Source organism: Haliotis cracherodii, unplaced genomic scaffold, assembly GCF_022045235.1.
Source record: "Haliotis cracherodii isolate W230 unplaced genomic scaffold, xgHalCrac1.p SCAF_11, whole genome shotgun sequence".
Taxonomy (NCBI): domain Eukaryota; kingdom Metazoa; phylum Mollusca; class Gastropoda; order Lepetellida; family Haliotidae; genus Haliotis; species Haliotis cracherodii.
This window is the reverse complement of record NW_027266266.1, coordinates 1,007,169-1,111,308: the sequence shown is the minus strand read 5'-3', so window position 1 is coordinate 1,111,308 and position 104,140 is coordinate 1,007,169. Positions and strand designations below refer to the sequence as shown.

Sequence of the window (104,140 nt, the reverse complement as noted above, 5' to 3'; positions counted from 1 at the left end):
GCTTTGTCTCGTCCAGAGATGTATGTAAAATTGAAAAATGTGTTTGTACAAATTTCACTGCCTACAAGCCCAAAATAAGTGTTTGTCTTAAATAAACTAGCGAAACATACTGTTTCCGGTTCAAAGTTTACTCTGCCCCACGAATACTTGGAAGCCTAATGCAGGTCTGCCATTTCAGCGGAAATAGCATGAAATATCGTGACAATGGGGTTTTGTCAATAGTTAATATTTTAGTACATAATACATTTTCTGGCGCATTTCACTCCCTGACATTGTATATCATAGTTCATAAATACAATAGATATGCATAAATTATGTACGACTAACCTGGGTTTCAGATCGCTTTATTTTCTATACGTCATTTACTGATTGATGTGAAAAATGTCATGAAGATATATTTTTTGGTAATAGTATGTCCTTACATAGAATTTCCTTATGTAAATCTCAAACAAACATCACACACTTGAATTTCTGTACTATGTTTTAGCCTTATTCATGGAGCAAGTAAACAAGAGTCATCGGTAATAGAGTTTTGCTACTTATATCCCACTTCTGTTCCATTGCCATTGGATACCCTCGGTTCAGAGAAGAAACATATAATGTTGTTCAGTATTTTCCAAAATCCAAAATCATCAAAAGGCACCAGTTCACAATTACACTGATCTGTATAGCAAGTTTCATCAAGAATTCTTCAACGGTTTGGGAATTCTGTTCCGGAAAAGATCATCAGTATAAGTCGTTATGAAAGAAAATATATAAATAAAACCCCGAATCATCAAAAGGCACTAGTTCACCACTAGCAAGATGTGTAAAGCTAGTTCTGCTCAGGAAAAGGAAGACGGATGGACGGGCGGACATGCTGATCGTCACTGCATTGTTTCACCAGCGGCGGTGTTTAAGTCAAATCTTTGAAAGGCATTTAGAAGTGATACACGTGCCGCATGGCATTAATTCACCTGGTGAAGGAGTAAGTAAATACTCAGAAACGTTGTGTTCGTCATGATAAAGAAGCTAACATTCATCAATTCTGTTCCTGTGGGTGTTTTCAGTGTTTCCAATGAACTGCGTTCAACATGTATCCGCCAGCACCTGACCTTCCCTGACTAGGGTGTGGTCCGCTGTGCTTGGTGCCTACGTGTCCAAAGGCATAACTAATTATGATCATTTATCATATATACGAGGAACAATATTTAAGGAAAGCCCTGTCATTTCAGCTAAGAATAAGATTACATGAGACAGTTACTGAGCGCGGATAGCAAACTCGCTCAAACTTTGAAAATGTAAAGCATGTCGTCCACACCAAGCGTTGGTCAGAACTGTGGCTCTAGGAGGACAACGCACGTCCATGTAGAGGTCGTGTTGCAGTCGACTGTCTGAGGCAACAAGGCGTCAGAACATCGTCCTGGACAGCCACATCTCCAGACATCTCACTGATTGAACACCTGTGGGATGTTCTTGGCCGACGGGTTCGCAACCGACCTCAGTTTTTCCCAGAATTTGCAACAGCCTGGGCAGGCCTTACAAGACAATCCGACGTTTGATATTCAGTATGCCCAGAAGATGTCGCGCCTCCATAGATGCACAATGGGCTTGTACCAGGTATTGACTTTACTATGAAGATTGAATTCCACAGCGTCATTTCTTTAAGTGTCATTTCTGAATAAATTATGGATTCCTTTAAATATTGTCCCTTGTATATATGTTGTTTTTTTAAAACCATTTTGTTTGATGCTTAAAAGTGAATGTGTTTCATATCGCTAAAGACAAAAACAAAACGTTTATGCTCAATGCATTTTTTGAATTCATCTCGTTTTGGCTTAATCTTTCTATGTGGATGACACCAACGTGGTCCCATCGTAACATAGTTGCTAATCTAGACTGATGCCTCGCTATAAGTATAAACATAAGATGAAAGTAAACATACATGACTAGTTTCATCAGAAAGTTTGTTAGTGTTTCTTCATCCTATTTTGTACCTTAACGTAATTTACATTGTATGTTGGGCCCCTACAATCAGTGATAGTATATGTATGACCTCTATGTTATACACTTGCTAATACTGATCGAAATAAATCATCTTTAAATGTGTAGCTAACTCTCAGTGTTCAACGTGTTAAAAAAAGGTTATTGAAAGTCAACCTTTCCTACATCGTTCTGTCACACCTTGGCTGTTGTCCGCATCCCTCGCATGACGATCCTTTAGTTCCTGTATCTGAAACAACGCAAGTTCAGGTTATAGTTCAAAGTGGCTCAATATCAGAATATCATCGCATTGTTCATTCTTTATAGCCAATCATAATCTGCCTTTCAAAACAAAATTGGCAAACGCGGTGTGTTCTCGGTATGATCATGTAACGTACTTTTGTAATCTGCTGTTATGATCAACCTTGGCTATATATTCATATATAGACATATTCCTTGAAAGGGATCGTACAAATACAACAGTATAGTTGAGACGTCAGCCAAACGTGACAAACTTCACATGTCTACCACACTTAGAATATCGGAAGCTTTACTGTTTGATTTTGTTTGTTTGTTTCTGTGTGTTTGTTGTTTAACGCCGCACTCAACAATATTCCAGGTATACGGCGGCGGTCTGTAAATAATCGAATCTGGACCAGACAATCCAGTGATTGACATCATGAGTAACGAACCAAGCGATTGCGATACGATGGCATGCATCAACCAAGTCAGCGAGCCTGACCACCCGATCCCGTTAGTCGCCTCTTACGACAAACATAGTCGCCTTTTACAGCATGGGATGATGAAGACCTATTCTACCCCAGATCTTCACGGGGCGGAAGCTTTACTGAGGCCTTGAATGATCAAATAACTTTTGAGCAAGAAACGCATGAGAGTCAGCATATCTGACATATCCCGTATCTGAAGGAGTATTTACCTGATAATGTCGATGAAAAGGGAGTATTTACCTAATAGCTTCAGTACAAAAAAGAATATTTACCCGACTGCTTCCGTTTATTTATTAAGTCAGTAGTATATACCTTAAAGCCTGAGTGTATTTAGGCGTCCTTACCGTTCTTTCTGCTGACTCCCTTGCCGCTTTTTCTTCTGTAAATAGAATAAATGTTTTACCACATGCGATATAATATTGAACTGGACATGTTGTTAATGCACAGCGTATAACAGCCTTCTTCTTCTGTGAAAGCACATCATACGTATGAATTGTTCGTTACTTATTCAGCAATATTCCAGCTGTATGATTGGGACCTCTGAATAATCCTAACTGTGCCAGACAAACCATAAGCTGCCGAAACAACAAGTGATGGCAGAGTTGCAAGTGGTTGACATTTGAGATGATATCAAGATGGCACTACATGATAAAGATGCATTTTGATGTCATGAATTATTTCACTTCATATTTGTAGCTCACCTCTCAGCCGGTCTTGCACTTCCCTCAACCTTTCGTCATGTTGTTTCTGCATCTATAATAAAGGGTATGAAATATGCAGTTATGCTTTATTGGGATTAATGTGTAAAGATGAGCATTAACATAATGAAGTGTGCAAAACAGATGATTAAATGCCGTACTTCACTGGACATATATGCTGATCACAAATCTTGGAGGTATGGAAATAGGACAAGCATTGTCGCAATGTCTCATTTATCCTAACTGCCCCGATTGCTATAAAGAAAATAATCATATAACACCCAGCAACAAAGAGATAAAACATATTTTAATTTGTAAACGGTTTTATCATTCTTTACTTTCACCTACATGGCTGACTGAATAATTACAAAAAGCTTCATTTGCCGTCACACTACCTGGTTAACACGCGAGACGTACACTGACATGAACATAGCAGAAAACATGACATCACTTACTTCTTTCTTCCATTCTTGCAGGTCTTTCATTTCATCTGAAGATAATCAAAAGTCGTTAGATTATTTATCATTTCCTGATTTAAGTATAACACTTCATAATTACACTCATTTTTATTATTTCAGGACACGATATAACGTTTCACGGGTAAACATGGTTTCATCGAGTTATCCACGAACACGGGTCCTTACAAACCAACATCATTCAGGGCGAGCTATTGTCGGAACCAAACATCATGTCCGCCTTGTGTGGCCTGAACTCTCAGTTCTCTTTAATGTCTGCCCCCTAGAGTAACTTGATGTGTAAATCTGATGTAAGTCACGTGTGTGTGTTTATTACATCATACATACCTTGCAGGTGGAGGCTCTGTTTGACTTGTGTGTGTTTATTGCATCATACATACCTTGCAGATGGAGGCTCTGTTTGACTTGTGTGTGTTTATTACGTCATACATACCTTGCAGATGGAGGCTCTGTTTGACTTATGTGTGATTATTGCATCATACATACCTTGCAGGTGGAGGCTTTGTTTGACTTGTGTGTGTTTATTGCATCATACATACCTTGCAGGTGGAGGCTCTGTTTGACTTGTGTGTGTTTATTACACCATACATACCTTGCAGATGGGGGCTCTGTTTGAATTGTGTGTGTTTATTGCATCATACATACCTTGCAGATGGGGGCTCTGTTTGACTTGTGTGTGTTTATTGCATCATACATATCTTGCAGATGGAGGCTCTGTTTGACTTGTGTGTGTTTATTACGTCATGCATGCCTTGCAGAAGGAGGCTCTGTTTGACTTGTGTGTGTTTATTACGTCATACATACCTTGCAGATGGAGGCTCTGTTTGACCTGTTCGGCTCTAATGGTCTCCACCTGTAACAAGAAACTATATCCATATGTAACTGCAATGACCGTTCTCGGCGTGTCGTACACAGGTGTATAAACGTTATATACACGTTATCAGTGATCACTGAATTGGCATTATATATGTTTATTTATGTTATCGTTAATATTATCAAGTGTCCGTTCAGAAGGTGACCAACACCGTGTCTGAACGAAAAACATTGTTTCACATATTATTTAGAATATGTACATACTTTTGCATGAATAGTTTATTTTGAACTCAGCAATTGGCTTAGTTGCTGTGTTATCAGTACGTTAACATATAGGTAATTGATCTTACAAGCTGATATGAAGAAATAGACTACACTATATAATTCATCAAAATGCCAGCTCGACTTTGATGGGGCTTTTTACACTATGATAAGGTGTTAAAACTTATTAACAGGATGTAAACTTTTTACACTATGATAAAGTGTTAAAACTTATTAACACGATGTAAACTTTTTACACTATGATAAGGTGTTAAAACTAATTAACACGATGTAAACTTTTTACACTATGATAAGGTGTTAAAACTTATAAACACGATGTAAACTTTTTACACTATGATAAGGTGTTAAAACTTATTAACACGATGTAAACCGTAAGTGTGTGAATGAGGAACAATAGTTGGAATGTTGATGAACTGTTAAAGAAAAGATCCGACTCCAAAGCATCATGAAGCTCCAGAGGGTTACGGAACCGTTACTTATTGCACGCATTCATCGTCCGGGTGACGCCCCAGAGATATGGAGTGGGCATGTAGCCTTGGTGTCGGGCGGATTAGTCAGCAAACGTTAGGGTACGGTCATTACTGTGTCTGCCTCCAAAACAGACAGATGAACTAACGTATATTTAATTAAGACACACACCTCTGCCCCCACTACAAGGTGATGAATTCTCTTTCCGTTACACTGGACCCGGGTGTATGTGTAAGGGGTGGAAATAAGCTTCCATTTGCAAAACTAATTATTGTTATATGTTCTAAAGCAATGCGCGTTGTATGGTGTTTGGTCTTTGTTCAAATTAACGACACTATGAAATTATATATGATACTTACTTGAGTCTTCAATTCTTGTATGGCCCTCTTTTCATCTGAGGACAATCCAACGTCGGTTGGTTAAATTTTGTATATTTTTTCATGATTTCGGTGATTTAACTCTTCATAAGTAGGCATGGAGTTTGATCGGGTTATAAACGCCCGCTTTGAACAGCATGTCCTTTACAACATGGCATGCCAGGTAAATGAAGGAGAAAAGCCTAAAGTGTTGCAGTTCTGCTAGGTTTATCACTTTGGTGAAACACACGAGCATGGTGGCTCACAAAACAATAATCATATTTAGGACGAATCTAACATCCAACTCCGTGCGTGTCTTAAACCCGCAGTTCTACTTTATGTAAGCACCTAATTGCAAGTCAGAGAAAAACGCGGCTTTATTGTATCATACGTTCCTTGTTCAGCTTACACTATCTGAACGAAGAAATATTTAAAAGTGTACATATATTTGCATGAATAGTATATATTTGTTTGATAGGCATTAAGGTGACGGCAAATGGACACAATTTATGGATAACAACATCTTCAATGCTGTGACATAGTATCATTGAACTGATCAATGACCCAATAGACGTGTGTTGATTTTGTGAAACTATTGGTCGTAACCATGGTGTCACAGCAGTTCCATTATCAAATATGTCAACGTTACCCGGTTAAACATCAGCTCACCTTAATTTCATTCAGAAAAAAACTAACCTGATTCTTTTTGCTTGAAGTCTTTATCCAACTTCCCAATCTGCAGATAAGAAAACAATCCAGTGTACTATCATGTCAAGAGAGAAGACGTTACATCACATGGATATAACAGTATGACGACAGTGTGACGGTGGTATGACAAGAGCGTGTGAAAGGCATATGACGAGCGTGAGAGGTGTATGGCAAGAATGTGATTGTCTTTTCACTTGAGTGTCATGGGTGTATGCAAAGAATATGACGGGTGTATGCCACGAATGTGACAGGTGTATGACAAGAGTGTGACGGGTGTATGACAAGAATATGATGAGTGTATGACATGAATATGACGGGTATATGACAAGAATATGAGCGGTGTGTGACAAGCATGTGACGGGTGAATGACAAGAATATGACGGGTATGTGACAAGCATGTGACGGGTGAATGACAAGAATATGACGGGTGTGTGACAAGGATGTGATGGGGGATATAAGATGAGTGTTACGTGTGATTGACGCGGAAAGGCAGACATGTACGACTTATGGGTTTTTGAGGGGAATGTGGTTGGTGTAGTGTGTAACGAAATCGTGACAAGTTTTTGTCAATGATGTTTCCGACACCTTTCCCAACACACACACACACACACACACACACACACACACACACACACATTTGATTAAGTAATGTGGTATGTATACCTATGGATAGACAATGTCCATGATTGCATTGACAAATAAGCTTTACCCCGTGAGCTCTTGTAATTACAACCTGTAATTTGACTTGTTTCATAATCCTTTTCGTCGACATTGCTGTAATATAATGAATACCTACCAGCCTGGACAGATGTGCCACTTTCTCACGTTCACCTGTAAATTAAAGGAAATACTACATCTGTATGAAATAGAAAATGTATGTATGAAACGTATCATTGAATAGGGTCTTACATATGTATCTAAAGGTAAATATTTATGCACAACCAAGAAATGAATATGTGCTCACGTGCTACGTCTGTGCCATACTTTTCAAGATCTTTTATCAAGGACTGCATCTGAAATTTGACAAAGACATTGCATGTAAATAAAGCCGTTTACTGCATCGTGAATACTGAAAATGGATTCTAAACCATATCATCTCAAGACAGTAAAGACCAAGGCGCATGAAGGAATTCCCCCGGCAAAGAGTAAGTGAGTTGTATTTTACGCCGCTTGTAGCAATATTCCAGCAATATCACGACGGGGGACACCAGAAATAGGCTTCACACATTGTACCCATGTCGGGAAACGAACCCAGGTCTTCGGCGTGACGAGCAAACGCTTTGACCACTAGGCTACCCCATCGCCCCTCCCTAGCAAAGAACAGTTGTAACTAGATATATAATCAAATAAGATGTGACTCTATATCAATCAGATGTGCCATTTACTTTAGGTGACGTGAAATGGGGTTTAACGTCACGTCCAAGAATATAGTGTGTGGCTGCTTGCTTTAGTCCGGACTGATGCCGATTTATAGTCCTAGCTCACTGAGATACCATCCCGCAGTTAAACATGAATACCCCACTCAGACACAGTATAATGACTTCGAGCTGACCAGTCCTTGTTTCAGCCCCCATGATGTCGAGCGCCAACAACAAGTACCATCTTTTAAAGTCATTTGGTATGACGCGGCCGGGGATCGAACCCCGAACCTTCTGCGGATGCTCTACCACTAGACCACGGAGGAGGTCATCATTTGCTTTAGATGTAGATTATTGTCCACGAAGTCCACGAAGTTGCAAAGCAAAACACAAGTTACCTTTTCCTTTAGGACGGGGATGTCGTCCATCTTATCTGGAAATAAAGATTCTTATTGAGGCTGGCTTCTCTGTTTGAACTATTGTGTCAGAAACAGGCATCACATCTATCGCAGGTCAGAGTTATCTGCCCTTGTAGCGGTAGTGTGTGTGAAATCAGTCCGCCGAATTGAACAATAATAGGTAGTGAGTGAGTGAGTGAATTGGGTTTAACGCCGATTTTAAGAGTGCTACATTTATATCGCGGCGTATCAGCTTAATGTTGGAGGAAAGCCCGAAGCGATGCAGGTCTCCGACGTTTACCACTTCGGGGAAACCAACGGGAATGGTGCTGACAAACCTGGAAACATAATCGGGGCGAACCGGGATTCGAACCCACAGTCATAGGTTTCTTGCTTGCCCAAGGAACGCCACCCGTAGGTAAATACACCGTGTAAAGTACCTACAGACAATACGTACATAAGTACCTGGCAGACACGGACTCCTCTGCAATGTCACGTGAGTGCCCTTAGACGCTTGGAGGGCGTTGATTGGACCCTTTCTACAACCACCAGCTACTAGGCAAGTCGGCCATGTTGGGACTTACAACTCACACACGAGGTGGACCCGCGGGGTGGCCGTGTGCTATGGACTTTGGGCAACATCGTGTGTGATATGTACCCTCACAGTGATGCCTGGTCCTATCAAACAGCCTCATCGAGATTTGGCGTAATTTAAAGACGACATTTTACTGAAGCTGCGGCCTGCCTCGTATTGCCCTGACTCTGGATATGAGTGAGTATTGTTTTACACCGCTTTTAGCAATATTCCAGCAATATCACGGCGGGGGACCCTAGAAAAGGGCTTTACACATTGTATCCCTGTGCGGAATTGGACCCATTTCTTTGGCGCGACGAGCCAACACTTTCACCACTCGGCTACCCCTCCCCTCCCCCTTCCCCCCATACAGCCAGATTGGTATACTTAATATCAGCAAAAGTAAAGTTCAGGATACCAGATATTAAGCGATAATTGTTTGTTTGTTTGTTGTTTAACGCCGCACTCAGCAATATTCCAGCTGCATGACGGTGGTCTGTAAATAATCAAGTCTGGACCAGACAATCCAGTGATTGACATCATGAGCATCGATCCACGCAACTGGAATACGATGACATACATCAACCAAGTGAGGGAGCCTGACCACCCGATCCCGTTAGTCGCCTCTTATGACAAGCATAGTCGCCTGTTACGGCAAGTATGGGTTGCTGAAGACCTATTCTACCCCGACAAACGACAACTGGTGCCATCTGTTTAACCCCAGCTGAACTTCTACCATGGTAATAGAAGTACAAAGGACGTTATTTAACGTCAGCCATAAACAAAAGGATTGAGTGGAAAGAAGATTACGGGACAACTTTACCTTGGGAAGTTTGTTCATGCTTGTCCAGCTGTTCTTTGACTTCGTCTCTCTGAAGATATGTCAGCAATGGTGTATTCAGTTTCCCACATGAAGTAATTAATGCTAATTATTGTGTGTACCAGCTTCATACCTCTTGGACTATAAATATTACAATTATGAACCATGTTAAAAAACGTATACTAACAGGCTTTTTGTTTAGGTTTGTAGATATTATCGTGTACTTACACTAGACAGATTTCAGTGCTTACCTTGGCCATTAGGTCTGGTAATACCTCGTTCTCCAGCCCTGCATGAGGAAGAAGTACAACAAACTTTAGCCATAAATACGCATATCTGAGTGAGTGAGTGAGTGAGTGAATAAATAAGTATGGTTTTACGCCGCTTTTAGCAATATTCCAGTAATATCACGTGGGACAACTGGAATGGGTTTCACACATGGGACCCATGTTGGGAACCGAACCGAGTTTTAGCTTTAACCACTCGACTATCCCACTGCACCTTCAGTGAGTGTTTCAACAGGTCTTGAGGTAGATGTTGAAAAGTAGACGTTTTGAATGAACCTATTTCGCGTTTGTTTGTCTACTTCATTCCCTTGCATGTGAACAAAACAATTAAACAACAGGTATTGTAGTACTAACTTGCTATTTCAGACTTGTGCATCTTAATTTCGTCCTCGAGCTGACAAATCTGGAAACGAAACAGTTTGCATCGTGAGCAACATGCGTTAATGAATCCATCATGTGATTAATAAAGTACATATACCGTAGTCTGCCTCTGCAGAGCCGGGTGTACATGTCACACTGTGTATACACAGAGCCGGGTGTACATGTCACACTGTGTATACACAGAGCCGGGTGTACATGTCACACTGTGTATACACAGAGCCGGGTGTACATGTCACACTGTGTGTACACAGAGCCGGGTGTACATGTCACACTGTGTATACACAGAGCCGGGTGTACATGTCACACTGTGTATACACAGAGCCGGGTGTACATGTCACACTGTGTATACACAGAGCCGGGTGTACATGTCACACTGTATACACAGAGCCGGGTGTACATGTCACACTGTGTGTACACAGAGCCGGGTGTACATGTCACACTGTATACACAGAGCCGGGTGTACATGTCACACTGTATACACAGAGCCGGGTGTACATGTCACACTGTGTATACACAGAGCCGGGTGTACATGTCACACTGTATACACAGAGCCGGGTGTACATGTCACACTGTGTATACACAGAGCCGGGTGTACATGTCACACTGTATACACAGAGCCGGGTGTACATGTCACACTGTGTATACACAGAGCCGGGTGTACATGTCACACTGTGTGTACACAGAGCCGGGTGTACATGTCATACTGTGTATACACAGAGCCGGGTGTACATGTCACACTGTGTATACACAGAGCCGGGTGTACATGTCACACTGTATACACAGAGCCGGGTGTACATGTCACACTGTGTGTACACAGAGCCGGGTGTACATGTCACACTGTGTGTACACAGAGCCGGGTGTACATGTCACACTGTATACACAGAGCCGGGTGTACATGTCACACTGTGTATACACAGAGCCGGGTGAACATGTCACACTGTGTATACACAGAGCCGGGTGTACATGTCACACTGTGTGTACACGGAGCCGGGTGTACATGTCACACTGTGTATACACAGAGCCGGGTGTACATGTCACACTGTGTATACACAGAGCCGGGTGTACATGTCACACTGTGTATACACAGAGCCGGGTGTACATGTCACACTGTGTGTACACAGAGCCGGGTGTACATGTCACACTGTGTATACACAGAGCCGGGTGTACATGTCACACTGTGTGTACACAGAGCCGGGTGTACATGTCACACTGTGTATACACAGAGCCGGGTGTACATGTCACGCTGTGTGTACACAGAGCCGGGTGTACATGTCACACTGTGTATACACAGAGCCGGGTGTACATGTCACACTGTGTGTACACAGAGCCGGGTGTACATGTCACACTGTGTATACACAGAGCCGGGTGTACATGTCACACTGTGTGTACACAGAGCCGGGTGTACATGTCACACTGTGTGTACACAGAGCCGGGTGTACATGTCACACTGTGTATACAAAGAGCCGGGTGTACATGTCACACTGTGTATACACAGAGCCGGGTGTACATGTCACACTGTGTATACACAGAGCCGGGTGTACATGTCACACTGTGTATACACAGAGCCGGGTGTACATGTCACGCTGTGTGTACACAGAGCCGGGTGTACATGTCACACTGTGTATACACAGAGCCGGGTGTACATGTCACACTGTGTATACACAGAGCCGGGTGTACATGTCACACTGTGTATACACAGAGCCGGGTGTACATGTCACACTGTGTATACACAGAGCCGGGTGTACATGTCACACTGTGTATACACAGAGCCGGGTGTACATGTCACACTGTGTATACACAGAGCCGGGTGTACATGTCACGCTGTGTGTACACAGAGCCGGGTGTACATGTCACACTGTGTATACACAGAGCCGGGTGTACATGTCACACTGTGTATACACAGAGCCGGGTGTACATGTCACACTGTGTATACACAGAGCCGGGTGTACATGTCACACTGTGTATACAGAGAGCCGGGTGTACATGTCACACTGTGGTGGAACACGGGGCCGGGTTATCAGTGGAACAAGGTAGCAGTACACTGTGTATACACAGAGCCAGGTTATTAGTGGAGAAAACAAGGTTTATCAGGATATATACCCGTAGATATGAACCACTTTGTGTGTTCTCTCACCCGTAGACATGAACCACTTTGTGTGTTCCGTCACCCGTAGATATGAATCACTTTGTGTGTTCTCTCACCCGTAGATATGAACCACTTTGTGTGTTCTCTTACCGTAGGTATGAACCACTTCGTGTGTTCCGTCACCCGTAGATATGAATCACTTTGGTGAAATTATGAATTTGACTTGTCCCGACACTCATATGATGATAGATAGAATTCGTATTGCTATATTTGTTGCAAGAATATACAAGAATGCGAAACAATTCAAATACCTGTGACACGTGAAACCAACATTTCTTTCAAATACTTTCAGTCTGATAACGTATCACTCACTGAGCCATGAGCCGCTGATACATCGCTTCCTTGGCATGCTCTGGATGTCTCTGTTTCAACAGAGCGCACTCAACCCTATGCATAGTTGTCGATGGATACATTATATCCATACATTGCTACTTACGTGCAGTGAGTGCCTAGTGCGAGTGCCTCTAGTTACAAGGAGGGGTGCTACATTACCTGCTCCTCGGCGTTCGGCACGTCGTCCCTTGTGGCTGTAATGAAATTCACAAACTGTGTACACAAGGAAATATTTCTACTATAAACTGACATATGTTGGTAATAGTTTGGAGGAGTGAGTGAGTTTGATTTAACACCACGTTTAACATTATTCCAGTTATATCAAGGCGTGTCAGCTTAATGTGTGAGGAAAGCCCGATGTGATGCAGGTCTCAGGCGTTTACCACTTCAGTGAAACCCACGAGCACGGGTATGGTGCTGACAAACCTAGAAACATAATCGGGGCGAACCGGGATTCGAACCCACAATCATAGGTTTCTGGCAACTATGTACAGCGAATCGCGGCGCCTCAGACGACTTGGTCACCCATGCCCCCTGTAGACTGAGATTTTACAGCAATTGTGGTTTCTATCAATGGAAGTTATATTCCCGACGAAGCAAAACACTGCATACCACATACCAGAGTCTTGTTGCTGTTCGAGGTCATTCTCCAGTTTCTGTATCTGTAAAGGTCGGGACACATTTGTAATACAGGGTATCCTAATAACGTTCTAATGCAGAGTAATGTATTCAGTAAATAATATTTTGTTAAATGTTAAGTGTTGGATGGCTGAATGTACTTTGTCACAAGACAGTGCTCCAGCAGTAAACATCTGTGATATAGAACGATTATGTCGACATTCTTTGACCTGATAATGATGGTTGTAAATTCATATAAACATGAAGCTTCTACTCACATTTGATTCCATATCTGCAAAAAAAACCACACATATATTTTTATTGGAATATCATACAAATATATAATGTTGAAACTTTAACGTTCATAAATACGTTGGGAGAATAACTGAAGTTTACCAGTCACACATATGTATATGATGACAGCGCTCACGTAACTTACCATCAAACAATCGGGAAAGAATGTTCACATGAAATATCACAATGCCAAGTTTCAATAGTTCAACGTCCTCCGGCTTTGTTTAAAAAAGAGTCGTCAAACAATTCAAATCACCAAAGTCTTGACATGAGCATACAGATGAAATCCAAGTTTCAAAAAATTGTTATCTTCCATATGAGGCCCAGTTAGCTTTGTCATTATCGGCAAGTCTTCAGCAGCTGGTAGCACGCATAGTGATATCTATTTCAGCTAACCTAATTAACCTACACCATACACCATTCTACATAGGATGTGTCCTCAAACCAACTCACGCACTCTCAAACAAAAAGAAACAAAATGTTTGCACTTAAAGAATACAAACCACACAGCTGCCGTTGATGAATCCTCAGCTTATTTTCTAACCTCCTGAGCTGTAAAGAGAAATGACGTGACTGCAATCCAAGTGCCATGTTCAGAAAGTTGGCTTCAAAGGGGCAGTGTGAATTGTCGGATTAGGTCTTCTGACATGACATGACATGTGTCACACGATTGTGACACACTGAATATCTGAATACATATTGATCTGAGAGTGTACTCTGTTTCCGCCAATGATACACAGAATACATAGTTAAATATCTACCAACATATTGATAGGACCAATCCTCATGTTTTGATATGTATTCCGTCATCTGAATGTGTACTAGACACTTAGACAGTCATCGAATGTGTGATCGATAATGATAAATCTAATTTTTTTAAATATTAAACGAGGCGAACTTTTATACCCTTTAAAACAAATCAGCAAATCTATCTATCATCCCGAAGTGCAATGCAAATGTGGTAATGTAGACACATTGTCCTGATAATAGTAGAGACATACAGTAAACTACGGTTTTAACGAACTCAAAGTTCTTAGTTCGTGATAACCGTAGTTCGTTATAAGCATATATACAGCAAATGGCCGCGACCATAAAACAAGTTCGTAATATCAATCAGTTCGATATAAGCGTGTTCGTCATAAACGTATTTGACTGTACTTACGTTATGTTTGAGGGGTTCTTCTGTGTCTGAAAGTAACAGGATGTGATGATGTAAGGAATGACTACTGCACAGAATTTGATTGTCCTGAGAAGATTAAACATACCATGAAGAAACAAAATATGAAGTACAACAATAGTCACCGGCATGAAACAGGGGACAGTAGGTAATGTTTACTCTGCTGTGTTGGCAAGATTACATGTTTCAGTAGGTAATGTTTACTCTGCTGTGTTGGCAAGATTATATGTTTCAGTAGGTAATGTTTACTCTGCTGTGTTGGTCACACATGTTTCAGTAGGTAATGTTTACTCTGCTGTGTTGGCAAGATTACATGTTTCAGTAGGTAATACTTACTCTGCTGTGTTGGCAAGATTACATGTTTCAGTAGGTAATGTTTACTCTGCTGTGTTGGCAAGATTATATGTTTCAGTAGGTAATGTTTACTCTGTTGTGTTGGTCACACATGTTTCAGTAGGTAATGTTTACTCTGCTGTGTTGGCAAGATTACATGTTTCAGTAGGTAATGTTTACTCTGCTGTGTTGGCAAGATTACATGTTTCAGTAGGTAATGTTTACTCTGCTGTGTTGTCAAGATTATATGTTTCAGTAGGTAATGTTTACTCTGCTGTGTTGGTCACACATGTTTCAGTGGGTAATGTTTACTCTGCTGTGTTGGCAAGATTAAATGTTTCAGTAGGTAATGTTTACTCTTCTGTGTTGGCAAGATTACATGTTTCAGTAGGTAATGTTTACTCTGCTGTGTTGGTCACACATGTTTCCGTAGGTAATGTTTACTCTGCTGTGTTGGCAAGATTACATGTTTCAGTAGGTAATGTTTACTCTGCTGTGTTGGCAAGATTACATGTTTCAGTAGGTAATGTTTACTCTTCTGTGTTGGCAAGATTACATGTTTCAGTAGGTAATGTTTACTCTGCTGTGTTGGCAAGATTATATGTTTCAGTAGGTAATATTTACTCTGCTGTGTTGGAAAGATTACATGTTTCAGTAGGTAATGTTTACTCTGCTGTGTTGGCAAGATTATATGTTTCAGTGGGTAATGTTTACTCTGCTGTGTTGGCAAGATTATATGTTTCAGTAGGTAATGTTTACTCTGCTGTGTTGGTCACACATGTTTCAGTAGGTAATGTTTACTCTGCTGTGTTGGCAAGATTACATGTTTCAGTAGGTAATGTTTACTCTTCTGTGTTGGCAAGATTACATGTTTCAGTAGGTAATGTTTACTCTGCTGTGTTGGCAAGATTACATGTTTCAGTAGGTAATGTTTACTCTGCTGTGTTGGCAAGATTACATGTTTCAGTAGGTAATGTTTACCCTGCTGTGCTGGGCAGACTACGTGAAGGTGTGGTATTATTGCTTCATGGGTTCATAGTAGACGGATGGGATGAAATAGCCTTGATCTGTTGTATATGGTATGACACAAATGATGCAACGGCTGGATGACGTGATGGGTGTGCAACTTCACTCTCAAACCTTGCCATTTGCAACCATTTAGCTGCCAAACACTCAGCGATAGTTGTGAACATTTTCAACTGATTGTTGTGATGTCGCAACATACGATTATGAGGTTTCGTATCGTTGTTAAGGTGTTTGGCCTGCTTGTTCTGACACTGAGAATACCGTGATGCCGGCAGAGTGAACAAGGAAGCATTGTCTCAGTTATTTACCTTTGTAAACGACATTTGTGATCTTGCTACCAACCGGACCATGTACAACTCCTGCAGCAATGGCGGTGTCGGTTCTGGCGTGTGTCCCTGTTGTTGCCGCCACAGTCATGTTGTCAGGGCGAGGAACTGTGACATCATCAGATTGATGAAATGTTCCTGGGATGTCATCTTGGTCCTTGCCCTCTGTGTCTAGTCCTGTCTTCCTAAGATTCTTTCTAGCGTCCGTGAGCCATGGTGGACGACTCATGTTGATCGCCAGTCAACTAATTCCCATCTGAACTCCCAATGTCTGAAAGAACAGTTGCAATCAAATATAAAGCGTGTTTCTTCGCATAGACATGTTAGACAGATGCCTTTGGCAGTAAACACTGGTTCTAACATTATCCTATGTTCTATGTAGAACACTCAAATCGTCCATGATATGCCTTTGAACGTGCCCGTGAAGATCTGGGGAAGAATACCCATGCTTGCTGTAAAAGGTGACTATGCTTGTTGTAAGAGGCGGCTTAAGAGGCGAGCGGGTGGTAAGGCTCGCTGACTTTGTTAATGCATATCATCGATCCCAATTGCGTGGATCGATGCTCATAATATTAATCACTGGATTGTTTGGTCCATACACGATTATTTACAGACCGCCGTCATACAGCTGGTACATTGCTGAGTGCGGCGTTAAACAACAAACCAGCCAAGCCTTTGAACATCGGTAGGATATAGACACCTGGTGCTAACATTCCTTATTATTGTAGATATTGCAGTTGTCAATGTTAATCTGCTGCTTATCACACCATGTCATGCATATATACTCTCATCACTTATCTGTTGTCACTCCAGCTAAATAACGGTGCAAGAATCTACATAGACAGGTATAGTAAGATTGGTTGGTTGGTTGGTTTGTTGTTTAACGCCGCACTCAGCAATATTCCACCTATATGACGGCGGTCTGTAAATAATCGAGTCTTGACCAGACAATCCAGTGATTGACATCATGAGCATCGGTCCACGCAATTGGGATAGATGACATGCATCAACCAAGTCAGCTAGCCTTACCACCCGATCCCGTTAGTCGCCTTTTACAAGCACAGTCGCCTTTTACGGCAAGCATGGGTTGCTGAACACCTAATCTACCCCGGAATGTAGTGTAAGAATCTACATAGACACGTCGCAATATGCAGTTAACCAGAAGTTGTTAACCATGAAAGATGAACGTGTGTGAGGTTATAGATATCACGAAACTAATAAATGGCATATTTCACAGGCACCATTTCTTTCGTTAGTGGATTGTGTAATTCAGTGATAAGATAAAACAATAAAACGCAGGGAGAATAAACCACGAGGAAAACCCTGCACGCAGACTAAACCACGAAGAGAGCTGTCCCGAGTGGTTCATTCTCCCTGCAGTGTTTTATAGTACGATAAACAACGACCACGAGTCATTTAGTTCTTATATGAGATATCAACATCATGTGTAGCTTCTTGAACGTCGTGTGTTTCCTGAATATTCTCACAAACATCAAAACAATGAACATTGCGTAAGGATAAGACTTATGGGTGGAAAACTTCTTTATTACAATTACAATTACAATTATGAGCGATGTTTCGGTGTAGGTTCTAACCTACACCGAAACATTCTAACCTGCACCGAAACATTCTAACCTACACCGAAACATTCTAACCTACACCGAAACATTCTAACCTGCACCGAAACATTCTAACCTGCACCGAAACATTCTAACCTGCACCGAAACATTCTAACCTACACCGAAACATTCTCACCTACACTGAAACATTCTAACCTACACTGAAACATTCTAACCTACACTGAAACATTCTAACCTACACCGAAACATTCTAACCTACACCGAAACATTCTAACCTACACCGAAACATTCTAACCTACACCGAAACATTCTAACCTGCACCGAAACATTCTAACCTACACCGAAACATTCTAACCTTCACCGAAACATTCTAACCTACACCGAAACATTCTCACCTACACTGAAACATTCTAACCTACACTGAAACATTCTAACCTTCACCGAAACATTCTAACCTGCACCGAAACATTCTAACCTACACCGAAACATCGCTCCTAATTGTAATTGTAATAAAGAAGTTTTTCATCCATAAATCTTATCCTTACCTAGCATTCCAACTTCTAAATGCCTCTCAAAGACATGGCATGGTCTCCGTAGATATGGCATTGCGATGACGCAGGTGGAACAGTCGAATGCAGCGATCCTGTGCAGGGGTGGTAACTTTTGGTCGACCGGTTCTCGGACGGTCTTCAGTGGAATTGAACTGTGTGTCTCGGTCACAAAGGCGACAAATGGTGCTATGGTGGACGTTGAAGAGGAGTGCAACAGAAGACTGCCATTCCCATTTTTGGATACGTCATATGGCGATGTTCCGATCGGCAGCGCTGAGTCTCGGCATTTATGAACTTGAAAAATGTTTACAATTGAATAACAAATTATTGGCTTATGCTTGCCTTTTTATAACCACTACCACGAGTTACGAATGCCATAACTTGCCCGTGCATTTTGCTTTACTGTTTTCCTCAATGACAAGAATTTGAACAAGTGTGAAAACAATGCCGTTTAAGACATTGCAAATCGACAATGTCTGCGTTTTGACGCACCGTTTGTCGAATATCAGGCTACCAACTTTTTCCAATAACATATATCTAATTTATATACCGGATTTTTTTAGAAGTCAGGTTTAATGAACTACATACTCCCTGTGCGTTTCGTTTTTTGAAGAGTGTAAACGTAATTTATGAAGGATCTCAGAAAATAGTGACATGTATAACTTTTTTAACAGTCAACACCTGTGTGCGTTCATCCGCGTATCTACACCTAAGGAGAACAACTCCCTACCCTCAAAAATAGCATTGTGCATTACGACGTTAACAACGCGCAGGTGCACGTGTGTTGCAGACACACGTGACGTTGCTAATGAATAATTTGCTTACTCGTATATGCAAGGGGTCGGCGTACGGTACTCAGTAGGAAATGACAACTTGGAGACGATGGCTTGCGGTACATACAATTTTACTTTATACAGGTAGATATATACATTCAAAAAACACCACATGCCAGGTCAGCACATGGTGATAGTGGTTGTTGTCTAGCTGCCCCGGAGCACCCAGCCTAACCCAAAATAGGCTAAGGGTCTCTCTCTCTTCCCTGATTTTCATCTCTGGACCAAGGCTTATACAACCAAGGTCACCTGACATTTAGTAAGTCATAAATATAAACAACAGTAATCCATCAGTGACATACTTGCACATCTCGTTCAGGATGGCAGACAGTCGTTGTACAATACAATGGGGATTAACAAATAGAATTAGCATCTTATGAATAACGGCAATTAAGTGTTTCATGGCATATAGATGTCATGGCTCCGGGGTAATTAGCTTGTGGAATTAACTGTTAATTCAGGGAATGGTTGTCGTAAATCAGTTGCTATGACGTCATCAAGTTGCAAGCGCATGTTCGAATTTCCAGAACTGACGTCACGATGAAACAATGTTTTTCTCGTGAAATGAACCAAGATTCAGTCATTGTTCTTTGCGATTTATCGCGTAGCTATTATCTATAACCACAGTCGACTTACCGTGGTCACACAGTGTCATGTTAAGTGCAGGTGGAACAACTAGTAGGACACTGGGTCAGCATGACCTTATTTAACTCATACAATGGATGGTATTGATATTTCAATTTAGGTCAAACCATAGTCCACATATACGACCCTGCCAGAGTAACTAACGCTTTGAATTTGGCTGAAGCTGATCGTTGCGTCGTTGTTTTTATTTACTTTTCAACGCATTCTGAATAAAGTCGATCACTGTACATACAGAGAGGCGCTCATGCATGTCGTATTAATAGTTACCTCAAATGTATCCCATATCAACATGATTTTAGAATAACATTAGGTGCAGTTATACTGACCGGCGACTCTAACGTTGTATTGCTATTGAGCGTACCGAGGTCTGTTTAAGACGCAGTTATACTGACAGGCGACTCTAACGTTGTATTGCAATTGAACGTACCGAGGTCTGTTTAAGATGCAGTTATACTGACCGGCGACTCTAACGTTGTATTGCTATTGAACGTACCGAGGTCTGTTTTAGATGCAGTTATACTGACCGGCGACTCTAACGTTGTATTGCTATTGAACGTACCGAGGTCTGTTTAAGATGCAGTTATACTGACCGGCGACTCTAACGTTGTATTGCTATTGAACGTACCGAGGTCTGTTTAAGATGCAGTTATACTGACAGGCGACTCTAACGTTGTATTGCTATTGAACGTACCGAGGTCTGTTTAAGATGCAGTTATACTGACCGGCGACTCTAACGTTGTATTGCTATTGAACGTACCGAGGTCTGTTTAAGATGCAGTTATACTGACAGGCGACTCTAACGTTGTATTGCTATTGACCGTACCGAGGTCTGTTTAAGATGCAGTTATACTGACCGGCGACTCTAACGTTGTATTGCTATTGAACGTACCGAGGTCTGTTTAAGATGCAGTTATACTGACAGGCGACTCTAACGTTGTATTGCTATTGACCGTACCGAGGTCTGTTTAAGATGCAGTTATACTGACCGGCGACTCTAACGTTGTATTGCTATTGAACGTACCGAGGTCTGTTTAAGATGCAGTTATACTGACAGGCGACTCTAACGTTGTATTGCTATTGACCGTACCGAGGTCTGTTTAAGATGCAGTTATACTGACCGGCGACTCTAACGTTGTATTGCTATTGAACGTACCGAGGTCTGTTTAAGATGCAGTTATACTGACAGGCGACTCTAACGTTGTATTGCTATTGAACGTACCGAGGTCTGTTTAAGATGCAGTTATACTGACCGGCGACTCTAACGTTGTATTGCTATTGACCGTACCGAGGTCTGTTTAAGATGCAGTTATACTGACAGGCGACTCTAACGTTGTATTGCTATTGAACGTACCGAGGTCTGTTTAAGATGCAGTTATACTGACCGGCGACTCTAACGTTGTATTGCTATTGACCGTACCGAGGTCTGTTTAAGATGCAGTTATACTGACAGGCGACTCTAACGTTGTATTGCTATTGAACGTACCGAGGTCTGTTTAAGATGCAGTTATACTGACCGGCGACTCTAACGTTGTATTGCTATTGACCGTACCGAGGTCTGTTTAAGATGCAGTTATACTGACACGCGACTCTAACATTGTATTGCTATTGAACGTACCGAGGTCTGTTTTAGATGCAGTTATACTGACAGGCGACTCTAACGTTGTATTGCTATTGAACGTACCGAGGTCTGTTTAAGATGCAGTTATACTGACCGGCGACTCTAACGTTGTATTGCTATTGACCGTACCGAGGTCTGTTTAAGATGCAGTTATACTGACACGCGACTCTAACATTGTATTGCTATTGAACGTACCGAGGTCTGTTTTAGATGCAGTTATACTGACAGGCGACTCTAACGTTGTATTGCTATTGAACGTATGTGACTTCCGTGTTCGATGCAATCATAAAAAAACCGACGTGTGTTCCTTTTGCATCATTAATGAAAAGAACGTAGTCCCTGGAGGAAAATACACTTACCTGTTGACTTCGTTACATCATCACTATGCAAAGCTCAAGAACACCGTCATTGTGTAATCTGGCCATCCCCTAACGCAGCACATTATAGCAAGGCACGCCTCCTCCACCCAGTAGATAACACTATCACTGTTTCTCTGTCCACGCCTTCAACGATCTGCGCGGCACATTTTAGCAAGGCACACCTTCATCCATAGAAAACATTATCAGTGTCACGTGTCCACCCCTCTCATGCTCTGGACAGTACATTTCAGGAAGGCACACCTCCTTCACCCAGTAGAATACACTGGCGTTAGCATTAGGTTACCCAGCAATATAAACAGATCAATGTCCCCCACTACATACACAGCCTGACACCTTTTCTCGCTATTGGTGGGACGCCGCCTCAAGATATATGGGCTACTCGTAGCATGCACGCTATAACGCTGTGCAGTGGTGCGTCCCTTGTCAGCATCCAGCGGTCGCAGTTTGAAATAGATTCGCCCTTATTGTGATTCTTTTTATGTAGAACACGAGATGCGTCACGCCTGAGTAGGACTGTCGCTGATCTGTACGTCGGAGCAGGGGACACAGGTCTGTGTGTAGCTACCTCGGGACACAGGTCTGTGTGTAGCTACCTCGGGACACAGGTCTGTGTGTAGCCACCTCGGGACACAGGTCTGTGTGTAGCCACCTCGGGACACAGGTCTGTGTGTAGCTACCTCGGGACACAAGTCTGTGTGTAGCTACCTCGGGACACAGGTCTGTGTGTAGCTACCTCGGGACACAGGTCTGTATGTAGCTACCTCGCGACACAGGTCTGTGTGTAGCTAGCTCGGGACACAGGTCTGTGTGTAGCCACCTCGGGACACAAGTCTGTGTGTAGCTACCTCGGGACACAAGTCTGTGTGTAGCCACCTCGGGACACAGGTCTGTGTGTAGCTACCTCGGGACACAGATCTGTGTGTAGCTACCTCGGGCCACAGGTCTGTATGTAGCTACCTCGGGACACAGGTCTGTGTGTAGCCACCTCGGGACACAGGTCTGTGTGTAGCCACCTCGGGACACAGGTCTGTGTGTAGCTACCTCGGGACACAAGTCTGTGTGTAGCTACCTCGGGACACAGATCTGTGTGTAGCTACCTCGGGACACAAGTCTGTGTGTAGCTACCTCGGGACACAAGTCTGTGTGTAGCCACCTCGGGACACAGGTCTGTGTGTAGCTACCTCGGGCCACAGGTCTGTGTGTAGCTACCTCGGGCCACAGGTCTGTGTGTAGCTACCTCGGGACACAGGTCTGTGTGTAGCTACCTCGGGACACAGGTCTGTGTGTAGCTACCTCGGGACACAGGTCTGTGTGTAGCTACCTCGGGACACATGTCTGTGTGTAGCTACCTCGGGACACAAGTCTGTGTGTAGCTAGCTCGGGACACAGGTCTGTGTGTAGCTACCTCGGGACACATGTCTGTGTGTAGCTACATCGGGACACAGGTCTGTGTGTAGCTACCTCGGGACACAGGTCTGTGTGTAGCTAGCTCGGGACACAGGTCTGTGTGTAGCTAGCTCGGGACACAGGTCTGTGTGGAGCTACCTCGGGACACAGGTCTGTGTGGAGCTACCTCGGGACACAGGTCAACTATACACCGGAGGCGGTCGGAAACCTTCGAGACTGGCACACGTCTGCATTCGTCTTTACCCGGAAAGAGACGAGTTGGTCACGAATGACGCCAATATGGAAACCTTCAAGAGGATCACGAGTCGATATTCGGCTTGTCCCGGAATGGGACGAGTTGGTCACGAATGTACTCAGACAGCAGACAGCTCTCCGAGCAGGCCATCTATCCACTAGTCCCCGAAAGCAGTCAAGCACATCACCGGGTAGTGTTCATGTACACTACTCAAAGGAAGTTAAAGAACAGTTCGTCATATAACTTAAAGGACATGACAGATTAACAACAGTTACATGAAAGAGTCGGGTGTTCTTAAAGCTTCTTTTGAGTTGTACATCATGTATATGATGTATGGAATAGCGTGACAATTTTCAAAGAGGAAAACAATCCAAAGTCAAGCTACTTCAAGAATGAAAACAAAATATTGACAAAAAGTAAAATATAGCCAAAAAATAACAACTATAACTTTGGACATTTACGATATGTTTATTTGTTTTCTGATAACAAAGGTTGGCTGCAAGGCACCAATAACAGTACTGTGTTGACATTTCACAAGCACCTTTCGACCTCTGTAATAAAGATTGCTATCTACTTTCTATAAATCTAGGATTTATCGGAGTACCTTTGGCAAGCTAATTTAGAATAAAGTAAGAATTGGGATTTTAAAAATTTTCTTGTATTCTTAAAATCAAAATTATGATAACATTGCATTCATTGCAATAACTGGTAAGCACTAGTCTCTTCCTCATGGTCCTGGTATCAGAGAAATACATGTCCCCTCTGCAAAGTCAGAACATTAGTAAGAACAATAACAAAGTGACTTGGGACTTCTTCATTCAAATTGTGTTATGTTCACTGACATGACATAGGGCAGAATTTCAGCCTCCGAGTAGATGTTGGTTGATCAATGCCAGAAAAAGTTATATTCTGTTTGTATATAACCGTAAAGGAATTGCCAGACAGCATCCGCTGAACGTCGACTGACGTAGTGAGTGGTCAGATCAACACCCTGCTCTACAATTGTTACAAAATATTGACGACTATAAATAACACATGCAGCACACACATGAAACTAAATACTACTCTGGTCTGTCAGTGGTTAACAGGTATACGACAGGGAGATTGCAAGAGTGAGAGGCCAATTTAACCAACAATTTAGAATACATTGTTATGATGTATGTTAATCTTCTTTGGAATCGTGTGCGTTTTGTTGTAAAAGGGAGACAACTCTTGTATGAGAATGCTTATCCCAACACTGCTGCATATTTCATCACACTTTTTGTTACATGAAACGAACATACCCTTCAATACAGAAAACTACCAACTGTAATATGCTTATTTTGAATATCATTTTGTTTGAGTTTTGGTAACAACTTTAATTTCTTTTGGGAGTGGGGAGGTAATGAGCACCAAACACACCTCCATTTGTCTGATGTTTGTTGTGCCTCCTGTTGTTAACGTTCAGTAATTACGTGAAATCATGGGAACAAGCTTAACAAAAAAGTAACAAACAAAACTATGCAATTACAATGTAAAGAGACAAAGAGTACAAACACATTGCCATGATGATGATGATGATGATGATGATACATGTGATCCAGGGTACCCTGTGTACAGCGAAAATTATCCATGAAGTTATATTTGAGACTCAGTTTTACTGTAAAACACTAAAGCAGTCTTTAAAAACTAACAATTAGGAGAGGTGATGAACATTGTTAAAAACTTAACTAAGAAGCAAAGTGTAAAAACATATTGCTACGATGATGATGATGATGACTATGATGATGATGATGATTATGATGACGACGAAGGGGTTGATAACAAAATAGAGTCCAGCTGGGTAGCATATACACACATTGTTCCCAATGATGTTTTGTTTGAGATTCTGTTTCCGACAACTAACAACAAATGCCAATTACAAAACTCTGCAGTAACCATATAGTTACCATGGCAAAGAAACAAAACAACATTGCCATGAGGAAATGAGTACGATCTGACATGGTTCTCTATACCATGTGCACAGAGAATGATTTCAACCAATTTTTCATTAATGGTTGTGAACAAAACAAGTATTTGTAAAACTCTGCAAAACTTCATACATCAAAACACAGTTAAAACAACATGACAGCTACACAAAGTGACTACAGCCGGGTCGGTGACATGGCACAACTACATCGTGAGGATGATCTCCACTGTTGATACGGTAACAGTGCGACCTGGAACAACTATAAAACAACACCTTGGGATTGTTGAACTGGCTTATTCAAATGTACTATCCATATACTATCCATTATAAACAAAGTCACATCCTATCTGTATCTGGTTGGTTGTTTTCCGCTGCACTCAGTGATATTCCAGCTATATGACAGCACTCTGTAAATAATCGAGTCTGGACCAGACAGTCCAGTTATTGATGTACTGAGCATCAATCTGCTGTATCTGTATCTGAACCTGAGTGTAGTGATGTTGGTGTGGCAGTCTTGGTCTTAAATCGTAGTACGTAGTAAAACGTAGCAGACCATGGACGTTTCAGACAGGTCTCACCAGATGACATATTTCTACTCCGACACTCAAAGTAAATGTGGGGTAAATGGCAGTCCTTGAAATCAATACTAGAATTAATGGAAGACTGGACTTTCACTTTGTGTGAGTTCATTAGAGTATGAACCTTACAGTGAGGGTCAAACTGGGAACTCACACAAAGTGAATATCAATTCGTACAATGTTTTTATATCCCTATTTTCTACCTCGAATGATGAAGTTCTAAACAAATTTTCTTTAGTACATGTGACTTCAAGTTTACACTGACAGCCATATAACAGCCATCTGTATCGCAGAATGAAGTAGTTCCTCAAAAGGAGAAGTGACATGAGCATGATGAGCGTATGTATGCTCACACTGTTCTACCACATCTCTTGTGGTTTGTTTACAACAAATGTCTTCAAGTAATATCATTAGATGCAAAAGGTCTGTTAAGAACTACCTCAGTAAGTCAGTCACAATGACAGTACAAGTCATTTACATTGACGTCAAAATGGCCGACAAAATGAACGTGACCGGAGGGATTTCTCCAATTGTTGATGAGCCTGGGGCAGTTACAAGTGTTAGTCATCACTGATCAATTGGCCAATCACTGAAAGGTGATTGTCAAGATACGTTAACTAAATATTAACGTAATTCACAGATTGCTGTAGACTGTATTCGTCTGCCTGGACACGCATCGAGTCGATACCACATTAGTGTGGATGTGCATTTCTTCATTTCCCTCGCTAGGATGGGTCGTAGGAAAGATATTTGTGAACTATCATGCATTCAAACACTCAAAAAACACTGCTAAAACTCTGGGTCCAAGACTATTTGGTCTAAATGATCAGAAACATCCCTTCTGTATGTATTTGTGCTTGGGAATTCTCAGGGCTACCCCAGGAGTGTGGAAACACTCTGTCAGTGTTTATGTCATTTCAAGAATATAGTTTCGTGAAAAACAATGAAGTCATATTGTGTCATTTATACGCTTATGAATGCCAGTTTTGCGATCATGTGACCGACCCTTCTTCCAATGGAAAAGCTGTATATTGTGTAAATTTCACATTAAAAAGTTATATAGAATATTAAAATTAATTAATACTAATAAGTATAGGCCAAATCAAGTAAAAGACAAGATCTAGAGGCAGTTCCTTGTTTGTTTCCCCTGTCATGATGAAGTAGACAGCAACTGCAGCAGTTCATTAACCCTGGTGAATGGGGAGCCATCATGTCTTGAGGCCACATCCTGTCCTATACAACAAAAAACGGTGGGGATGTTTTACATGAGCTGAGGACCAAGTCTTGTGATACCACACCAAACCAGAAATGGTTTTACACTGCAGAGAATCAGGAATCTAGAAACCACAATCCAGTGTCACCAGAGCCCCTTTGCATAAAGCCATCTTAGAACTACAACTATCATTAGTGGATGACGAAGTGTAGGAGCTACAACAGGATCAGGGCAAGGATGTACGTCAGGTATGCTGGTATGTTAGTCCCGCCTGCGAAGGTTGTAGCCAGCTGAGGTAGATGAGGTGAAGATCCTCTTGTCCCCGGTCAGCACGAGGCCAGTGACCGCTGGGATGACCGGGATGAAGCCTGATGCAAACACGGCCATGTCTGAGCCAGTCAGGGACAGCTTCTTGTTGTACAGTCCGCAGGCCAGGCAGCAGGCACTCAGCAGCAGGACCTGCAGAACAACATCAACCTTATACATAGGAACACACTAGGGCTGAATCAAACCGTATCCATTCATTAATTGAATCTGTTACTCGTGGCGACTAGAATCGAATATTTGTGAATATGCCATGTGCATTTACATACCCTGTACCTAATAACATCCATAAGAACATATATGCATAGACTTCTTTCAAAAACAACACTTTTATAATACTTAATTTGACAGTATTGTGGACACTGGTCATTGTCGCATTTTAGCCGATACTAGTGCCTGGATAAGTGCAGTATATAAATGTATATTAATAATGGATAAACCATGTCAAAGAATTTATGTTGTTATTGTTTCACTGAATATAATAAATGATACATCAACTGCTGACTTGTTATTGTATTCGTGAATTAATTTTTGTATTTGTTACCCTATATACGTGATACGAATCATATTTGCGTCTAAGTGTATTCGTTGCAGCCCTAGCACACACAAAACATATACACACTTCAGCCCAAAAATATGACACAGGTTTGTTTGTTTGTTGTTTAACGCCACACTCAGCAATATTAAAGTGAGTGAGTAAAGACACCATAACAGGCGATGTGACCCCTTTACCCTTATCGGACATATCATCATGAAATCATGTATATCATGTGTTACCTTTTTTCATGAAGGACACGATACACATACGACCGCTTAGCGTGAATAGAGATCTATGAAGTGTACTACTTCAAACTGATCAGGGTGTAACCATGGTAACCAGGGATGAGAATGAATATTTCTTTTCAATTATCTTTTCAATGGAGCGAGGTCCATAATTTGGGGATGTTTATAGGGGGTTCATTAGAATTTAACAAATGTGTGTTCACTAAAATTCGTGGATCCGCGGAAGATTATCATCCCTTGGTAACAGGGACATACTTACGGTGAGGCGACAGCACAGATAGCCCTTCCTCTCAGCGATGTTGCGGACACCGAGGGCGTAGACTCCCAACACAGCAGTGGATAGATTCGCTGCACCCTCAAGGGTCAGTATGTGCTCGTGGAGGAGGTCGAAGCGTCCGGACTGGACAATGAGATCATACGTTAATGAGGTCATGTTAACCTACATCTCTTTACTCTATATAACAATATGAAGGCTCCTGCTCAAATTATATGTAGTTGTTTGTTTCTGTCAAAGGTAAATATTTTTGGAGACTACATGTGTCTACAACTCAAACTTTACCCTCAAACTTGATCCTCTTTCACCTTTCAAAACAAATATTTATTTGTTTACAAGTATGATCCATGACACTCTTTGTGCCACTGCAACCGAGTGAAAGGGATTTTGTGAATAACAAAAGTACTTATTGTTATTATAATTGTACTCACCAATAAACTGCCAGCGAAGCGTGCAAACAGAAGGTCAAAGGAGCCATACAGGGCTGCAATGACGATGTCGATCTTGATGTACAGGTTGATGGCGGAGATGCGGCCACGTCGTGGGGGAGTGATGCCGCTCCGATACAGAGCAAACGCCGCCAGACAGAACCAAAGCACAGATGATGACAGTCGGACGGAAACATGCTGCAACAAAAGATGGCTTAGCCAGTGTGGTTATGTTGTCAGTGTGGTTGTGCTGCCAGTGTGGTTGTGTAGACAGTGTGGTTATGTTGTCAGTGTGGTTGTGCTGCCAGTGTGGTTGTGTAAACTGTGTGGTTATGTTGTCAGTGTGGTTGTGCTGTCAGTGTGGTTGTGTAAACTGTGTGGTTATGTTGTCAGTGTGGTTGTGCTGTCAGTGTGGTTGTGTAGACAGTATAGTTGTGTAGACAGTGCGGTTGTGTAGTCTGTGTGGTTGTGTAGACAGTATAGTTGTGTAGACAGTGTGGTTGTGTAGACAGTATAGTTGTGTAGACAGTGCGGTTGTGTAGTCAGTGTGGTTGTGTAGTCAGTATGGTTGTGTAGACAGTGTGGTTGTGTAGTCAGTGTGGTTGTGTAGACAGTATAGTTGTGTAGACAGTGTGGTTGTGTAGACAGTGCGGTTGTGTAGTCAGTGTGGTTGTGTAGACAGTGCGGTTGTGTAGTCAGTGCGGTTGTGTAGACAGTGTGGTTGTGCTGTCAGTGTGGTTGTGTAGTCAGTGTGGTTGTGTTGTCAGTGTGGTTGTGTAGACAGTGTGGTTGTGTAGTCAGTATGGTTGTGTAGACAGTGTGGTTGTGTAGTCAGTGTGGTTGTGTAGACAGTATAGTTGTGTAGACAGTGTGGTTGTGTAGACAGTGCGGTTGTGTAGTCAGTGTGGTTGTGTAGACAGTGCGGTTGTGTAGTCAGTGCGGTTGTGTAGACAGTGTGGTTGTGCTGTCAGTGTGGTTGTGTAGTCAGTGTGGTTGTGTTGTCAGTGTGGTTGTGTAGACAGTGTGGTTGTGTAGACAGTATAGTTGTGTAGTAAGTGTGGTTGTGCTGTCAGTGTGGTTGTGTAGTCAGTGTGGTTGTGTTGTCAGTGTGGTTGTGTAGACAGTGTGGTTGTGTAGACAGTATAGTTGTGTAGTAAGTGTGGTTGTGTAGACAGTGCGGTTGTGTAGACAGTGTGGTTGTGCTGTCAGTGTGGTTGTGTAGTCAGTGTGGTTGTGTTGTCAGTGTGGTTGTGTAGACAGTGTGGTTGTGTAGTCAGTATGGTTGTGTAGACAGTGTGGTTGTGTAGTCAGTGTGGTTGTGTAGACAGTATAGTTGTGTAGACAGTGTGGTTGTGTAGACAGTGCGGTTGTGTAGTCAGTGTGGTTGTGTAAACAGTGCGGTTGTGTAGTCAGTGCGGTTGTGTAGACAGTGTGGTTGTGCTGTCAGTGTGGTTGTGTAGTCAGTGTGGTTGTGTTGTCAGTGTGGTGTAGTCAGTGTGGTTGTGTTGTCAGTGTGGTTGTGTAGACAGTGTGGTTGTGTAGTCAGTGTGGTTGTGTAGACAGTGTGGTTGTGTAGTCAGGGTGGTTGTGTAGACAGTGTGGTTGTGTAGACAGTGTGGTTGTGTAGTCAGTGTGGTTGTGTAGTCACTGGGTATTCACTGGGTAAAGTATGAGTTAAAAACGTGTTGAGAAAAACGAGTAAGCAGTAAATGGATTGTATATTTTTCTGAGATTCTGATAAAATCACTCTACCCAACAGCCACCCATATCCAACACTTCCCTAGTGCATATGTACTTACTGTGTCCTTGAAGATCTTGGGGTGTCTCCACTGGTTGAGGGCCATGATGAACGTACACAGACCGATTGTCTGAAAACGAGAAGTGTCCAGAATCAACAACATGATCACAATCACAACAACACAAACAGTGTTCAATAGTATATATACGCTCCTGGGATCCTTGATACACACTGAACACTAGAGGACGCACTGACTGTGTTTCAAATTACAGGGGGCTCCCAAGGAACTACAGTTTTGGAATCTAGGGACCCCGTAAACACTGAATATGAAGGTGAAAACAATGACCCTTTGACCATCTGGTGACTTTCATGCTTAACTTTACAATCACTGTCAATTCTTGGATCTAGGTTTAAAAACATGACAGATATTTGTTTTCTTTGTTTAACGCTGCACTCAGCAATAGTCCCGCTATATGACCAATTTGGACCAGAAAAACCAGTGATTGACATCATGAGCATTGATCCACGCATTTAGGATATGATGACATGCATCAATCAAGTCATGGAGTCTGACCACCCGATTACGTTAGTCGCATCTTACGACAAGCATACACGTTTTTTTACGGCAAGCACAGCTTGCTGAAGACCTATTCTACCCTGGATCTTCACGGGTCCACATAGATGTTGTGGTATGATCATAAAGTATATGATTATGTGATAAGTAAAACCATCAAACAAACAACCGTAAATAACATGAAAATTGAGCTACTCACGAGAGTACGGGTGGCAAGAAGGCCTTGTGCTGCATCGTCGTCTTTGGCAGAGCGGGCAAAGAATAAGTAGAACAAAGCTGGCATGACACCGGCGCACATGAAAGTTTGAAACAGGAGGACGTGAAGGCCATTATAGGCCACAGTTGACTGAAACAGACACATTCATGGTGACAGTGCATATATTAACAGATATATCAATGATGACATTTACACATGCAGGTGAATTTGCATGGTGAAAGGCCATAGTAGTGAGTGAGTTTGGCTTTAGCAATAGCACGGCTTGGGGCACCCGAAATAGGCTTCACACATTGTACCCACGTGACGTCATGAATCGACAAGGGTCCTCGACATGACGAGGGAAAGCTTTAACCAAAAGGCTACCCCACTATCATTGTAAGCATCATCCAATCAAATGCGAGGATCCAATGGCATTCCCCTCGCTGTCAACAAGGTCCTCCAACGTTGGACCGAAGTCCAGTTTTTTGTCGCTGGCACTAATTGGTATCTGGTGATTTCGCAGAATATTAGAACAGCGCTGGATAGATGACTGAGGGTGAGACTGTTGTTTCCCTTCAACAGACACATTTGTGGTGACAATTCAGACGTGGATACACATTACAGAAGAAATAATCTCTGCAAAAGTCCTATCATTCAGACACTGAGAAATATGAGTTGTTTTGCATGCTGTGTTCAACAATACCTGGCTACCCAGTCTCAGTATACTAAACCACAACAGTACTAATCATTCTAAGCAACTGAGATGACTTTTCAATTTATAATGCTGATGAATGTATGGGTGCAATTACACAATCTGTCCCCACCCAATAGCATCATAAACATGATAAAAACTAGGTATATCTCAAGTTGAAGGGGTACTGATCTAACGCAATTCCCCGGACTGGTTGTTGCCTTTGTTATTGTTTTTTTTCCCGTGAGTACCCGGATGATACGCAATGCTACTGAGGGTGACCAGAGACTGGGCTACCGTCTGCAAGGACAGCTAAATAAACTTGGAGGCTGGAGGCAATATTTGTTTTTACGCATTTTTGCATAAACACTGATTGGTTAACTGTGATCTATAAAGATTTCGACAAAGGGCGCATGTTAATTAATTTCTTCAGCCTAAACAAACAGACAAAAAGAACAGCAGAGCTCATCGGATGTCGTCATTTGGAAATACCCAAGATGGTTATAGTTTAATACTAAAAAAAAGTATCCATGCAGTGAAAGCATTTTCGGATTTCGGCTTGCGTCGATAATACGATTACTACTCCCTTGTTGTCATTCACGTTTTCTCGTATAACCCTACACTTGTGTATTTGTCGTCATTCACTTGATGCTCAGTTAATGAATTTATTACAGGTACAATTAGTGGTAGCACCACTTAGATTACCTGACAAAGGTGCCCATTTGGCATTTATTGTGTCTTGGGTAATTATTCAATCTAAATCCAGGTTTGAAGTGAGGTGAAATGTGTGTTATGTAATATGCACGTGGCAGCCCAGCAAGAGATGAATGATCAGTTGATTTCCTTTTTTTTTTGTCATCAAAGGATTAACAGAAAATACGTTGATTGATTAATCACTGTTATCTTGCACAGTGGATATGTCAAGAGTGAGTGTTTACATGTCTAGGTTTACTAAAACAAAGGGAATACACTCATATCATGGCGTGAAGTGCCGATGTAAAAACAACATACTTTGTTTAAAGGGTTAACTGATAGTACGCTGATTGGTTGATCATTGTTATCTATCACTAGGAACCGTGGACGTTATGAAAATAGTTGTCACGTGGGCTTTCTCAGCCGACCATTGAGACTTGACACCTATGTAAAAACACCTGAAACAATCCAAGTATATATCTTTTAAAATATTTGATTGTTACTGAGACACGTGATCTCGAATAAGTTTCTTTGTACAGCTGCAGACGAGTGGGATATTGTTCCTTTGTGTGGAAATTCACGGATACATTCCTCGAACAAGGAAGCTGCCTAATATTTATACACATAAATTTGGTAGGTTGTAATTATGATATTTGCAGTTTGTTTTCCTTCATTTGAACCGATTTGTCTTGGTTGGGAAATTCTTCAATGTGCGATAGACGTTGTTTTTACAGGTCTTTTCCTATGTAAGCGTGTATATATTACCTTCAATTTGTAAAATGTGATTATCTCAGGCAATTTATAAAATGTTTAAATATTTCAATCATTTTGACTAAAAAATCTGTCCAGATTGATTAAGACGATCAAAAGGGCCTACAAATATCACAACAGATTACTATGTAGGATTAGAGGCCAAACAACATAGAAATGTACTTTTCAACGTAACATTTTCAGTCTCTTGGTGATGACATTAAATATCAAAATGTTTGGAATTCGTTATCATAATAATACAGATTGAAATGTTTTTCAGTCACTTTGTAAAATAACTGAATATTTAGACGTTTAATAAATTTGCTACACATTTGACAGTAAAACAATATACACACTATAAAAAAAGCAATGCTCAGGTGAAATATTTACTTTGTTTTGCAAGTCAAAATAGTGTAAACGAAAATCGCAAAATTACCAAGCAAGTGAATTATCAAAACTTCATAACGATTACCGATGCTACCCACAAAGATACCTACATTTCCTTATTATCTCGAAAACTGTATTTCATTTTGTTGATCAATGAGACCATACGCCCTTATTACTACCCATAAAAGTGACTAATGCGCTTACGAATGGCGCAGCAGAGGTCGCGAACTAGTCTAGATTTTTGCGATACATCCGGGTACTCACTGGGAAAAAACAATAACAAAGGCAACAACCAGTCCCAGGGAATTGCGTTAGATCAGTGCCCCTTTAATTACATATACATAATTACATATTATGTACATACATTTACAATCCCTAAGGTTAATTTTGGTAGAGTTAGGTTAGGTTACCCACAACTCTATCTTTAGCCCTTGGATCCTTGAATGAAAATAGTGCCAAACATATTCTCCAATGTATGTAATGATGTCACGAGGACATCAGTGATATTGATTGAGATCTACGTACATGTAATGAAAAAACGGGGAAATGACAGCTGAATTTTGGAATAATATTACTATGGGCTTGAACAGTAGAGGCTAATCTCATCTTTATAATCGTGATAATCAAATTGACATGTATCTTATAGGCCTACGTTTTATTGCACAGCCTGGGATTGGCCAGGAGAGTGTTTTCGTTTCAACTTTCACTCTGATTAAATATGGAATAGGCCTACGATGCACTGGTCTGCGCCTTTTATTCAGAAGAATTCCACAAATAGCTAATAGACTTTACAGGTGATTGATTATCAAACTTTATCGGGTGACGCCTGACTGAACAAAATACTCACCTCAGATTCGTACGTCAATGGTGAAAATCCCCAGATTGCCAGTACTCCACTAGTTACAGTGAGAACTGCGTCGACAAGAATAAATGTTTTCGCCTTCTGGGTTGCCAAAACTATGACAATGACAATCAGGGCGGCTAAACGAACATAGTCGTATATTGACATAGACATCGTGATTGTTAATGAAGCTGATTGTTTTTAAAAAAAAGCGTATGATGATACGACAAACGTAAACAATGGCAAGTCGTTTGAATGCAAGCGGGAAGTTACAGCGCCCTCTCTGTAAACAAGGGGAGCTAACTTGTATCAAGAAAAAAAACAACCACTAGGAATAAATAATTGTTTGGGGGAAACTGTTTTTTCTGTCATTCGGCTGCTCATTTCAAATAGATTTAAACATATTTCTACATCTACACAATCTGTCTTATTTAATTACACGTTTGCAAAAGCTTTGAGCAATATGATGTTTCTTGGTTTGAAGATAAGTTATTTTAACTGGAGTTTAGTGCAGATGCTAGAACCTGCATTAGCAGTTTAAAATATTGCTTGTAAAATATCAGTCACGATATTTTTTACTATTTCTTTGAACATACCACCATCCCATTTCACTTGGTTCCGAGTTGACATGACAGATGCTTTTGATATTGCGTCATATGTTTTATTAGGGTGTTTCATTTGAAGGAGACACATTCGCCGATTAGACTGGATTAACACATTGTTCTAAACGTCTACCTGTTTTGATAATCAGTTATTTAAAAACAGTTAGTGACATGCTAGCTTGGTTTAATATTGTTATCAGGATATTGTCATTATACCTGCCGTCATACAGTTGGAATACTGCCGAGTACGACGCCAAACAACAAACAAACATACCATTTTATGAGGAATCTTGCATGTACGTGCGGCCGTGAAAAAAACAGCTCTTAAAATCCTCATCCACCCCAACCAGACTATACATGTTTGTTGGAGTGTTTGTTTGTTGTGTAACACCGCACTCAGCTGAATGACGACGGCCTGTAAATAATATATTTGGACCATACAATCTAGTGATTGACATCATGAGCATCGATCTACACAGTTAGGATACGATGACATGCAACAACCAAGTCAGAGAACCTGGCCATCCGATCCCGTTAGTCACCTATTACAACAAGAAGGGTTGCTGAAGACCAGATCTTAATCGGATTTTCACAGTTTTTATAAAAGAGGAAACATTTGTTTATAAACTAAAGTCACGTGGTCTTGTCGTAAAAGGCGACTATGCTTGTCGTAAAAGGCGACTAACTGGATCGGGTTGTCAGGCTCGCTGACTTGGTTGGTGCATGACATCGATCCCAATTGCCTGGATCGATGCTCATGATATCAATCGCTGAATTGTCTTGTCCAGACTCGATTATTTACAGACCGCCGTCATATAGCTGGAATATTGCTGAGTGCGGCGTAAAACAACAAACCAACAAACCAACCAACCAACCATCGGTGTACGATGACAGACAAGTCCTCGAGTCTGACCTACCAATGCACATAGTCCTCGGGTCTGACCACCCAATCCCCAGAGTCCTCGAGTCTGACCACCCAATTCACTGAGTCTCCTCTCCCGAGTAAAAAGATTGCTCAGATCCATTCTTACCCGGAACCTCCAGCGATGAGTTTGAATGAACAGAGGAATATACAGCTGGAATATTGCTGAGTGTGTTAAACAACAAACAAACAAACAAAAACATTAAAATTCGGAGCAGACCGAACCAACCATGTGTTCAGCAGGCCGGGCGCCCGCCACCCTGAACACACCCATGTAGGTGGTGGGGTTGTTAAAATAGTTCATAAACAGAGATTTAGGCATAACATGTTGGTCATCCTGAAGCAGCTTGAAACATGGCAGTTAAGCCTACACCAGAACCATTCTGAGCATGTCCGACCTAACAACGTGAAGATATATAAATACGAGATCTCACGTTTTCACTTCGAATGCAAATGTTATAATTTGCGAGGTGATGCGCCTATATAATTTCAGGATACCCCAAACTTCAACGTGGTATTCAGACTTATACATCATCATTCTACTTTTTTTACTTCAAAACCCAGCAACCAAATGCTGTGTTTCAATGTTGAAATATTTGATTCACCTGAGGTTGATACGTTGAAACATTGTCTCAACATTATTTCAACATCGGCCTTTCGATATTTGAAGAAATGCTGAAATTTGACATTGTTTTCAACATTTTTTTTAACATTGTTTCAACATTCATCTAATTTGGCATATCGATATTGATAAAATGTTGTTTAAACACTGAAAAGTAAAGTAAAATTCATCGCTGAAACAGCTCCCTCTGGCGGTCAATCATTGGAAGAAGGTGAGGCTGAACAATTTGATTCATGTAGCGATTTGCTGTTGGTTCCTGACAGTCTGGTCCGAAATCCTCCTCAAACCAGGGATGCGTCCTGCAGCCTCCGTAGATGTGGCATCGCGATGACGTACGTGGTACAGTCGAATGTGCAGGGGTGGTAACTCTTGGTCGACCGGTTCTCGGACGGTCTGCAGTGGAAATGAAATTTCATTCGGTTGAACAGAGTGAGTTAGACTGAAATTGATTTCTCTTGAAGGTAAAGCCAGATATAAAGGGAGGCTATTCACGGTAGAGGGCGCAACCGTGAGGGGTATATATAGGAACTGTAAAACCCGGGAAGTTCAATCTCTCCTGTGGTGTCGCCGTCACAGTGCGGTCTGTTTATTTTTATGTCCCGTGCGTTATGGTTATGAACATTGTCTGTTGTCAGGTGTTGGCAGTCTTGCTGCAAGACAAATGTCGTCACAGTGACGAGTATGGTTCTGAACCACAAAGCATGGATGGTACCTGGTACATGCATGTATCTTACAGTAAGATGTTACAGTGTCGGTGACTGGCGTGGTTCTGAAATCATATGGATCAAGGCTTGTGGCGCTACTGGTGTTCGTAAAAAAAAGAAAAAGAAAAAAAGAGGAAATTTTAATGCAGAGTAAATGCCTCGGCGTGTGCCAAGTGGAAGCCACATTGTGTGTTTGTTGTTTATATCTGTCAGCGCTGAGTCTCGGCATTTTCGAATTTGAAAAATGTTGACAGTTGAATGACAAATTATTGGCTTATGCTTGCCTTTTTATAACCACTACCACGAGTTACGAATGCCATAACTTGCACGTGCATTTTGCTTTCTGTTTTTTCCATGACATTTTTGAACAAGTGTGAAAACAATGCCGTTTAAGACATTGCAAATCAACAATGGATGCTTTTTGACGCACCGTTTTTCGAATATCAGGCTACCAACATTTTCCAATAACATATATCCAATCCATACACCGGATTGTTTGTGTAGCCAGGTTCAATGAACTACATGCTACCCGAATGTATATTCCGTGTGTTCACAGCTAACATTAGATACACGACATTCAAAGACCCGAGGGATGTGCCAAAAGACTAATGTGCCCAACAATGTGTGCCAAAGACTATATGCCTATAGGATGGTGTTAAAAGATTTTGTCTCTTGTTATAACTGTACCATGGATTGCATTTACTTCATGCAGGGACACCTTGGCTTAAAGCTTTACATTGAATTAAGGTGTTAATCAAGGGTTGTAATATCTTTTCAAGCCGTATTAATAATGTAGAAACCTTGTCGTCTGTTCAGACAATCACTTGCCTTGTGTCGTGTCAGGAAATACTCCGGTCTGGCTGGCTTTACCGGGACGGAGAGTGACGAAATCTCGTGATATCGCGAAAATTGAAACTATACCAAGGGCTGGTAACTCTACATGGCGGATGGAGATAAGTTAAACCCTGCGGGTACCTGGGAGACCACGAATGTCATCGGACTCTCTCAAAATGCAGCATTTCACCCTAATTAAACCATGTAAACCACGGGTCTCCAGTGGAGAAATTGGCATGCCCCCAACACGAGATACACCCGAGGCCTCAGTCAACGCCTTCTACTGTCTAAGAAGGTGCAACTCAGACGAGGAGCAAAGTCTGGGGGGTCCATTTGAACCGATGATATACTTCCTAGAACTGCGTGTATCACTAATATCTGATGATGAGCCAACGTCGCTATTTCAACTCTCAAATCGAACCAAAAATCAATGTCATTTCAATGTTTCAATATTGTTTCAACATGGATTCAACGTTGTTGTGCTCGCATAGAATGCACACGGGTGGGTTTCTCTGAAAATTATGGCGGACCAAAATGAATTACATATCACAGTTGAGGGTTGTTAATAACATCACCTTCGCCAGATAAACCGCCTACAAGCAGTACAACATGCCAGTTATACACCACGGCTGTATGTAGTCAGATATGTCCCAGTTATACACCACAGCTGTATGTAGTCAGATAATATCCCAGTTATACACCACGGCTGTATGTAGTCAGATAATATCCCAGTTATACACCACGGCTGTATGTAGTCAGATAATATCCCAGTTATACACCACGGCTGTATGTAGTTAGATAATATCCCAGTTATACACCACGGCTGTTTGTAGTCAGATAATATCCCAGTTATACACCGCGGCTGTATGTAGTTAGATAATATCCCAGTTATACACCACGGCTGTTTGTAGTCAGATAATATCCTAGTTATACACCACGGCTGTATGTAGTCAGATAATGTCCTAGTTATACACCACGGCTGTATGTAGTCAGATAATGTCCCATTTATACACCACGGCTGTATGTAGTCAGATAATATCCCAGTTATACACCACGGCTGTATGTAGTCAGATAATATCCCAGTTATACACCACGGCTGTATGTAGTCAGATAATATCCCAGTTATACACCACGGCTGTATGTAGTCAGATAATGTCCCATTTATACACCACGGCTGTATGTAGTCAGATAATGTCCCAGTTATACACCACGGCTGTTTGTAGTCAGATAATATCCCAGTTATACACCACGGCTGTTTGTAGTTAGATAATATCCCAGTTATACACCACGGCTGTATGTAGTCAGATAATATCCCAGTTATACACCACGGCTGTATGCAGTCAGATAATGTCCCATTTATACACCACGGCTGTATGTAGTCAGATAATGTCCCAGTTATACACCACGGCTGTTTGTAGTCAGATAATATCCCAGTTATACACCACGGCTGTTTGTAGTCAGATAATATCTGATAGTTATACACCACGGCTGTATGTAGTCAGATAATATCCCAGTAATTCACCACGGCTGTATTTAGTCAGAGTGAGTGAGTGAGTTAAATTTTAAGTCACATCGGCAATATTTCAGCCATATCGTGACTATCAATAGTTAAACATAATACATATATTTAAAAAAAACCTGTCAACGAAGGACAGTAAAATCACTAGACTTATCACAGAAAAAGATATAAAACTAGTACGTAATTTTAAAAGAGAATAGCATAATACATGACGATACAATATAAAAATGGGCTACAGATCGTCAGCAGCTGAAGGTAGATCACCATGCTAGGGTCCATGGGGACTTACAGTACTTTTGCTACCTGCATGGACCCCAGCCGGATTTACATCATCCCTTCAGCTGTTGGCGATTATGGGCAAGTTTTAGCCAAAGTTAAACGAACATATATACTACGAATAAAAACGTGGCTGAAATAAATATACTTTGAAAGACGTGGTCTTACATACCCTCTCAGGGGGACAATATTTTTACACTACTTCAACCCCCTTCGAGGATATAGCCACTAACAATCTCAGTTACTGATTTATTTTACCAATTTTAAAAGTGAATTTATTTATTATTCTAAACATGATGATCAAAATTTATGAATCAATTCGATTTCTTTTAAAAAACCAAGATTAAAATGAGAACTTACCTGTGTAAAAAGGTCCTTCATAGTTGAAACTTTGAAATACTTATCCCTTGTGATGGAAAAATCAACACAGTCAAGCAGGACATGCTTGACCGTGATTCTTTCATCACAAGGGATGCAGAATGGAGGATCCTCACCACTTAAAATATATTCATGAGTATACCGTGAATGGCCAATGCGACATCGTCTTAAAATGACCTCTTCAAATCTGGACTGACAACCCAAGTAAGTATAACCGATATTTGCTTTTATTGCATGTAATTTATTTATACCCCCTTGGGTGTCCCACTTCTTCTGCATTAGATCTCTGATGAAACATCTAATGACAGGTTTAAAATCACTGTATGGTATAAGAAGTGGTGTCACAGATTTGTTGAGTGCTGCTTTTGAAGCAGCATCAGCCATTGTATTACCAACAATTCCAACATGGCTGGGTAACCAACAAAAGACGATGTCATATTGGCCAGTCGCAAGATCATTATGAAGTTCTATGATGTCGAGTAAAATTGGATGCTGACACGAATTATTTTTAATAGCCTGAAGACAGGATAAGGAGTCTGAAAAAATAATGAAGTCTTTATATTTAGATTGGTTATTTATATATTCAGCAGTTAATATGGCTTTTGACTCAGCTGTAAAAAATGAAGATTCATCCGGTAATCTAGTTGATATAGTTCTGGATCCAATGACGGTGGCGCTGGCAACAGCATCACCGTCCTTGGATCCATCAGTAAAAATAGATTTATAAGTATCATATTCACACCGTAACTGATTGTATTCTTGTTGATATTGTGATTGATTAGTGTCAGACTTTTTTAGTTTAGTTAAGGTAATATCCACCCGTGGCTTTACCAATTGCCAAAGAGGAGACGAAAGCAGGCGGAAAGGAGATATAATTTCAAGTTTAATATCGGCAGCAGAAATTAAAGGTTTTATTCCTATTCCGAAAGGCGGAATAAGAGAGGACTTCTTACCGTACAGATCCTCATAAAGAGGATTAAATACACAATTGTATGCAGGGTTAGACTGATTAGAATATAATTTTGTGATGTACTGTAGAGATAGTTTGATACGGCGTTGTTTCAGGGATAGCTCATCGGCCTCAACATATAGACTGTCAATCGGAGAAGTTCTGAAAGATCCAAGGCAAAGCCTCAGACCCTGGTGATGTATGGGATCAAGTAATTTCAGGTTACTTTTACAAGCTCCACCATAGATGATGGAGCCATAATCGAGCTTAGAACGGACAAGTGATCTATATAAGTGAAGAAGGGTCGTTTGATCTCCTCCCCACTTGGAATTAGAAATGACCTTCAATAAATCTAGTCCCTTCAGACATTTAGCTTTCAAATACTTAATATGCGGTAAGAAAGTAAGGTGATGATAAAAAAAATATTCCTAAAAATTTAGCTTCTTTTACAACTTTAGTTGAAATGAATACAATTAGTTTTAGATTTAGAAAACTTGAATCCGTTCTGCTCAGCCCAAACATCGATTTTATTATTGTCTCTCGATCGTGTGCATATTTTTACCTCGACATGATACATTAAAATCGTCAACAAACAAAAACCCGTCAATAGAGTCATTTAAAACCTTAGCCAAACTGATAATTTTTATGCTAAACAACGTTACTGATAATATGCTACCTTGTGGGACACCTTGATCTTGATCGTAAAAATCAGACAAGGTGGATCCCACACGAACCTGGAAATTTCTGTCTGTTAAAAATTGATCTACAAAATGTGGCAAACGCCCTCTCAAACCCATGTCATAAAGATCTTTTAAAATTCCATGTTTCCAGGTGGTATCATACGCTTATTCTAAATCGAAAAATATTGATACCGCATGTTGTTTATTGATTAAAGCATTTTTCACAAATGTTTCCAGACTAACCAAATGGTCAACTGTACTTCTATTTTTTCTAAAACTACATTGAGTGTTTGTTAAAAGGTTATTAGTTTCTAAATACCATATAAGTTGGTTATTTACAATTATTTCCATGGTCTTACATACACAGCTAGTGAGCGATATCGGCCTATAATTAGAAGGATCAGTATGATCACGACCAGGTTTTGGAATAGAAATAACAACGGCATTTCGCCAAGATGAAGGGAAACTCCCCGTTGTCCAGATATGATCGAAAATAGTCAATAATGTTTCTAAGCATGACTCGGGTAAATGTTTGAGTAACTGATAATGAATATTATCAGCACCCAGTGTCATGAGCTTGCCCTAGGGCGGTATGCAGCTCATGGAATGAGAAAATTTCGTTATAATCCTCACCATTATCAGAATTAGAATTAATTGTCTTCTTTTCTTGTTGGACTTTAAATTTTTAAAATTTTGGTGGTGTATAATTGGATGAGGAAGAGTGTTTAGTTAAAGTTTCTCCTAATTTGTTTGCTATGTCACATTTATTGGTTAATAGAGTGTCACCGTCCTTAAGATGGTAAACACTAGTTTTTGATCCTTTACCTTTTATCCTTTGCACCATATTCCAAACCTTAGATATTGGAGTACGGGAATTTATCTTAGAGACATAACTGTGCCATGGTTGGCGTTTATTTTGTTTAAATGCTCGACGAGCTTTAGCATTTAACAGTTTAAATTTATCTGAATTGTGGACAGTAGGATGGCGTCGAAAATATTTCTCCGCCTTTTTTCTCGCTTTTCTAGCTTGTTTACATTCGTTGTTAAACCATGGTTTACGTATATGAAGAATTGTAGAGGATTTAGGTATACATTGGTCAGTAATTCCATTTAAAACGTCAGAAAAATCCTGAATAGGATCGGTAACATCAGTGAAACATTCGGGTTTTATTTGATTTAAGCACATTGTTTGAAATAAAGACCAGTTTGCCTTTGTAAAATTCCATCTTGTAGATGGAGGAACATCAGACGGATTTACAGTTGATAGGATAGTTGGGAAGTGGTCACTTCCACAAAGATCATTGTGGACAGACCAATCGAAATCGTTTAGTAGATTTGAATCAGTAAGGGACAAATCCAAAGAAGAGTAAGTCCCCGTTGCAGGATGCAGATAAGTATTGGTGTCATCATTAAAGATACACAGATCGTTATTGGTCATAAAATCCTCAAGTACTTTACCTTTAGTATTAGTGTTTGTACCACCCCAAAGAGGATTGTGGCCATTCCAATCACCCATGATTATACATGGCTTAGGTAGCTGACGATGGCGGAATATACAAAGAACACAATGTAAATGCAACGTGTAAAGTAAGTCGCACTGCAACAGCTTGATTGAAGATCCTCCAGTGGCCCTATCGTCTGGAGGAGAAAACGAATGATATGCACTGAACTGATGTAAATTAAAATTGTCTGTCTGCTTTAAATATGTTTCTTGTAAGCAGAATGTTGATAGATTAAGATCCTGGACTAATAGATGTAGTTCATTAAAATTAGTCTTTACTCCTCTACAATTCCACTGTACAATATTAGGTGAAGAAACTATCTTTTCGGGGGATTAACTGGGGATCTACCCCTCACCTTCCTTGATGGTGACAAGCTATGTGTCCAATAATGGCTGTTATCGGATAAATCCATGTCCTCTAAGGACCCAAACTTATTAAACAGTTGTATCTAGTTGTCCCCTTTTGTGGCTCTGCCGCTGAGATATTTTTTGTGACGATTCTGGTCTATGTTTACTTTTGCTTTTTGCAGTTTGTTTCACATTTGATTTTGATGCTGGTGCTTCAGCTAATTTAGGCGATTGTTTCTGTGATAGAGACGAATCCCTATCACCAGATGCCTGTGATTGAGTTAAGGATGGAGACGTAGAGGCTGTTTGTGAGCTAGAGGTCTCTTGTGGGGGCCTCATCTGGACTGCTGTAGACAGCAAGGCAGGGGCAGATGTCGTCGCCCACGTGTAGTCGGTCTGGCAACCAACAGAATGCCATGAAACATGTTTGTTCTTTGATGACAGCAGAGAAGCAGAAACAACAGAAGCAAAAGATGTTCCTGGTTGTTCCCGAGCAAGAACAACCTTCTTTGCTTCAAAAAAGGAGATGTTTTGTTCATGCTTCACTCTCGAAATTTTGGATTGCAGTTTCCATGTTGGGCATGTTGCCAGAGCAGTTAACACAGAGAGGAGGTTTATCACAGAGGTTACTGTCTTCACATGTTCCAGCACATCGATGGCAGGCAGCTGGGACATTGCATGACTTAGATCCGTGGACGTACTTTTGGCAAGTACAGCACCTTAAGGGATTTGGTATCCATGTATCGACGCTTAAGCTGCAATAACCAGCTTTAAGTGATTATGGACGCACCGGAAGACAAAGTGTGAACAGATATGTATTTGTTTTGATGACTTCATTGTTTTTTTTAGCTGTGAAGCGTTGAACAGCAGTAACTCCTTGTGAGTGCTATTCAAAGTCCTGTGAGGAGAAACCTCAACAGGAACATTCGCCAATGATTTGCTGGATAAAAGAATTTGGGATTGTATAGGCCTTCGGCATTCGAATAATAGCGAACCAGATCTTAGTTTTTTAACTTCCTTCACATCGCCAGCCAAACCTTCTATTCCCTTTGCTATCGCAAACGGATTAAGTTTAATAGGACCACCATCTGGAGCAGACAGAACGAGAAATCTAGACCAATAAACAGGATTGGTGACAAGTTTAGTAGCATCTTCATGCTCAGAAGAAAACGAATCATCAGATTCGTGGGAACGTTTTTTGTGTGGGGGTGCCATGGTAGTAGTAAATGTGATTCACCCTCCTGGCTCCCCACCCCCTATGGAGTGTCTACGTGGACGATGCCACACGTCTGTGGATCTCCAACAGACGGCACCAAGGATACCAAGAGGGTATACTCAAGTAGAAGTACTAATCAAAGATTAATAAATCCACCGGACTGGCCCATGAGCCACCGCCTTCTGGCACTGGCATCTAGGCAAATTTTGAATTTATAAAGTATTGCAAAACTCAATAAACATGTAGAGTCAAACATTTGTCAGAAACTCAAATAATTGAACCATAGATATAAATTTCCAAGCCGGAATATTGAGAACAGTGAGCAAAAAGTAAGATGCTCAGGGCTTGGCATGACCAGCCGATTGATAAGACCGGGCCCATCTTATCACCCGTCTAGGCGAAGTAAGGGTCGAAGTGGTGTATTGGGCAAAGGAACGCTATTCCTGGAACCAGTGCCCTCAACCGCCAGACTCCCGTCCTCCGCCGACACTGGAACGCATCCCACGGCAAACGGGCTGCCCACTTTGGTCGCCTCTTACGACGAGCAATGGGGTGCTGTGGAAATATTCTACCCCGGTTCCACACGGGGGAAGAGCTATTAGCGCTACCCAGCACTCACCACGAGGAGGTTGCTCTTCACGAGTGCCGTATGTAGTCAGATAATATCCCAGTTATATACCACGGCTGTATGTAGTCAGATAATATCCCAGTTATACACCACGGCTGTATGTAGTCAGATAATGTCCCAGTTATACACCACGGCTGTATGTAGTCAGATAACATCCTAGTTTTACAACACGGCTGTATGTAGTCAGATAATATCCCAGTTACACACCATGGCGGTATGTAGTCAGATAATATCCTAGTTATACACCATGGCTGTATGTAGTCAGATAATATCCCAGTTATACACCACGGCTGTATGTAGTCAGATAATGTCCCAGTTATACACCACGGCTGTATGTAGTCAGATAACATCCTAGTTTTACACCACGGCTGTATGTAGTCAGATAATATCCCAGTTACACACCATGGCTGTATGTAGTCAGATAATATCCTAGTTATACACCATGGCTGTATGTAGTCAGATAATATCCCACTAGTTATACACCACGGCTGTATGTAGTCAGATAATATCCCAGTTATACACCACGACTGTATGTAGTCAGATAATATCCCAGTTGTACACCACGGCTGTATGTAGTCAGATAATGTCCCATTTATACACCATGACTGTATTTAGTCAGATAATATCGGAGGTATACACCACGGCTGTATGTAGTTAGATAATATCCCAGTTATACACCACGGCTGTATGTAGTCAGATAATATCCCAGTTATACACCACGGCTGTATGTAGTCAGATAATGTCCCAATTATACACCACGGCTGTATGTAGTCAGATAACATCCTAGTTTTACAACACGGCTGTATGTAGTCAGATAATATCCCAGTTACACACCATGGCTGTATGTAGTCAGATAATATCCTAGTTATACACCATGGCTGTATGTAGTCAGATAATATCCCACTAGTTATACACCACGGCTGTATGTAGTCAGATAATATCCCAGTTATACACCACGACTGTATGTAGTCAGATAATATCCCAGTTGTACACCACGGCTGTATGTAGTCAGATAATATCCCAGTTATACACCACGACTGTATGTAGTCAGATAATATCCGAAGTATACACCACGGCTGTATGTAGTTAGATAATATCCCAGTTATACACCACGGCTGTATGTAGTCAGATAATATCCCAGTTATACACCACGGCTGTATGTAGTCAGATAATATCCCAGATACACACCACGGCTGTATGTAGTCAGATAATGTCCCACTTATACACCACGACTGTATGTTGTCAGATAATATCCCAGTTATACACCACGGCTGTATGTAGTCAGATAATATCGCAGTTATACACCACGGCTGTATGGAGTCAGATAATGTCCAATATACACACCACGGCTGTATGTAGTCAGATAATATCCCAGATACACACCACGGCTGTATGTAGTCAGATAAAATCCCAGTTATACACCACGGCTGTATGTAGTTAGATAATGTCCCAGTTATACACCACGGCTGTATGTAGTCAGATAATATCCCAGTTATACACCACGGCTGTATGTAGTTAGATAATATCCCAGCTATACACCACGGCTGTATGTAGTTAGATAATATCCCAGTTATACACCACGGCTGTATGTAGTCAGATAATATCCTAGTTATACACCATGGTTGTATGTAGTCAGATAATATCCCAGTTATACACCACGGCTGTATGTAGTCAGATAATGTCCCAGTTATACACCGCGGTAGTAGTCATGTTTTTCCCACATTTAGACCCTAAACACATTCACCATTTAAACACAATCCTACACATGTTTAGTACCATGATGGGACAAGGAACGTGTTTAGGTTTGTGTTTAGAATCTGAAGCTATACGGTCTACTTGGCTGACTTGATGCGGAACACTCTTTGATATGATGCCCGTGCACCACGTGCTCACATTAGTCCACTTGCGTGGCCGTTGTCTCAGGCTCACTGTACGTATATATAGACAGTATGTGGCAGCTTTCAGCATTGTCATTTCTATACACGTAGATAGATCATCAAGTGATCCAAGAAAGGCCACGCGATAAACATCTCCAGTTGTATTACTGGGTGATTGTGGTGTGTTGAAATGGTGTGTGTGTCTGAGAGTGTGTGTGCGTGCGTGCGTGCGTGCGTGCGTGCGTGCGTGTGTGTGTGTGCGTGTGTGCTTGTTATTGTCCGGACTAATGTAGGCTTTCCGATGCTAGCCCACAGAGAATACCATGCCACAGTTCCACATTGATACCCACTCAACCACAGTATAATGACCCCGCCAGGCAGGGAAACAACAAATACCCCCCAAAACGTTAAAAAGGTGGTATGCCGTGGCCGAAAATGGACCCCCGACTTCCGCGCTATCCACGAGCGTTTTATACTGCAGGGAATCACCAGGAAAAGACACACAGACAGGTTGTAGTGGTTTTATTCAGTATATACATGTCACGTGACTAGTGCTGAAGCTGACAGACTTAGTGTCAGACAGATGACGTCTCTGAAAGAAAATGACATTTTTTATATTTAAGTTTTTTTCATATATGTATCTTAGTGTCTGTACATTGTGTCTTACTGTGCAATAAATATAGAAAATAAAAAAAATATTTGTGGATAAACACGTAACTGGTGTTACCTCATACTAATTTGCTTCCAGTCTTTTCTTTACCATGTAATTAATATTAATCAATTCCATGGAACGTTTGTCAATTGTCAACAGCCTTTATTATTCTGATACCATCTAGACAAACGTATATAATTTTAATTGAACGCCTTGGTCGATATTAGTTTTGATTCTTTCGTCGAATTGCACATTTTCCCAACTTTATGACACATTAAGGGTTTGACTGTGGTCCAAATAATTGCAAGATTAACATGAACCAACTTGCACTGTTAAGGGTGTGTAGTTTTGTCCCAGTGTTTGTTTGAGCGGGTAAGGGTATTACGGGCAAATTCAAGTCTCTTTTCAGCGTTTGTCTCGAAGGAAACGAATGCCCTTTGAAATCTGCATCCAGCATACTGAGGTAACCCAGACGTCTGCACTCCGTGAAGGCATTCGATGCATTGGCAAACAGGAAGTTGGTCAGGTTGGCCGGAAGCGGTGGTGGGGTTGGAGGTCTTGGGCATGCGCAATCCTGTTGCATGTGATTCTGACGTCCATATTGTGATCTGTCAGTTTTCACAACATTATCTTCGTCGTTGTTTTCAGCCCTGAACGGCATCTGTTTTAGTTCCGCTTTCTCCATCTCCCCTGGAACACGAAGGTCAAGGTGTTAAAGGGGGACAATCCACAACAACCTGGTCCAGCCTAGTTTGAGGCATAGTTATTCTTTATCATCAATGCCCTACTGAAACTGTCTGTGGTTAGCAGAAATAGTACAGATGCAATAGGCAGGCAAAGAACACTAAATCATAAACAAGAGTTTTATTTTGGTTTAAAGCAACAATTACAAACAACAATTACTATGGTACTTTAATTCACATTTACAAAATTTCTGAAATCGTAAATTTCTATTATGATCACGATAACTGAATGACAAGCGTGTCGAGCGATGTTGCCTATCCTGACTCAAAAGCCAAACTGACATTACAACGACACAGTGTGGTCGACACGTGGCGCATTTGCATATTTTGTTCATGCTTTTAGATATGTATCCGCGAAGTAAAGCAGCGTGTGCACGAACTGTTTTCACACACAGAAACAAAACAGAACAACCTGTTCGGAAACATAGCATACTTACAGAAATACAACCTGTGATGACAATATCCTTATGTCCAGTCTGTGTGTCATCGACATAATATCATTATCTTATATATTGCACTTAATTAAACATATAGAATATAAAGTGGATCTTGAAACAACCCCAACGCCACCCACCCGCGGAAGCCCTGAGTACAATTTTTCTTCCTGGTTTTGCAGGAACTTGTCACGTGGCAGATGGTCTTCATGTCCTCTCCTAAAAGATGTGTTCTTTGTCAATGTTTTGCAGTTTTACTTTTTACATTTAAAACTTCACTGTTCGCATGGCCCCTCTCTTTTGTGAGCAGACCAGTGAAGATCCGGGGTAGAATAGGTCTTCAGCAACCCATGCTTGCCGTCAAAGACGACTATGCTTGTCGTAAGAGGCGACTTACGGGATCGGGTAGTCAGGCGCGATGCTCATGATGTCAATCACGGGATTGTCTGGACCGAATTGATTATTTACAGACCGCCGTCATATAGCTGGAATATTGCTGAGTGCGGCGTTATACAATATGAAACAAACAAACTTTTGTGAGCATAAACTATCACAGCGTGTCTGCTCAGTGTGAAGCAGGTCGTACACGTTTACCTCTTTTGTAAAACCCATGAGCACGAGTTGGAGCTGATAAAAGTGTGGAGCTTAAATTAATCTTACAAAAAGATTCAAACCCATCATATCGGATCCTGACACGACCAAGGGACGCAACATTCCATAAGAATTGTAGAATCATCTCACACAATCAAGCCACTGGTAACGATGTACCATCACACGCAATCACGCCACTGGTAACGGTGTACCATCACAGGCAATCACGCCACTGGAAACGGTGTACCATCACACGCAATCACGCCAATAGAAACGGTGTACCATCACACGCAATCACGCCACTAGAAACGGTGTACCATCACACGCAATCACGCCACTAGAAACGGTGTACCATCACACGGAATCACGTCATTAGAAACGGTGTACCATCACACGCAATCACGTCATTAGAAACGGTGTACCATCACACGCAATCACGTCACTAGATACGGTGTACCATGACACGCAATCACGTCACTAGTAACGGTGTACCATCACACGCAATCACGCCAATAGAAACGGTGTACCATCACACGCAATCACGCTACTAGTAACGGTGTACCACCACACGCAATCACGTCACTAGTAACGGTGTACCACCACACGCAATCACGCCAATAGAAACGGTGTACCATCACACGCAATCACGCCATTAGTAACGATGTACCATCACACGCAATCACGCCAATAGAAACGGTGTACCATCACACGCAATCACGCCACTAGTAACGGTGTACCATCACACGCAATCACGCCACTAGTAACGGTGTACCATCACACGCAATCACGCCAATAGAAACCGTGGACCATCACACGCAATCAAGCCAATAGAAACGGTGTACCATGACATGCAATCACGCCACTAGCAATGGTGTGCCTCCGTAGGGATTCTGGGTTAGAATAGTTCCCCAATAACTATGGAATAGTAGAAGGGACATTGTCGCGTTATCGCCCTTCCAAAAACAAGCAAAAAGTGTCATAACTAACCAAAGCACGACAAGGCGACAACGCGATAACGCGACATTTTGGCCATTTGTCGCATTGTCCCCTTCTCGATTAATGGATCGCCGAAACTGTGATACTCCTTTCTTACACATGTTTGATAGGGCGACAATGCGACAACGCGACAATGCGACAACGCCACATCTTTTGACCTTGAAAAATGTCGCGTTGTCGCATTGTCGAGCTTTGGTGAAGTCCACGTCCTTGCTTGACAACGGTATAAGGATCATTACCGAAACGTCGCCTTCACAGTATTAAAGAAGTTGTTTTCCATAAATTGTGTCTACTTTGTCATCCGTCAACTTCTAAGTAATGCCTATCAAACAATTCACCTGGATATCGATCATGGCGTTGATATCATGTAGATAATCAAAACAAATTCAACAACACAAAGGTTCCCGAACACACACAGACTTTACTTCTAATATCATAACGACTGTACAATCAGCTGTATCGGAGTGCGCAGAGTGTGTGCAGGCCCTGCGGCCACACAGGTCCTTCACCTGATGGTTCTCAGGTCCGCACAACCTACCGATATGTATAGTAAAACGTCACAACCAACACGCTGCAAGAAGCTTAAAAGATAGGCTCTTCTCGGGGAAGAACACACTAAGGAAACAGAGCATCCTCTGAACGAAGCATACATATAACAGAGTACGACAGAAAGATCTGCATGCTTGCAACCTGGTACATTGACTTGAGGTAAGGGGTAAACAAATATCACCACGATATTGAAGATGGTCAATAAGAAGCAATGGGATGGAACAGGGCACAACGTAAGCTTGTAAGCGTATGAAGAAATAACATAAACTAATTAATGTCCAATTGTTTTCACATCATCAATACGAACGTAATGTAAAACAAGACATCAAGATACAATATGGTTCAAACGATCATTGTGAAGATATCCAAATGAAATTAAAAACAAAATGACAGATCAATTGAGAAATTTCGCACGCATCTCTGATGATATCTTTCGAAAGGGGACAGATATATGTCTCGATGCTACACGTGTTTGGTTCCTGGTAAGACATTGTTGAGATGAGCCTACGGTGTTCTGTTTCTTGGTAAGATATTGTTGATATGTACAAAGACACCATACGGTGTTCTGTTTCTTGGTAAGATAGTGTTGATATGTACTAAGACACCCTACGGTGTTCTGTTGCTTGGTAAGATATTGTTGAGATGTACAAAGACACCATACGGTGTTCTGTTTCTTGGTAAGATAGTGTTGATATGTACTAAGACACCCTACGGTGTTTTGTTGCTTGGTAAGATAGTGTTGAGATGTACAAAGACACCCTACGGTGTTCTGTTGCTTGGTAAGATAGTGTTGATATGTACTAAGACACCCTACGGTGTTCTGTTGCTTGGTAAGATAGTGTTGATATGTACTAAGACACCCTACTGTGTTCTGTTTCTTGGTAAGATATTGTTGAGATGTACAAAGACACCCTACGGTGTTCTGTTGCTTGGTAAGATAGTGTTGAGATGTACAAAGACACCCCACGGTGTTCTGTTGCTTGGTAAGATAGTGTTGAGATGTACAAAGACACCCCACGGTGTTCTGTTTTTTGGTAAGATATTGATGAGATGTACAAAGACACCCCACGGTGTTCTGTTGCTTGGTAAGATAGTGCTGTGATGTACTAAGACACTCTACGGTGTTCTGTTTTTTGGGAAGATATTGATGAGATGTACAAAGACACCCTACGGTGTTCTGTTTCTTGGTAAGATAGTGCTGTGATGTACAAAGACACCCTACGGTGTTCTGTTGCTTGGTAAGATAGTGCTGTGATGTACTAAGACACCATACGGTGTTCTGTTGCTTGGTAAGATATTGTTGAGATGTACTAAGACACCCTACGGTGTTCTGTTGCTTGGTAAGATAGTGCTGTGATGTACTAAGACACTGTACGGTGTTCTGTTTTTTGGTAAGATATTGATGAGATGTACTAAGACACCCTACGGTGTTCTGTTGCTTGGTAAGATAGTGCTGTGATGTACTAAGACACTCTACGGTGTTCTGTTTTTTGGTAAGATAGTGTTGAGATGTACTAAGACACCCTACGGTGTTCTGTTGCTTGGTAAGATAGTGTTGAGATGTACAAAGACACTCTACGGTGTTCTGTTTTTTGGTAAGATAGTGTTGAGATGTACTAAGACACTCTACGGTGTTCTGTTGCTTGGTAAGATACTGCTGTGATGTACAAAGACACCCTACGGTGTTCTGTTGCTTGGTAAGATATTGTTGATATGTACTAAGACACCCTACGGTGTTCTGTTGCTTGGTAAGATACTGCTGTGATGTACAAAGACACCCTACGGTGTTCTGTTGCTTGGTAAGATAGTGTTGATATGTACTAAGACACCCTACGGTGTTCTGTTGCTTGGTAAGATAGTGCTGTGATGTACTAAGACACCCTACGGTGTTCTGTTGCTTGGTAAGATACTGCTGTGATGTACTAAGACACCCTACGGTGTTCTGTTGCTTGGTAAGATACTGCTGTGATGTACTAAGACACCCTACGGTGTTCTGTTGCTTGGTAAGATAGTGTTGAGATGTACAAAGACACCCTACGGTGTTCTGTTGCTTGGTAAGATAGTGTTGAGATGTACTAAATCATCAAACTACTGATACATACCCGGACATAACGAGTCCCTATTCCCAGAGTCGACATAACTCCTACATTCGTTATAACCGGAGTTATGCTACATAACCATGTTGCATTGTTCTACAATATGACAGATAAATTAACAAACGTATGCAGATCATGAGAGTCAACGTTGTTAGAAAGTCTCAGAACAGTCACGTGGTTTGGTGGACGGTTGTGTTTAATGCAAAGGACAAAGGGACACACGTCTATATACGATTATGATTGCATTCATGACGTCACATATAATACTCTACAGGAGATCTCACAGATCTAAATGTATTGAACATTTATAATAATTGCACATTGCAGGCGCCAATTAAAGACGAGGTCATATGGTTGATATGCACCAGTCATTGCACTTCAGAATAAGGTCGCCGTGACAACGAATATATTTAACCAATCATTGCACGCCTTTAATAGCGACCTCCACATATCAGCTGTTAGTCGGTTTCTTATTGGTTGCTTTGCGGAAGGGTTTGCGTGCTTTGGGCTTGTCTCGTCCATGCTCATCTGCATAGGCCCGTAAGATAGAAGGCAAGGCGGATGGGTCGTTTAGCTCTAGTTCTGCGAAAAGACAGAGAGAAAGTGAAAGATAGAGCATGCTCATTCCGGTGTGACATTCACAAATCATGCAGAGATAAACATTACAGGTTGTCGTAATCCCCTTCCTTTGCCCCCAACTTGATGTCGACCTTGGGATATTCAGAAAGTGGACTTGGGGTATTTTTTAGAAAAAAACATATTCCAGAAAATATTGGAAATAGTAATTTTGTCTCTGGTTCTACAAATTTCGTCGTTGGCTTTCCCGAGGAAAACACAATACTTGCAAAGAAAACAATTAAAAACGTTATCTTAACGTCGTTACTAGGCTGACAACGGTCGTCGGACCACTGACTTAAGGTCGAAAACACAACTGTGATACCTGTTTGAAATACAGCACTATCGAATGACCATTTCTTGTTTGTGCATATTTAGCCACCATCAGGGTGTATACTTTCTTTTACCCGGCAGTTTATATCTAACATCTATCCTGCCCCATGCTCTCCCGGAATATTGAACGGTCGGTCCCAATTATCACGTGACCAACTGGAGGGGTTTGCCAAAACAGAAGCATTCGCCGCCATTTCTTCCGAGCCTGAAACTACCCCTGACATACAGCCGTGCTCATCCTGTCCAAAGACATTAACTACCCCTGACATACAGCCGTGCTCATCCTGTCCAAAGACATTAACTACCCCTAACATACAGCCGTGCTCATCCTGTCCAAAGACATTAACTACCCCTGACATACAGCCGTGCTCATCCAGTCCAAAGACATTAACTACCCCTGACATACAGCCGTGCTCATCCAGTCCAAAGACATTAAATACCCCTGACATACAGCCGTGCTCATCCAGTCCAAAGACATTGTATCTGAACCTCGACCCCAATCATGACAAGGTAAGACACAAACCCATATATACAATCCACGTGTTACAATGGCCTTTGACCTTTGATAGACACGTCACAAGCTTTTCGTGAGGCAGAACTTGTTAGGATGCACGGAAATATAATTATAGTTTCATGCCTACAGAAGTAACTAAGCCTCTAAAACTGACAATGAGTTAATAATGTTTATCTGAACGGAGTCTTTGGACGTAGCTTGATCAAAACCATTGCCACTCTAAAGGAGGTATGTTCCATTAACACGTAACAGGATGAGGCGTGTTCAGCAATGACGTGCTCAGGCGAAGCATTCCGCCTACAGGGCTGACAGGGCATGCAATCAGGAGTTAGTGACAGGGAATGAATGTGGGTACAGTCAGACATTGCAGCTATAAGCATTTGACATTTTGCATCTGATTAAAGCGAGTGAGTGAGTTCTAATTTAATGTCGGATCGGCAATATTTCAGCCATATAACGGCACAACGTATTAGAACAACCAGTAGAAACGTGTCACACTTTCGGTCACTTGTTACTTTAATTCTTCCAGCCTTTGTGTTCCGCTCGATGTCTTCCTTTAAGTTTAAGAGATTATAGATACGAGAGTTGAGCTATTCAACTGGATATACTTTCTCTCACAAACCCTCTCTCTGAAGGAATTAACATTGTACCGTCCCTCGACATTGTTACAGCTACAGGTGTCGTTGACACACAAACCTGTCAGTGACTTCTCACCTGCGAGTTTCGGGAAGATCCGCTCCAGCAGCAGAATGCGGTCCCCCAGGATGTCAATGGTCTTCCTTGTATCCAGGGTGGAGTTAAGCTCCCCTTCCAGTTCCAGAACACGGCCCTCCAAGTACTCGACCTTCCCCTCCAGGAGCAGGATCCTGCTCTCTTGTGCTAGACAAAAGCAATACATGCTGGTAGTGTATTTCAATTTTTTCTATAGAAACGTTTTGAGACAAGACCATTCGTGGTATATATGTACTAAGTTCAAAAAGAAAAGCCATTCTCATGTTGTAACTTCCGATCCCATTGATATCAAATAAAAGTGACCTATTTTGCACAACAAAAAATGCACAGTGATAGAATAGCATGTCCAGGAACGTTCCATATATCTCGTTTTTAGATTCGAACACTGGACAGAGACTGTTGATATCTATGAGCAAGAATGGTCAGAAAGTGTCCTTCCGAGACGTGCTCAGAGCACCATGCGCGGTTTTAATGTGAAACATGGATTGTTGGGTGCTGCAGGTACCCGGCACAGTGAAACCTGACACTAACTGCCCGACAGTTCTCGGAGTGACAAGGAATGAACTAAGTCCAGACTATAAACGATCGTCATCGAGTACTGATCATGATTTAAGCTGGAAAACACGGCAAAACGAATGACAGGAGACCTACAGGTTCATCACACTAAGATAGGCCATCTTACAGTGTGCAGGGCCGCCAAAGAAGCGGACGTCAACGTGTTACGGGTTAACGTTATGGTTCGTTCTCACTTGCGCCAGCGCCACCTTTCAGCGTCAACTACTGCTAGGCTTGCAAAAAGAAGCCAAAAACAGACTGTGCGTCGGCTTTCAACGGCTAATCTCAGATTGCGACTTCCATACTTTAGGATGTGCGTTTATTTTGCAATTGAGTATATAATCCTTCAACAACCAGTCATGACCCTACATGATCGCTTACAGCTTCATGGTTCCTGTATAGAAGACTATCGATCCCTGTTATCTAAATGAGTGAGTGAGTGAGTACGGTTTTACGCCGCTTTTATCAACTATACCAGCAATATCACGGCGGGGGACACCAGAAATGGGCATTACACATTGTACCCATGTCGGGAATCGAACCCGGGTCTTCGGCGCGAAGAGCGAACGCTTTAACCACTAGGCTACCCGACGGCCCCTATTTCATCGAGTAGCATGTGGTCACGTGACTTGATCCAAGATGTCTGACAATCGAAATGTTTAGAACGAACGACGGATATAACAAAATCAGATTCGTGGTAATAACCGTAGTTTACTATACTTGATTGAGGTTAGTAGGACTCTACAGGGAGTGGATGTGTAGGGGGGCGGGGTGACAATTAACGTGGTTTGAGAAGAAATGTATTTGAAGGTGTATTGAGAGTAGGTGTATTGGAAGGTGTATTGAGAGTAGGTGTATTGGAAGGTGTATTGAGTGTAGGTGTATTGGAAGGTGTATTGAGAGTAGATGTATTTGAAGGTGTATTGAGAGTAGGTGTATTGGAAGGTGTATTGAGAGTAGGTGTATTTGAAGGTGTATTTACAGTAGGTGTATTTGAAGGTGTATTGAGTGAAGGTGTATTTGGAGTAGGTCTATTGGGATAAGGAGTAGGTGTGTTTGGAGTAAGTCTATTGGGATAAGGAGTAGGTGTGTTTGGAGTAGGTCTATTGGGATAAGGAGTAGGTGTGTTTGGAGTTGGTCTATTGGGATAAGGAGTAGGTGTGTTTGGAGTAGGTCTATTGGGATAAGGAGTAGGTGTGTTTGGAGTTGGTGTAATGGTAGTAAGTGTGTTTGGAGTTGGTCTATTGGGATAAGGAGTAGGTGTGTTTGGAGTAGGTCTATTGGGATAAGGAGTAGGTGTGTTTGGAGTTGGTCTATTGGGATAAGGAGTAGGTGTGTTTGGAGTAGGTCTATTGGGATAAGGAGTAGGTGTGTTTGGAGTAGGTCTATTGGGATAAGGAGTAGGTGTGTTTGGAGTTGGTCTATTGGGATAAGGAGTAGGTGTGTTTGGAGTTGGTCTATTGGGATAAGGAGTAGGTGTGTTTGGAGTTGGTGCTATGGTAGTAAGTGTGTTTGGAGTTGGTCTATTGGGATAAGGAGTAGGTGTGTTTGGAGTTGGTGCTATGGTAGTAAGTGTGTTTGGAGTTGGTCTATTGGGATAAGGAGTAGGTGTGTTTGGAGTTGGTGTAATGGTAGTAAGTGTGTTTGGAGTTGGTCTATTGGGATAAGGAGTAGGTGTGTTTGGAGTTGGTCTATTGGGATAAGGAGTATGTGTGTTTGGAGTTGGTGTTATGGTAGTAAGTGTGTTTGGAGTTGGTCTATTGGGATAAGGAGTAGGTGTGTTTGGAGTTGGTGTAATGGTAGTAAGTGTGTTTGGAGTTGGTCTATTGGGATAAGGAGTAGGTGTGTTTGGAGTAGGTGTAATGGTAGTAGGTGTGTTTGGAGTTGGTGTTATGGTAGTAAGTGTGTTTGGAGTTGGTGTAATGGTAGTAGGTGTGTTTGGAGTTGGTGTAATGGTAGTAGGTGTGTTTGGAGTTGGTGTTATGGTAGTAGGTGTGTTTGGAGTTGGTGTAATGGTAGTAAGTGTGTTGGGAGATTGTGCACAAGTCGCAGACGTTGAGGTGATATGTACCTTTCTCTCTCTGTTCATCTTGTAGCGTCGCTTTGCCTGGTGGCCCCTTAGACCCGGCTATACCCTGCTCACCCCGGGGTCCTTGTTCGCCTCTGGGCCCCACGGGACCAGGAGTACCGGGCAGCCCCGGCGCCCCAACTGGGCCAGCTTGACCAATCACCGTCCGTGTTGCTCCTCTTTCTGGGTCAGCTTCTAGGGTAACGCCCGGGGGTCCTGGGGGCCCCTGGGGCCCGGTCTTACCCCTCGGGCCTTCCGGCCCCCTTTCCCCACCAGGACCCGGGGGGCATGTGCAAGCTTGAGCGTCTCGAGATTTTAAGGCACTAGGTGCGGAATGGGTGTACGTCATCTGAAATTACAAATAAAACAGAATTTACAGTTTCAGAAACTTTAACAGGATTTTTTTCAGTTTACAGTTACTCGGGGGTGTTAGGGCTAACGCAGACGCACTGACTGACATGCGTGTTTTTGTGCAACAAAGCGATTTGATGAACACTGAGTGAACTTTGACCGCCAAGTCAAAATGAAGGATGGGTGGTGTCTTCAACAAATCAGATGTTAGCTTTCTTAAACAATTCGGCTTCATTATTCCGTTAACGTCTCGACACGGAAACTTAGATATTAACAAACGAAAACCGCCATGGAACACATACATACCATTCATGGTTAACCCATTTGGGTGCAGGTGCCATGGCGCTCAGAAACAACATGATTCATAGATACCCACAACATACGGGCTCCCTCGACTACATTAGTTTTTGATATACAGAGACCACATATGCTTGTTTGAATGCTTCGCTCACTCATGTCCAGAAGTAGGAAGCTTGGCGCTGATTGGACAGAAAGTTCACCTGACGCGGCCTTGAGTATTGAGGTATCGCAGAGAGGCCGCGATTGAAATTGCAGTTATAGGTCTGAATGAGATTTAATGAGATTGGGAAAATTCTTCTTTATAACGGCCTCTCGCCTCAGTAAATTCATCAACATTTATCTTTTCATTCCGAAACACATAAGAAGTTTAGATTCAGATATTGTAACTACTCAAATCACGTTTTGCAAATTAATTAATAAATGATTATAGAAGGTAATTTTGAATCAAGCCAGTAAATGCCACATTAAGACATCACAAGATCTGTACCTTCCAACACTAAGGCCGTTCATCGTGGAGACACAATAGATTGAGAAGCTCTCGTAAAATCATTGATTCTCCTCGTGAAAGATGTTATTCAAAATATCCGAGGCCTGTGACAGTTTTAATTCTGTTGTATTTCTTTATTCATTTCGCACTGTAGGCCATCGGCCCATTGTACATTTAGATAGTCAGGTCCACAATGGACATTAACGAGCTTCTAATATCCATGGCATGGAATACATGTATATATAGTGAAAGGTTTTTCATGGTTTCAGCATGACATGATGACAACAATAAGTTAAATTTATGTAATGTAGGATGGACATGATATTTTCCTGGAATAAATTTGTTTCTAAGATTATTATATGTTTTACAAATTAACAGAAAATGGTATTCGTTTTCGATAAGACCAATGTTGCAGAGGTTACAAAGTCTTTGGTCTCTTGGGACATTATGATATCTACCCACTTCAATATGGAGTGTGTGCGAACTACAACGATAGCGGGAAAGCGCAGTACGACATTTACCAATACTGATATTTAGAAGATACGGTTCAACACAAAAAAATAATTTAGATAAAGAATAGGTGTATATTTTCGGAGTACTAGCAATATCTGAATGCCATTCTTGTTTATGTATATATTTTAATCGTGATACAAATTCAAATATAAATAGTTTTGGATAAGAAATTTATTGGTTTTCCCAAAAAACATAGCCGAAACCAAATTTATATAAGGTATTTTTAACCTTGGATACCCAATTAATCTTGCCATTTACAGCTTCTTTAAACAAGAGATTATAGCTCTTTCTTGGGTAACGACTATTAAGCATAGATATAATCGTACACCAGTAAGTAATACAATGCTTATATGCTGAAATGTACAAAGGACATCGACCGCACTCGCCTCTTACGACATGATCAGGTGTTGAAGACTTAACGCCTAAAAATTGTTTGCATGCTAATAAATGGATCTGTTCAATTTCTTTGTATCTATTTAAGCCCCAAATTTCAGCTCCATATAACAATATTGGTGCTATTTTGGTATCAAATATCTTGAAAAATACATTATAATCAAATGGTTTTACATTCCTCAGTGATTTTAAAATATCACACAATACTGTTTGGGCCTGAAGTGCAGCATTGTAAACATGGTTAGACCAATTTAAATATACACCAATACACCCAAATATTTACCAGAAGAAACACATTCTAATCTAACATCTCCATTATATCATTATTCATTTTTAGACAACATTCTTCCCTTACTGAACACCTTTACTTTAGTTTTGTCAAAATTAACAGTTAATGAATATCTATGACAAAAATCTTTAAGAACATCAATGCGCTTCTGTAGGCCAAATACAGTATCAGCAATTAGAGTGACATCGCCCGCAAACAATAATAAAAACACTTGAAGAAGTTCTGGATGAAACTGGATTCCTGGTTCACATTTAGATTCAATTTCTAGAGCCAAGTCATTAATGAACATATTAAACAGGAAGGGACTTAGTAAACAGCCTTGACGGACTCCAGTATTACACGGGAAAAAATCTGTTGGTTTCCATATTTGACGCAAGAGATAACATATTTATAAATAGATTGGATATTTTTATACTTCTTTGGCGAGACTCCATGTACGTTTCATACGCGACACAATTTTGATCTATCAACAAAGTCGAAAGCCTTCGAAAAATCTACAAAAAGTGTATACACTTTACTTCTCTATTTACCTAAATATCGCTGAATGATAGATTGTAATATAAAAATATTGTCAGCTGTAGACTCGACGAAAGCCAGCCTGGGATTCGACAAATTTATCACATGATTCACCCCAAAACTGTAATCTCTTATTTAATATGTTAGTGTAGACTTTACTGAAAGCACTCGGTATTGTTATACCTCTGTAGTTGGCTGGTATTTTAGGATCACCCTTTCTGTGGAGGGAACAATAACTCCATGTGTCCACATGGAAGGAAAATATGCAGTATCAAACATTGCAGTAAATAATAAAGTCAAGATTGGACATAGTATATCCTGGGCATATTCAAACATTTCAATTATAAGTTTATCTGCACCAGCTGATTTACCATATTTTAATGAATTAATATAATTAATAACTTCCTCTCGGAGAATGGGAGAGTCAAGAATGGAATCTGCAAGCTGATCGGTGTTCGTGTTTATACATTCATCTTCGGTGACTGTATCAGATTTAGTTTCAAACATACCTTGAAAGTATTTTAACCATTGGTTTATGTTAATGTCCGGTTTTTGAGTAGGCTGAGTGTTAGATAAACGCTTCAACGAAGACCAGAACAGTTTACCATTATGTATATTATTAACTATTGCGCTTTTGATTTCTTCTTGGTATTGTCTCTTTTTTTTCACGAGTAACATTTGTATATTGATTTCTTTGTCTTATATAATTATTTAACGATGGCTGATCTTTTTTTCGTTTAAAAGATTTAAGTAGTCTAGTTTTAATTCAATACATGGACGTAAATGTTGCTGTCACTCAGGTGATTAAGTAGTCTTGACATAAGCTTTCTTTATATGCAGAATCAGCAGCTCGGTACACATCTGTTTTAGATATACATGCTGAAGTCGAGCAGACACGCCTAGGTCGAACTAAAGGCTGACCATTTCCTTTCCCGGTGTTTCTCATGATATTCTGTGACCTGTGACCATGTGTCGTCTCTGTGTAACAATGCTCTCTGCGCTATCTAGTCTCACCTGTCTAACAATGCTCTCTGTGCTATCTAGTCTCACCTGTCTAACAATGCTCTCCGTGCTATCTAGCCTTACCTGTCTAACAATGTTGTCTGTGCTATGTGGTCTCACCTGTCTAACAATGCTGTCTGTGCTATCTAGTCTCACCTGTCTAACAATGCTCTCCGTGCTATCTAGTCTAGCCTTCAGCTCTCGTATACTGGTGCAGTTGAAGCATTCTGGAAACAGAAACATATAGATCTGTTTATTTCAACACCAGACCTAGTAGCATCATAAATAAAACAATGTTAGAGTGAGGAGGAACCCGCTAACACAGCCAGACCACAAGGCATCAGGAATAGACTTAAGACATTGTTGGGGTAGAACCCGAGGACTGTGTGCGGCTGTGGAACGCATCATCCACTAGGCTACGCAAGCAAAAGACTTAACATGTTCGGGGGATCGAGCCCGGGACCTGAGAGTGGCTGTCGAACTGTATGTTGCGGTACCAGATACACAAAACTCATTTACCCTCCTCGCTGCTGTCTTTCCTTACCTTCCTCACAGTTGTCTCCCTTACCTTCGTCACAGTTGTCTCCCCTTATCTTCCTCACAGTTGTCTCCACTTACCTTCCTCACAGTTGTCTCCCCAGAATCCGGGACAGCAACGCCATTTTCTCTCCTTTAGCTGCCGGTACACTATAGTGTACTTCCGGGAGGTGTACTCAGTCCTGGAACACAGATAACACTTCAGTATGAAGGTCGGTCAAGGATCCACATTGACGTCATTTCATTTCTACTTCGTTGAAACACAAGAGTAATCGGAAGATGAACACAGAGAAGACTTCACGTGAAGGTCGGTACCGTCATTTCATGTCTACTCCTCCCTTGATCTAACTAGAACACAGAGAACACTTCACGTGAAGGTCGGGACGTCACTTCATGCCAACTCCTTCCTTGATCTAACTAGAACACAGAGAACACTTCACGTGAAGGTCGGTAACGTCACTTCATTTCTACCCCTTCCTTGATCTGACTAGAACACAGAGAACACTTCACGTGAAGGTCGGTAACGTCACTTCATTTCTACCCCTTCCTTGATCTGACTAGAACACATAGAACACTTCACGTGAAGGTCGGTAACGTCACTTCATTTCTACCCCTTCCTTGATCTAACTAGAACACATAGAACACTTCACGTGAAGGTCGGTAACGTCACTTCATTTCTACCCCTTCCTTGATCTGACTAGAACACAGAGAACACTTCACGTGAAGGTCGGTAACATGACTTCATTTCTACCCCTTCCTTGATTTAACTAGAACACATAGAACACTTCACGTGAAGGTCGGGACTAACGGACCGACGGATGGGTGGACACTCTAGCACTAGACGACGGAGTCTCATGACTTAAGGGAAGACCATTTCTGCATATAAAGTAGAATAATGTAGAGAGTGATTGAGTTGGGCTGCTTTCAAAAATGTATCTACATTAATCATAAGACTCCAACAAGCAGCGTGTTCCTGATCCCCGCCCCGACATGTGCTTGTTTACGTTTCCAAGGGCAGGAATCTGAAACATGATTTCCCCAAGACGAAAGTGTGATACGACAGTGCCACTGGTGCTTGGTGTTTGATGATTGACTTTCACTTTGTGTGAGTTGACTGGAGTGGAACCTTTATGGAGTGAGACACCCTGTATGAACGTCGGGGCGTGTTTGGCCCTCACTCCATGACGGTTCACACCCCAGTGAACGCACACAAAGTGTAAGTCAATTCTCATTTTTAAATCCCGAATTACTTCATTCACACACGATTTCATTTAGAATAGACTTCATGAACAACCAGCTGTATCGCGGAAAAGAGTTCGTCACAGCGAGAGATGACATGAGTGTATGTAGGCTCAAATTTCTCCAGACTAACATATTTTGTAGTTTGGCAACGAACATAAATTTAAACGATATCAGCTTTATATGAACATTGTCTGTTAAAAATGACTCCAGTATAACAGTCCCAGAGACAGTGCGTCTCATCACGGGACGTCCAAATGGCCTCCACGAACAACGTGATGGGCAGATTTCTGACCGATCATTCAAACGCCATCATAAAGATGTGTCAAATAGACAGTAAAATAAATAACGAAATACTCATAGATTGTTGTTACCTGTCACTGTCAGTATTGGCACCGATCAAATGCATAGTTTGATTGTGCTTGTCTTCGTCTTGCTCAGTTGCAGAAGACATTTGTTATTTGAGGTTATAAGTAACGCGAGCAGAGACCACTCGCATGGCGGTTAGCAGTCAAACACTCTAATTCAAGACGAAAGCGTGTAACTGATCAGAAGAAAACGCTGCTCAATATATTTCATGTTAGGGAATTCCCGGGGTTTCTTTACATGCTTATGTTTAGACATGTAAATAATGGGACCGCCTCCGTGGTCTAGTGGTAGAGCGTCCGCCCGGAGAGCGGAAGATCCGGGGTTCGATCCCCGACCGCGTCATACCATAAGACGTTAAAAGATGGTACTTGTTGTTACCCTGTCTGGCGCTCGGCATTAAGGGGCTAAAACAAGGACTGGTCGCCTCGGAGTCAGTATACTGTGTCTGAGTGGGGTATCCATGTTAAACTGCGGCATGGTATCTCAGTGAGCTAGCACTATAAATCGGCATCAGTCCGGACTAGTACAAGCAGCCACGCAAACACACACACGTACATGCACGTCGCTATATAAGTGCAATAATCTTGCACGCGACGTTAAACCCAATTCCACCTCACCACCTGTAAATAATGCTAATACATGACTAGTACTGGTATAGGCAATGGTTTTGATAAATGTAGGATATAAGTTACAGTGTTCGAGAGGGATCGACCTAGGTTAGGAGTGGCGTCAGGAGAGGCGTCAGGAGTGGCGGGTAGAGAACAAACAGGATGAAGTGCCCGAAGTACCGCTCAATAGTTTCTAAACAAACATTTATCATCATTTTGAGATACGTTTGACACATACGAGCACTTGTGAGAGAACGCGGCTACCTGTGTGTGATAACATAGAATGGGATACGAGAGTGTGATAACAGAGAATGCGATACGAGTGCGTGATAACATGGGTCTGTTGTTGATGCATATCTCCTCTGGTCAACTTCGTGAGGGTCAGATTGGTCGACACAACTTGTCCACTGGGGCGATATCTCCTCAACCTGTCATCATTGCTGCCACGTGATTTATAGGGTGCATTTATTACCACCGGGCATTGACCTCTGGGAAGCAAATGTGGAGTTATAGATCTCCTGATACGTCATGTATTCCATGAGCAATACATCTTTGACTGGGTGTAGACTCAGACCAGCGGAGCGATGAACCAAGACCGAGGAGAGATAATTGCTTGATTCCAGAAACACGGTATTAACCGGATGTTGTGTGAGAGTAGGGCGTTGATAAATACTAGTTTAGATTAACATGCGTACAGGTAATGCATGCAACATATGGTCTGAGCACTGTGTCCACACTACGCTATCCAATCTATGATGACGTACAAGATATGGAGCCATGCTCCCGCGTGTGATGACGTGTGTTCATTCAGGGCATCTGATCAACGGTCCTGACCACGGCGCTACACATCGCCCACATGGTTTCTCTGTATGGTTACATCTTGCCACTGAATTTTACACCAGGTTTAATGCCTGATTTGATACCACTGAGAACTATTACTTTCAGACATTCAGGGTGACGTAGAGGCTGTTTCTTGTTTCACCTAGTATAAACATCAATGATCGTGTTTGCAGGTTTTTTTTCTAAAGCAAATTCGTCTAAACAATGATACGCTGCTCTTCTGCGTTGATCGTTCTGAGATCATAAATGTGCATTCAGAACATTCAGATTTGGTTTTTCTAATTGGAGATGTGTAAAAGGATGTAATTATTATGCGGTCACATCTGAAGAAGCCAAGCAGTGTTTAGTTCCCTGTATCACATAACGCCAGAGGTTTGAGCTCGACCTAGTGACTTACAATGTAATCAAAGCAAATTTGACATCAAGTCAAGCATTTAGAGTTATGTACCCTTGGTTTTTGCAAACCACCGCTCCCTCGAGATAATGGCGGCGAACAGCTGTTCCCTTTTGCCGCTTGGTGCCAGAGAGTTTCTCAGACGAGAAAAAAATCACACACAACCGAGATAAAATAAATAAGAAGTATATGCTTCACGGCCGAAACGTGCAACCGTATGAACACGTAGTGTGTGGACAAATGACTATGTGGTGATGAGCTGGTCTTTATGCGAGGTGTTGATGTCGGCAGACGCGGAAGCCATGTGATGGAGGACAGTTTGTCAGATATCAAGGGAACCCTCCTAATGTCAGTCGACATGTGTGTTACCACATGTTAAGATAAATTTCTCAACGCTCTAGGTGAAAAAACGAACCTTCATGGAACATTTGATATTTCGTCATGACCTGTATTTGGGGCGCTAGATCTAAGAGGTATGTGTTTCAAATGTCTGGGATTATAGTTGTTGTTGTTGGTGTTGTTGTTGTAGCTTAAGCGTATGATTAATGTTCTCTGTGCACGTAGCACAGTGCTGCCTCTGTAAGGTTTGATCATACATGTACGCCAGATATATCAGACTTGACGAGATCTGCAGTTACATCACATCATGTTCACATCATGTTTGAGGACAGCCTGATGTGATGCACTCCCTACATACACACACGCACCATCCACCAACACCCCCAACACACCGACACACACCTACACACACCTGAACACACCTACACACACACACACACACGCACCACCCACCAACACCCCCAACACACCGACACACACCTACATACACCTGCACACACCTACACACACACACGCACCACGCACCAACACCCCAACACACCTGCACACACCTGCACACACCTACACACACACACCATCCACCAACACCCCCAGCACACCTGCACACACCTACACACACCTGCACACACCACGCACCAACACCCCCAACACACCTGCACACACCTACACACACACACGCACCATCCACCAACACCCCCAACACACCGACACACACCTACACACACCTGAACACACCTACACACACACACACACACACGCACCACCCACCAACACCCCCAACACACCTGCACACACCTACACACACCTGAACACACCTACACACACACACACACACGCACCACCCACCAACACCCCCAACACACCTGCACACACCTACACACACACACGCACCACGCACCAACACCCCGAACACACCTGCACACACCTACACACACACACGCACCATCCACCAACACCCCCAACACACCGACACACACCTACACACACCTACACACACACACACGCACCACGCACCAACACCCCGAACACACCTGCACACACCTACACACGCACACGCACAACGCACCAACACCCCCAACACACCTACACACACCTACACACACACACGCACCATCCACCAACACCTCCAACACACCTACACACACACACACACACACACACACACACACACACACACACACACACACACACACACACACACACACACACACACACACACACCATCCACCAACACCCCCAACACACCTACACACACCTACACACACACACACACACACACACACACACACACACACCATCCACCAACACTCCCAACACACCTACACACACACACACACGCACCATCCACCAACACCTCCAACACACCTACACACACCTACACACACACACGCCATCCACCAACACCCCCAACACACCTACACACACCTACACACACACACGCACCATCCACCAACACCTCCAACACACCTACACACACCTACACACACCCACACACACACACACACACACACACACACACACACACACACACACACACACACACACACACACACACACACACACACACACACCATCCACCAACACCCCCAACACACCTACACACACCTACACACACACACACACACACACACCATCCACCAACACTCCCAACACACCTACACACACACACACACGCACCATCCACCAACACCTCCAACACACCTACACACACCTACACACACCTACACACACACACACCATCCACCAACACCCCCAACACACCTACACACACCTACACACACACCCCAAACACCCCCAACACTCCCAACACACCTACACACCTGCACACACGCACCAACCACCAACACCCATAATATTGAATATATATAAAAATAATGTTGAAACGATTGTATCGGCGAGTGGTGTACTACTTTTAGGATATTACACGAGCTTCAATGTAATATCAAGTTCATGTCCCGGGTGTGTTGTTTTCAGGTTTATTTCACGAGAGTCATAGACTTGATATCAAATATTGAAGCGAGTGTATTCTATTTATTATGACAGATGTAATCTAAAGAAAAATCAACAAAAACAGTTTCAGAATCGTCAATATAGAAACCGAGAGAAAGGTGAAGGTTACATTGTGTGCTGACCAAACCACACCGGAAATCAGTGCTGTCATGGCGCTTTAAAATAGTTCCCCGCTCATGTCGTCTCTACTATCGTAAACAACAAAATGATGTGTTATCAAAATAATTTATTGAAAGGCCGGATTTGGTTTTTAACATCGCAGTAACGCTTGGTCAAAGCTAAGAACATACTAATTTAAAAAGAAATGTGATAGCAATCCAGCGTTAATTTCGCCCAAAATAAACAACAATCTGTCTAAGCACACGTGGACCCGACATTTTCGCATGTGCAATAGACAGCGAGGCAAACATTCTATTTAAAGGTCACCGAGTGCATCTGCTGAAAACTCCAACACAGTCAAGTCTAATGACAAGTGGGCAGGCGTGGCACGGTCGTCTAAGACGCCGCAATTCGATGTGTAGAGTTGCGTCCCTTGGGCACGCCAGAAACCTATGATGAATACTGTTCTAAGCGGCGTTAAACCCAACTCACTCACTCACTTTGATGAGAAAGAAACGTGCATGTACACATATCTACGGGGGGACATGTGTCACGGACAGTTTATAGGATGTTCCAGTGGGTACCTACTGCTCGTTTATATGTCGCGAAACGTTATGTGAACTTGGAGCTCGGAGCAAGCGGGAGTTAGCGGCGACCGCCAACATGGCAGTCAGTATTAAACCCAATCATGACAAACAGCACCTGCTGATGTTGATGCTCTTCAGAACAGTTTAGTGAACAATCTGGTTTCTCAAACGTTGCAGTGTTGTAATTTGTATGTTGTCAGTTGAAGCAAAATAGTCCCACTGTTTAGCCGTATCCCTCCGCGATCCTTCTCTACGACGTGAAATGGCTGAAATAATGCCGATACTACGTTAAGTTTTAACTCACTCACTCACTCTACCTTGTGAACTGGCTCACGTTCATTCGGTGATAAAGATAATCAGCTGCATATGCATATTTAAAATATTGTTTTTACTAGTAAAAATTACAAATTAAACTTTTTTCAGTTTGTTATCCGTTACTTGGTTGCATTCCCAGCGTAAACAAAAACAGGAACGACTGAATGCAGCGAAAGTAGTCCCGTGAAGGTTGTTCAATAAACACAGTCAGCCAATCAAATGCCTAGAAGAACTGAAATGTCATATGTGCACACTGCAAATATCAGAAATATGTGCAACGATCTGTTACCGCTTGAGTAATCATGCAATGATGTATGTTACTGATGTAAAGGATACTAAAAGCTTACCTCACCTTCTACTGCGATGCCAGTCCCACGTGGGCTGCAGGCAGCTGACGAGCCTGGTCTGAACACGGGAGCACCAGTGCCTGGAAGTAAACATACAGCTTCCTGAGTATGGGGGAGTTGGGTTTAAGGCCCATTGGTACAGTGTTTCAACAGCATCACGATAGTCAACCTGAGGTGATGACGGTTTAGACGCCGACCTCTGTGAACCCCAAGATACATGTGTAATCAGGTAACTACCAGGATGTAAGACAATCCATTAGACTACCAGGATGTAAGACAATCCATTAGACTACGAGGATGTAAGACAATCCATTAGACTACCAGGATGTAAGACAATCCATTAGACTACGAGGATGTAAGACAATCCATTAGACTACGACGATGTAAGACAATCCATTAGACTACGAGGATGTAAGACAATCCATTAGACTACGAGGATGTAAGACAATCCATTAGACTACGAGGATGTAAGACAATCCATTAGACTACGACGATGTAAGACAATCCATTAGACTACGAGGATGTAAGACAATCCATTAGACTACCAGGATGTAAGACAATCCATTAGACTACGAGGATGTAAGACAATCCATTAGACTACGAGGATGTAAGACAATCCATTAGACTACCAGGATGTAAGACAATCCATTAGACTACCAGGATGTAAGACAATCCATTAGACTACGAGGATGTAAGACAATCCATTAGAGTACGAGGATGTAAGACAATCCATAAGACTGCCAGGATGTAAGACAATCCATTAGACTACGAGGATGTAAGACAATCCATTAGACTACCAGGATGTAAGACAATCCATTAGACTACGACGATGTAAGACAATCCATTAGACTACCAGGATGTAAGACAATCCATTAGACTACGACGATGTAAGACAATCCATTAGACTACCAGGATGTAAGACAATCCATTAGACTACGAGGATGTAAGACAATCCATTAGAATACGAGGATGTAAGACAATCCATTAGAATACGAGGATGTAAGACAATCTATTAGACTACGAGGATGTAAAACAATCCATTAGACTACGAGGATGTAAGACAATCCATTAGACTACGAGGATGTAAGACAATCCATTAGACTACGAGGATGTAAGACAATCCATTAGACTACCAGGATGTAAGACAATCCATTAGACTACTAGGATGTAAGACAATCCATTAGACTACCAGGATGTAAGACAATCCATTAGACTACGAGGATGTAAGACAATCCATTAGACTACGAGGATGTAAGACAATCCATTAGACTACTAGGATGTAAGACAATCCATTAGACTACTAGGATGTAAGACAATCCATTAGACTACCAGGATGTAAGACAATCCATTAGACTACGACGATGTAAGACAATCCATTAGACTACGAGGATGTAAGACAATTCATTAGACTACGAGGATGTAAGACAATCCATTAGACTACGAGGATGTAAGACAATCCATTAGACTACGAGGATGTAAGACAATCCATTAGACTACGAGGATGTAAGACAATCCATTAGACTACGAGGATGTAAGACAATCCATTAGACTACCAGGATGTAAGACAATCCATTAGACTACGAGGATGTAAGACAATCCATTAGAGTACGAGGATGTAAGACAATCCATTAGACTACGAGGATGTAAGACAATCCATTAGGCTACGAGGATGTAAGACAATCCATTAGACTACGAGGATGTAAGACAATCCATTAGACTACGAGGATGTAAGACAATCCATTAGACTACGACGATGTGAGACAATCCATTAGACTATCAGGATGTAAGACAATCCATTAGACTACGAGGATGTAAGACAATCCATTAGCCTACCAGGATGTAAGACAATCCATTAGACTACTAGGATGTAAGACAATCCATTAGACTACCAGGGTGTAAGACAATCCATTAGACTACCAGGATGTAAGACAATCCATTAGACTACCAGGATGTAAGACAATCCATTAGACTACCAGGATGTAAGGCAATCCATTAGACTATGAGGATGTAAGACAATCCATTAGACTACGAGGATGTAAGAAAATCCATTAGACTACGAGGATGTAAGACAATCCATTAGACTACCAGGATGTAAGACAATCCATTAGACTACGAGGATGTAAGACAATCCATTAGACTACGACGATGTAAGACAATCCATTAGACTACGAGGATGTAAGACAATCCATTACGCTACGACGGTGTAAGACAATCCATTAGACTACGAGGATGTAAGACAATCCATTAGACTACCAGGATGTAAGACAATCCATTAGACTACCAGGATGTAAGACAATCCATTAGACTACGAGGATGTAAGACAATCCATTAGACTACGAGGATGTAAGACAATCCATTAGACTACGACGATGTAAGACAATCCATTAGACTATCAGGATGTAAGACAATCCATTAGACTACGAGGATGTAAGACAATCCATTAGACTACGAGGATGTAAGACAATCCATTAGACTACGAGGATGTAAGACAACTCATTAGACTACGAGGATGTAAGACAATCCATTAGACTACGAGGATGTAAGACAATCCATTAGACTACCAGGATGTACGACAATCCATTAGACTACCAGGATGTAAGACAATCCATTAGACTACCAGGATGTAAGACAATCCATTAGACTACCAGGATGTAAGGCAATCCATTAGACTACTAGGATGTAAGACAATCCATTAGACTACGAGGATGTAAGACAATCCATTAGATTACGAGGATGTAAGACAATCCATTAGACTACTAGGATGTAAGACAATCCATTAGACTACCAGGATGTAAGGCAATCCATTTAACTACGAGGATGTAAGACAATCCATTAGACTACCAGGATGTAAGACAATCCATTAGACTACTAGGATGTAAGACAATCCATTAGACTACGACGATGTAAGACAATCCATTAGACTACCAGGATGTAAGACAATCCATTAGACTACGAGGATGTGAGACAATCCATTAGACTACGAGGATGTAAGACAATCCATTAGACTACGAGGATGTAAGACAATCCATTACGCTACGACGGTGTAAGACAATCCATTACGCAACGAGGATGTAAGACAATCCATTAGACTACCAGGATGTAAGACAATCCATTAGACTACGAGGATGTGAGACAATCCATTAGACTACCAGGATGTAAGACAATCCATTAGACTACGAGGATGTAAGACAATCCATTACGCTACGAGGATGTAAGACAATCCATTACGCAACGAGGATGTAAGACAATCCATTACGCTACGACGGTGTAAGACAATCCATTAAACTACGAGGATGTAAGACAATCCATTACGCTACGACGGTGTAAGACAATCCATTACGCAACGAGGATATAAGACAATCCATTACGCTACGAGGATGTAAGACACTTCATTACGCAACGAGGATATAAGACAATCCATTACGCTACGAGGATGTAAGACACTCCATTACGCTACGAGGATGTAAGACAATCCATTACGCTACGAGGATGTAAGACAATCCATTATGCAACGAGGATATAAGACAATCCATTACGCTACGAGGATGTAAGACACTCCATTACGCAACAAGGATGTAAGGCACTCCATTACGCTACGAGGATGTAAGACAATCCATTACGCTACGAGGATGTAAGACAATCCATTACGCTACGAGGATGTAAGACAATCCATTACGCTACGAGGATGTAAGACAATCCATTACGCTACAAGGATGGAAGACAATCCATTACGCTACGAGGATGTAAGGCACTCCATTACGCTACGAGGATGTAAGGCACTCCATTACGCTACGAGGATGTAAGACAATCCATTATGCTACGAGGATGTAAGACAATCCATTACGCTACGAGGATGTAAGACAATCCATTACGCTACGAGGATGTAAGACAATCCATTACGCTACGAGGATGTAAGACAATCCATTACGCTACGAGGATGTAAGACAATCCATTACGCAACAAGGATGTAAGGCACTCCATTACGCTACGAGGATGTAAGGCACTCCATTACGCTACGAGGATGTAAGACAATCCATTACGCTACGAGGATGTAAGACAATCCATTACGCTACGAGGATGTAAGACAATCCATTACGCTACGAGGATGTAAGACAATCCATTACGCTACGAGGATGTAAGACACTCCGTTACGCTACGGCTGTGTAGTAAAAAAGATATGAAGCGCGTACACATGCATAAACAGCAACGCCACATTACGAGCTCCCCTTGTTGTAAAATGATGACCTACGTATACGGTAAAAGATTTCTTTACTTATTCTGGGCAGTATAGCGAGTCGCATCAAGCCACCGAAGTCACGATGCCTCAGGCAGTTTTGCTAAGGCGGAAATTCATATTAGAAACAATGAGAAAGGAGTTTTACTCACGGAAGTCGATAGAAATTTGAGAGTGTCAGCTATAACGGCTTTAATTGGGCAATTAAACACGCCCACAGGACTGCGGAAGCTGGTGAGGCTGTCAGTGTGAGGAGATTCTCAGGTGGTCTACATAGAGCGTGCATGTTGACATGTAGACTCACTGTGCTGATCTGTGTTGGCGGGGTGTTTATTGATATAAGTAACTCAATTAACTGTGAAAACAGTTGCAGGTCTTCATTCAGAAGATGTGAGAGCCGTTCATAAAGACAACTATTCTCGTATAAATTACCATATATGCTGTCGTTTATAAATACCGCCATATATATTGCGTTCATAAAGACCACTATATTGTTATATGGCAGGGTAATTGATTGTTAAACAATGATTGTAACTGTATTACATTGTTTCGGTTCAGGTTCAGTAGAAGTTCATTGCATTGTATTTAGACAATTATTAGTTTCAGGAATGTAGTACTCTTTAATGTAAGCAGTGGTGAGGAAGTATATATTTAGATGCTCGGATTATCTGTAAACTTCCATCATAATGTGGATGAATGTCATGCGTAAAAGAAACATAGGACTATTCTGTGATGTTCCAGTGACACTGGACTGGTCTGGTACCGTGTGGAAAGTTCTGTCCATCTGACACTCCCCAGAGACATACACCTGACAGAGTGAACCGGTTGTCCAACTGTCTAGACCGCGGGGACGGTCTAAAATTACAGCGTACTCAGCCCTGGGGTTAATATTCCATACGACTACAATCTCCCCCCGTTCCACCCATAGCGTTAGACGACATGTACAGGCACTGTCAAGTATGTCAGAGGGATGAATGGGATTGTGTATATAAGTACAGAATAACCTAGAGTCTATCTAAAGATAAAAAGTTGGCAAAGGTTAAATTATTTCTGGAAGCCGGTGATGGTCGCATGGATACAATGCTCGTGCTGTCAGCCACTGGTTTAATAGACTGCGGCGTAAAGCAACTTCCAATCAATTCAATCATCTATTTTATAAGCTTTGAAAGTTACCATACGATCGCTCGTTTTTGAAGTTCAAATGTATCAAACTCTATTGGGCTTGTCATAAACGTGGAGTCAGCCATGTTAGCCGACCACAGCCGCGAGTCGTTATTCCAGAGGGGATTCCGGGTAAAAATGTAGGTCATCTGCAACCTAAGCTTGTGGTAAGAGGAGACTAACGGGATCGGTTTGTCATGCGAGGTTTGTTTGTTTGTTTGTTTGTTTGTTTGTTTGTTGTTAAACGCCGCAGCTACATGACGGCTGTCTGTAAATATTTGAATCTGGACCAGACAATCCAGTGATTGAAATCATGACCATCGATCCACGCATTTGGGATACCATGACATACAACAACCAAGTCAGCGAGCCTGACCACTCGATCCCGTTAGTCGCCTTTTATGGCAAGCATGGGTTGCTGAAGACCTAGAATGCCCCGTATCTTCACGGGTCTCATGCGAGGTGACTTGGATGATGTCATCGCATCCCAATTGTTGATCAATGCTCGTGATGTCAGTCACTGGATGGTCTAGACAAGACTTGATTATTTACAGACCATCACGATATACGGCTTACCTATTGGGCAAATGGTCGGTCACGTGATATACGGCTTACCTATTGGGCAAGAGGTCGGTCACGTGATATACGGTTTACCTATTGAGCAAGAGGTCGGTCACGTGTTATACGGCTTACCCATTGAGCAAGAGGTCGGTCACGTGATATACGGCTTACCTATTGAGCAAGAGGTCGGTCGCGTGATATACGGCTTACCTATTGAGCAAGAGGTCGGTCACGTGATAAACGGCTTACCTATTGAGCAAGAGGTCGGTCACGTGATATACGGCTTACCTATTGAGCAAGAGGTCGGTCATGTGATATACGGCTTACCTATTGAGCAAGAGGTCGGTCACGTGATATATGGCTTACATATTGAGCAAGAGGTCGGTCACGTGATATACGGTTTACCTATTGAGAAAGAGGTCGGTCACGTGATATACGGCTTACCTATTGGGCAAGTGGTCGGTCACGTGATATACGGCTTACTTATTGAGCAAGAGGTCGGTCACGTGATATACGGTTTACCTATTGAGAAAGAGGTCGGTCACGTGATATACGGCTTACCTATTGGGCAAGAGGTCGGTCACCTGATCTACGGCTTCCTATTGAGCAAGAGGTCGGTCACATAAGCACGAAACTTACCTTCATATGAAAATGAAAAAACATTATTGACCTGGAAATGTTTTGCACGAAATCGTGTTGAAGAAATGACTTAAACACCATCATGAACAGGAAATGTTGCAAGGACCGGAAGTAGTTGCATGGACCGGAAGTGTTGCATGGACTGGAAGTGTTGCATGGACAAGAAGTAGTTGCATGGACCGGAAATATTGCATGGACCGGAAGTGTTGCATGGACCGGAAGTGTTGCATGGGACGGAAATGTTGCATGGACAGGACGTGTTGCATGGACTGGAAGTGTTGCATGGACAAGAAGTAGTTGCATAGACCGGAAGTATTGCATGGACCGGAAGTGTTGCATGGACCGGAAGTGTTACATGGGCCGGAAGTGTTGCATGGACCGGAAGTGTTGCATAGGCCGGAAGTGTTGCATTGACCGGAAGTGTTGCATTGACCGGAAGTGTTGCATGGGCCGGAAGAGTTAAATTGACCGTAAGTATTGCATGGTTAGGACGTTCTGCGTGGGCCGGAAGTGTTGCAGGAAGAGGAAGTGGTACCCAGAGCAACGGCCACGTTTTTCAGCTCAGTTGAACATGGACTCTCAGATAAACGTTGTCAACAATCGCGCTGTGAAACACCTACGCTAAATTCAGTGTATGTGCATCAGATAACAATACTAGATAAAAAGCAACAGCTTACCTCTGAATTTATTTCGATTTCGCCCGCTTCCACCTTTACACAATGACCTGCAATATATGCTCCTTCTGTTTTGTTGACATTGAACATTTCTGTCCTGATCGACAATACCGTTTCTCTGAATAACATTTATTTATACATCACTGCTGGAATAATTAAATACGCATTTAAAATACCCCTTCAGCTTGTAATCACCTCCCGTTGATACAGGCAATGGTTGGTGTTCCTGTGTTAAACTAACATGGGATGTTTATTAGTTTCGTTAAACTCACAACTGCACACGTGCCTGTTAAACGCACCTAGATATCTATTAGGGTTCGGTACAGGTTAGATGTAAACAGTGCATGGAGTTATAACGTGGACCCACTGAGCACATGGGTCTGCTCAGTCATCTAGGCACACATTCGTTCACTCAAAGATGATTTCACTCCATCGTTCCTGCGGTAGGGTGTAGCCTTGTGGTTAAAGCGTTCTAACGTCAGGCCGAAGGCCCAGGTCCACATGGTACACGCGCATTTCTGTTGTTCCCCGTTACATTGCTGAACTATTGCTTAAAGCGACACGAGGAGTGCTTCACCATTTAATCAGTCTTAATTCTTATTCGTTTTTCTGATGGCTTTTTCACTCACTCCCCTCATTCGTTCGCTGCCTGGCCACTCGTGCACTCTCGACTCTCCTAACTCTCCACGTAGAAAACCTGGGCACGAAGGCACATATATACTGAACCGCAAAAGAAACGTCACCATGGATAGATATATGAGAAACTTTATATGTCTAAATACTGTAAACATACTTTGAGAAAAGATGAAACTTGGCAATACTGATCATCAAGGTTGAAATTAAAGTGTCAAATGTTCTTTAAGTGAAACACAAATCTCGTCTCTGAGAAAATGGCATCACAAGTCAGTATCTCGTGTGTCCGCCATGTGCATTGATGACGGCTGTGCAACGTCGATACATGGAATGGATGAGGCGGTTGACGAAGGCCACAGGCACTTGAGCCCACCCACTGAGGAACGCCTGACGCATGTTCAGCTGCAGTTGTCGGCCTTGGTCGGACGTCATTCAGTATCTTTGAATTTCGTCCCTCAGAGGGATTTAAATAGGGACTGAGGGCAGGCCACAGCATGGTTCTGATGCCATTCTACTTGAGGAAGTCTCTTGTTGCTTTCGCAGTGTGGGCACGGGCGTTATCATGCTGAAACTCGTCGTTGCGGCGACGTGCCAAATGAGGTATGGAGTGTGGTCTCAAGACTTGATCAATGTATCATTGCCTCTACCTGGATAGATGTTCTGGAAGACTACAGGGCCGACCCTCTGTGCAAGACCAATTCCACCCCACACCATGATTCTCGGACCACCACACGAGTCTCTTTCAACACAAGCATCCGAATGACGTTCCCCACGGCGTCGCGATCTTGAAGATGCTGTCGCACAATCTGACGATCCTGACGTCAGGTGGTGATCCTTGTTCTTCCACTACGTGGTCGGTCATCTGTAGTGTTGGTGGTCTGGTACCGTTGCTGGAGCCTGTATATGGTTCTTTACGTGGACTTGAAATGCATTGGCTACTTGCCGGGCTGTTTGTCCAGCTTGAAATCGTCCAAGGACTTGGTGTCGCTGATTTCGTGTCAATCTTGTCACGTGGTAGCAATTCAATAACGAATGAATGCTATTCGATCTGGGTGGATTATTATAGGGCAAGAAATGGGGAAACGCATGTGCATTTCAATTTGCGCGGAACTCATGGCCGTTGCCGTGATGCGTTTGGGCCATCGGTTTTATTGTCATTTGCTTTGTTTTTTTATCATCAAATTTCCTTTTTCCGGACAACGTAATGTTAAATTTTAGAAACTTTGACAATTAAACTGACAACTTTACTTATGGTACTTATGTTATATATGTTACTTGGGGTGACGTTTCTTTTGCGGTTCAGTATATAAATAAAGTATGGACATGTATATCTAACCTCCGTGAGCGTACACTATCAGAACGATTCACCCCGTACCCCTACCTGACACCCACCCCTCCACCCCTACCTCACACCCCTAGTTCACACCCATACCATCTACACCTCCCTCACATCCTACCTCACACCAACCCCTCCGCCCCTACCTCACAGCCATCTCTCCACCTTTAGTTCACACCCATACCATCTATACCTCCCTCACACCCCTCAACCCCTACCTCAAACCCACACCTCCCTCACACCCACTCCTCCACCCCTACTTCACACCCCCTCTACTCCTACCTCACACCCACTCCTCCACCCCTACTTCACACCCCTCTACTCCTACCTCACACCCCCTCCTCCACCCCTACTTCACACCCCTCTACTCCTAACTCACACTCACCCCTCCACTCCTACCTCACACTCCCACTCCTCAACCCCTACTTCACACTCCCTCTACTCCTACCTCACACCCACCCCTTCACCCCTACCTCACACCCACCCCTTCACCCCTACCTCACACTCCCTCTACTCCTACCTCACACTCACCCCTCCACCCCTACCTCACACCCACCCCTCCACCCCTACTTCACACCCCCTCCACCCCTACCTCACACCCACTCCTCCACCCCTACTTCACACCCCTCTACTCCTACCTCACACTCACCCCTCTACCCCTACCTCACACCCCCTCCACCCCTACCTCACACCCACCCCTCTACCCCTACTTCACACTCCCTCTACTCCTACCTCACACCCACCCCTCCACCCCTACCTCACACTCCCTCTACTCCTACCTCACACCAACCCCTCCAACCCTACCTCACACCCACTCCTCCACCCCTACTTCACACCCCCTCTACTCCTACCTCACATCCCCTCTACTCCTACCTCACACTCACCCCTCCACCCCTACTTCACACTCCCTCTACTCCTACCTCACACCCCCTCTACTCCTACCTCACACCCATCCCTCCACCCCTACTTCACACTCCCTCTACTCCTACCTAAAACCACACTCACACTCGCAACACCCTTACTTCTCACCCACACCCCACAGCGTGACTTTAAGCCACTTAGTCCCGACTCCATCCTGCCGTCAGTGATGCGAGGCGGGAGGCGACGAGGTGAACCGCCCATCTCCCCTTACACTGAACTCACCCCGACTACCTGGTCTCCTTCACCCCCTGCCTTCAGTCTCCCTGGCTCCCTTCATGCCTCGTCTCACACAAACTATATTTCACTTGACCTGTATTAAAGCGCCCGCCCAAACCACGGATTTAGTGATCGCACCTGAGAATTCTTTAGCAAGACCTTCCCCTCCGATAGACTCAGATTTCAAAATAATCCCACTTGATAAAGACGGTATTCTGACTGTTACCTCCCGAGCTGGTTTAACAAAGCGTCGGTCGCGAGTGCAGTACACATGCGTTTTCTGGGGTATTTTAAGCTGTTAAGAATTTCCGATCAAGTAGCTGAAGTCGCTTTGTAAGCTGACGAGAGATCTCGCCTTGGTGGTGTGGCGTTCGCTGGGGAGTCCCCACTCATCCACTGGCTGGTATTAAAGAAATAGCTATACCTGACTAGACGGAGGGGAGCTACCATACCCTCCACGTACACAACAGGGTTACCTTAAGACGGGATATAGAGGCACGCAAGTGATAACGGTCACAGCACTGTGTCAGCCGTCCCCAAACACCGTCCCTATGTCTTGCACTTGTACGTGTATCTTACTTTGGAATATGTATACTAAGTGTATAATCAGGTAATTTGTGAATATGGATAATCAGGAAATATGCATTATCAAGGAATATCTATAATCAGGGAATATGTCTAATATGTGGTGTATTTTGTCGTGTCGGTGGGACGCCTTGGTCCCATTCTCTATATCGCTAAGCCAATGGGCAAAATCCCTCCGGTTTTAAGTTGGAAAAACAATAATTTGAACGCACGCACACACACATACACGAACACACTCACACCCATACATACACGAAAACACGCACGCACGTAAACATGCGCACACACACGACGGCACGCACGCATGCACAGGCAAAGACTGGCTCATCCAGCAGATCGTTGCTATGTGACATACCCTTGGGTATAAAGTAACATCAACAATTAATATGATTAAGATTTAAGAATTAGTTACAGAATGTGTGGAATTCATTGGGACTCAAGCCATAAGAAGTATTACAACGTATATCCGAGTTAGAAATTGTCTTCAGCAAAAAATGCTTATTGCAAGAGGTGACTAACGGGATCGGGTGGTCAGCTCGCTTACTTGGTTGATGCATGTCATCGTATCTCCACTGGCTGGTCCAGAATGGATTATTTACAGACTGTCGTCATACAGCTGGAATATTGTTGAGCACGGCGTTAAACAACAAACAAAAAACAACTATTACTTATACTTATATATACTGGTACACTCTTCAAAAAAAAAAGAAACGCATAGGTGTTTCCAGAATTCCAATTAGATCCCCAGCAATCGTCATAAAGACAATTCTTATGTTTGATTCCCGTTAATCATGTCATGTTTGTTGTGCATTGCGCGCAAACACATCTCAAAATGTTTTTTGTAAACGTTTATCAGCAAAAATGCAAAGGATGCACGGAAATTGCTTTCAGAAAAAGGTTTTCAGCACAATGCACGTGCAAAGTGTTGGAAACAAGAGTAGAGACGCTGACTATAACAGACCGTACAAAATTCATCAGTTCATTACGAATTTTCTGACGTGAACAGAGATCGAAAAATGCCAATATTAACTGCAGCTGACCGAAATATCGCCATTGGACGTTTGGAAGCAGTGGAGTCCCAGTCTGCCGTTGCAAGACACTTCAACGTACACTAAAGCACCATATCTCGACTATGGGATCGATATACCCGCTCTTATTCGACTCAAGATCATCCCAGAAGTGGAAGACCAAGAGTGACCACCCCTGCTCAGGATCGGTACATCCGGTTGCATCACCTTCGGAATCGATTTCCTACAGCCACGGCCACTGCAGGACAAGTGCCTGGTATGCGAAGGATTTCCGACCAAACCATCAGAAATCGTCTGAGGGAAGTGGGAATTCGAGCGAGACGACCAAAAGTTGGACCTGTCTTGCGACGTCTTCACCGTCAACGACTGTCCGGTGGTGCAACAGAGTACAGGTATGGGATCTCGGGAACTGGCGACGCGTTTGGTTCAGCGATGAGTCACATTTTCTTCTTCAACAACGGGATGGAAGACAACGTGTATACCGACGTCGACATGAACATTTTGCGCCGAACTGTGTTCGACAGGTCGACCGATTTGGTGGAGGGAGTGTCATGGTGTGGGGAGCCATATCCTACACGGGTAGATCTCAGTTAGTTGTTGTCCAGGGCAATCATACAGCAAACAGATACATAGACCAAATTCTGCGTCCTCACCTCCCAACTTTGGACCGCCAGAGGGAGCTGTTCCAACATGACAACGCTCGGCCCCACACAGCACGTGCAACAGTTAATTTCCTTGTTAATGAGAACATCAATGTCCTTCCATGGCCGTCCAAATCGCCTGATCTCAACCCGATTGAACATTTGTGGGACGAACTTGATCGACGCGTCCGTCAACGTCACCAGCGTCCCCACACACTGGCACAACTCGCCAACGCCTAACAAGAGGAATGGCGAAGTAATCCCCAAGAACAAATCCGAAGACTTGTGCAATCTGTGCCAAATAGGTGTCGAGCAGTGACGGCTGCAAGAGGTCGTGTGACCAGGTACTGACCATGACGCCACCTTGTGGCTACACATGTGCAATGACTGAACTGAATTAATGCTGACAATGACGACAATGCTTTTGTCGATCACTGTGTCTAATTTCATCTGATTGTGTTCACGCATATTCTGTGTAGATACTTTTACATCCGCTTAACAATATCCTTATTTTTTATCTAAGAGTTTCTTTTTTTTGAAGAGTGTATATACTAGTACATACTCGTGAGTGTTTGGAGCCATGTTCATGTGAGCAGTAGTTGCTTTTGTTACGTGGTCTAGTCGGGCGCCTGTTGCTCAATGTTCCTGGTGGAGTGAGTGAGTGGGTGAGTGAGTGAGTGAGTGAGTGGGTGGGTAGGTTGGTGGGTGGGTTTGTGAGTGAGTGAGTGAGTGAGTGGGTGAGTGGGTGGGTGGGTTGGTGGGTTGATGGGTGGATTTGTGAGTGAGTGAGTGAGTGAGTGGGTGGGTTTGTGAGTGAGTGGGTGGGTGGGTGTGTGAGTGAGTGAGTGAGTGAGTGAGTGAGAGGTTAACGTCGCTTACTGAACATCACAGTTATTGTCAGCTTGTTGTAGAGCAAGCTTTGGTGAAACCCTAACCCTAACCCTAACCCTAACCCTAACCCTGACACTAACCACTTGTATACTTGGCACAAACCAATAAAAATATTCTGTGTGTATCTGGGATTCGAACCTATGATAAACGATTCCTGTTACAGATAGGGGAGGCAACCCAGAACCGCCTCTTGCGACTCCTCAAACCTCTGTGCACAGCCCTGCATCCACGAGGCTTGGGAGGATGCGGTATCAAAGATAATAGTCAGGGAGAAACATAAATCGAGCCCACGATCAGCGGATCCGGATATGTGAAGGGATGCAACTCTGCGTGGTAAAGAGCAATTGCTAGTCAGAATAAAGACATTTTTGTTTGGTTTAAATATGAATTGGAAATATTCAAAAAGAATACGTCTGTCTGCCCAATTTAATACCAGTTTTAAAAAGTTCAAAGAAGAAAATTAGTGCATTTACAGAATAACAAAATATTAAAATCCGACTACAGCATTATTACCTCGGAATGTATTAATGACCGTAACCACTTGAAGAGCATCGTTCAGTTTTCACCCACTTCCTCCTGTAAAACTAACTGTGTACATGGTGCAGGACCCGTAAAGATCCGGGGTAGAATAGGTCTTCAGACTCCCATGCTTGCCGTAAAAGGCGACTATGCTTGTCGTACGGGGCAACTAACGGGGTCGGGTGGTCAGACTCGCTGACTTTGTTGATACATGTCATCGTGTCCCAATCGGTGGGTCGATGCTCATGTTGTCAATCACTGAATTGTCTGGCCCAGACTCGATTATTTACAGACCGCCGTCATCTAGCTGGAATATTGCTGAGTGCAGCGTTAAACAACAAACAAACAAACAAACAAGCAAACAAACATGGCACGTCTGTCTGGGTCCTGTGTCCCATGCGCTCCGTTGGATTAAAACATCCATCAAAGACACGCAATGGTTTAGGTTTATCTCCTTTCAACACATGTTTGCACTTAGGCCACTGAAAAACTGCTCCCTAAAGGAGAGAAGCTGACAAGTTAAATATGCCGTGGTACAACCCACTGTAGGTTTTTTCCCCGTAATGGCCATCAGTGTGTCCCGGCTTCAGATGTATCGAAGATAGCCTTGCTCCAAGGCTGTACTGAAAGTAAAGTCCATTGATGTTTACTAATTCTATCCTCCAATAGGCAAGTCTAGATGTGTGGACAGTATAGGACTCCAGTCTCTTGTAGGACAACTCGTTCTTATTGTTTACATAATCTAGAAATTATGATTTCAACTAATAATTATTGCCTTAGAGACTTGTGAAAGCCTATATATGAGACATCGCCATGGGAACCTACCATTCCTTGGTTTGAGGACCCGACGTTGTTGTCTTTGTAATCTATACCAATAATACAAGCAATCTACTGTCGGTTTGGAGGGCCAGGAGTACAGGGGCAGACTTTATCACAGCTTATACAGAAACGTGAGAGAGTATAGCGCCGGGACGTGCATTAAACAATTCTATTTTAGAAATTTTAAAATACAATCAATATAACCTGTCGTAGACTCAGGAGGGTGAGAAGTCTTGTTTTGATTTGTAAATTTATCGTTATTTTTGAAACATAACACTCCATCATCTGTTTGCAAAGATACAAAATGACATTTTTATGTTTTCTAAATTATATTTCCCCTGATCTCATTTACTAAGAAGCGTGTTGGCTTCAGAAACTCAAGCATGTTCTATCGTGAAATAGTTCGTGCTTGGCACCAGTCTTTTCCCACAACACATCAAACCAGTTAACCCCTTAAGAAATGGATGACTTGCAAATTCCCAGTATGTCAACAGTTAACCTCGGCTAATTCGAGCATGGTAATTCCTTAAACTGCCGAATCAGCGCAAATTCACACGTCCAATTACGTTGTAAGGAAGGGTAAGATTGTATAACGTGTTAGTGCAGATTACACTCCCGCGTCCGGCTGATATTGAACAGAACTAATTGTTTCAATAACACTCGAGTATTGTCTGTTCCTGCCCGTAGTGAACACGTGGACGTTATTCCAACTTCAACCATGTTTAACACCACGCGGGCAGCCCACTACAATCAAGCACGTACAGCTGAACATACACTCCGAGGCTATGACACTGAAGCACGTGTGCCTGAATGTTTACCAAGGTATCCGTGTACCTGAATGTTTACCAAGGTATCCGTGTACCTGAATGTTTACCAAGGTATCCGTGTACCTGAATGTTTACCAAGGTATCCGTGTACCTGAATGTTTACCATGGTATCCGTGTGCCTGAATGTTTACCATGGTATCCGTGTGCCTGAATGTTTACGATGGCATCCGTGTGCCTGAATGTTTACCAAGGTATCCGCGTGCCTGAATGTTTACCAAGGTATCCGTGTGCCTGAATGTTTACCGTAGTATTCGTGTGCCTGAATGTTTACCATGGTACCTGTGTGCCTGAATGTTTACTATGGTATCCGTGTGCCTGAATGTTTACCATGGTATCCGTGTGCCTGAATGTTTACCACGGTATCCATCTGCCTGAATGTTTACAAAGGTATCCGTGTGCCTGAATGTTTACCAAGATATCCGTGTGCCTGAATGTTTACCAAGGTATCCGTGTGCCTGAATGTTTACCGTAGTATTCGTGTGCCTGAATGTTTACCATGGTATCCGTGTGCCTGAATGTTTACCATGGTATCCATCTGCCTGAATGTTTACCAAGGTATCCGTGTGCCTGAATGTTTACGATGGTATCCGTGTGCCTGAATGTTTACCAAGGTATCCGTGTGCCTGAATGTTTTCCATGGTATCCATCTGCCTGAATGTTTACCATGGTACCTGTGTGCCTGAATGTTTACAAAGGTATCCGTGTACCTGAATGTTTACCATGGTACCTGTGTGCCTGAATGTTTACTATGGTATCTGTGTGCCTGAATGTTTAATTGGCTTAACATGGTACCTGTGTGCCTGAATGTTTGCCATGGTACCTGTGTGCCTGAATGTTTACAAAGGTATCCGTGTGCCTGAATGTTTACCATGGTACCTATGTGCCTGAATGTTTAGCATGGTATCCGTGTGCCTGAATGTTTACCATGGTACCTGTGTGCCTGAATGTTTACCAAGGTATTCGTGTGCCTGAATGTTTACCAAGGTATCCGTCTGCCTGAATGTTTACCATGGTATCCGTGTACCTGAATGTTTACTATGGTATCCGTCTGCCTGAATGTTTACCATGATATCCGTGTGCCTGAATGTTTGCCATGGTACCTGTGTGCCTGAATGTTTACTATGGTATCCGTGTGCCTGAATGTTACCATGGTACCTGTGTGCCTGAATGTTTACTATGGTATCCGTGTGCCTGAATGATTAACATGGTACCTGTGTGCCTGAATGTTTACCAAGGTATCCGTGTACCTAAATGTTTACTATGGTATCTGTGTGCCTGAATGTTTACTATGGTATCCGTGTACCTGAATGTTTGCCATGGTATCCGTGTGCCTGAACGTTTACTATGGTATCCGTGTGCCTGAATGTTTACAAAGGTATCCGTGTGCCTGAATGTTTACCATGGTATCCGTGTGCCTGAATGTTTACCATGGTATCTGTGTGCCTGAATGTTTACTATGGTATCCGTGTACCTGAATGTTTACTGTGGTATCCGTGTGCCTGAATGTTTACTATGGTATCTGTGTGCCTGAATGTTTACCATGGTACCTGTGTGCCTGAATGTTTACCGTGGTACATGTGTGCCTGAATGTTTACCATGGTATCCGTGTGCCTGAATGTTTACCAAGGTATCCGTGTGCCTGAATGTTTACCATGGTATCCTCCAAGCTGCAGTGCCTAGAAGGGATCGGGTGGTCAGGCTCTCGCTGAATGGGTTGATGCACGTCATGGTATCCCAATTGTGCAGATCGAAGCTCATGATTCCATTTACTGTATTATCTGGTACATACTCTATTCTTACAGACCGCCTTGATACAGCTGAATTATTGCTGAGTGTGGCGTTACATAACAAACAAACAAACAATCTAACAAACAGAACTCTGTCATACAGCCGGACTGCTGAGTGGCGTTACATAACAAACAAACAAACTAACAAACCGTGATGGAGTCTATGGCTTACTGTTGACCTTTGACCTATTATAAGCACCGTGATTCCCGTGCAGTATGCTCCTCGTGGTGTCGGTGAGATCAAAGAGAAGACCGCGCCTGCATTTAGTTTATTGCTAAACATTTACTTCACATCAAAAGAACCCCGTTCTATGCCTGTTTAACACCAGTTCTCCCATTCCGAGGATCAGTGTGTGTCTAAAGACTGACCTATATTACGCCCCAGAAAGACGCAGATGATTCCCTTCCATCATCAGATGCTTGCTGAGCCTGTAGAATGTCATGTCGTAAGCGGCACCTCGTGGTGTTGTCTCGCGATCCCGTGAGACACTGTGCGCCTTATAATGTATTGTGTGTATCTCAATAGGTGACAATTTGCTCCAAAAGGTAGATATTGTTTTCTGATGTACACACCACGGACATTTCCGTCTGGTTCTTATCCGGAGAGCGGGGATGAGTTGTCCAGTGGGTTTAGTGTCTGGACGGCAAGGATCGGGTTTGATTGCCAGCTCGGATGTATTATATAATCAAACAGACGACAAACAGCGACACCTGGCCTCTTAATTAAGCTCTCGCCACCTGTCTATCAAGCAGCATGAATGACGAATCAGAAAGTCCGAAGTGATACAGAATCCGCCAGTGACAGTTGTTTTAAACACATATGCGACAACATGAGTTGTCTGATTTATAGACCCGGATACAAATATATCAAATACAGCCCATGCAAGTCTATAATGTTTGGCAGTATCAGTCTCTGGGCTCCTTTTTATGATAATTTAACAACTGTTTTTTTTCTGTACGATATGTTCATTTCAGAGACTAGATGTTAGTCTACAATATGAAGTGAAATTGGGTTTAACGTCGCGTCAAAGATTATTGCACTTATATAGTGACGTAAATCCACGTGTATGTGTGTGTGTGTGTGTGTGTGTGTCTGCTTGTAATAGTCCGGACTGATGCCGACTCATAGTGCTAGCCCACTGATATAACATGCCTTAGTTTAACATGAATACCCCACTCAGAGACAGTATACTGACTCCGAGCCGACCAGTCCTTGTTTTAACCCCTAAATGCCGAGCACCTGACAGGGTAACAACAAGTACCATCTTTTAACGTCTTTTGATATGACTCGGCCGGGGATCGAACCGCGGACCTTCCAGTCTCCGGGCGTACCCTCTACCACTAGACCACAGAGGCGGTATCGACAATGTAACTCAGACATATCAGTATCTATAGAAATGTAACATGATTCATTATCAGAACTGTGTTGGTTCACACAAGATATCCCTAAATGTCTCTGACTAATTCGTCCATATTGTTGGGGGTGAGATTAACTCCGCTCAGGCTATAGGGGTTTTATCGAAAAAAGTAAACTGTCCCCGAAAATTCTTGAAAAAAATAATTATGCCATGCATCATTATTACCCATTATGCGTTATTTGATCGATTCTCGTTCTCAGCTTCCTGGGGAGTAATACCCAAATTGCCTGTGAGACGCTAAGTTAACAATCACATCTTATCTTCCCGTGTACCCATTCACTACTGGATGAAGAAACATATGAATGTGAATATAACTAAGACACATTTGTACAAGGTCCCTTGCTTAAGGCGACACCAGGTTCGGAGCCCTAGAGACTAACAACAGTCAAGCTGTCGAACATGGTCACCCATCCAACTACTCTCCGCCACTAACGATGCTTAACTTCCCCTAATTTGTGACCTGCTCTCCGTACAACTACAGAACAACTAAGATATGGACTCGCTGACATCAGGTATAAAGGGATATAATGATATCATCACTTTGAATGTATGTCTCATTCAGAATTTGCTGTAAATGTAGATTTGAAGCTCAGGAATCTATTTAATTAATCTCGGCCTTTGAATACATTTTTGGTAAATATTGGGGAAAAATAATAATGAGCAACACTTGCCGACAACATTTGTATTAAGAATGTCGATACACATTGAATGTGTATCAGTAAAGATTACCTTGATTGCTTCTTTTGATAGGATTTAAGTATAATGGAGCCATTTGTGGTTTCGGGTGTGTGTAGGGGCAACTAGTTAGTGGGACACTGAGGCGCTGGAGCTTGATCCCTGGCCATCCAACCCACTGCCAGCAGCCGGTCATGCGCATCACCATCACCCATCGCCAACCTGTACACAGGAGTTCGCGTTTCTCTTGTCAAGACATCATTTAAGATATAATTACTGTATTTTCATTTTGTATGTTTTAAATTAATATTTAAAACTTGTACATAATTCAGTTTGTATACTTACTATATATTCATTTTGTACGTTTTTAATTCGTTTTTGAAACCTGTAAATCGTTAAGTTTGTATACTAATTATATGTTCATTTTGTACGTTTCAAATTCTTATTTGAAAACTGTACATCATTCAGTTTGTATACTTACTGTATAATCATTTTGTACGTTTCAAATACTTATTTGAAACTCTAAGAAAATCATGTTTTAACCTTATCATTATGCGTTCGGTGTCAAATGAACGTTAATATAATTTTACGAATAAGGATACGAATAAAGGACGTGGTCTTACTTTATTGTGTTGTTTCCCCTATGCCTTTTCGGATATTAACAATTAATTGTTTTTCCAGAAGTAATACCTTTTATTTCCTGGTATATAGACCCGATGATCGTAACAGTCAGGAAACTGGAGAATAATATAAAATCCTGCTTGAAGCATGTTTGTATTGCCACTTAGCCTGAGAATCATACTTATTAAAAAATAAATCATAATCTTGAGAATTATTGATTCTGATGTTTAAACTGTAATATGATGTATCTACGTAACTGTTCCTATCTTACAATTGAATGCCGAATATTTTAAAGGAACTGCACGCAACACTATGAAAACTGTGATGTGACGAAGCAGGTTATTCTTCACTTATCTATTAAATTTCTCTCCAATTTCTAGACGGGATGTTCTTCAAACACACATTGTTGGCCTGTCCCGTATTTGTGAGAGGTTACGACCCCATGCGGGGGGTAATTTGTCCGCTACGTGTGATAGCAGCCCGATCATGTCGCCCCATCTGGTGGCCACAATACGATTGTTTGGAAGGGGAGGACACTCTAATTGAAAAACATGCCGCTTATCACGTTGATGTCCGAGAAGGTCATGACCTTATGTTCAAAGTTGAGACCACCTGCCCACGCAGCTCGCAACAAGTCTGTAAAATCATAAATAACACCAGGGTCGGCGTTAAACTCGAAGAGTATGAAACATACACAGACACGGTTAGTGAGTGATATTTGGTGAGCTGGAACGATGTAGAGTGAGTGAGTGAGTTGGGTTTTACGCCGCTTTTAACAGTATTCCAGTTATATCACGGCGTGTCAGCTTAATGTGGGAGGAAAGCCCCAAGTGATGCAGGTCTCAGACGTTTAACACTTCGGTGAAACCCACGAGCACGGGTATGGTGCTGACAAACCTAGAAACATAATCGGGGCGAACTTGGATTCGAACCCACAATCATAGGTTTCTGGCGTGCCCAAGGGACGCAACTCTGCACAGCGAATCGCGGCGCCTTAGACGACTGGGCCCCCCGTGCCCCTTGGAACGATGTAGAACAAATATATAGCCTGATCGTGTATTCCAGTGTTGGCAGTAGCGATATACGACGCCGCGATCATTTCTCGCTACTGCAAGCTGATGATTTGTTTGTTTGTTTATTGTCTAACGCTGCACTCAGCAATATTCCACCTATATGACGGCGGTCTGTAAATAATTAGGCCTGGACCAGACAATCCAGTGATTGACACCGTTAGCATGGATTCACGCAATTTGAATACGATGACATGCATCAACCAAGCCAGCGATCCTGACCACCCGATCCCGTAAGTCGCCTTATGCGACAAGCATAGTCGCTTTTTACGTCAAGCATGGGTTGCTGAAGACCTATACACTCCCGGATCGTAATACACGAATATATTATAGATTCTATGGAGAAGTTGATAACAATGATTGCCTGATTGATATCGCGAGTCTGGCAGAACTGAATTGAACACAAACACGAACACTGAGGAATGACATGGTGGGAAGCGGCCGGGGCGGACCAGCCAGGTGTCGAGCGTGTGTCCAGCATGTTTACCTGACCTGTGACACTTCAACCATCAAATCAGGCAGCAAATCAGTCATCTCGGACCATATCAGCACCTGCCCCTATCACATCAACTGGGAAAACGTCCAAAACCTCTCCAACAACCTCCATGATTTCACTGAAAGAAAACTAACAGAAGCAGTCCACATTCGCCGCCAGAAGCCATCAATCAACAGAAATCAAGGCTGCTTAATCCTATCCGCTAGTATGAACTCTAAAGCGATAATCACCCCACCTATGAACACTTCATCCTGTTTAGTTGGCTCCAGTCTCATTGTCTTCTCCATCACGTGTTCTCTGTCCATCATGCTGTCACAGTATTAACCTGCTCATGTTAATCTCTCCCGTGTACACAATTGTTGTAACTGTTAATCCTCCACCTACTATATATATTCTGTACCATGCTCAATATTCACCCTTGCTTGACAACGACAGAAGGATCTGTACCGAAACGACGGCTTTACAGTAATTAAAGAAGTTGTTATCCATCATTTCTGTCTACTTTTTCAGCTTCTAAGTAATGTCTTTTAAACAATTCGGTGCAGCTTGCAGCCTTTTGATCTGATGGAGCTGGACACTGAGTGGACGATGTGTTCCCCCAACTCCACGTCTGGACACATCTTCCCGAGGCAAGAGTTAAGTGGCCAGTAGAGTCCAGTTTCCACCCTTGCCGAAGTAGGCTGGTATTATGGAGTTAGATTTTGGCTGGACTAACGAGTCTATGCATAGTCCAATCAAAATCACGCAACGAAATCGAAATCCGGTTCGTAAACTGTCATGCAGAGTTCGGTCGATTGCAGGATTTGCAAAGCATGTGCACCGACAACTCGTTGTCAACAGATATTTTCCAAATCTTTTCAAGTTTTTAATCAAGGTGCTCACGTGATTTGATGCACTTCGCTATGTAAGACCCGTTTTATCATAATATAAATCTTGATTGTCGATCAGATCGTCTTGACTGGGAGCCGCCATTTTGTTTGAAGCAAATGCAAGCGATACGAGAGGTGGAATCAGATTGGTCTGCAAGTGAGGCATAACTCGTAAGGAACATAACTCGTAACAGCCACTGGTGGCGCTACGATCAAGCCCAGCAATTCCAGTCTAGTTCGGCAAGGGTGGAAACTGGACTTTTTTTTTTCTCTTGCCTCGGGAAGATGGGTGGACAAGGAGAGGCGGGTAATGGGCGATCAACTGTCAAACTGTGGTGATATGCATACAGTACGGACATGTACGGCCTATGATAAAATGTGTAGCAATGTGCCTCGTGTCATCTCGCGCCAAGGCATGGAGCCGGGGAAGATATATCAGCCGTGCTGTAGACATGACAAAGGTATAGACTAGTGGAGACCTGCCGTGTCCTCGAGTCGCAGCGGTATACCGAACTGGGCCATGTTAAGGTTCCAGAACAGGGTATGGCTCATCTGTATACATAATTGCAAGAATAAATCTTGAATAGTGTGTGAGTTATGCTCTGGTAATGAAACGTGACGGGCGGACAATTCTACATCCCATGCAAAACTTCATTTGGGCGCGGCACAATAAACAAACCATTGATAAATATTTCAGTCATTTTATAAATTGTCCATAATAAAATAAATGGACCGATTTTTCATTTAATTTGTAAAATAACTGAATATATTAGCGGATAATGAATTGCCTCAGTGAACATATCCACGCGATGAAATAAGCAATGATCAGGTGAAATATTTATTTTGTAAGCGAAAATCGCACAATACCAAGCAAGTGACTTATCAAAACTTTGTAACCATGACCGATGCTACCCCAAAAAGATACCCACATTTCTTTATAATTTCCAAGTCAATACTGTATTTCATTTTGTTGATCAATGTGACGATGAGCCCTTATATTATCAAAAAGGCGACAGGTACGCTTACAGTTGGCGCAGCACAGGACGCGAATTAGTCGAGATTTCTGGGATATCATCCGGGTATCTACGGGGAAAAAAACAAAGACAACAACTAGTCTCGGTGAATTGACAAACATAAGTGCCCCTTAAAAGGTACGACTGTCTGTCTCGTTAATAGTACCGGCTGCACAGTGTTCGGTGTTTTATACTCATGTATCTTGTCCTGTACATTGTGTAATAATAATAAAATATTTTTCTTCTACAAAGATTAAAAGAGAAGTTCCTCATAACATCTTTGGTCACGTGATCGTGGCGGACCACCCACAAACACACATCAGCATTTCTCCACCCAGTCAGACGAAGATGATTAATGTCATACATTTGAGAAGATTTCGAAGGAGCAACACAATGGGGTGGAGGTATCTAGTGCGTTCCCCGTTGCCCTCTCCACCACAAGGAAACACGCCGGCAATACATGAAGACCTCTGAGACCAACCGCTTACATCCCTAATTACATATTACGTTTACTGGTGTAATCTAAAAACCTTAACTGCCTGCACTGTTTGTTTGTTTGTTGTTTAACGCCGCACTCAGCAATATTCCAGCTATATGACGGCGGTGTGTAAATAATCGAATCTGGACCAGACAATCCAATGACTGACGACATGAGCATCGATCTACGCAGCTGGGATACGATGACATGCATCAACCAAGCAGCGAGCCTGACCACCCGATCCCGTTAGTCGCCTCCTGACAACTGACGAAACTCAACCATTTGTTTCTACAGATATATGGATGGTATTCGTTGTTCATTGTGTAGAGGACATGGATACAGAAGTGTTGGTGTGTTGTGGAGACGAGTTACGTTCTGAACAACGACAGTCAGAGAGTTTTATATAAGAAGAAAAGTATTTCAAGACTCAACAATTTTGGTAAATGCACTATCTTGTCACAAGATTTTTTTATTCTTCGATAACGCGATTGTCTGTTTTTGTTTTCATGTTTTACATGACAGAAGTTTTGTTTGTTTGTTGTTTAACGCCGCACTCAGCAATATTCCAGCTAGAGTCTGGACCAAACAATCCAGTGATTGACATCGTGAGCATCGATCTACGCAATTGGGATATGATGATATGCATCAACCAGGTCAGCAAGCTTGACCACCCGATCCCGTTAGTCTCATCTTGCGACAAGTATTGTCGCCTTTTACGGCAAGCATGGGTTGCTGAAGACCTCTTCTACCCCGGATCTTCACCAGCCTAGTTTGGCAAGGATGGAAACTGGACTTTTAAAGTCAGTTTACGGTCTAGCCTCGGGAAGATGGGTCTTCACGGGTCGCATGGCAGAAGTACTGTTGTGCTATAAATACTTAATTTGTTTATGCACATTGTGTGAATCACGGGAGCCTACGTTAGGACAGGACATGCTTATCCTTTTCACGAACACCTGGTGTCATCACCGATGTCAGCACTCCATTCATATAGTTGTCACAGCTAGTTCGCCGTTTAGTTCGAAACATAAAGTGAGTAAAAGAAACTGTAACTCTGAAATTCAATAAAAAATGTTTAAATTTAGCGAGATCATATCCAAAATATGAACTGTACTGGCCCTTAGTCAGCACTAAAAATACTTCCACATGTTTTTATCTTTAAAAAAATATAATTTGATTAAAACGTTGAACATATAAAAAAATACTTTTTCGCATAATACACAACTGCTGATTGGTAGCTAGACATCTTATCTTTGAAAATCAATAAATTTGCTTTTTTTCTGCACCAATTTACATTTCAAACGTAATTGCTCGGGGACATGTGACCAATTGCTGGGGGACATGTGACAAATTGCTAGAGGACATGTGACAAATTGCTAGGGGACATGTGACAAATTGCTAGACGACATGTTACAAATTGCTAGGGGACATGTGACAAATTGCTAGGGGACATGTGACAAATTGCTAGGGGACATGTGACAAATTTCTGGGGGACATGTGACAAATTGCTGGGGGACATGTGACAAATTGCTAGGGGACATTTGACAAATTGCTAGGGGACATGTGATTGTAAATTCATTTCGTACCTCAGTCTTCATCTTACCAATTTACCTTTACACAAAATTACCCAACCAAAAATTACTTTATACAAACTGTCACGGGAATGAGTGATGGTTTAATAGACATGATCAAATTTAACAGCAGTTTCAATTTTCAATTACATTAAAACAAACTCGGTATACTTTATTTTGCTTTTAGTTACAAGTAATGCACACTTGTATCAACTACTTTATTTCCACTACCCAGACAAGGGCCTCCCCTGTGAAATACGACGACGACGTAATTGCCGCAGAACACCCATTGTGTTTCCGATAACAACAAATGGTATATCTTTGTGATAAAACCCAGTCTCAATGAAACAATATAATTGCTACATCACACTCATATACTGAAAACGCCTTTAAACTAGCCTCCTTCACAGGCCTGCAAGACTGCATTATCAAGACATGAATATCATCTAATGCATACAGTCTCTCCCAGTTGACATAACAAAAGCCAGATGGTAGCAGTTCGGACAATAAATGTCATATACGGTACCCTTTCATATCTACATCCTTTATACAAAGTATTATCATCTCGATTTTCAGGTATTCTTTCTTCTCCTGGCCTCATGTCAGACAGTGAACTTTCCACACTGTGAGATTCCCTCTGTGATCCACTGGGCTACATACGGGCAACAGGTACTGGTTAAACAAAGCTTTACGTGCTGACAGGGGTGTAGCAAGGAGATGTATTGTGTCCTTGCGTTTTAGCAAATTGTGCGGAATATGTTAATAATATGATCTTGTTACGAACAGATTTTCTCCCCAGAAGGAAAGAATGTTGTACGACAAGGAGACCATGCATGATGCTGGACCTACACCCGGCAGGGCATTCAGCGAGGCACGTTTGAGAAATACTTTTGCATTTAACACATGACTTTTGGTAGTTGTAAAGAAGCGACGTTTGGTCGGTATGTTAAAAGGAAACAAAGTTCTTTTTATGGTGTCGAGATGGGCTTGTGTTTGTTTAATCTACGTTTTTTAGCTGTGTTTGCGGTCGTGAGTCTTTGAACCAGTGACACCTAGGGATGTCGTAGGTCAGGTCAACTGCCGTCCTTTTTATAACGCTGACATTTAATATCGCCGATAGGTGCTCTCGCGTTAATGATTGCGTCGCGATTTCCCCGATGGAGACCTGAATATGATACCAGTGAGGAAGATACCGCGTACACGCATAAACGCATACCCACATACCCACATCAGCAATCTCGGGTGTCCTTAATGGCTCCTGATCACACGAGATATGCATGGATCTAACATGTGCCATGTGTATGCCACAACACCATGTAATGAGTTGTTTGGCCCGCACTCGATTATATATGTCCCGCCGTAATACATATTGTCGACTGTGGTTCACAGTATTCACCCTGCACTCACTATAACGCCAGTTTAGATCATGTTAAGTAATAAGCACATGCAAGTCATTTGAAGTCTTGATGACGTTTGCAATGAAGTTATGTATGAATCATGATTGGGGCTTTGAGAAAACAAAAGCTGCGTTGTTGTACGTGCCATTGAACTAGTCGTATACTTGGGTCGTACAGAAAAAGTTTTATACTATTTACCCCAACTCTATGAAGCTACATGTAATATACTGATAATAAAAGCGACAATACCATTTCCATAATGATAAGAAATCTCATAAGAATATCTCTCAAATAGTGACGACACCAGGTGTTTGCGAAATAGCGAACACCTGGGGGAATCATCTCTATGTTCTGCATGCAGACCAACACAACTGCACTATCTGCATGGAGACATGGCGTTCTACATACAGGCCTACAACGGCACAAAATCAATGGGGATAACACATTAGTGTCCTATATACAGACAAAACCATCCGCACTATCTGCATGGGAATAACGTCTTGGTATCAATATACAGACCAACACAATCGCACTATCTGCATGGGAATAACGTCTTGGTATTTATACTGAACCGCAAAAGAAACGTCACTCCAAGTAACATTGCATAAAAAAGTTGTATATCTGTGGCGCCAGATCAAGGAACAACTAATTACTCAACTCACAGGGCGAGTGCGTGATCCTAGTTGAGGAATAGGGCCGGACTACAGTGCTCAGTTCGACGCAAGGTTATAGCTTGTTTACGTTCCAATTGGTGAGACAGTGAGTATGTTCTTACGCCGCTTTTAGGAATATTCCAGCAATAACACGGCGGATATTGGGCTTTACACATTGAACCCATGTGGGGAATCGAACCTCGCTCTTCGGTGTGACAAGCGAACGCTTTAACCACGAGGTTACCCCACCGCCCGCGTGCCAATGGAGGACACACGCTTTATGACTAATCGCTGTGATTTCAGCCCTGTGACAGTACTGTGTATGACACTAAGTACTTGCTCCAATACTGAACTCTTGACCCCAGCTTCCATCACTGTGCAAGGTCACGTCATAGGTCATAGCACAATCATGAAAAAAATAATTAAACATAAAAAAACAAAAAACAAATTTTCAGAAAGTGTTTGGTGTCGTTTTGTCGCCTGTTAGTTTATATGTATTGCCATGACGGAACTAAAGGACGACATTACAATGACGAACACTAGTGAGTGAGTGAGTGAGTGAGTTGGGTTCAACGCCCCTTTGAAAAGTAATTCAGTGTCAGCTTGATGTGGGAGGGGAGCCCGAAGTGATGCAGGTCTCTGACGTTTACCACTTTGCTGAGGGTATGTTGCTGACAAACCTAGAAACCTACTCAGGGCTACTCGGTATTTAAACCCATGATCACGTGCTTCCGGCACACCTGCTGGACACAGCTCGGTGACGACTGGGCCACCGGCGACCCCGGCAGAACAAAAAGGTATGACAGAGACTAGACTTGCACAAGTCTCAAAGGCAATACTTATTAGTTTAAATCGTAATTTCTAGATGATGTAATATTTTTAATAAGAACGGGTTGTCCCTGAGACTGGAGTCTGTCCACATATCTAGACTTGCCTATTAGGAGGATATAATCACTACACATCCATGGACTTCTCTTTCAGTACAGCCTTGGAGCAAGGCATGGCAACCAGGGATGTAACGATTTTAACGAATAATAGGTTATGTTGAACTAGATTCTACCCCTAATGGAGTGGTTTCAGTGATTATCGCTTATACGAATAACGAATCTTTTCGGTGTCCCTTGACCATCGTAACCCACGTGTTCATAAAACTGGGCGTTGCTTTGACCAGGTCAGGTCAACTTGTCTCAGATTGTGTGTATCGTTGTCAAATGGCGTGTAACGTTGATAATGCTATCAACCAATAATCGGTCGTGTAATGAATCGATTAATTACAGACCGCTTTTAACTGCCGTGAATATTTGTTTCAATCAGATCTGTTCGTGCCGTGATTACAGCTCGAACCCAGTTTATGACATATTGTTTTTTTTCATCCCTGTACTACAATAAAGTCTTACTCTGTGGCCAGTTATGGGGTCCATTCTTTATACTCTTTATGCAGACGGGCCCCAGCTTCACTGCCAACATGGTGTCAAGTGTTCTACGACCTGTCTGTGGAACGAGGATACACACAAACCCAATGAGGCGACCAACTCTTCTCACGTGGACCTTTGATTGAGGTAGAACACATTAGTGGGAGAACATCCGCTCCGTGATCACGAATACTACACATTTCTTTATGACTGAGTGAGGTTAGCATCCCCTTCATCAGAACTGCAGCAGTATCAGTATACAGACTCCGACTCCTGTGAGTGAGTGAGTGACTGAGTGTCTACACATCGTTATTCCATTAGTGTCGGGGGCCACAACGCGCACTTCAGACATTGTACACATTGATCCCATGTCCATAGTGTAATTTGTGGCCTCTGTTGTTTGTTAGGCATTGTTCTGCCAGTGTCCCGGAGATGCGATGTTTGTTAGGCATAGTTCTACTGGAGGCCCGGAGATATGACGTTTATTAGACATAGTCCTACTGGAGGCCCGGAGATGTGACGTTTATTAGACATAGTTCTACTGGAGGCCCGGAGATGTGACGTTTATTAGACATAGTTCTACTGGAGGCCCGGAGATGTGACGTTTATTAGACATAGTTCTACTGGAGGCCCGGAGATGTGACGTTTATTAGACATAGTTCTACTGGAGGCCCGGAGATGTGACGTTTATTAGACATAGTTCTACTGGAGGCCTGGAGATGTGACGTTTATTAGACATAGTTCTTCTGGAGGCGTGGAGATATGACGTTTATTAGACATAGTTCTACTGGAGGCCTGGAGATGTGACGTTTATTAGACATAGTTCTACTGGAGGCCCGGAGATGTGACGTTTATTAGACATAGTTCTACTGGAGGCCTGGAGATACGACGTTTATTAGACATAGTTCTACTGGAGGCCCGGAGATGTGACGTTTATTAGACATAGTTCTACTGGAGGCGTGGAGATATGACGTTTATTAGACATAGTTCTACTGGAGGCCTGGAGATGTGACGTTTATTAGACATAGTTCTACTGGAGGCCCGGAGATATGACGTTTGTTAGGCATAGTTCTACTGGAGGCCCGGAGATGTGACGTTTATTAGACATAGTTCTACTGGAGGCCTGGAGATGTGACGTTTATTAGGCATAGATCTACTGGAGGCCCGGAGATGTGACGTTTGCTAGGCTTAATTCTACTGAGGCCTTGAGATCACTGATGACAAGGAATTATATACTGATCAAAACAATTTAGGTTTTATGAATATTCTTGAGTATATTATTTTGTGGTGAAGATTGAGTATTTAAATGTGTATGGTATATACAGATATTTCCTGATCCCTAACGTTTGTTCAGTATAGATGTTTAACATAAGTTTTATGCGATATTGTCATATTTCCCGCGCTCAGTGAAGGTCCCCGTCAGACCGCAGACCTGTTTGACATTACCGCAGATTCTCATTTCTATTTCAATCACTAAGAACGACTGCTTCCCTTCATCAAAGCAACACACACAAACAAATATGTGAAAGTAATTAGGAAGGCGTTGGGGCCAAATTAAGACCCACCAATGAGAAAACATACGTTTCAAATCTTTTCCGGATTTTCCAACATTTATTAACCTTCCGAGTTCGTTCTTTGAAATATAGTTTCCAGGCAACCGAACATCCACAAGCACTAGAAACAAAACCTTTAAGCATTAACAAACATGTTAAAAACGTCGCGCATTAAAACAGGTTCTTTTTCTTCTCGGCGCAATTGTTTAGGTTTCGGGGAAGGGTAACACACAAACGTCAATTGAGCGAGGGACGAGAGTCGACTCCTGGTGTATTGCGGAATTGAGGAGACGAAATACAGCCCCCGGTAACCTTCAACCTTTTGTCTGGCACATATTCTGATAGACCAGCAATTATTTCTCTAAGTGTTCAGTGGAATCCACTACCGGAGGTGCATAGCCCGTTTGACTGGGACCACGTGTCCCCGCACGTAGTACACGAGACACATGATAGCAATATACATCTAGCTGCCTTCATGGGGAGAAACATGGACTTGTGCATCGCAGAGACAGGGCAAGCGCGACAGAGAGACAGAGAGACAGAGAGACAGGGCAAGCGCGACAGAGAGACAGAGAGACAGAGAGACAGGGCAAGCGCGACAGAGAGACAGAGAGACAGGACAAGCGCGACAGAGAGACAGAGAGACAGGGCAAGCGCGACAGAGAGACAGAGAGACGGGGCAAGCGCGACAGAGAGACAGAGAGACAGGGCAAGCGCGACAGAGAGACAGAGAGACAGGGCAAACGCGACAGAGAGACAGAGAGACAGGGCAAGCGCGACAGAGAGACAGAGCGTGAGACACACACAGATAGAGACACGCAGTCAGAGCGAGAGAGATACACACGCCGAGAGAGAGAGAGAGAGAGAGAGAGAGAGAGAGAGAGAGAGAGAGAGAGAGAGAGAGAGAGATGCATTGACCACAAATTAGACCATTTTTAACTAATCATAATAATAACAAACTAGCTCGCAGGCCTTCGCTCTCATCTGCGAGTTTTTTGCGAGTTTGTTTATTGTTATTATTAGTTACATGGTCCTGTGCATTGACGTAGAAACATCAAAGGGACGCAGGAAGAACACTTACCCGCTTGCGTCGCCGTAGCTGGCTGCACCTGCGATGTACATTCCAATAATACACACACACACTGTCAGTTGTCGGAGAACCCCTCCTGACGCCATACTCGCTGCCGACACCAGGACTATCATCCACTCTGAGTTTATACCCCGGATCACTTAAATCTTCACTATCTTCATTTCAAATCCAATCCATCATTTTTGTGTGTCACTTTTCTCAGATTGTAAATCCTATACCCGTTTTTTGTTGCAGAAATAACCTGAGTTGTATACTTTCTCCTGCGTCTTGACGCAGCTACAGATGCTGCAGCAACCTCAGTCTTTGCCAGAAGACACACACGATCAGAGTTGTCCCTTTCAAACAAATCTCTCCATTTTGTTCCCTTGGTTCAATATTTCATTCCTATCCGTCAGTTTTTGTTTTAGATCTGGAAAAAACTCCTTTCCACTAGAACATCCATCAAAGTATAATAATCAAACGCTTGTTTTAACTGAAAAAAAAAATCATATCTTCTTGTACATCATTGAGTTGCTCCAGTCGCGGGTAGATTCCACTCTACACACACAAGAAGCCGACGAGCCCCGCACGGCGACAGTCGCAAGGATCAGGGTGAAGGGCTAGCCTGCGTTGGAGAAGCACCCCCCACAAGCCCTCGTGCCTGAGTGAGCGACCACAGTTTGACCGAGAAAGGAGGGACAGACAAGGGGAGTGTTGATGTGGTTTTTCTCGCCTTCTCGTGGCGCCCGCCTCCCCGCGTACAATGACCTATTTGAGAGGGCCGGCTGTCGGAAACTTCTAATTGCTTTTATGTCCTGCCGTGTTGTGGTTGTAAAAAGTGCTTCCGAGAGACGAAAGTGATGCTTCATTTGGAAAAAAATAGCAACCTTTTCTGACAAAAATAGTTTCGGAACCTGAACCGATTTGTTGCCGAAATGAGTTTTTTTGTGTGTGAAACCGTATATTTGTATCGCGAAATGAGAGAGCAGCGACAGGAGTTTCTTCAATGTTGGAACTGTACATAGCTCGCCTTGTTTTACCCTCGTCTCATCTTTTTCATTATTTCTCAAAAGACGCTCTCTGGTCTTCTTGTAAGGTCTTGGCGTCTGTACATATGTCACTGGTAATGAAACACGAAGGCTTAGATGTCTTCACGGTCAGAAACATTATTTAGTAGAAACGTAGAACGACCAACACCTCTAGCACTGTCATGATACTCTTGAATAGTAAATATGGCTGCCAAAACCCATGTAGTATGCACGCGTCCCATCGCTACCGAGCAAGTTCAATTCTAACATTAAAATGACATTTAAAATATAACTGATAACGCGGAACAGGTGGCCGAGTATTTAATGGCTTATCGTTAGCGTTTTTAACTTTTTGACCCGAAGTCTGAGTGAGGCTTTTCAGTACTTATAGCGGGGTACTTGAAGGTCTTCTGTCTATTCGTTAACCTGAACACAGACGTGAAGGAACGATGTTGCAAACTGCCGTCTCCGGTGGTCTGCGGGATCGGTAACCTCAGGGCCAACTTGCACAAAGCGATCTTAGCGATAAGACCATTGTAAGTCTCTGTTAAAGTATGGGAGTTACGATCATCTTAGCACTAAGATCGCTTTGTGCAAGTGGGTCGTGGTCTCTGTAGACCGCCCCCGTGGTCCTGTGGAAGTGCGTTCGC

The 104,140-nt window shown here is 42.5% G+C and overlaps 3 protein-coding genes and 1 pseudogene across 3 annotated transcripts; 1 reads left to right on the top strand and 3 right to left on the bottom strand.

Annotated features, from left to right (window-relative positions):
• Positions 1-2,013: 2,013 nt before the first annotated feature.
• LOC139455997 (uncharacterized protein PF3D7_1120000-like) lies at positions 2,014-22,514 on the bottom strand. Its single transcript, XM_071237517.1, has 19 exons — positions 22,149-22,514; positions 16,545-16,833; positions 14,863-14,888; positions 14,187-14,252; positions 13,408-13,450; positions 12,948-12,982; positions 10,283-10,331; positions 9,893-9,930; positions 9,645-9,693; positions 8,248-8,282; positions 7,456-7,504; positions 7,288-7,322; positions 6,480-6,519; positions 5,787-5,821; positions 4,669-4,717; positions 3,844-3,878; positions 3,392-3,443; positions 3,035-3,069; positions 2,014-2,212 (listed from the first exon to the last, which is right to left on the bottom strand). Exons 2-19 carry the CDS (start codon positions 16,789-16,791, stop codon positions 2,135-2,137), a joined length of 996 nt encoding a protein of 331 aa, XP_071093618.1. The 5' UTR covers positions 16,792-16,833; positions 22,149-22,514; the 3' UTR covers positions 2,014-2,134.
• Positions 22,515-26,807: 4,293 nt separating this feature from the next.
• On the bottom strand, positions 26,808-35,493 carry LOC139456076 (uncharacterized). The gene is made up of 6 exons (XM_071237584.1): positions 35,236-35,493; positions 31,871-32,017; positions 31,159-31,227; positions 29,363-29,557; positions 28,917-29,057; positions 26,808-28,009 (listed from the first exon to the last, which is right to left on the bottom strand). Exons 1-6 carry the CDS (start codon positions 35,401-35,403, stop codon positions 27,812-27,814), a joined length of 918 nt encoding a protein of 305 aa, XP_071093685.1. The 5' UTR covers positions 35,404-35,493; the 3' UTR covers positions 26,808-27,811.
• A 13,314-nt stretch (positions 35,494-48,807) lies between these two features.
• LOC139455186 (uncharacterized) lies at positions 48,808-103,227 on the bottom strand. The gene is made up of 7 exons (XM_071236738.1): positions 102,475-103,227; positions 70,704-70,778; positions 63,633-63,733; positions 63,171-63,241; positions 59,167-59,512; positions 56,523-56,687; positions 48,808-49,627 (listed from the first exon to the last, which is right to left on the bottom strand). Exons 1-7 carry the CDS (start codon positions 102,594-102,596, stop codon positions 49,212-49,214), a joined length of 1,296 nt encoding a protein of 431 aa, XP_071092839.1. The 5' UTR covers positions 102,597-103,227; the 3' UTR covers positions 48,808-49,211.
• LOC139455952 (uncharacterized) lies at positions 86,367-102,190 on the top strand (annotated as a pseudogene).
• Positions 103,228-104,140: the final 913 nt, after the last annotated feature.

Excerpts from the sequence above, each read along its gene's own strand:
- LOC139455997 (XM_071237517.1), bottom strand. The coding sequence starts at position 16,791 with ATGAGTCGTCCACCATGGCTCACGGACGCTAGAAAGAATCTTAGGAAG. Across the intron at positions 7,505-8,247 it reads TCCCCGTCCTAAAGGAAAAG|ATGCAGTCCTTGATAAAAGA; the intron begins GTAACTTGTGTT and ends GTCAAATTTCAG. Across the intron at positions 3,444-3,843 it reads TGCAAGAATGGAAGAAAGAA|ATGCAGAAACAACATGACGA; the intron begins GTAAGTGATGTC and ends CCTTTATTATAG.
- LOC139456076 (XM_071237584.1), bottom strand. The coding sequence starts at position 35,403 with ATGTCTATGTCAATATACGACTATGTTCGTTTAGCCGCCCTGATTGTC. Across the intron at positions 32,018-35,235 it reads CATTGACGTACGAATCTGAG|TCAACTGTGGCCTATAATGG; the intron begins GTGAGTATTTTG and ends TGTCTGTTTCAG. Across the intron at positions 31,228-31,870 it reads TTCTTGCCACCCGTACTCTC|ACAATCGGTCTGTGTACGTT; the intron begins GTGAGTAGCTCA and ends TCTCGTTTTCAG.
- LOC139455186 (XM_071236738.1), bottom strand. The coding sequence starts at position 102,596 with ATGATAGTCCTGGTGTCGGCAGCGAGTATGGCGTCAGGAGGGGTTCTC. Across the intron at positions 63,242-63,632 it reads GGGAGACAACTGTGAGGAAG|AATGCTTCAACTGCACCAGT; the intron begins GTAAGTGGAGAC and ends TTCTGTTTCCAG. Across the intron at positions 49,628-56,522 it reads GATCTTCCCGAAACTCGCAG|GGGAGATGGAGAAAGCGGAA; the intron begins GTGAGAAGTCAC and ends TTCGTGTTCCAG.